General features: G+C 47.8%; 1 protein-coding gene and 1 long non-coding RNA gene across 2 annotated transcripts; one reads left to right on the forward strand and one right to left on the reverse strand.

Moving 5' to 3' along the window:
- The first annotated feature begins 10,766 nt into the window (after positions 1-10,766).
- IGSF11 (immunoglobulin superfamily member 11) lies at positions 10,767-112,463 on the forward strand. Its single transcript, XM_088527277.1, has 7 exons — positions 10,767-10,816; positions 107,058-107,221; positions 108,146-108,353; positions 109,132-109,287; positions 110,293-110,415; positions 110,648-110,798; positions 111,420-112,463. The coding sequence occupies exons 2-7, from the start codon at positions 107,183-107,185 to the stop codon at positions 111,868-111,870; spliced, it is 1,128 nt and encodes a 375-aa protein (XP_088383403.1). The 5' UTR covers positions 10,767-10,816; positions 107,058-107,182; the 3' UTR covers positions 111,871-112,463.
- On the reverse strand, positions 51,241-96,386 carry LOC148594253 (uncharacterized). The gene is made up of 2 exons (XR_015913529.1): positions 96,289-96,386; positions 51,241-51,383 (listed from the first exon to the last, which is right to left on the reverse strand). It is a non-coding gene; the product is annotated as an uncharacterized LOC148594253 (long non-coding RNA).
- Positions 112,464-142,287: the final 29,824 nt, after the last annotated feature.

A 142,287-nucleotide genomic window follows, 5' to 3' on the forward strand; every position in this document is an offset into this window, starting at 1 on the left:
ACATTAAGATCAAGCACTCTTGGTCAATGACCTCGAGGCTTTGGTTCACTACCACATGTATAAATGTGGAGCAGCTGAGGAATCTGGATTTCTTGAGCCAGGAGAAGAGCAGGCTTCCGGGGGAAGCAGCCCCTCGAAACCTTGTCATACATATGCAGAATTCATTAAAAAGATGGAGGCAGGCTCTTAATTTGGGTGCATGGTGGAAGATTGAAAGATGATAGTCGTAACTTGAAATAGGGGTTCTGTCTGATTATAAGGTAATCATTTCTTACCCTGAGGATACTTCATCTCTAGAACTGGTTGCCCAAAGAGGTTGTGGAGTCTGTGACCTTGGAGGTTTTTGAGGGCTGATTGGACAAAGCTTGGAGCAACCTGCTCCGAACTGAACACTGACCCTGCTGAAATAGTTATTCTCCTGGTTATGTTTTTGAACTAAGATTTTTTTTTAATTACTATTTTGGGTCAGTTTAGTTACCTCATAGACTACATTTTTTTAATTCAAAGCTTTAAGGAAAAAAAAAAAAACTTCCAAAATCCTTCTTTGGGAGGAAATAGGACTGGCATCTCTCCACAAAAAGATTAAATGTCGAGAAAAACACTGTAGCTAAAAATCATTTGCAAATCCTGGACCTGATCTGTGTAAAAGCTCCTCTTTTAGAGGTATCTGGGTACAATTATACTGGGAATGGTAACTAGGATTTCTCAGATTTATTTCAAATTCGTGTTACACTTTTACCCTAAGGACCCACAAGTAATGAGCACCTCATCCCCCTCTCCACTCCCCAATAGCTTGGTCTGGTGCATGCCTTTGAAGAACATACAGACTAATTTAAAAGTGAATTTATTATTAAGGGTTTTAGCTAAACTGAATTGAATCTATGCAATGGATCTGATATTCCAATTGGTTTCCAAAAAACCTAACCCTCCATAATTCTGCAGCTGGGTATGAAGGGCTGCATTCTCCCCCAGGGGCACATGCTCCTTCTGGCTGCCCATCACCGGGCTGCAGGTTGCTGCTGCCTCATGTCTTTTGGGACTCCCAGTTTTTTTTAAAGTGCAGCCTTGAAGGAAGTCACGCAGCCCATCTTCCTGCACAGGGTGGCCTAGTGGCCTGCTAAATGCATTACAACGTTGCTGGTGACAGGTCACAGGCTTCATACTGCCTTTGCGAGGGCTGAGGAACTTGCCAGGCTTTGTCTTGAAGTGCCTCGGTGTGCTTGGAGCTTATTTAGCTGCAAAGGCTTCCCCTCCCCCTGCCCCGAGGATCAGGTGGCTACTGCCTAATTTGTTTTACTTTTGCTTATCGTCGTACAGTCATGTGATATGGCCAGAATTTTTATATAGATAGTGCTAACACATCATTCTTCTGTGTTGAATGGAGTGGTTATGACCCCAGCATACTGATAGAGCGTCGAGAAATAGAAGTGTGGCGTGATAAGAGCAGCCTTGAAAGACGGGATGCAGCACACAGCGTAGAGCAGAACAGGCATGGGATGATAAGAACGGGAGGGCAGTCTAATGCCAGAGACTTCAGGTCTATAAACAACTCACTGGTGATCAGATGAAGAAATGCAGGCCTGAGAATGGGGGAAAGTCAGTTTTAAGAGGAGGAGAGAGGGGGAAAAAAAATCGAACATGGGTAAAACACTCCACCATATAGTATAGTTTTTGGATGTAACGTAGAATTGAAGACTGAATATGGAAGAACAAGGCATAAAACCTTTCTAGCAAATGTATAAGAATAGCTCTAAGTGGTCATAGAGGGAGGAGAAAGAACCTGTAAGCAGGATGCTGCTCCCAGCAAAGTAGGGAAAAAAGGGAAGTATGCCACAAAATATGTAAAAACAATTTTAACTCTATTGTCACTGAGACTTTTTCTATTTAATAATATCTTTTAAAACATCTTTTCTGTAATAGTTAGATCTGAACTAATAATATTTCTTTCATTAGACTGCTAAGATTTCAATTACACTGACAATAAATTCTTGGCTTTGCATGTAAGGTCCGCTTCTTTTTTGCCTGTAACAAGAATCTGAGCTCAATGGGAGCATTCTCCTGGTGAGTGTTAGCTATGTAAAAAATTAAAAAATAATGACTGAAATAAGTAATAAATCATTGACCTCTTTCTTGTGCTGTCTCTCAATGAAACACATTTTCCTCTCTCCCTCCCCGCAAACTTGCAATATTGCAGTACACTAAGCTTCTCGTGTGCTGTTTTCTGGGGCAACAAGTGAGAGACAAGAGTGCAAGTCATAAGGCCTTTGGGACAAATGTGAGATGCTGTTATCCTTGAAGGGTGGGAAACAGAGGGATATTAGAAATAACCAACACTGTTGGTTGAGTGTGGGATGGAATCTTGCATCTATTCAGCTGCCTCTGTCCTTTTCCATCTTTATTTCCCTTTCCTTAATGTGAAAAAGCCCCAGTTGAGATTCTTGGGGACTTGACTTCCATGTTTAATGGCTATCTGTACAGTCTCTGCTGTGCTGCAGCCCGGCTCCAAAGCACAAAACAGTGTGACCCATTGTGCCTCAGACCTATTGCTAACATAAACAAAAAGGCAATTGGCATAGTTGTAGTACTTTTATTAACTTACTTATTTTTATTACTGCTAAGCAATTCATGCTAGGTACTTGCTGAGACCGCTGTTCTCATTTCTCATACTGTAACTGTAGTGCTGTTGAAGACATTCATTTCCATTCACCTTTAGGAGTTTAATTTGCATAATCATTTTTTTCTCACAAGGCTTCAGAATGGGCTGATCTGGACTCTCGACTTCAAAATATCTTAACTGTGCTTTTCAATATGCGCACAATGCTGTTAGATAGAACAAAACGTTCTTGTTGTGTTACCATAGAGACATTCAGGGTCTAAGAATGGTTCTTGCTCCAAATCTGGCTGTTAAAGGGACAAGGGTCTGTTAAAATGTGATGGAGGGTCTAGTCCTTAACCAGGCGTTGGTATAAATCAGCACTGTCAGGGTGAACTGAACTGGCAGTCCCAGTGTAGTTCTTTGTAGGCCGCACTCCCCAGTCCAGCTGGCCCAAAGGGGCTGTTGTCTTGGTATTTTCATCAAGGGAAAAAAAAAAATAAAAGGGGACCAGGGAGAAGGGAGAAAAGGTCCATAAATAAGTCCCAGGAAATTCACTTAAAAACATTAAATCGCCTTACGCTTTTCCCTCATTCCCCCACCCTTTTAATTTGAGGGCTAATTAAGAAAAGATTTTTCTTTTGCATTTAGATGACTGAACTTTGCTTTTAAGTATACATTTTTTAAGCTGCACTAAATGAAAGCAGCAGCAGGGGTAGGTGCCAGGCTGACAACTTTGCTCTGGAGACCGAAGTCTTACGTTCTTATTTGGAAGGCTAACAGTGGGACTGTAGCTGCCTCCTTGTATTGACCTGGAGAAAACCTGCTTAGAGGCCTGCGAGAACGGAACGCGATCTGAGCCCACTGAGGGTTTTAGTCATGGCACTGTAATTGCGAGTGGTAATGATGGTTTTGTGCAGTGGAGGGAAAAGAAAATGTCTCACTGTGTACATAAAGGGAAGCAAAATAGCCCTGGTTGAGAGTAGATTCAGCAACAAAACCTTCTGGCGGTTAGCGCTGTCTTTGTTTTGGACTACAGTGTCTGGGCTAGGCACGTAAGCATGCAAGTCCTACTTGCTCACTCATTTAAAAGCCCTACTGCAAAAAAGAGGGGCAGTACTTGGATAGTTAACTGGGGTGGGCCTTGGGATTATAACCCCTAAACTGGTATTTAATTGGTGCTGGTGAACACGTTCTGGAAAGCCAGCTTTTATTGTTGCGTGGCTTTGTGGCAGGCACAACCACGTCTGCTGTTAGAGGTGGAGCTGCCTGTCTCCCTGCTGGGGCCGCGCCCGCCTGCGTCCAGGCTCTTGGGGCCTCCTTGCTCCGGAGTCTGGTGAGGGCAAGAGCCAAAGGCTTCCGGCTTCCTCTTCTGCCTTAAGTTCTCATCTCAAGGGGCCAACCTGGCAAATGTTGGCACTGCAAGCTCTCTACAAAAGGATACGCCTACCATTTCTGCCCTTCAAGTGAAATAAACCCTCCTGGTCTAGCCTAAGGTGAGCTACGCATAGCTGCTTTTCATAGGAAGCCATGGCATATTGTGCCAAAGAGTAAGTTAAGGAGAGATCAATTCTTGTACATCCAAAATACCGTTAACTCCACAGACTCCCTGAGCTCTGACAAATACCATGTGGCCCATGGCTAGCACTAGGCCACAGCAGGCTATGTTGTCAGTAATAGCTTGGAAATTTGCATTCCTGTTAGCAGAGACTTACAGAGTGTTTTAGACTCCTTCTGTAATAGGTAAAATGAAGATCAGCTGGCAATTTCTCAGCACTACAACAAATCTTTTTAAGAGCGAAATTTTGGTGAGTCTCAAATGGAACAGGGGCATCTAGTAAATCAAACCAAGCATGTAGAAGTACAAGCTTTTGTATTTTCTTTTTTTCTTATGTTGCTTTTTGCTTATGTTGTTTCATCCTTATGTTTTGCAAAGATAAGATCTCATGTGGTTCCTTGGTTTCGCAGGAATTATCCTTGGGATGTGATTGGCTTCCTGTGTTGGAAGAGTGAGGCAGGCCCTGAAGGCACTTGTGGGGTGCGGTGCATGCTCCCAGAAACATTAACAGTCACTTCAGTAAGATGCTAATAAGTAGCATCATACCTTGTATGTGTAAAAAGTGCCTTCCACCAGAGGAGCCCTGCTCAAATTAGCCTTTAGGTCAGTAAAACATGACCACCCTAAACATCGGAGCTATCTCCTGCCTTGTTCCAACAGGGATACTTTGCTCATTTGCAGAGTATTATTATATTGTATTCCTCCAGCCAAGAAACCCTGCTGCATGGGGAGCAGAGATGAGTGTGGTACTGTGGACTTGGAAAAGTTGGTGTTAAGATGATAAACCTTGCTGGACATCCCTGCCTTGTACTCTCCAGACTACCCAGTATCTCCCCGGGGTTTTCCTCATTGCTTGGGAAATCTCCAGAGATTCTAGAAAACTTGTAGAAGTAGCACAGTAATTTAATCCAGTAATTTATCAATAAAGTCGTCATTAGCCACACCAATATTAAGCAAAGTGGCCGTATGTCCATTGGCACAGTTACTTTAGCATCCTGTCTCATCAGCCTCTTCATTCATTTTTAGTTTCGGTACAGGAAAAGGCTGAAAACTAGGTGACTGAGAGAATGTTATGTGTGGTTACTATTTACCAATGAACTTCAAACAGTGAAGATCTGTAGGAAGATGCAATACCTTTCCTTCGACCGGAGGATATAATAAACCAGATGAATTTTCAGGTAAAGAAAGAAGTCCCTCTTCAGGTCAACGTGCCCCAAAGCGTGTTGGTGTTTTCCGGTATATTGGCTGGTCTAGTAGAAGTTATTGCTTCTCTGTAGAAATTGCACCTCACTTATGTCTTTAGATTATCACATATAGAGCAATGCTACTACTGAACGAGATTGTCTTTTTAAGGCCCGTTTTGTATCACAACTGTAGGAATGTGTCCACATGAGTGCTAACTTTAATGTATTTCTTCCCAACTTTGCCATCTATTTATTTTCTGTCACAGCTGTGTGTAATAAATTCCTTTAGCTGTTCTGCGAGGGAAAAATGGAAGAGTGATTGACTTTCATTTTCTGAGCTTTATGGGGTGTACTACTTAGAAGACTTGTCATTACCTTCATTTGCCGGTGTTTAGTTGAAGATTTAATTCACCTACTGTAATGATTTGGAGGAATCTGTCAATGTACGATTTAGAAACTTATTATGTAAATGGCAGTATTATGAAATGTTTTTAGGTGGATGCAGAATCTCCTGTTTGCTAACAGAGGTTGTAGCATGTATTTGACAAAGTATAATGGGCAGTTGCTAACCACATCAAGAACACTGTGTCCAAAACAAACCAGAAAGAAAAAAAAAATGTAGTTGAAGCTCTTGGGAACAAATGTATTCCAAGCATATCTGTGTGGATTGGGATTGGGGGAGAAAGGTGAGAAAGAAGACAGAGATTTTAAAGTGCTGAATCAAAAGCTTTAGTGTTGTACACTAAACTGAAATGCAGGGGGTCTCTGGGCAGGGTGCAGAGAGAGAGGAGAAGTTTTACAGCTGAGAAGGTCTGCTTTTACTGTGGGAGCTGCCAGGGTAAACTTGGAAGATGTAGAAAAGACACTGGGATGCTCCAAGTGGTCAGAAAACAGAGATGGGAAGTAAATGCATTTATCTCCCATGCTACAGAAGAAAAGAGTAATTTGTAAGCAAAGTCAGGGTTTCCAAAGTGCCTGTGATTAGGAAATTGGGAAAACCAGCCTGCCTAAAAAGGTGGAAAGGTTTGGGGGGCTCAGCCTGGGTACTTTGCAAAGATGGGCTGAGTGTCTTACCCCCTGAGAAAGGGGATGAGGAGGGAGAGTGTGCTCAAAGGGCAGGTCAAAGTGGCATTGGAAAGAACTGGCGCAGTGGCCTACTTTAGCTGAGAAGTTTGAAAGTAGGCCTAATCCATCTGGGTTTCCATGGACACATCCTCTTTTACCATCTGGCATTTAAGGAGCACAGAAATACATCTGTTTTTTGAGGTTTGTTTTCCTTAGGTATTCACAAGGTCTTCATGTGTGGCTGACGAGGGCAGCTCATGTACATGAGGGCTGAGGTTACCCCACGCATGGTGAACACTTGCCTGAAACCCTGTTTTGGCAATTTGTTGAACTCACGGAGCCTCTGTTGCACTGCACCTAATTCTGCATGACAAAACCCCAGGCACAGCTGTGATAGCTCATAGGGAGACCGAGTGGACATAGAGGACCAACTCAGGCAACCTAGCACATACCTACCTCTCTGGGTTGGGCCTCCTGCTAATTGCAGTAGGAAGCTTTCAGAAGCACAAGATCTTTGGTACTCAAGTCACTATTCCTATATAGCTGTCACTGTGGCCAGAAGAAAAAATATCCAAGGATGGATGAATTAACAGATTTTTTTTCCTGGCTAGTGACATCTGTATTATGTAGATGCAGGTGTTCAGCAAAATAAATATAAGTTTTTGTTTCCCTTGTTTTGCCGAAGAGGGATAGAGGTAGTTAATTGGGTGTATCTCTGAAGATCTGTCATATTTCTTCTCAAGTAGAATTAAAACTGTTCAATCTGCAAACTCTATTTCCTCTGTCAAAAGGAGATAATTAATTCCACAAGCTCTGAAGTTATTAATGATCCAGTGAGCAAATTTTATCCATCTCTTTATATCTTGGAAGGACAGATCACTGAGGTTGATTTTGATCAATTTGTAAGCAATGTCACCTTCAATAAATTCCTGTCTGACAACAGATAACCCAATAACAAGCTGGAAGACAGCAAAGGTGAGGTAAGATTTGGCATCTAACAGAGCTCTTGAACCCAACTGCAACCCATTTTTTTTAAGAGCTATGTTTGGGAGTGGGGACAGTGGGAGGAAAAAAACAAAACACAGCCTTCTCTTCAAATTCATTTCAGAAAGATATATTTCCCCAAGACATGAGAATTGCATTACTTATCATAATTCTTTCAAAGGAAAAGGCAGGCAAGAGTGGTTTAGTTTTTCTCTGGCTCTCTTTGCCCAGCTTAGCATGCAAAGTCCTGGCAAATATCTTGGCCATTCACTTTAAGGATCTCATATCTGTTCTTGTGTGCAATGTAAGAGGGAGAATTGCAGTGGTCAGCTGCCAGCATCTGATGCCAGGGATATTGCAAATGTACCTCCTCTATCTACAATGTGTTATTCCATCAGTGCCAAGGGAGGAGGTATCAATGTTCACTGATGGGCAAATAGACTGCTAGAGCAGCAAATATATGCCTGCTCTCAGCTTTAGGATCCAACCAGCTGGAGTATGTTGCACTCACTAAATGAATGGTTGGCATAAGCCTCATATTTTGAGGGAGGCTCAAGGACAAGTCAAGCAGAAATTCAGTGTTTCAGGAACAGTATCTCACCTTCCGTGTTCTGTTTGTGCAATGTGAGCTATTTTTGGAAGTGGTGTTGAGGTGGAGAGGGGACTAGGGTAGGAGGACTGCTTGGAGCACCTGAGGACTATTATCCCCTGTGGCTGCTCCATCCTTCTGCAGCATGGCCACAGATTATTCCTTCAGCTGCTGCAAGAAGCAGTTAAAATCACTTGCTGTGTCACTGTGTTAGGCAGGTATGACATAGTATCTGTTGTGGTAGCCAGACACTAAAGATGATTAAAATACTCACTGCTTCTACCAACTTGAGTCAGAAGGGAGTCATTTGGGCTCATTCTGGGTAGAAATGCTTTCTCTGACCACCAGGCTCCTGATTCACATTATGCTCACTCTGCTCTTTAGGAAGCACATGAATTCAGCTGCTGTACAAGCGAAAGGGATTTTTGCTGTTTACCTGCCAGTTGATACACAGCAGGATACAAGGGACAGTGCAAGGCGAGCCAGGATGGCATTTGCCAAATGCAGTGTGCCCTTATACTCAGAATTATACTTATTTCCATTAGGTCAAGAGAGCTTCCAAGTCCTGGCAGATGAGATCAGTGCAGCAGCTCTGGGGAGAATAGGTGTTTCTTCTTCTCCTTGCTTGCTTTGCTTTTGCCTCTCTAGAGGTGTCATCCCTAGAAATTATCTGAAGGAGTAAGGAGAGCAGCAGGCCACTGTGCCAAATGTACTGTGTGCTCTCTTCTTTTGACTTTGACGAAGATTATTCATCAAGAATTCTTGGGCTCTCACTGTGGTTTGGAGCATGGACGTACCCATTGCATTGCTCCAGGCAGTTGCTCTACCTACCCACGAGTATGGGGACCTTCTGGAACCACTGTTGATCATGAAGAACATCATGTTCCCCTACCCCCTTCATCCATCAGGTCAACTGAAGGAAATGGAAATGGTCTGACCGAGTCTGAGGAAACTTCAGCCCTTGCATTGGCAGAGAATGAGGGCAGCAGCTGGGCTATGATGATCCCCTTGGTGCTCTTTTGAAGAATTATGTCTTAGCTGCTTGAGTAGGTGCCAAGAGCTGACTCTACAGTAGCACCTTAGAGCAAAACTTTCTCTCAACCCTCCTGCCCACGTCAGGCACGAGCAGAGGGTGTTTCACAAGAGTGCTAGACCTATGAGAGCATCCACACTGTCAGGTTTAATGCCTGAGGACATATAGCAGGCACCTGACAGACTAGCTGCATCTCCTAAATCGCTGTGCCGTGCCTTCTCGCTTTGTTGTACAATCCCTCGTTCAATAAAATCTCAGCCCATATGGAAGTCATCAGGAATTGTGCTGTCTGATGGGACAGAAGTTCAACCATGGCTCCTCATGAAGTGTCTTTTTTTTTTAATGAAGAAAATTAGTAAATGTGGACTGCCTGAGTGGCATTTTCACTTAGTGCTTTTGTGCCAAAGCTGCCCCCTGATGCTGGGCTTAAACTAGGTCACTAGCTGTTCTCCTCCTGCTGAAAGTCATTCCTGCTCTGCTACCCCAGGTGCTTTGTCTTGTCTTCTTCACTCTAGGGGGTGCCGTTTCTCCTTTATTTTAATGAGCTCACAGACACCTAATGGATCCATGCAGTATTTGGGGCAGCTGATGAGTCAGAAACCCCACAGAGCTGTAGTGTAGGCAGGACCTGGGGATGCTCCCAGGGTCTCTGACAGGGAGGGGTAGGGAGAAGCTTCCCAGGGTGTATCGGCTGTCCACAGAGGCTACACAGTTATGCTTTGGTGGGGAGAAAGCCTGAGGTGGGGAAGAGAACAAAACTGTCATGCCCTTTGCTGCACTGTTTGAAGATACTCCTAAGCAAACTGCTTATTTTCACAGTGCTGAACTAGCATTCTTGTCATGAAGTGTGTTCAGACCTGGACAGGTTGCTGGGCACGCGCATGGATTTGATGCACACGGAGTGTTTTATAGACACGTATTCCTCAGCATGGGAGCTCCTGGCTTTGATCTTTTCCCCATCTGACCGCCATGAACTTATAAAGGGCCCCCCTTGCCTTCTTCCCCACCCTCTCCATGCACTTTGGATATCTAGTTTGCTGGATTTTGACTGATTGCCTTTCCGTGTAGCCTCAAGAATTGCCATTTCTGGAGCTCATGACCCTAAATGGCATATGGCTTCTTGGTGATCCCCGTGTTTCACCGCAGTGCTAACCCCGGCCTACAAGAACCGCCTCGTTCTCCTCAAAAACCCCTCAGCGCAGTCCGTGGTGGTCCCAGCTCAATCCGCAGCGGTCCCTGACAGGTGTCTATCCCGCGTGCATGACATGTCACTGGCGACAAGGGACCCCCCAGCGCGCGCGCAGGGAGCGCCCCGTGCCTGCAGCGCACCCCGAGCCGCTCGCCGCGCACAGCGGCCCCCTCCGTCCCCTCAGAGACCTGGGCAGGGGGGTCCCCTCGTGCTGCCAAGGCCCGTGGGGATGCGGGGCCGCCGCCGGGGCCTGAGGCGGCAGGCGCCGAGCGGGGGCCGCCCGGGCGGCAGCGAGCGCGGCCCCGGCGGGCGCGGTGCGGGAGCGGGCGGGGGCCGCCAGGCTGCGCTCTCGGGCCGGCCGCGGCGCCTGGCGCCGTCCGCGGCTGCCGGCAGCGGGGCACGGCGGAGCCTCGCCGCGAGCGGGCGGTCCCGGGACGGCGGCGGCGCTGGCGGGCGGCACCTGCGGCTGCGGGGGAAGGCAGCGCTCGGCGGCCGCCGTGCCCGGAGGCGGCAGCCCGGAGCCCGCTGCGCCCCTCGCCCGGCCCGGCATGACGCGGCGGCGGCCCGGCGGCGGCGGGCGCTGGGTGCCGGCCGCCCTGGCCGCGCTCCTGGCGCTGCGAGGTGAGTGCTGCGCCGGGCCCAAGCGGCGCGGCTCGGCTCGGCTCGGTTCCGCTCGGCTCGGGCCGCGGCGGAGCGGGGCGCTCGCCGCAACTTTCGGGGCGCCGCGGGGCCGGGCCAGGATGCGGTGCCCGCGGTGGGGAAGGAGGATGAGGAGGATGAGGAAGTTTTGGTGCCGGTCCCGCCGGGGATGCTCAGAAATGCCGTAGCGGTTGCTCTGCAGGCAGGCGTGCGGACAGAGCGCTGCTCCCTCGGGCTGCTCCTGCTGCCTCCCCTCCACGTCCCAGTCGTCGCGGCGTTTCTAACGGTGCGGTGCAACTTGCTGCAAAGTGCGTCCTGGCTTCGCCTCACGCCCCCGAGCCCGGGCCTGGCGTCCATGGGCAGCTCACCTGGGTGGGAAAACTCTGGCACGCGCTCGAGGCCCCGAGGCGGCTGGGAAGTTTGTGCGGTGCCATGACGGGCTCAACTGACTCAACTGACGCGCGTGTGGCAAACTGCTGTGGCCATGGCCTGCCCTGGGGACGTGGGGAGACAGAGCGCCTTCTCAAAGACGGTGTACGTGTAGCCGGTTGTGTGTGTGGAGAGGTGAGGGCTCGCGTGCGGCGGGTGTTGCTGCCATCGCGGAGCGCTCTGCTGGGGAGCCCCCCGGCACGCGGCCATGAGGGCAACGGAGGCACCTCCGGAGCGCCAGGCGTCCCGGCTCATCTGCTGATGAGATGGCGGTGTCTGATGGCCGGTAACCTCCCAACGCAACCGCTCCGCCACTCCGCGGCGGCAGCGTTCAGAGCAGGCCAGCCCTGTTGTGTTTTGGGGAGATCCACCACGTAACGTTGTGAGGGCTGCTGGGTTGTGCGCGGGTCCAGCACCATGCAGGTTCATTGAGTTTTGTCCGCCCGGCAGCATGGGAGGATCCCTCACAACCTGGGAGCCGGGCAGTGTCCCCCTGGCAGAACAGGAGGGCAGCGAAACGTAACGGGATCTGCCACAAGAAAGCCATGAACGTCACGTGTGCAGATCTCAGCAGGGTCTGGACCAGACTTCCTTGCAGTGTGGAGTGGGATGGATCCGGCTGGTTTGGTGGCTGTGCCTGGTTTTGACTCCACTGCGAGGTGCAGCAAGCTCTTCCTCTCTGCACGGGACCAATGTGCGTAGTGGATACAGTGAACTTCTCAGGAACGCCTCACATGCAAAGACACCCCAAGTCCTATTTTCAGAAAGTGTTTAGGAATGCGAGTTGCTGGGAATTTCACCTGCTGGCTTCAAAGAGAGAAACTGCGGGAAATAAAAAGTTGATTAGCATTTAACTGGAACGGATAATCTAAGCTGTTTCACACTTCATGCTATTTGTTTACTTTTTGCACCTCTCAGAGTTTGCAAAGTGTGTTCAGTGAAGTTCACTTTTGGGTTCCCAGTGCCCCAGCTTTTCGGTTGCAGACATTGCAAAGATACAGAAAAATACCATGCCTACTGCAGTTACAAACGCTTAAGTGGTGGAGTGTTTCTGTTAGTATGATAACTGTGCTAAAACATATAACAGTGACCAAATGAAAGGGTAAAATTAAAGAGGCTTTTTATTGTCTCTTTAGAAGAAAAGATTGACTCTGGGTTGAGGATATACTGGGACAATGATAATGGAGAGTACCAGCCACGTAAACACACCATTGCATAACATATTTGTATGCAGGAACATAATGTTTTTTCTTGCACTTTCTTTAAGGTTTAAGGATACCTGAAAGTACCATCTGTCTCTCTAGACTTTTTTTTTTTTTAATCTTAAGAAGAGTCCTTAGGAGCTAGTAGTAGATGGAAATAACTATGGTACATGGTCACTTCTGTGTTACCTGTCAGTATACCCATAAGTTTTTCGGTTGTTCTTGAAACTGGAAAGAAACCCCTCATGAAGCATAAGGAACAGACCTGCACTCATGCAAGCTGCCATAAAAATGGGAGAGTTTGTTCTAAATAACTTTTGCAGGGAAACAGTAAGTGTATTTCTATTCTGAATTGCAAAGTTGGATTTGGAAGAATGATTTTTTTCCTTCTGATACTTTCAGTTGGTTTAGGGGAGGAAAAAAAAAGATGGAAAGGTAACTGGTGGTAGAATGGAGCTAAATGTAGGCTGAAAAGTTCAGAAGTTAAAGGATCAGAAAGAGTAAAAGTGTATAATTGGCGGAAATGTTTAATGCCAAACGAATGAAAAATGTGCAGGCAAGAAAAGTCCCTGGAGGTCATTTTGTCATTTGTACACTTTATGTCTGTGGTGAAGTACAGTCAGAGTTTGTAGTGAAATGTCATTCAACTATTACAGACTCACTTTCTTGTGTTTTGTAATTTGTCAAATAACAACTTTTCACAAATGCTGATTCTTTTCTAACAAGAGCTAGATGGCTGCTTTCACAGGGTTTATGATACCCATATTGAATACTCTTGGGGCAGAGGCAGTCTTGGTTTTCCCTCTAAAGCATCATGAGTGTAATATCTTTTGTGGAAATAATATTTTTCAGAGTCTCTAAAGAACTATCTAGAAGGATGGGAGGGAATTCTGCTGAAGAGTTTTGAATCCAAACCCGTGATGGCGAATCAATCCTGCCGCATAGCCTGAAATAGCATACTGTAAATTTTAAAATGCGTTAGAAATCACATCGGATACAGCTCAACCAGAGAACTATTTTAATTACTCTTTTTTTTTTTTTTAACTGAATGGTGTTTGACTCCTGTGATGTAGTATGGCAACAGGTGAGATGTCACTATCTTGTGCTGTGGGTAGCTGGATCTCAGCAAACTGGGGGTCTGGCAGGACTGCATCAGTGCAGCACCTGGTCTGCGGATTTTCGTACGGGTTGGTCTTGCAGCACCCTTTTGCTCATTCGCATTTTCTTCCCAGCTCTGCTCCAGGTCCTCAGCCCGAGCAGGAGAGGACTGTAGCAGTCCCTTGCGCTTCCTCCGTGCTTAGGCATTTTTGGAGCGGAGTGCCATTTGTGCCAAGCTGTGTGGTTTTGTGACATGGAGATAAATCACTTTGCTTGCAACCTGACCTTGGTCCCCAGGGGTAAGCACAGCTGTGTTAATTACCTTTTGCATTTGTAAAGTGGGAAACTCATTCGTTACCTTTTTTTCCTTCAGTTTGACTAAAATGTGTTTTTTTTGCCTTTGTAAAATTGCACTCTCCAAGGGATCTCAAAGTGTCTCAAGAAGAGCTATATTTAGCTCTTCAGTAGCAGTGTGGCTGCACCAAGTATGGCATAAACAACTTGTTGAGAAACTTAGAAATCTTTTTTTTTTTTTTAATGCTTCCATTGGGAAGATGAGTTTGTGTAATTATAATCAGCAGTATAGATGGAGAAAGGGAAGTTCAGAGAGGCTTCATGACCCACTGAAGGTCAGTGTATGCGGATAGTCCTGAGAGGCTTGGTCCAAGCTGTAACCACAGGAGAATATTTGAATTTATGCAGCAGGTTAAGCAATACTGTAATGGTGCTCTTTAGGGTTGTTCACTACTAAATTGTGGTGAGTCATCTATATTTAGCAGGATGCTACTATCATTGTGCTTTTTAAGCAAAGTGCTTTTAACACAGTTTATTTCAAGGAGAAGTGCATGCACTGAGAATCTGTTCTTTGTAGTTTTTCTCCTTGTGGAGCATTAATGCTGCCTTCCCTTTTGTAAATGCTCAGAGAGAAATTTAGCTCCTGGTTGTTTAACAAGCAGTAGGGTAACAAAGACGGTTCCCTTGTTAATACTACCTTATGTTTGGACAGTCATTTACAAACATTAGCTAACTGAGAGTCTCTAAAATCACTTTATTAAGGAAGTCACTTTGATTTATGGCTTGGAAAAGTGAAGTGTATGGAGATCAAGTCAGTTAGTTGCTGTCATACACAGCATCTGCTGTGTCAAAGTTGCAGGGCTCCCAGTCTTGCACCACTCTGCTTTTCTCTTACAAATGTTTTGTGTCTTATGCACCAGAAAAGCAGAACACTATTCATAATTATGCACCGTGAACTGCTTTTACTTTTTTCCCCTTACATGTTGTCATCTCTTCAGTTTTGGAGGTCGCCTGTGACCATTCTTGCTTCTTTTCATTTTTTTTTTTCATTGCTTGAGCTGTATGAAGAACCAACCTTCTGTTGCATCAGAATTGAGGAATTTAGTGCTGAATGGAAATAGAAATTACATTCTTTGACATTTTTGAAAGGAAATTTCTCAGAGGAATTTCATTTCAGGTCAATCAATGTTGTGTTTGTGTGTGTGAATTCTTATTTTAATTCAAAAAAAAAATCTTATGCAAGAAGGAACTTGGTTGTGAGAACTCCAAAACAAAAAAATGCTTGAATGGGATATTTGATATTTCTGTATTCTCCGCCATTTTCCCCCTGTTTTTCTGTTGAAATACAATTCTGATTTTACACAACATCCCAAGTGTGGTAAGGATTAGATTAGTGGAAGTAGCTCTAAAAGCTGAAGTTGTTCCTTTTCTTTTTCTTTTTCCTAAGGGGTCTTTAAATGCAGTAGTCCTAAAATCCAGCTGGCAGCAATTGGTGATACTTGCCCATGGTTGCTGCGCATTATGTTTGCAGTGTTGACACGTGTATGCCAGCACCATGTGCACCTACATGGTGCTGCCCCTGTCCTTTCCCTATTCACCACATTGTGGAACAAGGTTTGCACCTAAAGAAACAGAACGTGGGGTACAAAATAAGACAGTTTTGTATGAAAGAAATATAGCCCCTTTGTTAATCTTTGTTTCCTTTTCTGGAGCGCTCGCTGGAAAAGAGTCAACACAGGATTAATAGTTGAGCAGAGCCATTTGTTAGGTGTGCGTGCGTGGAGCCCCAGCTCACCTCTTGGCAGTGCAGCAGTGCTGGGGCGTTTGCGTATCTGCACGAAGCCGCGTGCGGGTGGATTTCTACATTAGAGGGGTCAGATCGTCTACAGATAAAAGCTTCTGCATTTCTTTTTTGTCTTCGCATCCTCAAGAGCTGACATTGCTACGAGAGTGTGAGTGGGTTCTGTTTCACAAGCATCAGCAGGAAAAAGGCAGTGTCTGAGCTGCCCTCGGATACCGCTGCGCTTTGGGCTTCTGCTCCACATTTTGAGAAAAAGCCAGTTCAGGTGCCCCTCTCCACGCAGAAAACAAGAGGCGCTGGAGTTTCTCCGTGTCAGCAACCAGGCCGAGCTGGGGCAGCTGAGCCCTGTCTTGCAGCCCGTGGAATTGACCTGTCGGAGGGTTTGAAATCCTGCCGGATGGCGAGACCTTGCACCCCTGGTTTGCGCAGGCTGCAGGTGAGGTGTCTGTATTACTGCCTTGTGCAGTAACAGCAACTCCCTCTTTGCTGATGACGTGCTAATCTTTCCTGGTGGTGAATTACGGGTCGCGCTCAAAACCAGCAGGAAGAAGACAGACAGAGAGGGAAAGGAAAAGTAGAGTTGTTCCTTTATGTCTTCTGGCCATGTTTCCTGTTCTCTGGCTGTATTGAACAGCCTTTTGTCTCTCAGATGAAATAAAAAAAAGGAGGGGGGGAATTAATAGAAGCACTCAATTCACTTCTTGATACCCACTTGGTAATTTCTCTCTATCTAACTCCTCTCTAGGTCATGTAGACCAAATTTTAAGTGTGCTTGGAAGTTTCTTTTGACCTTACTAAAGAATAATGAAACTTTTCCATCCCTCCTATACATTCACATGAGATAACTACACACAATAATTGCCGCTGAGGTTGTGCTATCAGTGTTCACTGTGGCATTTTAATACTTCCAGCATCCTATTCTGCTTCAGTCTTCAGATGCCCTAACAGCAATTTCTTTTTGTCTGTTTGTTGCCCACTGCTGTTGCTGAACAGATGTTTTCACTGAGCTGTTCACAGTGATACCGAGATATTTTCCTCAAGTGATTACAGTTAAATTAGAGCCCCATCGTATGTGAGTCGCTCAGATTATTCTCTCAAGTTTGTATTACCGCCTGCCTGATAACTTTGCATTTCATCTCGCCTCACGCTGCCCGCTTGCCTCGCCGGGTTAGATCCCTTGGAAGTCTCTTGCAATCTTCTTTTGTCTCAGCCAGCCCAAATCATCTTGCCAACTCGCTGTCCCTTTTTTCCAGATATTAAGGAAAAGATTAAACCACCCCAGGGCTGGTATGAGACCTGAGCGTAATCCCTAGTAATTGGGGGCAGTGCAAGGGCAGGGGGAGAAGGGCTGCTACCCCTCGGAGCCTGGGTGCCAACTGGGTCTCTGGGCTCGGGGACACCCCGGACCTGGGTGTCCTGGCAGCCCCCCGGGATCGCGGAGGCCACGGCCCAGGCAGCGTGGGAAGGCGGCACGACGGGGGTGGCACCGGGCTGGCCGCCTGCCCGGAATGGTTTACTAGCCGTACTTTGAAGTGAGGGAAAATTAATCACTTAGTCCTGACCTTTTCTTCCCCAAATTTGAGTGGATTGAAGAGGCACATGTTCCTTTGAAGAGAGATCAAGCTGTTTTGTCTCCTGTTTAGGGGTTAAGGGAATTTGACCAGTTTAGTGACCCTGCTGCCTCATCCAGGGTAGCCTGAACCTCCTCTGAAGGAAAGGGGCTCTGATTTTCAGGAATGCCTGGCTTAGCAAAAACTTCAATATCTTTGCTAGCAGCACAGCCGCTTTGGACATTTTATTCCCCTGATGTTCAGCAGTTCTAAGTTTGTCCTTTGAATATGCTTAAATGATTATTTGTTTTTCGACTCGTGCGGTTTGGCCTTCAATTCCCTCTCAGCTGTCCTAGCTGCCACCTTAGGAAGTGCCTGCTCAAACTGAATGACTTCTTGTGCCTTCGGTTTGACCATCAAATGCATTTCCTTGCTTCTCAGCAGCTTTTTGTTCAGAGGTACCAAATACCTTCCCAGTGCCTCTGCTGATGCAAGTAAGCGCCATACTGAGTGTAACAACTTTACATTTCCAGCTTTTGGAGTTAGGGTTCCTGGGTTAGCTGGTCAAGTTCTGGCCAGCTTGCTTGCTGTCATCTTCTGTAATACTCGGGGACTGGGCTGCTGACTTGTGAGATCCTTTCTCTATCAGGGATGTTAAATTTGATTGTGCAGCGGTCGCGGCTGCTTTGTGACTCAGGTTACTCTTTACATCGTGGTTTTTTTCACCATGTGGTCTCTGGTGCCCTAGGACTGTCTGTCCCAGGTTGCGCCACTCTCGAAGACGCTGCAGGACGGCACCGCGTGCCCTGCTGTGACTCTTTGCTGAGTCCTCCACATGTTGCTGAGCTCAGCTTTTATTGCTGCTTTCTTTGACTTTCTCTGCTTCCCCTCCACACTGTGCCACAAATAGCCTCTCCCTGAGCGGGAGGCGAATCCAGCAAGATTGGGTTGATCTTTAGCTAACTTTTCTCCCCGTTCAGGCTGGCCCAGACAGGCGAGGGCTGTGTCCTACTCATCTCGCGCTCCAGTGTCTCTGTCCTTGCGCGCGTGCCGGCTCTCCGGGCAGTGCATCACGCGCTGATGAATGTTGCAGCTGTGCAGCCCCGCGCTAGGAGACATGCTGGGCATTTTAACCGTCTGCCAGCATAGCTCTCGTCCCTCTCCCGCACTATGCAGAGCTGCTGCCGCGCTGCCTTGCAGCATGCGGCTCCCTAGGGCTGCTTGGTCCAAGTTCTGCCCGGTCTGCGCCGATCCGTGTTCCTGTGCGGTCTGTACCCTGTGGGATCCATGGGGAAGTGGAGAGGGGGCTTCCCAGTGGGCAAGCTTGTTCTTTTGCAGAAGGCCAAGGAAAAAAGTATAATGTGAAAAAATGTATAGCTGAAAAGTATAATGTCTGAGCGTCTTCCTTGGGTATGGAGCTGCTAGGCTGGATGCCAGCTTGGCTTTCTGGCTGCGTCTCGGGAGCGCTCGAGAGGACCTTGGCTCCTTGGCAGAGGGACAGAATAGCCTCCGTGTGTCTGCAGAATCGTGATGTCCTTCGCTCATCAAGGGCAGCCCTTCCCCTTGCCCAGGAACAGCTGGTGTGCCCTGGGCGCTGTGGTGGGACTCGGCCGCAGCCCGCGCGTCCTTCCCGCGCTGCCGATGCCTGCGACACCAAGCGCGGGGCTGCGCTTCTCGGCTGCATGCAGCTGCGGCAACGCTGAGTTTTGCCTGTTCTTCGGGGACTGCTGTGCATTAGTTTCTTAAGGATGTTTTCTTTTTTTAAAAAAAACTCCTGTTTTCAATCGTCTCATCTATTCTTGCTGATCTTGTCCCTATTTCTACAGTCTCTTCAGCCCCCCGCCCCCCACTCTAAGACGGCAGTTTTGCGTCCCGGATTGACAGTGAACGCCTGCTTATCCACAGAACGGCCCTGCTCGCCCCATCCGCCTCCCCTGGCCCTCCTCCGCATCCCCCCGCCGGGCTCCCTCCGCGGGGCAGCGGCGCCGGCGGAGGGCGGCAGCGGAGGCCCCCGTCGCACGGAGCCCTTCGGGAGCGCGCGTCGCGGGCGCCCTTGGCAGGAGGTGCCGGCGAGGTGCTGAGTCAGAGCGAGGGGCGCCTGCCAAGGCACTGCAGCAGAAGGAGCTGCACGGCACGGCACAGCCAAGGCACGGTGGGTTTCCTGGCTGCCTCCTGGGCCTTTTTTTTCTCTCTCTCTCTCTCTTTTTTTTTTTTTTTCCCTTTTTCTGAGGCTGCAATTCAGCAGCGAGGATGCAGTTGTAAGGGAAGAAAGAAAGCTTGCTGGGGAAAGGCTATTTTTTTTTTCTTCCTCTTTTTTTTTGAGGGGCGTTTAAGCACTGGGGCATGTGGGCTCCATTCCCAGCCACCGCCAGTGGGTCTTTGTGCTGCCATTTCCCTGCATTTCCTGGCAATGTTTTGCAGCAGCAGAAAGAGTGGGATGTATGTGCGAGGCTTCGGAGGCAAACAAGTGCTTCAGGCAACAGAGGGGTGTCCAGCAGATGAAGATGAGGTGCCTGCAGCATCTTAGTGGAGGAAGAGGGCATAGTGTGGCAGGCCAAAACAACAGTGAAATAAAGTGATTGAAAAGGGGTTTTGTCTTGTCCTGACAGCTGCTTTTGCAGCAGTGTCCTATACTTGTTTGGGGCTTAAAATGCCGTGTTTGGCATGCAGAAAGATGGGTCCTGTGGATATCTAGTGCCCGGTGAAGCTCTACTTCAAGTCCATGAGAGCTTTGCCACTGACTCTTGACCTCCTTGAGTATGGCCAGTGCTAGAACTTGTTTCGTAGCTGAATTTGCCCTGGAAATCTGGCTCCTTGCCTCTTTCTTGCCACAGGTGGACTCTGACCTTCCTTGTGTGTTCCCCTCTCCCTAACACTGGCTACCGTTTTCCTGTCGCCGACAGAAGTTGGTAGTTGTTTGCACAGGGATACAAATATACGGGGCACAGTCTTCATACACTGGCGTGTGCGTCTGATAAAAACTGCCCTTGTAGGAAGGGATCTTTTTTAGATTTGTTTGCTTGAATACCCACTTTGTAGAAGGAGATGCAAAGCAAGGAAACGAAGACCCACAGGTTTTTTGAAGCCTTTCATGGGTACGCTGCATGCCGCCCTGCCACATTTTTAATGCTAACCTCTGCATATTGTTCCTCCCTAGGGGTTTAGATAGCAGCTACGTTATCTAGATCACTCTCTGTGTTGGCCTGATGGGGAAATGGAAGCTCAGAGATAGGTGGTGCCTTGCCTTGCCCAAGGTCGTGCTCTGCGGCCTGCGTCTCCTGACTGCCCATCCTGCGCTTTCCTCGCGGGCCTGCTGGTTTGGTCAGTGCTGCGCTCACTCCTGTGCCTCCTGGGTTAATGGCAGAGGTTCTTGCATGGCTATTGATTTTGGAGTCTCTAAAGAAAACCTGCAATGCCTGAATCGCGTGCAGTTGTTCTCCCTTCATGACGCCCACCGTGAAAGGCTGCGGAGGGGCTTGCAGGGACAGCCAGAGAGGAGGCCCAGGGGTGCCAGGAAGGGGGGTGCATTTGCAGGCACCTGCTCGCTGCCCCTGCCCCGCGTCCCGCAGGGGTGATCGGACAGTCCCGCAGCCGTCTGCAGCTGGAGGACACAGTTATTCTGGGGGAAGTCTGGCTCCCTGCAAGAGCGGGAGGCTCTGCGGCATAACAGGCCATTTAGGTGTGAATTCTGTGGTGCTTGGTGGAGATGTGTTAGCCAGGACAGTGCCACAGAGGAAAGTGGATCCGCTTCTCCTGCATTTTAAAGGATTATCCTCATTGCTCCAGGGAACCTTCTTTTTTTTTCTTTCCATCTGGCCATATCCAGTTCCTCCTTGTTAGCCACCCTCCATTTATACTATGACTTTGCTCTGGAAGAAGAATGTATAGAATAAAAAGTCTGTTAAATCTGGACTTTTCCAAGGTACCTGTGGGAATTAGGCACTCAGTTCCCTCGGTTCCCTTTTAAAAAGCCCATCTGATATGATCTTATGTTGAAGATGAACAAGGAGAGGAAGCTGCTCCATGGTTCCTCACGTCAGCGATGCCATAGCTGTTCTCTCTGGCTTTGATGTAGCAAGTGCCTTGCTAGAGCTCATTGAGCTCTCGAGGCCTTTGGGTTGGGAGCCTGCAGGGGGGTCCTCGAGTGGTCTCCAGTGTCACTGGAGCCTTTACCTCCTCTCCCCCTGCACAGAAGCTCTCGTAAAGCACTGCAGAAATATCCACTGGGTACTAATATGTGAAATAAGATAGTATACAGCTACCTTGTGCTGTGCCAGGACTTGATAAATATACCTGGCATTCCCTGGGCCATAGGTTAAGCCTATTGCTACTTGGCTGAGAGTGACGGCGTGGGGCAAACCCAGCTCTGCTCTCGTTTTGAAGCGCGGGTGGATGATGGGGGGGCTGCGTTTAATTGCAACACGCTGGCAACAGCAGTGGCGACCTTCACCTTGGAGGCAACTAGATTATTTTGGCAGCTCCAAGAAGCAGTCATTTTTCACTCTCTTCCTCCATAACCAAGTAACTGCAGCTTGCATTGGTTTCCCACAAACATAGAAATCCAGTGACAATCACCAGCATTTTAATTAAAAGTAAACAAATATGGTACGAAAAAATAAAACAGCTGCTGAGAGACCAAACAAGTAGCATAATGTGACTGGCAGTTTGAATATGTCATAACACAAAGCAAGATGAAGAAGCTGTCTTCATCTTTGGGTGTATGCGAGAGCCCCTTCTGGGATTTTTTGTGGGTTTTTTTTGTGGCTAAAGATAATAATAGATTGTGTTTTATGTTTCTTTCTGGAATTCTTCCCTTTGGCTGTCAACAGCTATTATGAAGCTTCATGGTCTGTGGCTCATTTGTCTGCTCTCTGTGAATTAAAAGCCATCTTTTCTCTCCTTTGACAGATAGGGAAGGTGAGGCATGGAGAGGGGAAACCGCCTGGGAAGCCAGCAACAGGTTGGGGTTAGGGAAGGTGGATAACTCCAGGTGTTCCCAGTGGCGATCCTGGTACTGAGAGCACGTTTGGCACCCCACCTGGCAGGTGCCCCAAGGCACTGGCCTTGCCAGGGTCCCAAACCAAGGGGAAAAAAGTAGGTCAGATGGGAACATCGATGGGGAAACGACCACTTCCTGCCTGTCATCCCTTCTTCGGATGAAAAAAAAGTATCTGTCTCCCCCCACGTTGAAATTATGTGAAATAGGCCTAAATTGTGGAGATCTCTTGGAATTATGCAGCCAAATGCATTAAGACTTCCATTGATTTTGGTCTAACTTATTAAGAGGATGTTTTGGGTTTTGAGGTGCAGTTTGTTCTTGGAGCTGAAAATCAAACTGCAGTCTAAAATCAGCACAAGTCTCCTTAGCCAGGCTTTTAAAACAGAAATGTGTAGCGGTCAGAGTAGATTAAGGACAAAGGGCTATCTTAATGCAGTAATACAGCTGGACAGTCAAAATGTGGCAGTGCTGGAAAATGCATAAGTTAACGATACCCTGTTATGTATCCTGTATCTTTTATGGCATGAATTTTATAGTCTTAAGTGGTAGTAAGATTAGAGGCAGGTGAATAATTTATAGCAAATTATTTATTTAATGAATTCCTCTTCCATTTCTTTGAATCCTTCCATTGTTTGTGGACAACTTGTGGTTTCTTTGCTTTCTACTTACTTGAAATTACTGAGTAGCTTCTGCAAATACTAATTGACATACAGCATGCTTATAACCATTTTTTTTTGGTGGTGGTGGTGGTTTTTTTATGTGCGTGTTCAGTCAGAGATTGAAAGAGGTAAAATGTTGTTTCTAGAGCCACAGTGGGCTTAATCAGGAACCCATCCAAGTCGTTCTCTATACTGAAAACCAGACCAGATATACCATAAGGATAAGCCTGCAAAATGTGGTCATCTGTCTCCATCAACTCCTTGTAAGCAAGAGTCTTTCAGGACATAAACCAGAGCAGGGTTTTATCCAAGGGAAAGCTTTTGGAGCTGTGAACACATTCACTGTCCCTCAGGTGCTGAGGTCCCAGTCTTGCACACGTGGAAATCAATAGGATGTTTCAGCTCTGTGTGGTTGGGAAGACAAGGGAACGTTTGCAAAGGAGTCTTTGAGGCAATTGCTTCCTTCTCCTTTGGAGACCAGAGCCCGGTCAGCTCAGGGAGTTGGATGATCAGAGGCCACTTCTGAATTTAGATGTGGCTCACTTTGCCAGAGCCTGGAGGCGCAAAGGGCGGAATGGGTTAGTTTGGAAAGCAGCATGGCTCTGGCTCCATGCAGTGGCTGATGCCACGGTTGGCAAGCTGGCGTTGCACGGAGATTGAGCTGGTGCATGAAGGGCTCTGCAGCAGTACGTGGGGAAGAGACACTGCAAAAGGAGAATGTGGTAGAGGGGAGGCTGCCTTTCCAAAACTGACCTTTACTGAAGCCTGAGATGCATCTTGGCTTGTTTTCTGCTTTCTGTGTAGCTCTCTCCTCTTTCTATATCATAAACGTGGATTTGTTAATGATAATTTTGCCGCATTAATAAATTTATTCTTATTATTAAGGATTGTTTTGCAGTGGCTCAGGAGAAATGCCAGGTGTGACACAGACCACCTGGCTCTGCAGTGCCTCCTACGGGGTAATGCGGCATTTCCGAGCGGGATGGCCGTGACCACACGTAGTGGGCTGTGCGTGTCTGTCACAGGCAAACAGGACAAGTCAAAATGGGCAAAGGGAAAGAAAACACATAAATTTCCGCATCCACAGCAGCTGGAGTGAACGTCAAACAGATGGGCTCTTCCACCCCGATTATCCTAACCGCCTAAATATAGAAATACGGTCGGTCTTTTTTTTTTTTCCCTCTCTCTTTTTTTGATAAATTTAAATTACCCGAGGGGGTGGTGTTAGCACGCGCTAGGGCAGTGCTAACGAGTGCAAATAAAAGTCATCTGCTGACAGTCAGATCATGGCTTCTGCTCATGACTCTCCCTCATCCTGCATGTGCACGCACACACGCGCGCATATACGTGTATTTTCCATTAAAAGTGTATAGACTGACAGCCACTGAAGCTGTCTTCATTGCTGGGCAAGGAGGTATGTATGTGTGAGCACGTTTTCACTTCGGGTCTCATCTGTGGCTCCGCAGATTCAGAGAGTAAATAAGCACCAAAGGGAAAATAAGCAAAAACTTCATGTTCTTGCCCCCTCTCCCTGCAGGGGGTTTGCTAAGTAGACAGAGCAGTTGTGCCTTACGCCACTGGAGGAGTTGGCAGCTATTTTGGTCGTCACTGCACAAATGTGCTGATAGCGTGTGCTGGGGGGCAGGAAGGTGTGCGGGGGACAGGAAGGTGTGCGGGGGGCAGGAAGGGAGGCGCGCGGCGTGCCTTTGGCCTGCCCCTGCGCTGCGTTTCTGTGCAGCTCGCGCAGTGCCGGGGCGGGCGATGGCGCAAGCAGCCGGCTGGCGAGGCCGGGCCCACGCGCTGCCGTCCTTGCTGTCCTGCAGTGGTCGGCATCAGGAGAGCAGGAGCAATGCGGCGGTGTGTGATATTTTTGGACTGCATTTGCTGTCCTGAGGACTCGGCTAGGGACACTGCTGGGAAAGAGGGACTTTGGGTTTTTTTTAAGTGAGGGAGCACAGCACCTTGTCAGCGATGTGTTTTTTTCCATTAATTCCCCCTGGTTGCTTTTGCTTGTCCTGAGCCCGCATTTCACGATTATCTTTTTGTTGTATTCCCTGGGCGGCCACGGACGCAGGAGGCAGGGAGAGGCAGGAGGAGGTGCTGCCTGGCGAACGTAATGCAGAAGAGCAGAGCGAGCGTGAGGCCGCGTTTCCCATCCCTGCCCCGGCGGGCACACAGCCTGGGCCTTGCGCTCTCCATCCCCAGTCAGCGAATGGCGTCTTCCTGGAGCATGCTGGCTGGGAAAATCATGATGCCAGTGCTATATTATTCTTACCACTGTAACCACAGACTATGTACAATAAGGTTAAAGGTTTGCAGCAAGACTGCCCAGGCGCGAGGCCCGGCCAAGCAGGACCGCAATGTTTTTTTTTTTCCCTTGTCCTTATGTACAAGGCTGTGTTGTGCTCTGTGGATGTATCTCAGCTTGTATCAGTGCAGATACACAAACAGACTGGGAATAAGACTTCAGAAACTCCGTGAAGAGATTCTTTATCTTATGGGCTGCACTCCATGTAAGGCTAGTGCGTGGTTTATTAAAACTCTGGGGGCTCATGTGGCTTGTGTGCTCATGCCCTCCTGCAGAAGCCCAAACCTTTGTGGCCTTAATCCCAGGTACCAGAGCACCTGTTGTACCATTAGCTTCTGTAGCATCTGCGTCTTCCTTGGAGGTCTTCCCTATGCAGGAACGATAGACAAATGTAGGAGTCGGATGGGCAAGGAAGGTGCAGGGTTTCCACTGTAGCGGCAAACCTTTAGAAGGAGGTTCAGCTGGCATCCGAGCCATGTTTGCCGTGTTTCCCTGCATTGTGTTGCTCAGAGTTTGAGTGGGGAGAGGGATAGAAGACATTAATACAGCAGTCAAAAAACCTCAGATGTTCTGCTGGTGTTTGTTTAAGGATGCCAGATATTTGCAGCTATGTGCTTGCCTCTGTTTCAGTAAATGGGGTTAACAGTTTCCCAATGGCTCTGAGGAATTGTGGTGGTCAGTGTTGTTATTCTGCCCGTGCTTTGAGTCTCTTAACTGTTCTGCCAAATTTTAAAAAAGAGGGCCTGAACCTTTCCTATGCTTGGATTCAGACTCAGTTTGTATGGAAAATTTCAGCTGTCTTTGCCTTGTTCCTGAGAATAGAATTAGGGCAAAAAAATAGTTCTTCTGTGTTTGAAAAGGAATTTTTTTGGATGCTGCTTTTCCTCCACGTTTTGTAGCCATACCTTGAAACACAGCAGGACACAGGTGTGCTTTCTGCCACTTTTGAGCAAACCTGCCCCAATTTGGCCAAGTCAGAAGCTTTTCAAGAATCAAAACTGCTTTTCCATGTGCTCAGCGGAGACAATGTAAAATTTAGCAAGGGAAAAACACTTGTTTTTGTTTTTTTTTTCTTTTCCCTGTGCAGCTACCACGGGTGGCAGGGCTGTTATACCCCCTCAGCCCACAGAATGATCATGTTCAGTGTGGGGCAGGAGCTGGACAGGAAGGTCACTGAGAAAGGGGGTGCTTGCAGGATCACGGCACGTGTGGAACTGTGCTGGGCTTGGGGAGGAGAACGGAGGAGGCCAAGTGGAGCTGGATGGAGGCTGGCGCCCGTGGCGGGGAGCTCCGTGGGGTGAGGGAAGGGCTGGCAGGGGCTGCCGCAGAAGCAGAGGAGAATCGCTGAGGTTGGAAGGTGCCTCTGGAGATGGCCCAGCCCAACCTCCTGCTCCAGCAGCGTCATCAGGTTGTTCAGGGCTGCGCCTGTGCTGGGTTTGAGTATCTCCCAGGATGGAGACTCCAGCAACCTCTCCGGGCTCTGTTCCAGTGCTCGTTCACCCTCACTGTAAAAATGCTTTATTTTCCCTTGTGTTTAAATGGCATTTCTGCTTTATTTTCCCTTGTGTTTAAATGGCATTTCCTGTGTTGAGGTTTGTGCCCACTGCCTCTTGTCCTGTCACAAACACAAAAGTCAACCTCCACCTTGTTTACCCGTTCTCATCAGGCATTTATATACACTGATAAGACGCCCGGAATCCTCTTTTCCAGAAGCAATCCCGGCTTTCTCAGCTTCTCTGCTTGTGACAAGTGACACTGTCACAAAGGGATTGTGACTGGGAGCAGCGATGAGCTTTGTGAGGGTCCCTGTGATCTGATAAGGCTGAGAGGAGAGCAGGAGGGTGAATCTGGGACAGGCTGGACAAGCAGAGTAGTTTCCTATCGTGGAGGAACTGGAAAAGTAGCTGAATTTGGTTGTGAAGCACGTGGGATACTACAGCATTGAACATCCTAGAAACCCCAGGGAACAGAGTGTTTCTTTCTTCTGCCTGGAGCTTGAAGTTATGCCACAAAGATGACCTGCAATCGCGCATTTATTATGGGGCAAAAGAGAAAACTAAATATGTGCTCAGTTTTTCTTTGTCCCAGAGGTTAAAAGAAGGAGAAACATAGTGGCATTTTTTTTTTTAAAAAAAAGCGTTATTCTCCCCCTTCTTCCTTCCCAGTGTGTGACAGTTATATATTAGCAGTGTCTGGTGCTCTTCCTTTTCTGGCCTCATCTGTGCTGAATAGTTGAGTTTTGGCACCTGAGGGTTTGAACAGTTTGCTTACAACCCACCCTGTTGAAGGCTTAAACTTGCACAGCAGGAGTTAAAAAGGAGATGAATACTAACATGATAATAATGTAAAAGCTATTAATGATTGTTATATTAATAGTAATAAACAGCCATGAAACTAAAAAAAAAAAAAAGAGGTTTAAATTTCAGCAGAAAGGATTGCACATTTTATCTTTTCACTGCAGTTGATACGTTATGTTCCAGAAACTTTTCCCATCACTTTTTCACTAAGAACTCACTTGTCTGATGGTCGCTCACTGCCTCTTTGTGGCTTGCTGGTCCCCTGTTTAATGGCAGGAGAGTTTTGATGGAGGGACCATCCAGTAAAGGCTGTCAGGGTACGTCTTGAGACTTCTGTGGTACCTTATCATTGCTTCTGGCTGTACACGGAGAATCCGTTCCCTCCTTCAGGAAGAAAAATGAAATGGGGAAGGAGAGAAGACTCCAGTGTAAGGGAAATGTTTTCAAGCAGTTTTTGAAAATGTGGGTAAATGGGCAAATGCAAAAGGATTAGAGAGTGAGCAGGAGCAGCACGTGGTTTAAACAGCATATACTGATGACTCAAGTGGAGGGATCTCTGGAGCACTTGGGCAGCAAGGCCTGCTAAAAGCAGCGGACGAGCTCATGTGTGTTGCATTACCTGTGCTTCCAGTATCTTTTCACAGCTTAGCAGCCACTGGGGAAGAGGGTCGCTGAGTGAAGTGGGGAAGTTGCTTGCTTTGACCGTTACCAAAACATGCTCCTTGGGCATAAGTGCTGTGCTCTGCTTTTGTTTTCATTCAGAAGAGCAAAAGTTAAGGAGAAAATGATCTCTTGGTTTGGTGTGATAGGTCTTTTGGTGGGAGCTCTCCAACCCAGAGGTTTGCAAAGCCAGACAGTAGGATTCCTGCCAGTACGTTCACTTGAGAGCCTAATGTTGGACACCCACACTGCTGTTGAAGGCATATCAGTAACAGCCACCTCATCTTTGAAGTGATGAGCTGCCTCTCTGTGGGTCAGAGTGGAGTTGCTCAGTCCCAAAGCAGGTGCTGTAGATGTTTGGTCTTTCTGAAAACTGGCCCTGCAGCCCCAGGGAGGAGGGAGATCCCTTTCCTTATGCCTTCAAAACATGACAAGGTGGGTCTGGTGAACATGAAAACCACCTATCCTCCCTGAACTTAGGTCCCCAGCCAATGCTCTTTAGCTGGCATTTGCACAGGAGCCTGCTAGAGGGTGTTATTTTTCAGGGCTGGGGCAAACAGCAGTTGGTACAGAGTGAGGAAGCCAACAGGCATGAGAGGAAAGACCGAGTCTGGAGAATAGAAAACTGAGAGGAGATTTGATCAACGTTTTCCAGTACTTGAGGGGGGATTGTAGGGAGCTTGGGGGGCGCCTCTCCAGGTTAACTCTCCAGGTTCCACCTCCATATGAGGAAGAACTTCTTTGCTGTGAGGGCCACAGAGCACTGGAACAGGCTGCCCAGAGAGGTTGTGGAGTCTCCTTCTCTGGAGATCTTCAAAACCCGCCTGGATGCCACCCTGTGCCATGTGCTCTGGGTGTCCTTGCTGGAGCAGGGGGGTTGGACTAGGTGATCTCTAGAGGTCCCTTCCAACCTCAACCATTCTGTGATTCTGTGAAAGTTGTTGGAGCACCTTCCTCTTGCTCCCTTTGGTGTCTGGGGCTGCAGCAGGTAGATTTGAAGTGGGAAGCTGATCAGACACAGTGCTGATAACTGCCCTTGGCAAGTTCTCTCTCCTGCTTCCACTTCCTGATTGTGGAGATAAGATGCTGAGGTGAAACATTGGCTGAGATCACGGTACCTCATCAGTTCATTTGTTGCCAATGAGCTGGCCTGGTGCTATACAGGAGTGTTTGCAAATATTCCTTATTACGTGGAGAAGTAGTTGGATTTTGCTGTGCCGTGTTGCTCATAATTCTTCATATAGACAAGCTCAGGTACATGAGCATTTGAGGGGTGGCTGTTCACTGCATGAGCATTCCTGTCTGCAAGCAAGATAATTTTCTCTTTGAGCTTTCCTGTCACTTATTCTCTGATTGTATCAAGATGCAGCACCCCAAGACACAGCCAAGAGCTGCTGCAAGTGGCCCTTCTTGCAGCTAAAGTTGGTTTTTGTCTTTTCTTTTTTTCTTTTTTCTTTTTTTTTCCTTTATATTGCTTGCTGTATGCAAAGGAATCACAAGTGGTAAAAAGGCTAAAATGGGCACCAGGTGTTACTTGGCGGGTAACCGAACCACTTTTTCCTACAAAAATTAATGGCAATCGGAGAGCATCCTCCCCTTGCCTGCCCTCCCGTCTCCAGGCTTTCCAGCTGTGCCTGAGCCCCTACGGAAGCTGAGAAGGGGACTGGTGGGGTGAGAGGCCCACAGACAGCGAGCGGCTCTTAATTCCTGCAGATGAGACACATCTAAGGAGAGGTTTCCTTGCTCCGTGGAACACATTAATCTTTCCCAATGTGGAAGCACAGCTTTTAATCAAAGCAATCTCCTTTGCACGTCGATGAGCCTTGAAAAGACGTATTTGTGTTGTGCCTGTTTGTGGCAGTCTGTGCTCTATCTTAATAGTTTGGAGGAAGGTTTTCATACCTACTGGGAGAGTTTGGAGACTGCCAAGTCCTGTATTTCTCCATAGTTTTATTCCCATGTGTATTTGCCGTTGCCTATTAGACGGTTAGGAAAGAGAGCCAATGGGAAATGCTGGGAGCAATTACTTTCTGAAGCGAAGGGTGAAGATGGGCAGGGGACCATTACAGGGGGGTCATTTTTTCACCTTTGATTCTTTCTTTCTGCCTTCCCCTTTCTAATACCTTTTCTGTGGATGTCACTGGGGATTCCTGGCAAGACCAATTAAAGAGCAGAGCGAGGTATATTGTGCCTATTTTCTTGTGGCCGATGATCCTGTCCTGTAATAAATGAACTTCAGAGTAAGTCCTGGTGAATTACTCTGAAACTGCCTCTCTCTTATTCCATGACCAGTGCCAACGAAGAGATTTTTCCCCCCCACCCCCATGCTGGAAAGGAATGTGCAAACTAAAGGTCCCTTTCAGGTTTTGTCTTTTTGTCTTTTCCCAGTTTCTTTCCCAGTGTTCTGCACAGAAAGATAATGTGTAGGAAAGCGATATCTGGTAGAGGCTGTTGCTAGTGGAACTTGGGTCTGTTGCCTGAATCCGTGGAAATAGAGAGCTGTGTTTTTCCTCTGTCCTCTGTTCCTTGTTCTGCGTGTGCTCTGGCATCGCCTCCGGACACTGAGACTGGGGAGAGATGCTGCCCCATCCGGTAAGGAACGATCAAGGATGAAGACAAGGCTGGAAAAGAGACCCGGGCCTCTAACGTTGAGCTCTGCAGGGCAGCCGCTCTCTCCTGGGCTGTTGGGTGAGTACCTAGAATTAATTTAGACTGATAGCGCCACAGGGTAGCACAAGCACAGCTGTGAAATTAAAGCCACAGGTCGGCGTGTAGCATTTCCCATGATTGGAGTCATAATGTCTCCTCTTAATTAATCCAATTCAGATTTAATTTATCGGGGGTTTGCCGTGATTTATTCCGTTGCTGTGTTGCTCAGTCAGACGGCCTGCGTGAAGAGCCTCTGCGTTTGCGCGGTGTGGAGGGACTCGGTGTCAGGAACGTGCGCTACATCGTTGCGTGTTACTGCCCTCCGGCTTCGCACCTTGTTCCACCTCTACCTGCCACAAGAGAAGATGACAGGCGGGGAAAAAGGAAAAGGGAGCTGATACACGGGCTTTGTGGTTTGAAAGAAGGAATTTATGGAGACTTGGTTGCACTCAGCATTGCATGGGTTTATCAGACTGCAGGAGGCCTGCTGGAGGACCATGGGCAGGCTACCCTGCTCTTTGCGTTATTAAATCTGTGTGTCACACGGGCTCTGCGTGGCCTCCTTTGCGTTTGACATGTGCTTGGAGGATCTGTGGGCGAGAGAGCGTCACGTCCAATGAACACTGCTACTTAACTGGCTCCCTACAGGGCAGGGCAGCCAAGTGGCCATTCCCAGTGCTCCATCCTTGCTAACAAGACTGTCCTCCCTTTATTTCCCCGGGTGATTTGGCTTCTCCTGCCTCCCCACCTGTGGGAGCGTTGTCTCCATGTCCGCTGTGTGTGTGTGTGTGCTGGGACAGCCCCTGCCTCCCGCTGTCCTGCTCCTTCCCTCCTTCCTTTCCCCCTGTATCCCAGCTATCCCAGCACGCCTGCGAGCAGCCGGCGCCCCGTCCTCTCTCCACGCAAGGCCCCATTTCCATTTCAATGTGGGGCTGGCTGTGAGTGCTCCCGCTGTGGCGAACAAGGAGCGCAGTGTTGGCGGCGGGACGCTCCGCCAGCCCTGGCGTCCCCGCCGGCACCAAGGGCGCTCCTCAGCGTGAGGGCCGGGCTCGCCGGGGCCCTGCTGCTGGCAGCCGGCCCCCTCGCGCCTCGCTCGTCTCAACAGCTCCAGCCGGTGCCCACTTAGGCCTTTGTGTGCTGGCAGGGGGTGCTTCGGAGGGCGGCTCGGCTCGCAGCTGGTTCTGCGCGGCGCGCTGCTGCCTTTCAGCAGGAGCCCCTGCGTTCGGTGCTCTGTGGTTTCCGAGCTGTGAAGTGTGCCCGGGAGCTGCCATCAATCCGAGAGAGAATTTGCTCCTATTTCCTGTCCCCTTTGTTTTCGTTATTCCCCATGTTTTCTCTCCCTCTTGCTCCTCGTCAATTTCTTCCCTCGCCATGTTGCCATATTTTCTGCATCTCTCTCCTCTTTCGTGACTTTTCTGCACTTTTGCCCCCTGTGCCTCTCGGTGCACCTCAGAGCACCCTCGCTGTGATGTGCCAGTCCCGGGGGATAAAACAGAAGGGATACGTGCAATTGGAATGACCCCTGGAGGGGAGAAGATAGGATCCTTTGCCAAAAGCCTGAAAGATGTGGGCTTGGGCAGGGGAACTTGGCTGCTTCTTCAGCGGCGTTTAGCTCCCAGGAGCTTTTAATTGCATGAGGAGTCCTGAGTGCAAAGTTGTGAAGAAGCCCCCGGCGCTGTGACGTGCCAGGCTGAGTGTAGGTGCCGCTTTGCTGAACCGTTTTCCTCTTCTTTCTTTGTGGGTAGAGGTAAGAGACTCCAGGTCTGTTTGTGTTTCTCCCCAAATAGTGTCACATTGATGACATTTAAATTCTGCAGAGCCGGCACAGAAGGGGCAGCAGCAGAACAGGCTTCCCTCTCTGCGGCTCGTAGCAAGAGCCAGCTGGAGCGTGGGGATGGTGGTGAGTCCAGGCGGAGCTCTGCCAAGGCTGGCAGCAGAGAGAGCTCACGGAAACGGGTTGCAGTGTGTTAAACCTCTGCTTCACAGAGGACTGGAAACCTGCCCCTTCTGTCAGCACAACTAAATTGCTGGTAAGGAACAGCAGTGCTTGCTGCCGGTCACTTCTGAAAGTTTTAATTTAAGCCTGCCCCTCTTCTTCCCTTCCTTGCTTCTTCCTCTCCGTCCTTTCTGTTTGTCTCCTGCTCACTCCGTGTCACGCACTGAGCTCCCGCAGTGCCGTTTTCCCATGGTAGCTAATGGAGACTTTTAGCGCGAGTACAGATATGCCTCTTGGGAACAAAACAAGCCCCCCAAAAATGGCAGATGATGCCAGATGGTAAATGGTAGATGAACAGCTTGCCTTGGCCCCCTTCACTTCTACCCCAGCGCTGGTGACGGAGGACAACTCGTGGCGTGAGGGCAGTGGCGAAGCCTGCAAACAGCATAGGGTTTGTCCACATGGACATAGGGTTTGTCCGGGAGGAGTCCTAGAACAGATTAGCCGCTGCATCCCTGCTGCCTGCTGAAGAGCGCAGCGGAGCGCCGGCACACGGCCCGAGCTGCTGGGCGCCACGGCACGAAGAACAGCAGGTTCTGCTTTCTTCCTCTTTCTGGGAGCTCTCCCTGGATTGTTTTTTTTTTATTTTTTACTTTTCGTCTATTTGTAATAGGAAAGGGTAGTTGTAGTCACTCTTCCCTCATAAGAAAAATCCTTCTCGCTGTCTGCCATGAGGAAGAAAAGAGTGGTAGACTGCAAGCTGAACGAAACGTTTATACCCCAGTCACACACAGTGGTAGCAGCCCGTCCTCAGGGAGCTCCGCGCTCGGTGCTGGCAGGAGCTATAAGGACTGGTGCTGTCCACGCTCAGCGCTTCACTGGGGCTGAGATAAGGGTGTGCAGGTGCTCACAGCCCTGCAGGATTAGTCCCTATATTAATATCTTGCTACCCATTATATTACTATTACTGACTGATGAAGCGCAGGGGGCCCAGAGGGCATTAAGTTACTAAAACCCAGTGGAATTCTTAGGTTTCTATGAAAAAAAACCCATGTACTTGGTTTTAAATCTTCAGAAGAAAAAAATCAATATGAAAACTTTAGGCAAATTTTGGCACAACCAACAGACTTTCTGCTGAGACCTTTCTACATCTATGGAGTGAATAACTCTGCAGGAGGGAACGGTTTCTCGAGGCCATTTTATTAACTCTTGTACATCTTGTGCTGCTGAAGCTGGTGGAACTTGCTCAAGCAGAATGGCTCTAGTTGTGCACAGGTGATATGTAACAGAGCTGATGATACTTTATTTTTTGATAGCAGAGTTGTGGTGAATTCAGCAAAATTAAAATACAGATACTTGCATTACCTCTAACGTGAATGCCTCAGATGAATAGGTTTCTAAATTGTGACATTTGGGAAATATTAGCTTGTCTTCATTGCACTTCGAGAAGATTGTATTTTCAGTATGAATATTTCTCTGTGTGTTTCTTTTTTTTCTGTTTTCAAACACCATCTTGCGGCATATTGGATATGTAAAATGCTGAGCTAAAACTACTATGAGAACCTTTGGCATTTCATTTCCAGATTAGGAGTGTTTAGCTGTAAGACCATGATGATAGTTCAGCTTATTGCATTTCAGTTTTATTAACCAATCTGCATACAGTTATAACTAGGATGACTCACAATTAAGTAAAAGGAAAGGCAAAAGTTGTGCCCCAGAAGCCAACAGTAGCTCTAATTATGGTATGAAACCATCTAAATCCAGACATAAGCATGGTCACGGGAACAGTTCGGTGTTTTCTCTGACAGCTGCATTTTGCCTTAAGTCCTTGAGTTTCTGCTCTCTCTGCCAGGAAGGGGGTAGCCCTAAAACAGCACCTCTTCCTAATTCAGCAGCGCAAGGAGTTCTAGGAGGAGCTTTTTCCGCGAAGAGCGAACTCTTCAACTGGGCAGAGATACTTTGGCTCTTGGGCTTGGGTTTTTGCTTTCCTCTTTTTTCAGAGGGGGGAAGAAGGAAGAGCAGGACACTCGTTTGTGGTTAGTTCTGTTCCTCAGTCATTTCCCCCAGTTTGGACAGCACCCATAAAGCAGGGAGTCCTGGGCCTGCTTGTTTCTTTTGCCTTTTCAGTGTTGCTGAACCTGCAAGGGCTGCCAGTGTGAGCAGATAGCAAAGGGAAGGAGCAAGCTCCGTAAGTCTGCTAGGATGTTGTGTTTTGGCAGCAGCAGCCACCTTATTTCGGATTGAGAGAGGTTTGTCTGCACAGAGGTGTCTTCATCCTGCAAAGCCTGGAGTCTGGGCTGGTTCCTGCCCCTGCTGCCTGCCCTGCTGAGATGGGGATGGCAGCTCTGGTGGACCGGCACTTCCAAGGATTAGTCAGAGGAGGGAATTATCCTGGTAGGAGCCATTTCGTTGCCTGCAGCTCTTTTCCTGCCTCTTTTGCAGAGATGCTGCTGCATCTCGGCAAGTCAGGGCTGCGCAGACAGTTTGCAGCAAGTCTCAGGGAAAACGTCGCCTGTCCGCGAGGGCCTGGCCGGGCAGCGCAGCCCGTCGGCGCGGGGCACGTGCTGCGCTCTGCGGTGGGCATCGCTCGGGCTCGGGGCCACGGGGCAGACACTGCAGGGCTCTCAGCGGAGCATGAGCCGTCCCCATGGCTCCCCGAGACTCGCAAGGTCCCAGCAAAGCACCGAGCTCGGAGCCGCGCGCCTTGTCCTCGCCTGGTTATGGAGGTGCTGCCAAACCGGCCAGGACCTAGCGAGATTGCAGCCCTCTGGCAGAGGTAGGAAGCAGATCTCGGTACAAAGCATCACTCTCAAAAATACTGGTGATTAGAAGGAAGAGAGTGTGCATAAAGTTGCAGGGTGCAGGAAAAGGGCTGGGTTGGCTTGTTTAATGCTGTGAGCTTGAGCAAGTGAGCAGCTGATGAGTGAAACCACACACGCACATACACGTGTATTCAGACACACTGCGTTTCTCAGTAACAGTATGGTAGCATAGTTCCTATATTTGAAGGATCCTGTATGTGCTCAAGGGGCATTATCCAGAGGGAATCAGGCTTTCAGGGACTGCAGAAGCAAAAACCATTGGCATATGTTGCCGAAAGAGCAAAAAGACTGCAGAAGCTGAACTTGACTATGCTGTTTAGGCTTCTTTTTTACATTTTTATTTATTAAAAGGCTGTAGATGCAGAGGAACTCTGCCCATTATTTATAAGCGTTGCTGCTGCCTTGAAATGGAATCTGCTGGCACTTTGATAAATGTGGTGAAAGCTTGTCTGGTGTCACTGCCACTTCTCTAAAGTGCCTCCTGCCTCCTCTGCTGAATTGCTGTTTCATCAGTTTGGACAGCACCGTTCCTCGGTGGATTGCAGCAAAAGTCTCGTTGCATCATCCCGTGCTAATGGAAAGGGAGCAGTAGGGGGTGAGCACCGCGTGTGCCCTGTAACACTGGGCAGAGCAGGGCGAGGGGAAAGGAGGGAGCCCCACAGCCTGCCCTGTCCTGGTGAGTTGCCATAAAGCCTCTTGTTGAGGGTGGCAGTGTCTGCGCTTTGCTTACTCCCTGCGCTGACAGGTAGCACTGGCATTCCTGCTTGGATCTGCCATGCTGGAGAGCAGAAATGAAGTTGTTCCAACCTCGTCCTGCTCTTGCTAGCCACCCCATGCCCGTGGTCGGGACAGGCAGAGGAGAGTGGAGAGCTGGATGCAGAGGTTGCAGCTCCCCAGGGATCAGAGAAGACCGATGGGTCCACAGGGAAAAATCTAACGGCCTGAACACAGAGGGAGAAGATTTCATTTGTTTATCTACTGATTTATTTACTTACTTCAATCCAAATTTGTCTCCTCCTTTGGTTGCAGAAGACCGGTCCCAGTTCTCTTGCTAAGAGCAAGCTGAAGGTGCCGAGGGGCCTGTCGGATGATCGGGGCATGGGGATCTTGTCCTGCTGGAGGAGATTAGAGGAGCTCGGATCATTTAGCCCTTGTAAAACGGTGCAGGGACGGGGGGGAGGTATGTGAGTGCTCTGCAAATACGTTAGTAGGTAAACAACACCGGGGGGAAGGGCTTGCTAAGGAAAGGCGCTGGCCAAAGCACAGGCTTCTGTAAATCACTTGTGAATAAACTCGTGTGGGGATTAGAGCAAAATTTCGAGCTGTTGGATTCCGAGCAGAACTGTGGCAGCAGAGCACCCTCGCCGGCTTTAAGACGAATCTCGATCTGTCTGCGAAAGGGATTACGTGACGGAAGCCAGACCCCATCTCCTAATAGGTCCTGTCCGATGCTGCTCCCTGCATTCCTAATCCCACTGTAACCGTGCAGGTTTTATGTAGGAGTTGTGTCTACATGAAGATCATAGATGAACCCTAGGTGTTTTGCAACTTCGAGACCATTTCTTCTTGTTATTTATTTGATCTATTTCATTGACTTTTTCAGGGCGTCCCTTTGGCCTGAACATGCTGCAGCAGCGTTTCCCCGGAGCTGCGGTTTTCTTAGCAGCAATCTCACTTTCCTGTAAGCAGTTTCCGCCAATGAATAGCAGCATCTCAGCAGTTTGGGGGGCTGAAAGCTGTTTACTGGCTAAGATGGCAAGAAGATGAAACTATTTTCAGCAACACTACCCATCTCAGCCGATTGGATTGTGTTTGGGAATCCAATTTGGTGGAGACCGGGTCATGTAACCTGAAATAGTTTCTGCTCTTTCCCTTCACCTCCAGATCTTATGCCTATGCAACCAAGGGACTACGGAGCCAATTGGAGGGGAAGAGGGTGGCGTGGAGTTTCTGGTGTAGTTTTCTGCGCCCCGATAGCTTGTTCAGGAGGCTCCCTGTGTCTCCTGCGCTTTGGCCCACGGAGCGGTGTGGTTGTGCCATGGCTGGCGTTGCCTCCTGCCCTCGCGGACTCGGTCGCAGGTACGTTTCTCTCTGAGCTTCACTCCACCAAGCCTCTGTCCGTCAGATCTTTGCCTTGCTGGACGTGCCAGTGGAGCCTGTGCAGTAGGTGGCTGGTGCGGGCTGCCTGCAGAGCGGCATTGCCCAAACACCTCGCGCCCCTGCAGCGTGCCCGGCTACGCACCAAGGGATTCCTTCTTCCACCCCAAATCCCAGCTCATCCCACGTAGACCCCGATACTGCAGTGCAGAAGGCTGGGGTGGCTTTGTGTAGCTGCTGCGGGGAGCTGCACGGGCGCTTGGCGGGCAGGCACGACCCTGTGTGAGCGAGGGGTGCGGAGCTGGTCCGAGGGGCCCAGCTCTCCGCCGCCCTCCTGGCATCGTGGGCTCGCCTGCTGCAGCTGCTGGTCTTGCAGCGTGGCCATCAGGCTCGCAGAGTCTGGGGCTTGCCTGGCAGCGATGCCTTGTGTTGCAGCAGCGTTTCTGTTCTCCGTTGTGTTCCCACAACCTGACAGTTGTATATTCGGGAAGGAACAAGAAGAGCTCAAATGGGAAGTTGAGTAAGGAAAGGGCCATCAGCCTAATCTCTTTTCTATGTTATTTCAAATGTTTGAAGTATTTTTTAATGTCAGTTTTAGGCTTGTTTCTTTTTTTTTTCCTCCTTTCTTTCTTCAGAATATTTTAAAGCTTCACTCTTGCTCTGCTGCTCTGTGTGTGTGTGTGAAAAGCCACTGCTAGACATAAAGTTGATTACAGTGGTTTCTTGTTGCTATTGGGCCTTAAAGTTTTCTCCCCAGATCTCTTCCGTCCCTTAAGCCCTTGTCCCACCCAAGTAAGCTCTTCTGTAGATCTCTCTGCCTAGGGCCCTTGTGGATCTGCCTTGTCCTGTACCTGTGGGTCCTGAGCAAGCTTGCATGAAAGTCTGGCTATAGTTTTGTGGAATGCGTTTTTCCTGCACTGTCCTTAAAATTCTTTCTCTAAGTGAAGCCAACGGCTGCATCACTGTTCAGCCCAAGCCATGAATTTCTTAGAGGATTTGAGGCTCTAGGTTCTTCTCAGTGCAGTAAGTTAAACGATGTGCGCTTTCAGGGTGTTGGTTTTGCCCAGTCCTTTGGAAGGGAACTGTGGTGGAGCGGCACTATCTGCTGCAGCTTTGTAACCTAATTTGTTGGCTGACTTCAGTCCTGCTGGGCAGAAGTCTCCTGAATATTGTGTTCTACAGATTGCATCAAAATACGTAACTGGTTAAAAAAGGAAACCAAATTAGTATCCCCGCTGAGGGCAAGGAATGTGGGAGGGTTGCCCTGGATGCCGGGCCTAGATGTGCCCGAGTCTCGATGCCGTGTGTAGCGAGTCTCTGCCTGCTTTGCAACGCGGTGAAGCAGTCGGCTAGTGCTGTTGGTAACCAGCGTGCGTGGCACTGTGCAGAGCCTTAGACAGAGCTTCTGGTCACGGGACATTGCTGTGTTGAGTCTGGCAACAAACCTGGGACCGAGGTCAAGTGTCTTACAAGGTGCACAGTGACATTAACCAGTCGCCCCGTGGTTAGCACAAGGAGAGTCTATAGGACTGTTCAGACCTTTGGCTTTTGCTCACTGCTCGCTTGGCCACTCTGTAGTTTTCTTCTTGCCCCCGTCTCTGCCGCTACTGCGTGGGAAAGAGGTGTCTTTTCTGCAGCACTAATACTGAGCTCTGCAGGACCGGGCTGAGTTTCTGTCTTGCTGACCCTCACGCCAGTCTCCTGGTCCCTGCCTCTCCCTGTGGGGGTGGTAGTGCTCTCAGAGGTGTTCAGGAGCTGCATGTGATTTATAGTGCCTTCTTTTTTTCCTGTCTTCCCACTAAGTTTCCCACCATTTTCTAGTTTTAGTGTTGGCAACATTAGGGGCATTTGACTTGGATCCAACATGAAGATGAGCAGCCTGTGTAAATCCTAGACAAGTTTTTTGGAATAAATAATATACCCATTCGTCTCAGTCATTTGCACTAGGTATCTTGGAAACCAGAGCCTCCGCTAAAAGCAAGGAAGTCTGTTCCAGCTGGAGATAAAGGTATCTTTCTAGTTCGGATACCAGGATCCCTGGAGGGATTTCCTTTTAGGCTTTTTTAGTTTGCCTGGACAATATGCATAACCTTATCCTGTGTTGCCCATGGTTTAGGTGTGCGTTTCAAGAACATCTGTTCATCATCCGTAGAGTCAGATGGCGGTTACCACCCAACCAAAACAGCGGAAAGTGCTGGGAGAACTGCTTGTGTGTCCCACTTGTGTTTCTACTTTCTCAAGTTTCCTCCCGATGGCAAAGACCCACAGCAGTGCCTTGCAGGGCGTTAATGGCACATTTGGCTTGCCCTCCTCTGGCCCTGGACGCTCTGTGGTGGCAGCTCTTTCCTAATCTGTCGCAATTGCTCTGCGGGCTGGTTGGGTTGGCTGCACTCACGCCGTGTGCGGTGAGGGCCAGAGCTCGCAGGAGGTTGCCGTGATGCTCTTCTGCAGTCTGCTCCAAGAGCCTGCACCTCTTGTACGTGAGCACTGCCGCGCTTCTCCCTCCCTCTCTCCCATTTGAATCTTTTTGTTCACCTCATTTAGTTATTTAGTTCTGAAGTGGAGCAGTCGGGGCCTAAAAAAAAAAAAAGCAGTCTATCAATAATCTCGGTTTAGAAACAAGCCTCTGGGGTGTTTAATTAAGCCCGAATGTGATGGAGGCAGCCAAAGGGCATGCATCATGCGCACATGTGCATGCAGCGAGCTGCCCGCAGTGCAACAGAGGGGGGCACGTGCTACACATATACGTGTGTGTGTCAGAGAGAGACTAAAAGATCTGGTTAAATAGATCCTTTCTATCTGTGCTGCAAATATAATGATCTTAAATGTGCAACCCACAAGACAACAACAATCCCCTTATGAAATATCCAGCAAGGCTGGTGGCTGGGGAAGGTCGGCAGCTGCATAGGGAGCATGGCTGCCAAGCGGGAGGCAGAGCCTCTCCACAGGGAAGAGGTGCATCCCTCCGCTGGCACAGCGGTGGGTTTTCCTGCTGGGATCCAGCGTGGAGGCTGATGGAGCTCACCGAGAGCTCGGTTTCGTCTGCTCGCATGCACGCGCGAGGAGCAGAGCTGTTGCTTTGCCCAGGCGTCTAATGCTGACGCAGAGGAGGTGAAATGCGGAGTGGGAAACGAGCCCTGAGTTTCAACTCTGCACCTGACATCCATAGGAAACTCTGTCCCTCTTTCCTTCACAAACTAATTAGCGCTTGGAGTTTGCAGGAAGCGCTTTTAGCTCATTCCAGAATTATTTTGGTGAAGGGGAGCAGAGGGAGATGGATGTGCAGGGGTGAATAATTCAGCGCTAGTCGATGTGCCTTTTCCTTTTTAATTCATTCGGCTTTCATCAGCTTCACACCTTGTCCGGCGTCTCTGCTTGTGTTTTCTCTTTGCTAAAATTAGTTTGGTCCTGCTGTCCCTTTGCCGCAGGGAGCAGTCCCCGCTCACCTCCCTTCCCGCGCCTCTGGACACGGGAGCGCAGCGCCTGGCAGCTCCCCCCAGCGAGGACGTGGGAGCCCTCCAGGGCATGTGCCCTTCTGGGCGGCCGAGAAGAGGAACGGGGCAAGTCCCGTCCTGGTGGGGACGACAGCTGCTGTCCCGTGCGCAGCGCGGCGATTGCGACTGCTTGCGGCGCCCGTGTCACGCTCACGTGCCTGCCGCCTGTTTGGAAACAAGGCAGAGAAGAAATGGCTTTTGTCTTCTGGCTGCAGTAGCTTCGAGGCGTCTCAGGCACCGTCCGTGTAAATGCAGCCGTTGTGTGGGGCTCGAGGACAAGCGGCGCGGTTGTGCCCGTGCCCACGTTACTGCCAGGCCCACAGAGGCTGCTCTGAGCAGAGTCTTGTTGAAAGCCGGAAGATGCGGTGGTGGAAAACAGGCAAATAATGACAGCTCTTTGCAAATGACACAGCTGCAAGGAATGTCGAGTATGAGGTGTAACTGCTGGTAAGGACCAAATCACTCCTTGAGGCACTTGACAACGTAAGTAGAAGGAATACTGGGGAAAGGCGCTACCTAAGGATGGTAACCGTGCAGCCTGGGAAGCTTACAATCCCGTTTCTTCCCTGGAATGTAGAACCCTGAAAAGAACTGGGTTGGAACTGGTCTAGTCCAGCTACAGGTGAAGGCAGCAGCACACAAAGCTTTTCATCAAGGGCTCTCGGCCGCAGTCGTGCTGTCAGACCCGGCAGCCGCGCTGCCTTGCTCTCGCTTTGCAGAAGGCTCTGCCAGCCGTAGCGCCCGCGGGCTCCCCGCAGGTGCTGGGTCACCGTGTGAGGAGCGCTGCTCTGCCGGGCTCCTGCCCTGCTCGTGCGGGAGCCGCTGCTCCGTGCGGCTCTGCGGCAGAGCGGGCTCCGCGCCGGCACACGGATGCGCTGCTGCCGTTTGCGCACAGCATCTCCGCGGCTCTCATGGTCGCTCCTGTGAGTGGTGACACGTGGCTTAGAGAAGAGCCAGCCGAGTTTGAAGAAACTGAAAAGCCACCCCTCTCCCCCACCGCCCAAGCCTTCTGATCTGATCATTGCACGCAGGGCCAAGGGATCAAAAAAAAGATCAAGCAAGGAAGAGAAACAACTTCTGGCTACTAGATTTTGCATCCTTATCTATCTGGGCCAAGTGGTAACTATTAATGATCATGCTGCACTGAAAATCAGTCTTGTAACAAGCTTGGATAATACTCTCTGGTGAATTAACAAGGAGGGCTGATGTGTAAGTGCTTTTCAGCTCCTTGTTGCCAGGAATAAGTCTCAATTCTGGGGAGGCAGAGCCTCTCCTCAATCTCAGTTTAATTCCCTCCCATCTGCTGTCTGCGCTTCCTGCCCATCCTCGCCCAAGTAGGGCAGCGGGATCAGACCTGGCGTGTGGGGGTGCCGCAGAGAGGCCCTCAGCAGGCTGCGACGTCCCTGCCGCAGCCCAAACCTGGGCCCTGCTGGGCTCCCGTGGCTGCAGGAGGGAGGCCAGGGGTTGCATGCACTGCGCTGTGGCCTGGGGATCTCCTCCTGGAAGGAGGAGACGGCATCGGAAACGGGATTCCCTCATGGCCACCCAAGAAAAGTGGCCCGGCGAAAGCATCCTGGGAGCCTCCGCAAGGTGTTTTCCTGCTGCTGGAATAGCTCCGCCTGGGCTGGAGCAGCCTGGAGCCCAGGAAAAAAGCAGTCTCGTTCCCACCATTGCGGGACATAATGGGAATAATTATCTCAGTCTTCCCGCAGCCCCCACAGCCCCCGAGGAAGGAGTAGCTGGTGTGTAACAATGTGCCTGTTGTTAGTGATGCCCTCAGCACATTCCGGTGGAGCAGAAGGCGGCGATGGAAAGCGCTGTCTGCCCTCGGATTACGCTCAGCTTCACTCCTGCAGTTGTGGTCCACTGAACTGAACGGAGTTTTTTTTGAGTGGAGCTTTTCCTTTTTTTTTTTGTTAATTTTAATCACAGTCATGGCCACGCACTCCATGTGCAAGCGCTTAAATGCTTGGGGCTGTGCGTGGGGCCGCTGCCATCCCCCTCCTGGGCATGGCTCCTGCATGGAGTTGGCAGGAAGGGAAGTAGGTGCCTGAGCCCAATCTCTGCCAGCTCAAAACGAGGCTGTGTCAGTAGTTTCCTCCCCAGCCTGTCAAGTCTCTTTTTCACCTGTAGGTCTCAAAAACGTAGCCAAGAGAGGAGTATTCCTGTTTAGCAGCAGGCAAAAGGGTTTGCCAAGGTCTGTGCAGCCTGGAGAGGTAAGGGCAGAGCCTCGTGCCTAGACTTGGGTTTCTCCACGTTTCCTTGATTTAAAGGTGTCCCACAAAGTGAACACTATATTGCCATTAGAAACAGAGATATTCCTTTTCTTTTTTCCCTTTTTTCCCACAAACTCCTGTATTTATCAGTGAAACATTGCTTGTTTGTGGGGGTTACTGTAGTGTCGATGATGATTGTGCCATTACCCAGCAGTGTCTAAAATGCCCCTGGAGTGTGTTTTGGCTGTGGGTCTTTTCCCTGCTTGTTATTGACATGGGAAATAACCAGCAAGGTGCCTCCCAGGCTTTGCTGAAGGGCTGCTAGGGAGGCTGCGCTGGTGGAGCATGAAGTTCCCCCATCCTCATTGGAAAGCTGCATCGTCTTTCAGAGAAAAAAGAGGATTTCTCAAAAGCATCAGTCAGGCAACTGGTTTGAGTAAGCGTTCACGTGAGTCAGGGAGGGAGGTTTAAATGGTTCTCCCAGTTTGCTGGTTCAGACTTCAGTTTTGTTCCTTGTGATGCTACTGTTTTATTGCTTAACTGGAGAAGTCTATTTGGCCAAAATTAGAAAGTCGAGCCCTAATAGTTTTAGTGTGTTTTAAATAAAGGGTGCAGAGGAGGGGCCAAACCAGCACACGCGGTGTTTGTCGGGACGCGCTGACCTCCTTTCTTCAGGTGCCTTTTGGCTTTTCCCATGTCTGCACTGGGCCAAGGGCCCGCGTGGGGAGCGAGGCCGGCGCGGGGCTCCTGCAGGGAGGCAGGGGCGGCTGCTGCGCGTTGGGGAGCCCCCGCACTGTGTCCTGGCCGCCCTCCGGGCCCCTCTGCATTGAGCTGGCCGGAGGCCGGGGCTGGCTGCCCCCGGCACGCGGAGCTTCGGCAGGGGGGGAGCCGCCTGAAATCCCAGGCGGAACCTTGGGAAGTGCCGGCTGCAGCCAAGCAATGAGACTTCTCCGTCTTTGCAGCACCATCTGTCTCCTGTAACTTTCCGTAATCCTTCGGATGCTGGATTAGAAATTATCACTGGGCAGGGCTGGATTGGATCCAAAGCTGGCTTCTTCCTGTCCCTGGCTCGGGAGAGGAAAGTCTTGCTGAAGCGTGCTTTCGTCACACCCGTCCTCCAGGCCGCAAAGCCTTGCTGCCTTCCCAGCATGGAGCATCCTGGAGCCTGCTTCTCCTTGTGGGATCTTCTTTCCATGCTGGGTTGAGGTGTAGAGAGGAGGACACTTGGGCTGGCTGGCTCCAGCAGGTACAGGGCAGCACAACCACTTGTTTACCCTCTGGCCTGGGCTTGCTGAGCAAAACAGGATGCCTGGTGCTCTCGTGCATGTGGGTGACACTGAGGGTCTCGCCCTCACTTGTTATCAGTTTGACTCCTTGGAAGTGAAGCAGAGTTTGATCTTTCCTGTGCCTTTTTTTTTTTCCAAACCCGAATATTTTGAGGAAGGAGACAAATTGCTTCCTTCCCACGCATCATCTGTTTCCAGGATCCACATTATCACTCTGACGTGCCTAACACTGGTGGATGTTTCCTTGTCATTGAAAACATCTCCCCTCTGTTTCCAGCCTGGATGGCAGTCTCTCCAAAGCAGAGGTAAAACTGGGCCACGAGGCTCTGCAAGGAGCCACGGCAGAGCCCCTTGCTGCAGGCTCCATTGCAGAGTCGCGCGGCTTCCAGAGCAACCCGCCTGGTTTGTGCACACTCTCATCGGGGGGGTCCGAGCCTCAAGAAGGCTTCTTTCCCGTTCCCACCTCACCACTAGCAACGCCACTTTCAGCAGGCTGAATTCTGCTAGTTTTTTCCTCAGTTTACATCTGGAAGTGGATTTAGAGATGAGTATTGTAAGGGTCTGTCAAGGAAGCTGAGGCTGTGATGCCTACCTACCTCACATGGCATACAGGTGGTCTCCTGCCAGGGCCTCTCTGCCAAGCCAAGGGGTGCTGCATCTGTTGAGGATTTCCGAGCCTGCATCCTGGTTGTGACAGCAGCAGAAGTGGATGAGCCGTCTTGGATGGCAGAGGGAGAAGCTTGAGCCCCTGTCCAGGGCTTGAGCTACCTGTAGTGTGTAAGTGGGTAGTACTGCTGGTTATACATATTATTGTACGATGCGGTTTGCTGATATTGAAGTTTGAAGCAGAAGAGGAGGGCCTTTGCCAGTTGCGTACCACTAGCAGGAATAAGGAGCCGTTACAAGATCCGTGGGTGAGCAGAGCCGACTGCGCAGGTGCTCAAGGAGGGAGCAGGTCTCCTCAGTGAGGAAAGGTCCGTGGGTTGTGGTCATTTTTCTGGCAGAAGCGGCGCTTCAGCTGCTGGGTGCAGCATGAAAGGGATGAGCGCCTAGGGGCTGTCTGTGGGCCACGGAGCAGTGTGTAGCTCCCCTTGGGAGCAGCGGTGTCTTTGGGAACCCTCCTGGTGTGCGTGTGCGCGCAGGCAGCAGGGGCAGATGGGTGAAATTCAGTCCCACCCAGCTCCGCTTTCCCAGAGAGCCCACCAGCAGGGAGGGAACGGAGAGCAGGGAAGGGAAGATGAGGAGAAGGGTGTTTATAAGCTCACAGGTGGGTGACGTGGGCTGCGTGTGCATAATATACTGTAGGCACCAGTGAGCTCCCTTGACCTGCCCTCTGAGCCGGCGGGTGCAAGTGAGCCCTGGTCTGAGAGCAACGTGACTGCTCGGGCGCAGTGCAGAGTGAGGTGACATCTCAGCACCGACCGCAGCAAAGCCGCACGAGGGCTCAGAGCGTGGTCAGAGCTCGCGTGGACCCACGGTGCGCCAAGCGGACACGCTCAGGGCTTCACCGATCTCATCAGCTTTTTCTGAACCCTGTTTTTCCCAATGCACAGCTCACCTGCATGCTGTGTGTAAGGGAAGGCTGCTGAGCCTACACCCTACATAAGTACTTTGGCTGTAATGTGTACCAGCTGGACTCATCTCCTCTGGATATTGTTGTTTAATACCCAGCTACACACTGGTTTTAGCGTGGCAGCTCAACGCAGTTGCACTGTGGTTTGATCCTGCCATGTGTTGATGCAGGGATCTCCATGTCACGGTGCAACGCTACGGCACCACCAGGCCTCTTGGAATGTGCCTTTAAACAAAATGAAGTCTGAAGCTCCCCCATCCAGCTTGTCTGCATGGGTAGATACTCGTGTGCTGGAACCTTTGGTGTCCTGGTAGGGGGCCTGCAGCTTCTGTGTGTGGGAAGTCATTTGTTAGCATGGTTGGAGGAGTAAGTTGGTGGTTTTGCCCTAAGAAACGATCCTTAGAATGGGTCGTTTGGAGAGTCTCTTGTGTACACCACAGATGTTCATGCACAAACCCAGACTCATCCTGTTCTCTCCGGTTTTGCCGTTGCTGTGAAGGAGAACAGGTGAAGACTCTTCTGCAATTTCAGTGGAAGCCAAGGAGCTCTTAGGCAGGCCACGCGGTCCCCAGCATCCTGGTCTCTGCGGAAGAACGGCTGTTACGGGAGACGCGAGGTGTCATTCTCCGCTTTCACCTGAGGGCTGCATAGCGAAGCACTCTGTAGACATTTACGCCTTAATACCCCAGCTGGAAGGCAGAGGAGGAATTCCCTGCAGACGGAGCAATGGAGACAAGAGTGCCCTGCTCGATCCGGTCATCACTGACACAAATGGGGATGGATGCCAAGAACCTGCCTCCCAGCCCCCTGCTCTGACCCCAGGGCCTGTCCTCCCTCCTCCCTGTCACCTTGGGAGGGAGACAGCCCCGGCCGCAGCACTCCTGGGAGGCCGGGAGGGCTTTCAGCATCTGCTTCGGTCAGTAGGCTGCCTTGCAAGTGCTCTTTTTCTCCTTTTGCACAGTGACACTTTGTCTGACCTTTATTTCTTACGGATATAAGGTTCCCTATTTATTGCTTAACCTCCTCATTTCAGGTAGGCTGGCCTGCATTCGTAAGTGCCTCTGTAAGGGCCTCTGATTCCCTGTATCTTTCTATATTTAGTCTTTGCCAAGGCACTGATGCCTTGAATCAAGGAAAGCAAAACAAAACCAAACCACCTTGCGTGGCCTTTTGTTTATCTCCTGATGGCTCTGTGCTTTCTTCTCCAGACTGCTTTGCTAGTAGTGGGTGCAGAGGAAAGCCCTGGGGAGGAAGGGAGCAGACTGAGGATGTCCAACCACCTCCGGGACGCGTCTCGTCCTGCGCCTTGTGAATGGGAGCCGCTGCTCCATCCTCTCCCCTGCAGCGCACTGACCATCTGCTTACCTTAATGGGCTAGAGATTAGCCCAGAGGTTAAGTTATCAACATAATTAACCTAGATTCCTCCTCCATGGCTGAGGCGTTTTTTACTTTACTGCTCAGGTGACGTGAAATTTGCTCAGCTCTCTAGGAACAAGGGGAAGTGAAGCAATCAGAAGGGAAGACTTAAAATTTTAAATTACCTTTAACCCCTCCAAGGCATAGAGGAGGTAGATGCACCAGGTCACATACATTCTATGAGAAAGATATTGCAGAGAAGCCTGATATAATATTAATACTGCCTGTTGCTTACATGGGGGCTTTTTCAGCCTCTGTGTCTTAAAGCAGGCAAATACCATTAGCTGCACTTTATATATAGACATTTGTTCCTGGATCATATGCAGAAATCTAGCAAATGGAAAATGTATGCCGTCCCTTCATTTGTGCCTGGTGGCACAATGTTTAGGTGAGTGATGGATAACGTCATAGATTAGATGAATAACATCATAGGTGTTACTCACCTGCGGGACACGCTCCTGCCAGCCACCCAGGAACAGGCTATCATTTGGCACTGTGGTCACCTATTCCAGATACCCTTCTTGCTCTGGCTTGTTGTGCCAGAGCTGACATGTCTTTAAAGCTATATGCAGGTGGGTTTTATGCTGCCTTTTCCTTGCCAGGGAAAGATTATCGTTTCAGAGCATCCCTAGCTGGCTTACTTGCCCTGGATGCAGTCGGGCCTTGCGGAGAGTGCCCTGCGATGCGCTCACAGGCCTGCGTGGTTGGCAGGACGGAAAACACAGTTTTCCCAAGTCTCAGAGAGCCCCAGGTCCCTGCATGAGGCCTTGAGGCATTCCAGTGCTACATGTTTGTTTTGGGCTTCGGCTTGCCGCAGGGGCGCGTTTCCCGAGGCCGAAGCCTGGCAGAACCAGCGCTGCGTGCGTTTCCACGTTTCCCCTGCCACAGGACACGGCGCGCAGGCCCGGGGGACCCGTCCAGGGGTGCCGGCCCTCCAACAGCCAGCGCGGTTACCCCTGAGGAAGCTTTCAATGCTCGGGTGACGTGCAGCGAGCAAGCGGGGCGGGAGGAGGAACCGAGGCCGGCAGCCCCGCGGGCGGCAGCCCCACGGGCGGGCGCGACGCGCTCCCTGCCAGAGGCGCCGGTGGTGCTAATGGTGAAATCAGCATGCGGCTCCGGTCGGATCCCACCCGGGCCTCTGTGCTCCGCGTCGCTGAGACAGGGAAGTTAGTTCAAAGAATAAAAACCGTGATTAGGGTGCTGGAGGAGAGCCGAGGCACCAGGAGAGGTTAAAGCAACTAAGTGTGTTCATCATGAGTGGCGATTAAAAGGGCAAACCCAACTGTTTCCATGTAATTTGAGCTTCTGGTGAGCTTCAGAGAGGGGAGCTGCTTAGGAGGTTATTGGGAAGTATGTACACAGGGATGATGCAACACAGCTCAGGGAAATAAATCTAGGTGGAATATCAGGAAAAAGCTTCTAAAGGACACATGTTTTGGTCTGGTTTCTGAGTGACAATAGCAAGAACCTTACTGCTTGGGATATATTTATACAGACAGGAAAATGTTGGAGGGGAGACACCAGAGTGGTAAATAATTTTGCACAGGTGGGGATGGGCTGTCTGAGCCCACACACATCTTTTGTCCTCTTTCTTTTCCGTATCTTCTGTTTTTATATGAAGAAACAAATGAAGCTGACGCTGCTCACGTTTGTCTGCTGAAGATGCATTGGAAATACTATATTTTCTAGCAATGTTTTACCTATCACTGTTCAATCTGTCTCTTCTTGAGACATTGTCTCTTCTGGAGCATCAGTCTGATGTCCCTTTTGTAAGGTGCGTGGAGGGTATGATGGACGTTGGCTGCACAGTACCGTGCTGGACCCTGCTGAGAGCAGCCGTCCTTGGTGAGATGGCATGGTTGGAGGCACGTGATGCTTGTTTTGGATGTGCCGTCTGGTTTGTATTACCAAATTCTGTGACAATCAGGCTGTGGGGCTGCTGGACTTGCATCCTCCCTTGCAATAAGGGTTTGTTACTGAGGACTTCAGAGCTCCACTTGCAGTGCAGTAACATCCTCCTTTAGGACGAAGGGCGGGAAAGGGCTGTGCTTTTCACCAGAGGGTTGCATACCCAGCCCGCGCCCTCTGAGAAGCTTGGGAGGCCAATAGCTGTTGCACAGAGACTGAAAAACACCTACCATGTTACATTCACTTGCTTGTCCATCCTCATCTTGGTGCAGAAGAGGAGACATCTCACTCCTGATAGTTAGATGAAAGGTCTACCCGAGTGCTTTGGGTAATAGCTGCACTGCAGCCTTCTCATGTGTCTTACTGGTTAAAATTATAATTCTCTCTTTCATTGGGCTGCCTGTACTTTGCTGGGAGTTGTTCCCTGCGTGTAGACGAACCCCGTCATACACTTGTAGCCCCTCCACACTTGCGTATTTGCCAGAGCAAATGGCTTGCAGAACTTTTCCTGGGAAAAAAAAAAAAAAGGCATTGTCTAGAGGGGGTTCCCAGTGTAAGAATCTCACCTCATCAATCTCCAAAACATGATGCATTTACCAAGACTAACGTTGCCCATGGGAATCTATCCGCAGTGTACACTCATTCCTCATGCTGTACCTCGTTCCTCCTCCTGCTGCTTCCCGTCTCTCTGCCCGAACCTGGGTGCCGCCCCAGGAGGGCTTCCCGTCAGGCGCACGGGGGCCGTGACGCGGGTGACACGGAGGCCGTGGAGCTGGTGCCGGTACCCGCAAGCGCCGTGACGCAGTGCCTGTGCTCTGCCACTGACTGCTCTTACCTGGGGCAGCTGCTCCCCAGGTCCATCACCCTAACGCAGAGTGACTCTGCTCAAATGGCCCTGCAGGAGCCTGCCGTACTATAAATTGGAGACCTTTACAGCAGAATATTTGCCTCTAACTTTTCGTCTTCTTGCCCAGTAATCCTGTGCTTGGTGAGTGCTTGTGGACACTGCTGTAGGGTTTATTTCTGAAGCGGACTGCATCGTAATTAAGAGGTCCCTGAATAAATTCAGCCCAGCAATAGCAGAATGTAAACTAAACTGAGCTCCTAACGAGCCTGTTAGGGGAGCAGTCAAACTGCCTTGGCCTGGGATGTTTCAGCATCCACACAGACATCTTGCTTGACAGAATAATAGCGAGCTTCTTTGAAGGCTTATGTTCACTTGCTCTCTTAGGGCCTGACAGCTGCTGTCACCTCAGAAATTAACAGCCACGACGGGCATTCTTGTCTTTCCAGGGAGGTAACAGCAGCGGCTAAGTGATAGAAGCTTTCGTCCTGGAAATTTTCCAGGCATGTCCAGGGAGGAAAATCATGCGTCTGAGAGGTAGTAACTCTAGAATGGCGTAATGCGCCCAATTGGAACTGCAGTCTGGAGTCTTCCCAAAGGCAGGTAACTTTGGCCTACTGTGGCCTGTGAGAAAATGAAGAGAGTCAGGGTCTGTGGCATGACATTGATTTTTCTCTTTTTCCTTTCCTTTCCTTTCCTTTCCTTTCCTTTCCTTTCCTTTCCTTTCCTTTCCTTTCCTTTCCTTTCCTTTCCTTTCCTTTCCTTTCCTTTCCTTTCCTTTCCTTTCCTTTCCTTTCCTTTCCTTTCCTTTCCTTTCCGTTTTCCTTTCCTTTTTCCTTTCCGTTTTCCTTTCCGTTTTCCTTTCCGTTTTCCTTTCCTTTTTCCTTTCCTTTTTCCTTTCCTTTTTCCTTTCCTTTTTCCTTTCCTTTTTCCTTTCCTTTTTCCTTTCCTTTCTTTTCCTTTCCTTTTTCCTTTCCTTTCCTTTCCTTTTTCCTTTCCTTTCCTTTTTCCTCTCCTCTCCTCTCCTCTTTGTGATATGGCTACTTGAGGAAGTTCAGGGACATTCCTCCCAAGTAGAGTTATATCAAATAATTCAGCCTGAAATGAGCAGGTCTTGCTCATCAGCCAGGATCATCAGTAGCTCTGTGAGACAAGGCAGATTGTTGCCTAAACAGCAACTGATATTAGCACAAAACTCTGTACATATTCAATTCCAGCCACTTCATCCATTACTTCCTTGTTTCCCATATGCCCTTTTTTGAAGGGCTTGCTAACATCGTAACACCAGGAAAGCCAGCTGGCTGCCAGCTTTTTGGATTCATCACGTGTAGACCAGGACACTGAAGGACACTTTGTTCTTCTCTTCATCTCCGTGTGAAGTGCAAGGACCCTCCTGAAGGCATCACAACCCCATGGCATCTTGCAGGACAATGTGGAGCAGCAACTTCTTGACTGACTGGCAGTGCAAAATAATAGCAGATCTGTGCCCGCTGCGTCCAAGATCCTAAAACTCAGGGAGTCCTCGTGTGCCTCCTTTGGTGAGGCCAGCGTTGAGGAGATGTACTAGCAGGGAGCAACGGTGGTCCTGTTTCGCCATTGCCTCTTTCTCCTTGGGAACAAATGTGCACATGGATGAGGGCTTTACTCTTCTTTTCGTGTGCTCCCTTCCAAGCTATGAGGCAGGGTGCTTCTTGCAGGCCATTTCACAAGCAGGGTGCAGCTGGCAGGTGCTGTGTGGGCAGCTGGTGGGGTCCTGGCTGGAGATGACAGCGCTGGAGCGGGTGGAGTGGCAGACAGGAGGGTGGCTTTGCAAGATGGTGCTGTCGGGCAAGTGGCTGTCAGTCTCCTGGCATCTCTGATTGACTTGACAGCTGTGCAAACAGCGCAGGATAACGTATCGGAGAGGAAGCGACTGTGAGGAAATGGAAACGGCTGGAAGCATACCAGGGAGTCAAACCTCATCATAATATCCCCTCAAGGCCAAATCGGAATGACTTTAGTGCGGTGATACAGTTTTTTTTCCTGCCTTCCTCTTGGGGAAGGAACGCTGCAGATCTTGATTGGTATTGTTAGATATGTAAAATATCACATTGCACAGTTGAAAGACGTACTAGCCTAGGGAAGCACTAGCCCCACGTGGAAGAGTTAGCTTGAACGTGCACTTCCAGAAAGGCTTCGTGGAGTTGGCAAATTTTAGAGTTTTTTAATTGTGTAAAAGGAGCCTGAGTCCTGCCCACTGGAGCTTCTGATGGCCACCATGGAGACCAGGAGAAAATTCTCCCTACCTGCTTCTCCCGTGTAATATTTACTTTCAGTACTTTTTTTTTTTTTTTTTTGTGTGTGTGTGTGTGTGTGTGTGTGTGTGTGTTTTCATCAGGATCAGATTTACGTTGGGATAATAGGAATGGAGGTGATCATCTCGTACTACAGCTTGGAAACTGCGGAGACACGGTAGACCGCATAGTGATTGTCCCTCTCTTTACCTTTTACTATTCTGCCAAAAAAACAACGTCTGCTCTTGATTCTCACCTCTCTCTGAAAGAGAAGAGATGGAGAAGACAGCGCATTTGATATTTGTGCTGGAGCCCAAATAATTGTTAGAAAATCTGTAGATAGCTTGCTGGATGCTTTGCTGCCTCCACACTCAGAATTACAATGACCACCCGATTTGAAAGCAGGAGAGCATTTTTCTGTAGATCAGATGAGATGTTTAGGGGGATGCTCTTCTCCTTTCATAGCCCGGCATGTATTTTGTTTCCCATGCTGACCATGATCTTTCACCTCAAAACAACTTTGCTGTTGAAAGGGTTGGTAAATCTATAAAATCTGTCTTGCTTTCTCCCTGTAGCACAATCTTCAGGTTATCTATACTAGTTCCCATGTGGTTTTCGTGTCATGGTAAACAGAACTGGGGACTAGCCTGCATGTTTCATGGGTTTGTCACCTGAAAGCCCGTGGAGTCTGAGTGCAGCTGGGCTCACTCGGTCCAGCCTCATGCCCTTGAGAGGGCAGTTCTCCTCCCTACCCTGTCCTGGCTGTGCATGTGTGGGGCTGCCCCCAGCACCTAGGTCTTTGCCAGCAGCCCACCCTCCCTGGTACCATCGTGGCATGGTTGAGCAATGGCATTTGTACGTGGTGAGGGAGGTTTTTTTCTCTTTACTGGACCCTAAATGAATCTCAGAAAGCCAAACACAGTTATGGTCGTTTATCATTTGATGAGCTTGAGCTTTCTCGTTGGCATGTACTAAATGAGAAAAAGCCGTGATCAAAACGCAAGCAGCCTTCAGCTTGAGTTAAATTATGGCACTGCTGCAGAGTGACAGATTTGAGAGGCAAAATAATAACAGGTGAGCAGATTAATACAATACAATACAGACAGTACCTGGAGGGTAACTGTAATCAGCTTTGAGATAGCAGTGAAATCTGAGGAGCATTTTGAAAGTGGAGAAGGCTGCTATACACATGCCTTCACAGTGAGGACCCCTGGTTATGCAGCTGGAGAGCTGATATCTTTATTTTAGCTACTTGTTTTTCCGTCGCAGAGGCACGCTCCTTGTTCCTGATACCTTGCAGGCAGCCTGAATGCATCTTATTTCACTGTGTTTCACAGTGGGCTTCTTGTGTCATCCCAGAAGCTAGAAATGTCTCGCTGCAAAAGCAACTGCTTTGAGAGACATTGCAGAGAAGGGTTGAAAGCCGGTCCTGGTTTGGGTGGCTTTGCACCGTGTGAGCTACCCCGTGGCTGCGGTGCCAGCGTTGCCCAGCCGTGATCCTGGTGACAGAGCTGGTGCACTCTTGTGCAGGACTTGTGTGCAGAGCCACAGTCCTTCATCGGGTAGGGGGAATGTAGGCACGGGCCCTCTCTCCTCTGCATGGACTCAGCTTCTCGTGTGATACGGAGGCTTTTTGCTCTGCCCGGTGTTTTTCCAATGGTTTGTTTCACCATTTACTTCAGAAGGCAATCTGGGAAAGACATATCTACGCCAATAAAATTGATAAACTGCCAGAGAGAGCAAAATACAGTTTTAGTAACTGGCATAAATGTGAATTTGCTGACCTGGCACCAGGAGAGAAAAGGGAAAGGTTGGTGAATTAATTATGGCACTGAAGCAGCGTTGAAGAGAACCTGGCTTATCTTGGAATTGGTTCAGTTACTTGGCTTGAGATAGGTGTCCAACTGTTTTGCATCTGAGGAGGTAATAAATGTAGTAGGTTGAGAGTCAGAGCAGCTCAAGGCATTTTCTGTTTTGTTTAAGCTGATTGCAGACCATGCTGCAACCCGCTGCGTGCCCATCCATGACTTCCCACCTTCTCCCCCATGTTGGTATTTACAGTTGCACCTATGGACTGAATCCTCATAAAGCTGCACAGCCACTAAGGCTGTCGTTCGAGGCAATGGTGGGGGCCAAGCGAGATTGTCAGTAAAGTCTGATTTCTTTTTAATTCCTGCTCCCAGTTTGGATCCTGCTTCTAGCTCTGCCACTGATCTAAGTGACGATGTGATCTCCCTGTGCCTTAGCATGACTCTTTAGTTGGCGAGTGCTGCCTTCCTCGTGCAGTTCGGCAGAGGCACCTGAAGTTGCTCGTGAAGCTCCTGGGTGGAGTAAAATGGAGCAAGTTGCTGTTGTTGGTGTTCCCATGTGTTTTCCAATTGACTGCATAGATTCAGCACTAGCCTTCTGTGGCAGTGCTGAACTGGAGGTGGTGCTGGAGTGCCCCATCGCCCTTCAGGACAGAAAGGGCAGAGCTTGCTAGCACCTGGTAGCAGATGCTTTCACAGAAACACAAAATGCTTGAGGCTGGAAGGGACCTCTAGAGATCATCTAGTCCAACCCCCCTGCTCCAGCAGGGACACCTAGAGCATGTGGCACAGGGTGGCATCCAGGCAGGTTTGGAAGATCTCCAGGGAAGGAGACTGCACAACCTCTCTGGGCAGCCTGTTCCAGGGCTCTGTCACCCTCACAGTAAAGAAGTTCTTCCTCACATGGAGATAGAACTTCCTGTGTTTCAATTTGTATCCATTACCCCCATTGTCCTGTCGGTGGTCACCACTGAGAAGTTTTGCCCTGTCCTCTTTACATTCTCCCTTCAGGTATTTGTACATGTTGATCAGATCTCCTCTCAGTCTTCCCTTCTCCAAGGTAAACAGGTCCAGCTTGCTTAGTCTTTCCTCACACGATAGATGCTCCAGTGCCTTAATCATCTTTGTCACTCTATGCTGGATCCTCTCTAGAAGCTGCATGTACCTCTAGTACTGGGGAGCCCAGAACTGCACCCAGTACTCCAGGTGCGGCTGCACCAGAGCTGAGGAGAGGGGGAGGATCCCCTCACTCGACCCGCTGGCAACGGTCCCCCTGAGGCAGGCCAGGCTCCAGATACAGTTCTGCCACGACCCATCGCCTTGTGTGCGGCTGGAAGAGCAGCCCTCGTCTTTGAGCACTGTCTCTTTCTCTCTCGTCCCTCTCGCTGGGCATCTTGCTACGTATAAACATGAGATTAACATCTCTTGTAGAGCACTGCAGGAGGTAGCTCCGGTGCTTCCAGAGTTTCTGAGGAGTGCAGAGAGAAAGTGTGAGCCTCAAACCTGCAACCCGGAACAGACTTGGTGGCTTGGGAGCGTAGAGAACTGCAATGTGTTGATCAAAATCTCTGGCGATTTCAAACATGCCATAAGACTAGAAGGAATAGTGTTCCTTTTGAAAAACACGTTCTCTCTAAAAGTAGAAAATAATAATTATTTTATTGGTATGATCCTCTTCTGCTGTATGCTTACAAACCCTTTTCTCCTCTCCCCCAAAAGATTTAAATGCAATTTTAATACAAATGAGCTCCTTAAGGATCATATTATCTGTGAGGGATGACTGATAACCTGGCCAGGCTAAGGTTATTGCAAGAAATAGGCTTGACCTTTTAAGCATCCAACACAGATGCTTCAAAGCACAGCACACTGTGCTTTCTAAATAAACGTATTAGCTGGAAATGAAGGTAGAGGAGTGTGTCTAATTAAAAATATATGTCAAAGAAAATAGATGGAATAAAAAGGGTAAACAAATATTAAGGAAGATAAATGGGTTGTCACAACAGAAGTTAGAGTTGGCCAGTGCAGGGAGGGAAGTGCCCTATATGGAACAAAAGCAGCCATTTTGAGGACTGTGCTTAGCACAAAATAGCAAAGAAATACAAAAATAAAATCAAATTATGACTCTACAGCTGGAGGACAAACTATTATGACAATGCCGCAGAGCCATCAGTAACTATATGATGAGAAAATGTAAAAAATCTTTCTGCCATCTGGTCAAGTCTGGTACTTACGTAGTTCTCATTGTTAATGGGCCCTTGCATGGAGTATGTAATGTAAAGCTGCATCCTTAGCAGTATTTTAATGCTGGATCTATAGTAATAGGACGTTGGATCGCACATGTAATCAAATGCACACAAATCTCTAAATTCCTCATTAGCTTCTTTAGGAAAAATATTCTGTCTCGTAGACAGTTTAAACATTTTTTTGCTTATCTGTGCTTGTCAGATTCTTTTTGGTTTCAAATGCCTCTGAATAGTCTTCTCTGAGCCTGACTTGTTGGTTTTCCTGTGCTGCCTCTGGAAAATGGATGTAGGTTACTGAGTGAATATTGGCTTGATATTACTCGGTCCAGGCAGACCTGTAGAGCAGGTGGGAGGATTAAGATAGGGAACATGTAATCACCTGAACTGGAATTTAGCCGTAAGACTAGGCTTATCACTCTTAATCTCGTGGAAAAAAAAAAAAAGGGATTTTTAATGACTACAAGGGGTCTGGTCCTCAGCTACCTCTGGCCTGAAAGCCCAGCTCTTTGACAGCACAGGTCTCCTGCAGATGAGTTTGCTGTGCCAGCTCTGGGTTAGAAGAGGAGGCATCTTGCTGCAAACTCACCATTTAATTTTCTCCATGAAGGTCTCCTTGCTTTATTTTAGGCTTTTGCTTGCCCTAGTTCAGTGAGCATGGAAGGCAACTCAGTGGGAGGCCCAGCTCTATGAGGACTGTAAAGAAAAGGTGGCTGCACCCTTGAGCAATTTACCTTTGACATCTCTTTGGGTGTCTCTCTCTTTGGGGAGGGCTGAAAGGAAATGCAGTGTGAGAGAAGAAAAGACTGAGTGTGGGCTGGAGTGAGGAAGCCCTGCAAACTCGAAGGCGGGATCCTCTCTGTGTCTGTCTTTGAGGGCTTTGGGGCAGAACATGCAAGGATCTGTGCAGCAGCACCTCAGTAGCTCGCAGTGAGATGCCTGTTCAAGGAGACGATGTTCTCCAGTGTGGAGTGACCTCTGTGGACTCTGCTGAAAAGGGCTCAGGATGCTCTAGGCTGTGCAAGCAGGTTTGATTCAAGCTGATGGTGTCCCAGTGGTAACCAGCACAAAGAATGGCCTTGGAAAATGCTCTCTGGCTGGGCTGCTCCTGGAAGAGCTGTGCAAGGAGGGTCACTCAGGTTGTGTGTCCAGTCGCCAGGACCTGACCTTGTCCCCGCGGAGGCAGCGGGTGCTCCATGATGTGCCAGTACGACAGGAGCACGGCCGCTTCAGCAAGGGTCACTTCCTTCTGCAGTGCCTCACTGTCTGCTCTGCTGCTTCTGGAAGTGGAGCTAATGCTTTTAGTTGACAGAGCTGTCTTAATACCTGTGTAGATCTATAGGCAGAGTAGCCGGAGGAAAGATGAAAATTTAATGGGGACATTTTCACCCTGGCTTGCTCACATGCCATTTTAATCCTGCTGCCAACATGATGGGCATTTCTGCCTGAGAAGTGCTTGAGTGAAATCCAAATTGTTTAACAAGTAGTGAAAACAGCTACTGATGGGGCCTGAAGCAATAAATCAGTTTGTAAACACTCCTGGAATTCGAGACCTGTCTATACACAGATTTTATTTCTGTGGTGGCTTTAGCAGAAGACCCCCTGGGATGCCGATGGAGAATGGGATGGTGGTAGGGAACAGCTATAACGTTGTGGGGAAGCCTGGTCTGCTCTGGATGACCCACACTTGGCCTGTGCATGGGCTTGAAACAGCATAGTGGATCAGATATGGTTTGGATAAAGTGTGCAATATTTTTTATCGGTACAGTTGATTGAAACTTGGCAACTCAGTGTTGTACCTAGGATGCATGCACAGTAGTAACATGCACAGTGACAGTTAATGTCAAAAGACATATCTGTAAAGCCAGGGCTGCTGGATTTTAAAGACAGAAGTCCAGAAACGCCTAATGGTGAGATGCAGTGCTCATGATCTCTGGGGAGTAGGAAGTGGGATATGCAGGTGCAAGAAAGTCAAAAGAATAACTGAAGGAACGTTCAGGCCGTAGAGTTCAGGCTGCAATACCAGTTCCCAGGACTGTCTGTCTGGGAGCTGTGGGGCAAACGAACGGTGAGTGCATCACAGGGCTGAGAATGAGAAGGGACCTGCTGCACTGTGTATAGCCTTTTAGTCCTTTGGCATTTCATTTTTTGTCACAACTATGGTTTTTTTTTTGTTTGTTTGTTTGTTTTTTAAGCCAGGCAAAAGGATTCATCATCTCTCCAGAGAGATGAGACCTGAAATGTAAAAATAGTCCAGTTTGAATTGGAGCTTAAACCTAAAGTGATTACATGACTTCTATTAAAGCAAAACAAACAAACAAAACCAAAACCTATTTTCTTCTCGTGATTACATAACTTGCAAATCAGATGAATGGGCAATCTTCATCCACCGATTGCCAGAGGAAAGCACCTGTGCAAATCGAACCGAGCAGCCGTGTGCTTCGGAGTTTGGAGCTCCAGTAAAGCCTGCAGCTTGCAATAGTTTTTCGCAGCCTGTGACGTGAATCCTGCTTGCTTTGGAAGGGGTTGGGTGCCTTTTCCCAGCTATATTAGGTGGTCTAATAACCCCTCCCTCCCTGGCATTTATTCTGGCATTGCTGCCTGTGGAGTGTGTTTGAATGAATCTGCTCTGTTGGCACTTGGGTTTTACAGCCCTGCTGGCCCGCGGCTGCCCCCAGCTCTGCGCGGCAGCAGCAGCAGCAGCGACGTGGGCAGCAGGAAGCTGGTGTTTCCCGGCAGAGGTAGGATCGGCAGAAGAAGTTACATTCCCAGTTCCTGTCTGCACACTCTGTGCGGTGTAAATAGCTCTGAGGATTTGCATGGACAGTTGCTCTGAATTGCAGAGCAGCACTGCACTGCAAAAAGCTTGAGTGAAAACTGGTGTAATTCTGTACCTGCTGAGCTCCTGCAATGTAGACTTCGCATAGCAGAGTGAAACCATCACACCAAATGATGGTTTTCCTAAAGCAACATCAGTTATGCTGAAAGGGCTTCGCACTGTGGCTGGTGCCCTGGGTGACTTCTCAGTGGGGACGAAGTCCTCACTATAGATCATCAGCCAGATTCTCCGTGGGAATTGCTCCTGAGTCGGTGCTACACCTTTTTGTTTAAATACTAAGGATGAAGGAGGTGGTCTGTCATCTTTTTATTACATAGTCTTGAGGTCTTTGAGTATTTCCTGGCCTGAAATCCCACCAGAATCCTGTCTGGCACAAGGTTATACAGTGGCAGATTTGTGTGTATTTCCAATTTAAATTTTTCCTGGCCATGTGCTAGGAGTTCAGGAGGCCCCAGACCTTAACCCGTGGGAAAGCAATGGCTCTCTTTCTTGCTTTACAGCCTCTTGCACTTGTATCCCTAGGTCTTATGCTTATGCTTAGCACAAAGTTTATCTATCTATCTGTCTGTCTGTCTGTCTGTCTATCTATCTATCACTCTTGAGAGGAAGCTACCAAGAGAGGGGTGCAGCTGTCTCCTGTCTGCACAACTCATAGGCAGAACTGGGGTAGACATGGGGACTTTTGTATGAGCCCATGGGGCATCTTGCTTCCAGCAAAATGGCCACAGCCTGTTTTGTAGGAAGCCTCCCCCTCACCAGTCCCACATCCCAACCTGTCACACACTATGCATAGGAGGGCGAAGTGTTTTCCATCTGCCTTGGGGAAGGTTTCGGAACAGCCTAAGATGTGCAGCAACAAAGTACTAAGGAATATCCTTCACAGGCATATGTGAGTGTGTGTTTGTATATATTGATTTGTGTGTGTAATATCTTTTTCATCATCAGACCTTCTGGTGGGGTAGCAGTATCTGTCTGCTGCCACAGTTTCTCACTGAAGCTGATGGATTGATCTGTGGTCAGAAATTATTTTGAGAAACTCATTTTCCCAAATCAGCATTTTTATCCATCTTTTACAGGACATTTTTTTGTTTCTTTTTCTGTGGGAGTTTACCATCCCCTGGTAGATGATATTCCTAGACAAGATTTGTTGTCATATTCTGTTTTTTCCTTGTTTTGTCCTCCCTATCTCCTCTCGCATTAGGTATCTTCTTCCCACTTCCCCTCCCATTAGGCCATTACCTGTTCCAGATCTTGTCTCTTGTAATGATTTTTGGCTGCTGACATCCTCATGACCTTAATCGCTGTCAGATTCAAAAAAAAAAATCCGTGGTACTACCAAGTCTCAGCTATTTATTTATTTATTTATTTATGTATTTACCTCGAAGACACAAGATACTCAAGAGGGGATCCTGAATTTGAGGGGTGAAGTGTTGGGGCCTTAGTAAGAATATATAGGAAAGTGGAGTTTGTGGGGAACTGGACCGACGCCTAGCAACCGAACACCTGGAGGAGAACCAATCAGCTGGGAGCCTGTAGCCAATGAGTGCTGCTCCTCAGCGCATGCCCACCTGCACCGGTATAAAGCCCTGCTACAGACAACAGCAGAGGGAGTTGACCTCACTTTGTGTGGAGGTGTTGTTTGCTCTGGCTTGTGGAGAGGGCCCTGGCACTTGGCGCAAGAGTGACCCTCGACATCTGGTGACCCCGACGTGATCGTGCGAGAACGCGAGGGATCTTACTGGAGAAAAGCAGATTGTGACCACGACCTGGTGAGTCAGAATGGGAATTGGTGCATCTAGAGTGGAAGTTGCTGCAACAGCAATGGAAGATGATACTGTTGAACGCTTCGTAAGGCTTGCTCAAAAAACTAAGATTGAGGTCTCGAAAACCGAGCTAACTGATTTATTACTATTTTGTAAGAAGAGAAAAATCATAGAAGAAGCTTCCCAAGCATATAAATTTGAATCATGGGAGCGAGTAGGAAAAGAACTATGGGACGGTGTACAATTAGGCTCAGAGGAAGCGTGGCGCCTCACCAAGACATTTCGTCTCATATGGCCTATGTTTGAGCGGTTAGTCGCTATCGCCTTTTGGGAAGCGCTCCATGGAGAAGAAGAGGAAAATGGGTCTGAAAGTTCTGAATGTACTAACAATACTGAGCCAATTCAGTGTAAGAAAATAGATAATAAGAAAAAGGTAACCTCACCTAAACAGGCATGTCCGGTAACTTTGGCCGAACAAGAAGTATGGGGGGGAGTGGATGAGTATCTCCCCCCATGGGAGGGGGAGGAGCGACCACCCCCCACAGCACCCGAATGGGAGAAGCGACCAACCCCCACAGCGCCCGAATGGGAGGGGGAGAAGCGACCAACCCCCACAGCGCCCGAAATGGAAGTGGACCCAATTAAAGTACCGATCCCAGATGGATCGGACGATGATAATGCCGTGGTTCAAAAAATGCGACAAGAACTTCGGGGACAGGCAGAGAGAATGACAGAATTATTAGAACAAATGCGGCGACTAGACGGTGGGTCCAAGGCCAGAGATGTGAAGGCAGCCTATAAGGCTGCCCATAGGGCTATAGTCGAAGGGTTGGAAAATGTAGACAAACAATTAGAGCAGTGGGAGGCACGAAAAGATGCTCCTAAGATTCAAAAGAAAGCAGCTGGAGGAAGTGACCCAGCTGAAGAAGGATTGTTGCCGGAGCTCCCAGCCACTTCCACTGCAGGTGGAAGTAATGATGAGGAAATGCCACCTGTTAATCCAACATTTAATGCGGGAGCACGGCATAAAGGGCTCATAGAGAATGCTCAGTTACAAGGAGAATTTGTATTAACACCACTAGCAGCTCCTGTAGTAACGGGAGCCCAGGGCCCCAGGTGGGAACCTCTCGATTGGAAATTTGTTCAAGGCATACAAAAAACAGTAATGCAGTATGGGCACGACAATAAGTTGGTGAGAAATCAGGTCTCCGCTCTGTTTAAATATTCCCATATGGTGCCTGCGGATAGCAGAGCGATAATGGAGCTCCTGCTTTCCTCTACCGCTTACATGCTTTGGTTAGCAAAATGGCAGGAAAGATTAGAGGAAAAACAGTTGGAGAATCTAAATCGCAGTATGGATGATCCATTAAGGGTTGCCACCCTTGATCAACTGATGGGCAATGGGCGTTACCGGGCAACCGAGGCCCAGGCAGCGCTCCACCCCAGGATACTACAGCAATCAAAAAATGCAGCGCTAGCCACTTTCCTTGCACTACCACAAATAGGAACGCCACAGTTGCCATACACAAAAATAACACAAAAGCCGAATGAGTCTTTTTTCAACTTTGTTGATCGACTGAAGGAAGCCTTGGATATGGCACCTAATGTGCCTGCGGAAATGAAAGCAATATTGGCAAAGGATCTTGCAGTTCAAAACGCAAACCAAACTTGCAAGCAACTGTTAGCTACTTTGCCACCAGGAGCTTCAATTGTCCAAATGATAGAGACCTGTGCCCGAGCGCCATTGATGGAGGAAGAACAAAAAGCAAAAATACATGGTGCGGCTTTGGCCGCAGCAATTAAAGGAGAAAGAATGTCTAGAAAGGAAGACAAGAGATTTCATGGGACATGTTTCCTATGTGGTCGATTAGGACACATGAGGAGGAACTGTCCTAATAGATTCAGGATGGAAGGTATGGCCCCGAGAGGATTTAATGGGACCTGTACGAGATGTCAAAGGTTCGGGCATAAGGCAGCGGAGTGCCGATCACGGTTCCGCAAAAACGGCACGCCAATACAGGGAAACGGGAGCCGCCGCGTTGTGAGGGACGCGGCGAACAAGTATCCCCAGACAATGGCTGCCTCCACGAACTTTCCGCCGCAACCCGCAGAAGTGCAGGAGTCGACCTCTCTGTGGCAAAATCCACAGTGATCAGAGACTGACGTGCACATATTAGAATTGATGTGCACTGGTCCCCTGGGGAGGAGCTGAGAGGCAGCGACCTGCCCCCCCCCCCCCCCCCCCCAACCGCCACCCTCTTCTCCTTCTCCCGCCCCCCAAGCTGCAGTGTCGCTGGGAGCAGGCCGGGGCGGGCGGACGAACCGGACAGAGTAATGAGCAGCGGACAGAAGGGCAGATTTGTGGTCCTCTCAGAGGTGGCAGTGAAGTGCAACTTTAGCATGGGAAAATGAGTGAGCTTGACCAGTTATGCCAGGAGGCCGAGCAACTGAAAAAATGAAATCAGGGATGCTAGGAAAGCATGTGCTAACGCCACCTTGGCTCAGATCACAGCCAACATTGACCCCGTGGGGAGAATTCAAATGCGTACTAGAAGAACACTCTGGGGACACTTGGCAAAAATTTAAGCAATGCACTGGGGGACTGATTCCAGGCTTCTAGTCAGTGCCTCCCAGGATGGCAAGCTTATAATCTGGGACAGCTATGTCTCCTCCTGGCTGGTTATGATGACTTCAACTGCGATGTCTGGGATCATGATAACCGTGTCAGTTGCTTAGGTGTGACTGATGATGGAACGGCAGTGGCAACAGGATCGTGGGACAGCTTCCTCAAGATCTGGAACTGAAAAGAGCGGCAGACTCCGTGACTGGAAGAACTTTCCAGCGGTTGAAAACTAAAAATGATAGCATATCCAGTCTGCCCATACTAACTTGGACCCCCATCCTCCCCAGCTCCAAAGGGCAAGATTTTTTCCTTCTCCTGTTGCTGAAATGAAGAGCACAATTACCTTTCCAAGAAGAATTTCTGTGGTTGTAAGCAAAATGAAATTGTGTATTCCTTTGGGACCATTTTTCTTTGTCTTGGGAATTTAAAAATGAAACACTATCATAAGCGTGACCAGAATGATTATATTTGTGTTTGCAACTATGTTTTTATTTGTAATATTTGATGTGTGATATTGCCAATTTTTGTTTTTTTGTAAAAAGAGGGGAAAATGCTGAGGTTTACAGCTATGTTAATTTGTTTTTTGTAAATGTTGCAATGTTTATTGCTAATTTTTGTTTTTTGGAAAAAAGAGGGGGAGATGTTGGGGCCTTAGTAAGAATATATAGGAAAGTGGAGTTTGTGGGGAACTGGACCGACGCCTAGCAACCGAACACCTGGAGGAGAACCAATCAGCTGGGAGCCTGTAGCCAATGAGTGCTGCTCCTCAGCACATGCCCACCTGCACCGGTATAAAGCTCTGCTACAGACAACAGCAGAGGGAGTTGACCTCACTTTGTGTGGAGGTGTTGTTTGCTCTGGCTTGTGGGGAGGGCCTTGGCACTTGGTGCGAGAGTGACCCTCGACAGTGAAGCATTTCTGAATTTGCAGCAGGCTAGAACAGTTGCTCTCAGAGAGGCAAACAAGACATGATAGTCAGGAGAGGTGTGATTTAAAGCCCAAAATGTAAGTATTAGAGAGGTTAACTCCTTAATCACTGAGCAATGCTATCCAGAATATGAGCTGTTTCTTCAGCTCTAAACTGCCTCCCACAAGCTGCTGGAGTGTGAAGGGACCTGTTGTCTCATGCTCAACTGCTACAGCCAGCCTGACAGCTCCTCTGTTTAAGAGACATCTTGCAAAATTTAAAGGCATTGATATTTATGGTTGGAGGGAAATATTGAAGAGAGAACTGAATTAAATTGGCTTTAGTGTCAGAGGAGCTGACATGGGTGCCACTGTCCTGAGTGCATGTTTCACGTTGCATTTAATTTGTTCCGTGTTACTGGAATGGCTGATAGCCCCATCACCATATCAGTGCCTAGGCGCCTTGCCACAGGTTTTAGATCAGGGTGCTGCAGAACAGACTAGGTCCTGTCCAATCCACTGTATTACCTCTAAACCATAGGATTCGTAGCGGCATGTGTGGTACATATGTTAAAATATGGGCATAATCCTACTTCCAGTAGGGCTATCCATGGAAAAGAGTGCTTATCTCCAAATTAAAACAGTCCTAGCAAAACAAGGGGGTCAATCTAGGTATTAACATTTCTTCTTCTTGAGGCACATAAAGAATCGTGCTTTATTGATCGTGATATCTGCAGGTATTGGTTTCTCTAGATAACTTGATTTGTCTGGCAATCTGTATTGATGGCATTCATTGCCACATTAGCAAAGGTTTTTCTTCCCTAAATAGGCCTACCTAAAGGTGTACCATCTTCTACTAAATTGTGCATGTATATTTGTGGCACATCCATAAATCCATGGGTTCTGATGATATGCACACACGAGTGCTGAGGGAGCTGTTGGATGTTATTGCTAGATGACTCTTTACTATCTTTGCAAGGTTGTGGAGAACAGGAGAGGTGCCTGAAGACTGGAAGAAAGCCAGTGCCATGCCAATGCTATGCCAGTCTTCAAAAAGGGCAAGAAAGAGGACCCAGGAAACTACAGGCCGGTCAGCCTCACCTCTGTCCCTGGAAAGGTGATGGAGCAGCTCATCATGACATGCTGGATGTCATCTCTAAGCCGTTTAGGCAGAGTGTTGCCAGCAGGTCGAGGGAGGGGATCCCCCCCTCTACTCAGCTCTATTGAGGCCGCGCTGGGAGTATTGTGTGCGGTCCTGGGCTCCCCAGTGCCACAGGGACATGGAGCTACAGGAAGGAGTCCAGCGTAGAGCGACAAAGATGATACTGGAGCTTTTCCCCTGTGAGGAGAGGCTGAGAAAGCTGGAACTGTTCAGCCTGAAGAAGAGAAGCCTGAGAAAGGAACTTATCAATGTGTATAATTACCTTAAGGGAGGATGTTGAGAGGATGCGACCAGACTCTCTTCAGTGGTGGCCAGTGAGAAGACAAGAGGCAACAGCCACAAATTGAAACACAGGAAGTTCCATCTGAACATGAGGAGAAACTTCTTTACTGTAAGGGTGACAGAGCTCTGGAAGAGGTTGCCTGGAGAGATACTCAGAACCCGCCTGGACGCAACCCTGTTCCACCTGCTCTAGGTGACCCTGCTTGAGCAGGGGGATTGGACTAGATGATCTCTAGAGATCTGTTCCAGCCTCAACATTTTGTGGTTCTGTGAAATGACATCATGATTGCAATGTTCCAGGTTATCTGCAGGCTCTGTTGCTCTGCAGTTTTGTACTTTCACCTTCTCATATTACCCTGTATGTCTTGATTGCTGTAGGACACATATGAAAGTGCCTACCATTATATTAGACCTACACTGATCCCTGGGGTTGGAGTACATAGATTGCTCTGCTCAGATACGTCACACATATATTGAATCTAAAGTTACCTTCTTTATAGTTGTATAGCTTTTTCTTTTGGCTATTATTCATGGTCTCATTACCACCCCAGTGTATTAATATTGAGTCTGATCTTTGTCATCATCTCCATAGTCTGTCTGCCTTGCAGCCATCCTAGCGTTGCTTTGTGCCTTGCTGTTCATGGTGCAGCAGAGTGTTGTGAGTGATGTATGTACATAGTTCCCTTGATTTGTTCTCATGTGGTCTGTAATAGAAATGCCTCTTTTTTTGTTTTGTTTTCATAGAAGACTAAGTGGCCCAGTTCAGCAGTGCATAAAAATGGAGCCTCTTTCCTCTCTGCTGGCTGTTGCTTCTTATTTCCTTCTGTGACCCCATCCATCCCCTATTACCCCCCAACTCAAAGCCGTTCGGATCAAGGAGTCATTGCTCCAACTCAGGAATTTCTCCCACAGTTTCTGTCCCTGCTTGTGCCCTGGGTCGCACACAGACCCACCGACTGCTTGGTCATGGGACTTTGCCCAGCGCCCAGTGCGGGATGCCCTAGGACAGTAGCTCCTTTCTCAGCTGTGCGTCTCTGGAGAAGCCTGGCCGCCCCCCAGATTTCATTGAGTTTGTTCTCTGCTCCCGGACTGCCCTCATCTCCTCACCAATTGCTCTTCGCTCTTGGCAGTAGCTCCCAGGGAGCTGTGAAGACACCCAGCCTCAGAGACTGCACGGATCTGGCACAGCCTGTTCACCAGTTCCACTTTACATGCCATGTCCTGAGGCCTTGGATGTGGTGCTGGTCTTCTCTTCCCATCTGGGAGCCTTGAGCTAATACTGCTGGCTGTGCCTTCCTGTGGCCGGGGAGGTGACAAGCGCCCCCGCGCCACATTCAGGCCATCAGCATCCGAAGTGCAGAGCAAGCAAAGCCTGTGTTAGTCAAGGGACACGTGTGAGCCCTCATCACTGCTGGTGCTTTGGGAGAACTCCTGGCAGCTCTTAGCCTGACTGATGCATAACAACTCTGTTGGTCTTTGCCATATCTTTTAAAACTCCTTTGGAAGTGCAGAATGAAGCTGGTGAGCTTGGAGATCAAGCTCTCAGCCCTTCCTTTGGCTTAAGGCAGGGGCAAAGGCAGTGTATTTTTATCTCCACTGGGGCACCAAATTCCTTGTCTTTATTTGGCTCACAGTCTTCACCCTTCTGCGAGGGTCTCGCCCAGTGGCTTCCCCATGCTGTACCTGCTTATGTCCAGCCCTTGGGCATGTGTTTGGAGATTCCTCCGGGGGCTGCGGCTACCCCCGCTTTTTCCACCTGTTTTGGAGGTTTGGGGATGGGCTGGCTGGCTCTCCTGGGTGGGGATGGGAGCAGGGCTCGAGCAGCAGTTGCTCTTCTTGGGTAGAGTTAATCCTCAGAGTCTTGAGCGTCTCCAGTTTTACAGATCTGCCCCGTTTCCTGCCTCCAGCCACTGCCCTGCTGGGGTAGGATTACCGGAGACGGGGGATGGAAAGCAGCAGAGGGAACATGTCTATTCTGAGGAGTCGGGTTTGGTTACCATCTCCTGCCTGCCCTGAGCCCTCAGCATGCCAGAGATGCTCCAGCAGTGCTGCGGGGGGGATCACGTGGTGCCACGGAGGGGACAGGAGCTGCAAGATGGGAGACAGCAAGTAGAGAAAGGAGTTAGGACATTCCTAAGAGACAAGAGACAGGACATGTGAGCAGGGAGGTGAAGAGCCAAAGTACGGAAAGTATCCATTTAGGGCCTTGTTGGGCTCTTGTTTCTCCATGCTCAATGGTAACACCCAGAGGAAAGAAGGCGCTGCTCCCCTTTGATGTGTAGCTAACTTCACTGCACAGTCAGTGAACATGCCTGGGGTGAAGAGGGTGGCTTGCTTCTGCTCACTTGCATCCATACTCAGCTGGTGGCATCCCCCTACTTCATAGACTTTCAAAGAAAATGTTACTCTTACCTGCTGATACAGAAAGAAAAGCTCATTTGGGACCTTGCAGAGCTACCTACAGGTTCCTGTCCTATATCCCCAGTGCTCCTGCAGTGGCACTGGCCACCAGGATCAAGCACCACAGCGCTAGCAGAACCCCCACATCTTCAGGCGCTGTCACAGCTTGCTGTGCCCTGCTGTGACCTCCTAGCACCACTCTGCCCCTTCCCACGTCTCCTGTGACCTTTGAAAACGCCTCTACCTTCTCTGGCTCTTGCTGTTTGTTTGACCAGGTGAGAAGGTGCATGTGGAGCTCCCCACTCTGGGACCCTCCTGTGGTGATGGACTGACTGGTGTGACAAACCAGTTGTCTGTTGAGATTGCAAGGCAATTTTCATTTGCCAAAACATGAACTTGCTCTGAATGCCCTGAATGTCACGCCCTTGCAGGAGCCGAAGCCTTTGTGCTGTCTACCTTTCTGTTGAATTTTCTGACCAGCAGACTCAAAAACGGTGTGGGTGACAAACTACTGATGTACACCCACACAAACTCACAGTGCGATCACATTAAATGATCTAAGTGTTATATATGTAGACAGAAATCATATCTTTTTCCTTAGAAGTGAAACCGCCTCCCTAATTTCATTGTCAATCATGTTTGATCATTTTTCCTCCTGAGTTATCTGTGCAAACTCTGTTGCCCTCTCTGTGGTGGCTGTTTGGTGCACCGCTGTGCTTGGACCCTGGCTCTAGGTCCAAGTGCTTGCCGTAGACTCATCCGTGTTGGAGAGGCCCCTAGGCCCATGTCTCCCTGTGCCGCGGAGCCTCGTGGCTCAGCCCTGGACCCATTCCCCAGACGTGTGCTGTGTCTGTACGCGCTGGAGCCCGTGCTGGGGTGGCCGTGCTTGCGTGGCCTTGTTCTCCGCTTGGCGCTGGATGGGGCATTCCAGTCTGAGAGGGGCATAGGGGAGCCATGCGTCAACGTGTAGCGCTGGTTGGTGAATAAAGAGGGTATTTACAAAACAACGGGGCTTGTTACAGCTTCGTGCAGACCTTACACCAGACAGCGATGCCCGCATGCCTAAGAATCAGCAAGCCGAAAGACTTCATCCACAGACACAGACAGCTGACGGATTTATTCGCTGGTGGTGATAGGTCTTATGCACAAGCATTCTGGTAAGGTGCTATTTAGAAAATAAAATCAATGGTGCCTTTTAAGGAAGGGAAGTAAAATCTTTTCGTATTTTCCAGTATGCTACGCTTGATGAAGCACAGGGGAATCACTCTCTTTCATTTTGAACATTTTTACATACATTGCTACAGAAACCAGAACTACAGTGTCTGCTGTCTTGCAGCTATTACTGTCTGTGCTGTTTCAGCTGCTCAATTTACTTTCTTAGAGTATCTTTCCCTTCAATATATCAGAGATTCATGTTTTTTCTTGCCCTCCAAAAATTTGCCTCTGTGACTCTTGGCCTACATCCTCACCGTGTGTGTCCTTTTCCTGCAGGATGCTCCTCTGGTGTCCTTCAGTTCTCTCAAACTTTTGCCCTTGGTTTTACAACTTTACCACTTCAGCCCTTTGTTCGTTTCATTCATGCTTTTCCTTTTTTTTTTTTTTTTTCCCTGCCCAGCTCTCCAAACACAATTTTTATGGCCTTATTCACCTGCTCTGCCCATAGACACCTGCCTTTAGTTTCTTCTGGTCCTGGTGTGTCCTCTCTTCACTGCTGCTAGGACTGTTTCCTTGCCTTCCTTTTCTAGCTCTCTGCTGCAGTTTCTTACGCCGACTTGTTGTGCCCCATTTCAGATTGTTTGTGGCCTCCCTGGGCAGGAGTGTTACACTTAACATCACTGAAGACAATGGCTCCGTGGGGTCTCGGAGCGGGACTGCGGAGCAAATACATGTGTGGGGTTCATTATCTCGCTCGGGTACATTCCTGATGTCCTAACGTAGCAATTTCCTCTTAGTGCGTGGGTTTTTTAAATGATGTGATAGAGAAGTATATTGTAGTCACTTAGCAACCAGAACTAGCTTTTCAAAGCGAAAAATCTCGGGTTTGTTTTGTACAGAATCTTAAATTTAACTTTTGCATGCGCATGAAATCAATGAGGGGCTTGCAGGGGTGCAGGATGAAGATATAAACCTCCTGGTTTATGTGCTCGCTCGCATGCACGTGCCCGCGCGTGGCTGCTCGACGGCTCTGCTTAGTTAGAAACAGGACTGCGGGTTTGCTCGTTCTCTTCTTTCTGCACCTGGTTGGCAGGCGTGTTGTCTAACTGTGATTAAGGTCAGTGGTAACTTTGGCGCTCAAAATCTCTGAAAAAAAGGTTCTTCTGCTGGAGACACAGGCTGCCTCCAATGCATCCCCAGCTGTGCAAAGTTCCAGCTGCCCTTTTTTCAGCAGCCAGCGCTTCCCGCTTTGTCCCTGGCAAACTCTGCAATGCAGCTCTGAGCGATCAATGCGAAAGACTTGGGTATACAAAAAAACAAAAGTGTGGGGACAGCATAAAATAAATGGAATTACAAAGCAAAAGAGTACAGGGCAATCCTCCTGATGGCACTATTCAGCTTTGCATTTATTTAATTAAAACCCGACGCCTTTCCTAGTTCAAACGCGGCTCCTGCAGCATTTGCAGGCTGCCACCCGTGAGCGGGAGGCTGCAGGGTGCTGCACGGCGCCTTGCAGCGCTGCAGGAGGCCCCGCTGCGCGGAGGGGACCGTCCCTGCGGCAGGGCTGGTGCCCCGGCCCTCGCGGCTCTGCTGCAGGACGCGGAGGCCAAGGGGCCGTGCTCGGGGCTCATTGCCCGGGGGGGACCCGCGGCAGGTTTCGAGGCAGCGCAGTGCCCTCTAATGCTACTCCCTGGTAATGGAAAACCATGGAAATCTGGAAAACCATCCAGAGCATGCTGGAGGAAGCCCTGTGAGCCACTGCGTTGAGGCTCCGGGAGGAAAAGGGCCTTTTTTGTCCCGTCGGTTGCTGAGGCTGGAGGGGAGCAGGACAGTCCTGCCGTGAGCCCGGGTGCTGCCAGCTCGGCGGGTGCAGGAGCGGCCAAGAGCAGGCTCTGCACCACGGTGGGGCTGCCACGCGCTTCCTCGCAAAGGTGGTGTCGGGGCCACGGTTTGGCCTCTCGGTCCCGCTGGCAGCGCTTTGCGCTGCAGCTGCAGCCAGGCCGCTCCACGGCTTGTGGAGAATAAGGGTGCGTGGTGTGTGCTGCAGAGCTTCGCGTGCGCCGGGGACGGGTGCTTTTCCTTGTGGAAGCCAGCCTCGCCGGAGATTTGCTGTGGGGCCACACGTGTTGATCGAAGCCCTTCCTTTTAGCTGTGATCAATCTTAGATGAGGCCGTACCTTGAGCTGCTACAGAGACAATGTTCCCCTTTGTCAGCATGGCTCTTCTTCCTCTCCCTGCACTTTGGAGCAGTATACCCAAGCTGGGTTTTGCACTTATTTCAGAGACGTTCAAAAGTGACCATACCTTGTACACCCGGGCTGTTGGAGAGGGCTTCCACCACTTGAGCGTGTGTCTGAACAGTAGAACAAGATGTGCTCTTGCTGTTTCTAAAAATGGATGCCTGCAGTTTGATCAGCCTTTGCTTTCTTTGCCACGGTTGCGAGGGAAGGGGCTTTGGGAGATGCATGAAGGCTCAGGTGGCCCTGACTCAGGTGGCGATCACCTTTCTGCCCTATTCTTCGCCAGTGAAATAAGTGCTCAGGAAAGTCCTGTTCTTCCAAAGGTTGGGGCTGCAGCTCAGCTGGGCGCACCAAACCGACCTGCAGCATAGCCGTGCTGCCGGCGGGAAGCGCTGGAGGGAGGGAGCGGAGGTGGGTGCGTGGCTGTGACTCTTGCGTAAGGTGACCTCTGGGAGGTCCGGGAAGGAGATTGGTTTCGGGGCAGGAAGCTAGTGCCCGATAATGGAGTTCACTGTTTTCCTGACCCGAGGGCAATTGAGTAGGAAGCTTGGCTGGGAATGGCTCATCATAAGACTGTCATCAGTCTGTTTAAGTCAATACCAATTACAGGCTTATTAATTAAAAAAAAAGTGTGACTGCTGTGAATAATGAATGTAACCCTTTATTTTCCAGGGAGTCAAACCTTATACTTATAGTTTGACATGCTTTTTAAGTGTCATGATATCCTCTTTTTAGGTGCTAGGACTGTTTTTTCTTCAGAATTGGGTTTCTCCTGCCTTCAGAAATATTCTGACTTGAGACTCCCTATTCATTCATCTCTGCTGCCTGAGAAACATTAAAAGACTCTTAAGCTCAGCCCATCGTGAAAGGGCGAGTGTTCAATCAGGCACAGAAACCCATCTGATGTCATCTCTCGTTTCAAGAAAGTTTTCTGGCACTCTGCTAAACATTCCCATGCTTGAATCGGTGGGAAAGAGATACCAGAGCAGCCCCCATTCTTTGCTGGCATGGGAGATAAGCGCTTGGCGTTAATGTTATCATCACGTGTGAGCTGTCTCTTGGGGTCAGCTTCCAGACTGTTTGGTAGCCACGTCCTGGGGGAGGGAATGTGGGGATGGTTGTGCCAGAGACATGTGGGACACAGCTCCAATGTGAGTGTATCCCGGCCTCCAAAACACCCCCAAACACGCACATCTTCCTGTACCTCTAACCCAACCTGGGTAACCTCAGGGTGCAAGACAGCTGTGAGCAAAAAAAAAAACAAAAAAAGTGTGATCCCTGCCTTGCTAGCACACAACTTGATGGATTTAGGGGCATGAATCCTCCTCAGAAGCGCACGTAGCCCCACTCCGTCACCGCTGGCCAGGACAGATGCGCTTCCACGTGTGCCGGTGACGCAGGCAAACAGGATTTGGCCAGCTGCCGGGGCTTTGGATGTGCATTTTGGGGGAGGGCGGGCACGGCAAAAATGGGAAAACCTGCCTTCTCCCTGCTCCTGGGGCTTAAGATGGATGGAGGGGAGCGCAGGGAGGGAGGGGGGCTGTGAGGAGAGGAGGAGCCGGGTCTGGGCCGCTTCTTCACCGGGAGGTCCTTTTCCTGCTCCATGGCAGAGACATAATAACCCAGGGCCGATGCGTGGGGGCCCGGCTGGAGCTGTTTGTCCTTTCGCTGCATCCGCTGGATTTGTGTGCACTCTGTGTGCGGGGGGTGTGCACTTTGCTTTGGTTTTCCATCCTGTGTTTTGTGGTAATAATCCCCTCCAAGGTTACAGAGATATCATTTGTCAGGCAAGCCGACAGAGCTCTTTCTTACTATGGGATTACATAAGAGAACACAGGCTTTATTGCCATTTCAGGACGTATTAGCACTGTGGATTATTTCCACAGAGACTGAGCGCAGTGGCAGCCTTCACTCTGGGCTCCCTCGGCCTTCTTCCCCCACCCCTTCCTATTCAAAAATAATATTAATTAGCCAACACACAGATGAGAGGTGCCCTGTGAAGCCTGGTCCGTGACGAATGGTGTACACAGCGGGCTGATGTGAGTGCCAAGAGCACATCCCGAGCCTATAGACTGAAGGAGGCATTTGGAAGGGATGGTGCAGAGCTGCAAGAAAGTGCATCTCTACTTGTGCTTGTTGAGAGGTTAGGGAGAGCTGCTGCTCCTGTCTTGGTCCTTCACTGCCTGTGGAATCACACACAGGTCAGGTCAGTGCTTTGTGTCTCAATTTAGCAATCTTTAAATTGGGGGGTTAATTATATGTCGATGTATCTTTGGACAGAATCATCTGTGAGTGTGTGGTTTATACACACATCATCTCTTCTGTGACAAAGGCTGATCCTGCAGCATCTTTCCTGGCTTGTGTCTTCTGAGCACCGACAGAGTTGGAAATATGCTTAGGTGAGAGTGGAGTCTATACATGGCTGCCAAGGTAAATCGCGGCTTCGCTGGTCGATGAGTAGCCTCAACGCCTACACAGCAATTGGGAGGGGATGTGCTGGGTCCCTGGGAAGGGATCTTTTCAGGGCTCATAAGTCATCTAATTAGTGTTTCTTCTCCTGGTGCTGCTCATGTGTTACCTATAACATCAAAGTTGTATTAGGTCTGGAGCAACTCTCAGCTTAGAGAACACCTGTAATGTTTGCGCAGAAGTCATATGTCTCAACTATCCCTGAGGGCCAGTCTTACAAGCGAACAATCAGGCAGCAAATTGTATCCGAGAAGGAGCCTGCTGCTCCATTTCCCAAACACTTTGGTGAAGGCCTGTGCCCAGCTGGGAGCTACGTATGCATGACCATCCACTACCAGGGAAGCCCCCAGGGGCTGCTGATTCAGGATCCAGGGAGCAAATTTACTCCAGTGGCAAAAAAAAAAAAAGGCCTCTGCAAAAGAGATGCTTTCTACAGAAAGAACCAGTGGTGATCAAAAAGTCGCTGAAAATCAGCCATTCATGAGAAACTTAAGGACAGAGATGGAGCTTGTGGTACTTGGAGACAGGAACTGGCGCTATTGGACCCCAGAGGCACCACACAGCTGACAGTCATAGGAAACCCAGCTTCAGATACTCTGCTGGCCAAGAGGCTTTTTATTCCTCCTTGAGTAAAAGTTTAGCCAGAGCACCAGGAAGTAACTGTCCTTCTGCTGTGACCCTAGCAATTGCGACATTTCTGCAATTTATGGGCAGAGTCCATGATTGCTCATAGCGTCCTGACCTGAGAGGCAACAGTGAAAATCCTGAGCTTTACCTTTAGACTGACCTGCATCACACCTCAGGTTTCTTTGCTACTATTAAAAAAAAAATCAATTATTTCCTATGCCTGAAGAAAATGTCCTTTCTGCTGCTCTAGATATGTGGGTCCAAGAAAGAGAAATACCCTGAAGCTGTCATGTTTGCAACTTGTCTGGACTTAGCTTGTGTTCTCTCCCATGCTGTTCTTGTGTTTTCATCTCACTAAAAGGCCGGCAGTTCTTTAAAGCCCACGACAAACACAAGTGTCTGGGTGAAGTGTTGTGCCTGTGTAGGTAGTGCCTACATTCTGCTCATACAATGTTTAAGATTTGGGTTCATTTAAGGCTATTAGCTGGATTCCTCATCTAGTCCTAGGGCACTGATTAGCAAGCAGAAAGTGCTGTGAAGGCCCATCCCAGCGCCATGTTCAGGCATCCTCATCCATCAGAGATATCTTATCTTAGCTGAAGTGGTCTATTCCAACAGACCCCAGTGCCATGGACCTGTCTGTGGGAAGCGGCCCAGTGACAGGCTGTTTAGAACGGAATGGAAATCCATATGTAATTAAACTGCTGAGGCCTGTCTAAAATGTCAGCAATGTATTTCCTTCCATCACTCCTTGTGGTTGAAAACCTTTTGCAGAGACCTGACTTCCTCTCAGCTAAAAAACAAACAGTGAAAAAGAGAGTTGCTTAGGTTAAATGTGCTATGCGTCAAAAAGACTTTTTTTTTCTGGCATGTTTGTTCTCAGCTTGCTAAAGTCACAAAGGAATCCCTCAAACATCAGCTCCAAGCCACACTGCTCCCGAGGGTTTAGGGCACACACTTTCCTTCCTGGTAGCTAAAGGAATCTCTGCTACAACATCTTGGTTTGTTTCTTGGCGGTTCTGGGTAATTCTGGGTGGACTGCAAAGTGTTAGTGTCATGGACTGGTGGCTCAAAGAGAAAATCTGCAGGCCTGTGAAAGGAGAAGAGCTGGCTGTATTTCTCATGCATGCATACGTGTATGCGTTCATCCAGGGGCCTGGAAGGGCCTGCATCAGAATGCTGGATCATCTGTGGCACTGATTAGTGTCTGCTCATCACAGCTACTTCCAAAGGATGGTAGCAAATAAATGAAACGGAGAAGAAGGACCTTGTTCTCCAGCACAGCAGCTGCAGGAGTGGCTCATGTGGCACAAGTACATTTTCTTCAATGCTTAGCTGGATTGCACCTGCAGGGTTGCAGGGAGATGAGCAGGCACCACTTCTGTCTCTTGCAGCCCTAGAAACCCCCTTGAGCATGGGTTTGGCTGCAGGCTTCTCAGCATCTGTAATGGGTGAAGATGCAGGGGGGTGTCCTGCGTGAACCTGACTACCTTGTGTCTTGCCCAACGCCTCTGTGAAGGTGCTGGAGCCCTGAAAAAAAAAAATTGAAGGTCAGTAACACAGGGTGACCACTTGAGAGGGCTCCGTTAAACTCTGTTGGAGCAGACCCAGTTCAACAGCCCTCTGCACACATGATACTGCCTTTAGGTCTAAAGGTTTGTGACTTAATGCTTGCTCCTCTGTTTTTCTGTTTGAGAGATGCCTGACCAAAGGAAGTGGGCCTGCATCACACTGTATGTGTTGAGGGGTTGGGATGCATCAGGACGGCGACACAGGTGGCTGCTTCCCCTGTGAGGATGGCACAGCAAGGCTGATGTGTGCACACTGCAAACTGCTTTGCACGGCATGGGAACAAGAGAGTTCCTTTTCATGTGCTCTCAAGCTGCTTGGGCCCATCTCTGGGTTGACATCTTCTGCACTGTGCCTGGAGGAGGCTGTGCGACTGCTCTTCTGAGTTTCTTCCTGGGTCTCGTGTATTGCTTGTAGCATAGAAAGGAGGATCCAGAAACCGAGTCTTGAGTCTCAGAAGAATACCCTCACTGTGGCGCTGCCCTCCCTTGCCTGGTATATTGACACCAACATTTCCATTTGTGGAACCCAGTTTATCTGGAGGCTGGGAGAAGAATACCCTTTGACTTATAAATTGAGTGCATTGAATGGGGAGCAGTACAGAAGGAGTCGTTATTAGTAATTATTTGCATAACAATAGCCTTTCTACCACAGATCTTGAAAAGCTGGGCAAACATGAATTAATTCAACCTTAAACTACCCACATGGGAGGATGTAAATTATCATTATCCACATGAGCAGTTTCTCTGTGTGATTTTGCTAATTATAGTATAGCACTTAGGTGTTGTTATATGTGCTATATAAGATGGTAAATAACACTTTACGGAGAAGAACAAAGACTTTTCTTACCCAACTGGATTATTTTTCTAGCATGCACACTAAACTGTCTCCAGCATTGGAGGGAATTATTGAAGCAGGAAATGTAGGAAATGGACTGTCAATAGGCAATATGGCCCATGCTGTAGATAGATAGGTAAAATGCCTTTTCCAAAGCCCAAGGAAGTCGCCCTGTTGCAGAGATGAATCTAGGCAGTAATTCAAGTTGTGCAGGTGCCAGAACCACTTTTGCCTTTCTCCGTTGCATGAAAGACCCCCCCTTCCTGACTCTAGTGTGCAGCCCGAAAGGTGCTGTGTAGATCCTTGTGGAAAAGTCTCCTAGGGTGACGAGCAATCTCTCCATCATCTCTAGCTGGAGGATGCCGCCTCAGGTCACTTCCAAGGAGGATGCTGCCTCTGGATGCCATGGCTTGGTGCTCTGGTGTAGAGCTTCCCAGCTGTGCTCCTCCTACCTGAACCAAGCCCCACAGAATCTCACTGACCCCCAGACCCTCACCATCATAGCTTAGGCTTGTAAGAAACCCCAGGGAGGCGTCCTTGGGACAGGCATCCCCTTGGCCTCGAGAGCTGGAGGGCCACTCTCTACCAGGGAGGTGGCACACCTGGCCTTCCATCTGAGGCGCCTGGCAGGGGATCCCTCTTCCGCTCTTTCTGTCTTCCAAGGAGGCCCAGGGCAAAGCTGAGCTCTTTTATTAGCCCTGGCTTAGGATGTTGACAGACTGGTCCTGTAAGATCTTGCAGCATATTCTCCTTCTTGAGAATTAGGGGCACTGAACATTAGGGGAAACAGCCTGAAAGCCTTGGGGAAGGGGCACTGAAGACTGTCAACTGCCTGGGAGGCCCTCCTTCCTCCTGGCACGTCAGACTTCCAGCAAGGCCTTTGCTATCCTTTTTTTTTCTCCTGTTAAACTCATGGAAAAGAGCTGGCTCCAGGTTTTCCTGAGGACAGCCCAGCAACTGGGCATGGCAGCGCCTGAAATAAATATAGTTTTGGAGGAGAGTTCATTTCCCCTGAATTAATGCAGCCTGACACAGAGCGCGGGAACATGTGCCATCTGGTCAGATCTGCCTTGATTTTGTGAACAAGGGGGAGGGTAACCGATACGTTTATGAACTGCAGTTGCTGCACAGGCGAAAACAGTAATCCCCTAGGTACGGAAAATGCGAGATGCTAATCTGAAATTAAAATGGGTAAACGCTCACAGTCCCGGTAAGGTCGAGCAGGTCAAAACCTTGCTCTCTAAGGAAATGAGCCTTTTTATCTTGAGAAGCCCTGGGCACAGCGATGTCGTCCATCAATTTAATAGGAGGCGGTGGGGTAGCGTGCTGCTCTTTTATTCCAGAGCCAGGTTTGTTCATAGGGTGTAATGTAATTTCCTTCCTTCACCCACAGCTTGTGTGTGTTTTCTACAGAGAATTCACTCCTATATTACAAGTCTGTGCCCCTTGCCCCACCTCGGGCCCTGTTTTGCCGTTGCCTTGTGATGTGTCTGTATAGATTGGGCCGGAGGGCGTCCTTCTCATTCCTCAGCTAGAAGGCAAGGCTCTAATTCCATTTTCTTGTGTAGTCCTGCAGAGCATGTAATGAAATGGCCAAATTCTGCCAGTTCTCCCCAGGAGGGAGTCAGAACCGCTCAGTGGTGTGTCCTAATACGAGCTGCAGCAGTGGGGAACCTGGAGGAGATGCTCCTCTCTCCTGTCCTGCTGCCCATGAGAGCAGGACCCGCGTCATTGCGAGCAGCACATTAGGATGCTGCACAAGCGCTGGGGAGTTCGAGGCGGCCCGCGCGCGCCCCGTGGCGATGGCTGGGAAGTCACGGCTGGCCGCGACTTTGGTACAAGGCAGGCTCTTAAGAGCAGCCGAGCTATTGAAACTTGACAAATGGCTGAGGGACCCAGAGGCATGTGTAAGGCAGGAGCAGAAAGAGTTTGTCTTGTTTTTTTTTAATAAGTGACTCTCTGGCCCAGTAACTTTGTTTTTTCGATGTTTTCCTGCAGTACAAAACAGCCGCTAGAGCTCTGAAGTGCTGCTGCAGAGGGTGCAAGGTAGCCCTGCAGTGCCACAAATAGCAAAGGGGTAAAGGGATGGTCAAGAGCCACTTTCACATGCAACAGAGTCAGGAGGGGTATGTGATGGTGTTGGAGGAGATGCATCCTTCCTGGGGCTTATAGTGCCAGCGCTGGTCCTCAGCGATCCCTTCACCTAAGCATGGAGTGAGAGGGAGGCCTCGTGCCAATAGAGGGTAATAAAATCAGATTGTGTGGGCGGCAAGCTTGGTCCCTGTATTTCTCCTGGGGGCGTTTGCACATATGCGCACGTAAAGCCCTCCTCACCTGGGAGCACCTTTCTCTAACACACCGCCGTGTACCCCCGACCTCCGCGGGCAGAGGGGACGCCTCCAATCAGAGAGATCCAGTTAGATCTTCCCATGCCATCGCGGTGGCATCAGCCCCCTTGTTGGATAGGGGTCACACGCACAAAGCCAGGGCGCAGCGGTGGGTGTAGAGGTGACCGGGGGCTGGCGGTGAGGGGAGGGTTGCAGAAAGGGTGACCCTCAGGCAGAGCTTTTCTGTGGGGTTATTTCAGCTCTGGCCCGGCAAGCTGCACGGGGAGAGGATGTTTCCCCATATGGGGGTGGGTTCCCTTTTGGCCTGACAAGAAGCAGGGGCAGCGCCTTGGTGCCTTCCGTGATGCATTCTGGCGTGCGGTAAAATTGGCCTCACTTCCTAGGGGGACACACTGGTAAAACGTGCTGTAAGAAAAGGGCCAAGATTTAGGTGCTGTAAGAAAAGGATGAGGATTTATCTGGGCTGTAAAGCCCAGTAAAGGGTCAAGGTTTGGGTTTAATACATGGCGAGGAGATTCTGCCTCAGAAATTCCCATTGTTTTTATGGCTGCTGAGTTCTGATTATCTGTGCCCCTTGTATTTCTGTAAAAACACGATGTTTGCTCCTCTCCCTTTCCTCTTTCTTCCCACCCTTTTCTCTCAGAAAGGAAATAACCCCCAAACAGGGGAACTTGAAATGCTTCTCTCTATTTTATTTTATTTATTTTTTAACTACCAGCGTCGTTTTTGTCTCTGGACCAGAATGCCCAACAAAATCGTGCAAAGGTCTTTTATTTATTTTTGGCTAGGAGCTGACCAGATGCCCCAGCCTGTGCAATAATCACCATCTGTTGATTGTAATTGCAAGGCAAAAGCCAAAAGCCTGGAAGGTTTTTTTTTTTTTTTTCAGTGATGTACTCAAAGAACTGCAGTTGACTTTTCTGAATAAAAACAAAAGCTTCTGCTTTGGGTCAGAGTTTTTTTTTCCCCTTTAATACCTTCCCGCATGCTGAATGCCTATGAATAGCTCTGCTGCTCATTCCTTATACTTCTTTCTTTCTTTTTTTTTTTCCCCTTATTCATTGCCATCTGAAAAGGTGGCATCGTTTGTGCGCCCTGGTACATTGTGTCCTTCCACTTCGTTGGAAGCACATCCAGCAGGACACGCTCTTGCCTGAGGTCCCACATGGAGGAAGGGACCTGTCTCCCTCCTCCTTGTCTCTCTGACGTCTTGCAATTTTCACATCAGTGCCCGTGGGGGAGAAGGACAATGGCAAATACTGCAGGTGCAGCGAGAATCAATAATTCATTTAATCATAAATTAATAAATGATGCTGCTGCTTGGGGAGAAAGGGAGGAAAAGGAAGAGCATTAACAAAGTGGTTTCCAGATCAATTTCATAACTGAGAGAATGAAGAAGAAGGCTCCAGAGGGCCTGGACGTGGTAATTGTCAGAGTCTGTAGGGTTCTCTCTGCTGTCTTTGCTCTTCTTGGGCTAAATGCATTAAAATGGCCATTCCCTGCCTTTGACTCCTGTGCAGTTGGGAGGCAGCAGAACTTCAGTATTTGCAGGACAGAGAAGAAAATGCCTCTGGGTGGGGTGAGCGAGCTGTACCGAAGGTTTTATGCTGGCTGCATAAAAGACTTGCAGTTCCTGGAGTGCTTCTGCCAGACATGAACAGCAAAGCAGGTCTCCTGTCCTAGCCCCTGAGCAGCTGGGCTTGCTTTGGTGGCACCATGGCATGCACTTGAGTAGTGTAGCCACTGGGCAAACACTTAAGGTTGCTTCTGCCCGAAACACATGGGGAGAGTACATATGCGTCACATCTGCTCGAGCTTACAAGGACTCAAGGCAGGGCAAGCCAGGATTTAGTTATCAGAAAATGCAACATAAATGTAATAAGGATATTCAGTGAATTGACCTGCAGAAGACATTTCTCAGGCAGCCTGTGCCCATTTATTGCAGTAAGTGGGCAAAGACTTAGAAGGCCTGTATCAAAGCAGTCCTTCATCCTGCAGGGAAAAAAAGATGGGTCGCAAAATATGCCAAATTAATTCCCCAAAAGTCGTGGAGCTTTCCAGGATCCTTCTCTCCAGGGTAATATGTTCTTCTCCATATCTACAGCAACACAGACTTTTGCAGCAACTTAGATGAAGGTGCTCAGGGTAGCAAAATAGTGTTACTGTTGTTTTCTCCATTGTTAGCTCTTACATAATAAACATGGAAGTCTCCACAGTTGTGGGCTGGATTTGTGTCTTTGAAAATATATAGGACATGGACATTGTTCTCCATGGACTTAATGGTCCATGGGCCCACCCGAAGTTTGGGCTTACTTAAATTTTGCTGAGAGTGAAAAGTGTTCATTTTCCTTCTTGTTCAGAAGTGATCTGATTTGGGTTTTTTTTCTGATATGATAGTGCTGAGAAGAATTTGGAAATTGTCCCCTTTTCCCAGTGCTTCATACAGAGAACAACCATCTGGAAACATGACCTCCCTGGGGATGAGAGATCTTCATTACATTTTTGTATGTCACCATGTTGGCCCTGTGCGCTAATGCGATACACATTTAATATTGGTAATGAATAATGGTGTTTGAGCCTTAATATCTTCTCTTATGTAACCACATGTATTGCTAATGGACACAAGATTAGCAAGTCTGCTAAAATGCCTGGCAATGCTGTTTATCTCTGTGGTGGTTTAAATTTTACACAGTGCTGATATACTGGGTGAATTATCTGCTTTTAGAATAGAAACATAGAATCATTATGGTTGGAAAAGGCCTTCAAGATCATCGAGTCCAACCATAAACCCATCACCACCGTGCCTGCTAAACCGTGTCCCTAAGTCCCTTGTGTACACGTTTCTTCACCATTGCCTGGGCAGCCTGTTCCAAGGCTTCACCAACCTTTCTGTGTAGGATTTTTTCCTAATATCTAACCTGAACGTCCTCTGGTGCAGCTTGAGGCCATTTCCTCTTGTCCTATCGGTAGTTATTCTGGAGAAGAGATCGACCCCAGCTTCGTTACAACCTTTTCTCAGGCAGTTGTAGAGAGTCACAAGGTCTCCCCTGAGCCTTTCCTTAAGAGGAAGGGCCAAATCAGTACAAAGGAGAATACCACTGAAACTTGGGAGCTGAAGTCTCAGACAGTGCAATGACCAGGAGGGAGGGAATGGATCTCCAAAAGTTTCTCTCCAGCCGCACTCCTGGTGCCTCTACTCTCAGGTCATTCTTTCAGTTCTGCAGAGTTACTTCTAATTTACACTGATGTAAAGGCAGAACTAGGCCAACTTATTTCCTGATATGAAGTCTATGCTTTTTTTTTTCTTTCTAGTTTAATCTCATAACTCCTAGTTATTACCTCCTCCCACTCTGCAGTATTCACATGCATCAAGTATATTTTACAGTTTACTTCCTTAGAGTTGTGCCTTAGTAAGCTGTGCACATTTAACCCTTCTCGGCCTTCCTCATAAATCCTTGCAGGCCTGTTTATCAATCGTCTTTGATTTTTTTTTTCTGGTTTGCTGCTCATTTATTTCTGATGGGAAAAAAACTGATGGGATGGACAAAATTGAATCCTTGGGCTGGTTGCACTGAAATGGTGCTGAAAGTCTTTCCTCCCTCCTCTCGCTATGATAGGATGGCTCTCTGCTCACCACCAAAAATTGCAAGAGCCTGTTTTGCTAATACAGTGCATCATGATTTTTTATTTGCTGTTTTCTGTGACCTCAAGTCTCAGAGAACAGAACAGCTTCCATGCCTCCCTCTTGAGTATCCATCTTTTGGATTATTACCCTCCAGGGACATTACCTGCATTTTTCTATTTTGTTGGGTGCAGGCAGTGGTTTTGATGATATAGATTCAATCATCCTCTGGCCTGTTCATGCTACTGTCTACTTCAACTTCTGGACCATTGCCCACTTATGTTTAATTTTAAGGAGTTGGTTGTTGGTTCATGGCCTGCTTCTTTGTTTTTTCTTACATTTGCAATGTCTTTGTAGGGTGTTAGCCATAAATTTCAGAAACATTTGCCATTGGCTTTCACTGACACTTGTTAATAAGAGCAGCAGAGACACCAAACCATTAGCACATCATTTGTCGCATCCCAGTCCACCAAGGAATGTTTTTTTTCTGATACCTCTGACCTTTAGTTTGGTCACTGGACTGCTGCTTCTGGTCAAGCGGATACAGTGAGGCCCTGTCAAATCCTAAATTCCTGACAGGGCTCCCTTTCCCTCTTTTCTTCTGGGCACTAGTTGTGTATGTGTATTAAAAAGCAAAAGACTTCTTTTGTTGTGTATTATTACATGTGGTTTTGTTCCTTAGCTACTTAATGACTCTTTATATTAGTTTCATTATTTTGCTAAGGATAGATATTGACTTGGAATCAAACATTGCCAGCGCTATTAGTTATTGAAAATCTTTATTATGTTTGCTTTCTGGCTGTTTTTGTGGAACCTCCCTAGCCCACTGTGACGTGTCAGGGTATTTGTCACTGGGATAATGTGTTTGTCAATGCCTTGCCATAAAAAATGAGGCTCCTGATCTTGCATACACTTGTGTATGTGCTTATATGTATAGATCGCTTAACCTTCAACCTGTAATAATGCTGTTGAATTGAAAAAGACTTTTCAAAAATGCTTCTGTCTTTTCTGGATTAAGTTCTAGGATGCTGTTTGTTTTGTTTGGTTTGTGGACATACAATTCTTCAAGTTTTTATTTCTGTGCTTTTTTTAAAAAAAAACTACTTCCTATTTTTCCTTCCTTTTCTAGTCTAAACTTCCTTTCTTTATTCTTCTGGCTAAGGACAGATTAAAATAATAATAATAATAAAAATAAAAATAAAGCTGCCCAGCCGTTTCTGACCCATCATCTTCTTTCTGGTGGTGCTTTTCCTCCTGATGAATTTGTAAATCCCTTCTTATTTCCTCCTATTTCCCCCAGTGCCTTGGGCAACCTAATTTCATTTGGTCCTTTCCCTTTGCCTGTATCTGTTCCCTACAGCTTAAACTGACTCTGTATATTCTTTAGTTCACAATCTCCTCTTCCATTTTCAGCACAGAGCCTTTTTTTTTTTTAATAATTTTCATAATGAAAAGGCGTCAGTTGGAAAACACCGTGCTGTACAGCACAATAAAATCTGAAGTGTTTCTGTTTAAAGTCGCATGTGGTGGAGCCTTTTCAGGAAACATTTATATTAGGAACGATCACTGTGTGGCAAAGCCAGTGCTTTGAGTTTTAGCATGTCTTTGACTTAATTTTTAAAGGTCTTACCATGACTTGAGCAGGAGATGGGAGGCAGCTGAGCAAATGGGAGTTCCTGTTCTCTCTGAGCTCTTCCATCCATGGTGGCACATTGTGGTACCTGCTTGTTACGAGAGCTCTTCCTGCCCTAGTTGGATGCAAAGAATCACTCCTGTTTTTTAAAGGAAGCTCTTCACCCGAAGAGGATGGGTTTGGGTCGTGAGTATTGCAGCCATTTATCACTCAGGCAAAGATGGAAAGCCAGGAGGAAACTAGGAGTCACAAAATGAGTGTCTGTAATGTAGCAGAGGATATAGAGGTCTTTCTGTCCTTCCAGGCTCCCCCCAGAGATGGGTTGATAACACTGCTTTGAGCTCCAGCAGTGCCTTGGGCTGGCGGCCATGTCCCATGACCAACGCGGTTGTTGCCCGCAGAGATGACAAACCTTCTCTTGGGAAGCAAGGCTGGAGGAGTTGCTTCCCAAGAGCTCTTCAGGGGAGGCAGATCTTGTGACCTGAAAAGATGCTTGTAACTCAACTCATGTGAATGAGGCTCTGCCACTGAGCTGCTCTGCAGCCTTGAATTCGTCTCTTCTGCTTTTAATTTCCTCATCCTTAACACGGGGATAATGATCCAGGACTGTGTCTTTTTGGCCAACTAGAGACTATGGAATGCTCTAAGAATGGTGCAGTGGTAATTTTTCCTCTCATTTTGGGCGTTGGTGTGGTGAAGTAGGAGTAAGCAGGTAGTATTCAGAGACTCTGTACAGAGCCTGTGGTTCCCACCACCTCTTTGGGAGTGCTTTAAGCCACCGTTCTCCCCTCTTCATTTTTGTGCTGGTGCTGGGGAAAGCAGCTATGGGTAAGCAACGTGTAACGAGCTCGCAAGTTCTCACATGCATCTGGGACTACCAGCCGTTACCCCTTCACCTCGTCCCATCGCCGGGCGTCCCTCCACGCCTCTGTAGACGGATGCGCTAGGACAGAGTTGGCGACGTGCCCCTCTCTCCTGTGCCCCACAGCGTCGTGCTGCAGCGGGGCAGGAAGCCTGCTGGAGCTCGAGCCAATGCTGTGCCTGTTTGCTCAGAGGAAATGTCTTTTTGTTTACACGGGGGAGGGAGAAGCTTAGAGAAGAAACCTGGCACAGAGCAGTTGGGATTCAGTTAATCTGCTTAGAAATACATTAATCGGAGGATCAGATGCTGTCAACAATACTCTTTCCCCCTCACTCTCTTCCCTCTTTCAGTACCTTCCTCATCACTGCTCCCACTGGGTCCTATTCTTCACCCTGCTCCATGTGTCCCTCCTCTCCCCTCCTGTGAAAGTCAGTGAGTAATGAAGTGCAAGGAGATTAAAGTGAAATTAACGAATAAAATATAAATCCTAGATCTAAATGAAAATTAAAAATGAATATTTGGCTGTTTATTTACATTCCTAAAAATAGCCCCATGCCTCAGCCAAGCTGAACATAGCCAGGATGTCCCTGGAAAGCCCTGGTAGAAACAGGCAGTGCCCAGCAGATGAGCGAGTAGCAGAGATCACGGCCGCCTGCTTCCTCGCCAGCCCTCCGCGGGAGCCTGCGGGACAGACTGCGGCACCGTGCTGGGGCCTGGCAAAAGGCTGGGAGATGCTCTCGGGTGCTTCAGTTTCTCCTTGTCTGTGGTCGGGATAATAATACACACAAGGACTCAGCCTGTAGGGGGAGAGAGCTTAAAGTCAGTGTTGATCTTTGTGGCACATTCCTCAGCATCTGCCCGCCTTGTGGAAGGAGACTCCCATGGCAACATGGGACTGAGAACGAGGGAGAGTTTGTTACTCTGTGAGCTCCATTGCTCTGGAATGACTGTTATCCCGGTAGTATTTGCTCTACACGCGTTGTCTTCTTTAAACATTTTCCGTCTATTAATTTTTCAAGGGAAGCACAAGAGCAAAAAAACATTGTGGTGACCAAGTTATCGCTACCAGTTTGGGCATAAAGAGAGAGGTGGCTGGCTGATGTTTATGCTCTTTGTTTGCTTTGAACATGGGGTCTTTTATATTCCTGGGTTTTGTTCTCAGATAAACAGCATTCTCCTTTGTCTTCTGGTATGAAGATATAATTGTGGGCAGTGCAGGATGTGCTGTGTGACTTAATTTCAAGGGAAACCTTTAACTTCAGAAATTGCCTGACCTTTGAGCCATTGTTTTAACAGCATTAAAGTTGCATTCGTTTTGGAGATTTTGCAAACACATGTTAATCCAAATTCCATTGAAGTCAATAGACAGACACCCATTGTGTGCAGCTGAGGCTGGCGTAGGTCGTTGCGCTTCATATTGTGCTGAGCATTCATATTGGGATGAAGAGGAGGGTGAAGCAGCGTATCAGAGCTCAGCTCCTTCCTGTGCTTTCAGGGGTGAAGAAAAGGCTTGTTAGGAAAGAAACTGAAGTGGGTAAAAGTTTTTATGGTAGAGTTTTCTCAAGGGAGTGGGAGGCATGAGGGGAATGCGAAGTGTCCTGCCAAGGGGTGCAGCAGTACTTGCCTCGGGTGGTAGCAAAGGAGGAGTCAGCTGAAGAGCCCTCTGTGCATCTTCTCTTCCACCAGAAGATGTGTCCCTGTGCCAGTTCCCTTTCTCTGCGCCCTCCTGTTGGCTCCGCAGAAGGGAAAGGGAGATCCCTTGGATCTCCTTCAGCGGAAGATCCAGAAGAAACAGTGCAGGCCCCCTGCTCATGCATGCACATGAGCACAAGCACGCAGCTGCCTGCGGACGTGCAGACTCCCCTCATGCAGGTGCACTTTCCTCCTTGCTTGGGTGCCTGACCCCTGACGTCTGCCTGGCCCCCACGTGTGGCTGCCGGGGTGGGCAGCGGAGCCTGCTGCCCAGGGGCTGCCAGGGCTGCCTCGGGCCCTCGTTTCCTCATTCTGTGACCTGTACTGTAAGAAAAGCCTCGGCACGTTAGAGCGATAGCTTCGCAGAGACCCGTGCTTGGACACAGGCCCCGCAATGTACAAGCGGGCGCGAGGCTCCCCAGAAGGGCATGTCTAGACATCGCACCAGCGGGGCAGAGATGCTGCGTTAGCAAGTTTGCAGAGTCCTGCATCTTGGCCTCCTCCCAGCAAGCGAGGGGGAGCGAGCCAGCAAACCCCGCAGAAACACGTGCCTTCGATAGACCCCAGCATGCACAGACTGCTCCTGTGCTCCCTCCTGGGATCTGGAGCTCTCATGCCTGCTGGAAAAGGGTATCGCCCTGGGTCAGTGTGTTTGGGGCTGTTGCCTGCAGGGGCAAAAGAGGGTGTGATGACGTTGTCACTCTCATTTTGTTCTATGTAAGATTCAGAGTGGAAGCGGCAGCACACGGGGAGCCAGCTCAGGAAAACAGGCAATGTCCTCCCCAGTGTGGCATTCTTACTGATTTAGCCATGCCAGCTGGGTTAAACCTAGTGTAACTACATGTATTCGTGCCATGTCTGACTCTTCCTTTTGCTGAGGACAAATACTGGTGGGCTTGGGCATAGTCTGGATTTCCTATTTTTTATGTAGCACTGATCCGTTTTTTTTCTCCTTCAAGTACATGAGTTGGCAAAAAATGGACTTTTAATTATATTCCTTTCATTATATTCCTTTTTTCTTTCTCTTTTTCCTGTGGATAATGGCCAGGTCTAGGAGAGTGGAATGGGTGCCTTTTAAGGTTTTCTGATACTGATTTCCTTTTCACTGTGAAAAAAATTGGAGAGAAAAGAGAATTGGAAAGAAGAGGAGAGAAAAACCTTTCCTCTGTTTTATTTTTAGCGAAGCTCAATGCTGGAAAACTCCTGCTGGACAGGGAGACACTTGTTTTCTTCTTCCTCCCTGTATTTCTTGTGTTCCTTTCTCTTCGCTTCCATCCCCTTGGGCAGTCACTTCCCCAAGAACATAAAACGGCTGCAAGCCCAGGTATTTGCCTGGGGGTTAGGATAGGAAACCTGCAGCGAGACGCGGTGCCTGGGGTAAACATGTGCCTCGATCCCGGCCCTGCAAGCTTCAGCTGCTGAGCTGGTGATCTCATCTTGAGACCTGGTCCTGGTCACCGGTCCTGCACGTGGGGGAAGGTTGTCTTCTCCTGCCACGTTTGCTGGCTACAGAAATGGAGAGGAGATAAAATGAGAGAAGTTGGTGCCAGGCTGGGATATCTGAGGCCTCTGGTTGCTCCGTTGCTCCCAAGAGGAGCTTCCTTATCTGTGCTCATCTGCTCTGCTGGAGACGCTTCCGAGCTTTTCCACTCTCTTCATAGCAGCAGCTTTGCTGGGTCATGCTTCAGTACTGGGGCTACTGGTTGGAGTTTGGGTGGCAGCAGTTCAAGGAAAGAGTGCAAGAAGCAGAGCGATTTAGGAGGGATTTTTCCCTACGTAGCCCCTCCCTAGACCGTGTTCAGTGGTAGAGGGTAGAGTCACTAGCTGCCGACCTGTTCCCTTGCCTAGGATGTTGTCATTGACTTCCTTGCTCCTGGCCCTGGTCTAAAACGATGCTGTTCAGCCTGGAGCGCTGCAGTTCCCGGGCTCAGCACCGGTATGGTGCTGTGCACAGTGGGATGCTGGATTGAAAAAGGAAGCTGGAGGCCCTGGGGAGGTTCTCCCTCCCAGTGTGGGCACACATGTGCCCTACTGCAGAGTGAGCTACAAGGCCGATGGGCGAAATGGGCTTCCTCTGCATCCTTTTTATATTTTTTTTCCCTTCCCTATGGCCTCCTTCATTTCTCCTGGAGCCTCTCCCTACAGTTTTAAACCTGTGGATATAGAGAGCCACAAAAGGTTGAGGTGACCTCAGGGCATCTTTTTAGGTCAGCGGTACACAGACTGTGGTATCAGAGACTGTGGGGAACAGTCTGGAGGTAAACTGTGTTAAACGGTAGGTGTTACAACATCAGTGGCTCCCTATAGCCACACTCCAAAAACCAGTCAGCTGGTAGGAGGCCAAAACCTCATCGACCACTGACCTGGTCTGTGTGCTGCCCAGAGGAGGCCTGAGTGCACCTGGGACATCTGTACTGTATTTTCTTCCTCTTTTATAATTTTGCTGTCTTTTCTTCTTTCCTAGATTTTCCAGCTCTTTGATGCATCTCCCTACCTCTGTCTCGTTCCCTACCTTCTATGCTCCAGGGTGATCATGGTCTGCTTTGACAGGGGACAGAAAAAACCCCTGCTTGCTGTGTTTTTTGGGATCCCATTTCATCCTGGCTCATGCCCTGTCTTGAAGGTCTCCTTCGCCTGTGGTACCTCTGTGTCTGGAGTGGATGAGCTTGGTCGGTCCCTGTGAAGGGAGCTGCTGTTCTGGGACACTTTCCAGCCATCCAGGCAGAGCCTCTGGCCCAGTCTCTTTTGTCTCTCAACCCAGGCAGCTCCACGCTCAGATGCTGACTTTATCGCTCTTCCCTCCAGCGTGATGATGCCTGGGGCTTTCAAATATGTTCATTAATTACCGCTCCGAGGACGTATTCCCTGCTGGGCGCTCTGTGTGCGTATGGGAACGCCGGCCGAGGGCAGGGAGGGAGGAGGAAGGGGCACGCCGGCGATGGAGCATACGCTGAGCATCCTGCCGCTTCGCAGGCTTGCTTTAACAGTTGGTCATTCCTTAAAGCCTCAGTCCCCCGCAGAAGTCGAGAGGGCCTGGGATGCCTCGCAGGGGTGAAGAGATGCAATCAGGCTTGACAGCTTTTGCACCACAAATTAAGTGCCGAGCGCTAACATTTGACACTGCAGCTCCACGGAGCTTTCGGGTAGCCCCTCGCAGAGAAATCTGTCACAACCCAAGCGTCCAGAAAGCGAGGGGAAAACCACCCTGCCACCTCCTGTTTGCCGCGTCTCGGAGGATGCGGAGCAGGGACTCGGTGCCGCGCGGCGCCGTCAGCCCCAGCGAGCGCCCCGGCTCCGCCGCCGTGGGGAGGACGGTGCTGCCGTGGGGCGGCGGGACGTGCGACTCCCCGAGCCCTGTGCGCGCGGGGCCCTGGGCACGGGCAGCGCCGGCGCTGCGGGCGCTGTGAGGGGCGGCGGGGGAGAAACCAGCCCAGCAGGTGCCCAGGGCTCTTGTCTCTCTGCCAGGGGGGTGCGGAGCTGCCGGGCGTCACTTCAGGTGTAACGGGAGGGAAAAAACACTCAATCCCCTGGACCAATTAAAAGAAAATAATGTTATACTCATCCCATTCAATTATTTTGAGCTAGGGTTTATGCCAAAAGCCTAACTGAAGCTTATTTTAATTGTTAGAGTCCCGCTATCTGGAAATGGCTGTTTTCTTCATCTTTCCCATGCAGTTATGTATTATTGCTGCGTGTGCTGCCTGAGCCTATGCTGTGCTCCAGTTTTTCTCCAATGCTATATCTTTCTGCTTTTTAGAGTTTGGAAAAGACTTCAGCATACTGTGGCACACGAGAGATCTATATGAGTGTAGAAATAAATACACACCAGTAGGTCCTGCAGTAATTAAAGCTAGGCAAATAGTTGCAGAAAGCAGTTTGTGTGGTCAGTGCGACCTCCGGGTGGGCAGCAGCCTCATGCCATCACACAGTGTCATAAAGCTTAGCATTGAAGCCACATTCCTTCCCTATGGCCTGTGTTTACTGTGAATATAAATAGCATCTCTACGGAGGCCTCAATATATACCTTTCCTTCCGAGCTTCTGTTGTTTTAGGATTTGCCCTTTGTAGGGAATGTCTTTCTCACACCCTTGGCTCCTCCTGCCTGCATATGGCTCCTGCCATTCCATGTTTTTGCACTAGCCGTTCCAGATCCTGCACAGAAATAGCCAAAATATCTGTAGCAATACTGGGCTCTTGCAGCAGTGCTGCAGAGGCCTTCGGTGGACAACCTTTCCGCCTCTCTCAAGTTGGAGACCATGCAGTTATAACTCCATGGTCTCCATCTGGCTCCTGGTCATCAAGTGTGTAGAGTTCAATTTGTTAATCTCTGTGTTTCAACAAATGTTTTTCCCAGGCTCGTATTGCAGCTTGTAAACAATTGGTTTACAATCCACAACGGTGTGGATACGTTTCCGTTAACCCTGTTCTGCCACCACAACCTACGTTAGGAATAATCTTGCTGTTACCCACTGAATAGGATCCCTCTGAGGAGCTGTGTTAGGGAGCTATTGCACCCGCAGCCACCTGAGTGACTGCACCCGCAGTCGCGCTGCTGGGTCCGAGGGGGAGCAGGAGTGGGAGGAAGGCCTCGCCGCATCCCTGGAGGCATGGGCGGCTTCCCGCTGGTAGAGCAGGCCTCGGTGTCGTGAATTTGAGCCTTCCAGCATGCGACTTGCTCATCTCATTTGCTTTTTATGCAGTCCGAGTGGTGTGCAACCCCTGCAGGGTCTGCGTAGCTGTGGCTGGAAGCCCGGCCGCCGGGCAGAATGAATCTTCCAGTTCACACCAGAGTGTGCGACAGCCTCTGCCTCGCACAGTCAGTCTTGGAAGAGAGGGGAGCTGGCGTGAACATTCATGGAAGGCAAGGAAAACAGGTCAGGTGAACGCTGTCAAAGCATATTTAAGTTTACTATTCAAACAGATGTTCATGAATATTTTTTGCCATATTTGCCAAGTTTTAATTGTAATCTGACTTGATAGGCACGTGAGTTTAGAAGGAAATGACTGAGTTTATGGAGGGGGAGCTGGTCTGGGAGAAGAACCACCAAAATGGGCGCAAGAGGGTCAGGGTCCGGGTTCACTTCTAGCAGTGCACAAGCATGGGCAGCTCACACGGGCTTCCTTCCCCTTGCCTTTTTCTTGGCTACCAGGGATGCTCGGATCCTGCTGGGGGAAACTTACCCATATCTTGAGTGGGAGCAGACCATTTGTGTTGAAGATAAGTTTGTGTGTGGATTGCATATTTATTTGCATTTGTGGCTTTTTTGCTTTCTTCTCTTGGCGAATATATTACCACCTTTTTCACCCCCTCCTGCCATCCCCTGAGATCGGGGCACTCATCCATCCCTCTTGCATTTCTCCCCATCACCTTCCACAAAGAAGCTGTCCAAGCTTCCTCTGGCAGGGCCCTGCTGCCAAGCCAGGGCTCACTGAAGTGCTGGTGTCACCGGCTGAGCGCAGTGACTTCACTGCTGGATGAATAAGAAGAAAATCTGGGAGAGAATCCAATGCTTGATTTTACCTCGAAGATTATTATTATTGCCATTAGCAAATATGGCTGGAAGAGTTATGATAAACAAGGGCCTATCATTCAACTCGTACGTGCTTAATTCCTTTCATGTATTTTCTGTTTGTTTCCACCTTTCCTCCTTGCTGACAGGTACCTCTATAAGCTTGGGATGGATTGGGTTGTTTTGGGGGGATCTTGGTCCTCCCGGGGCTGTTCCTTGGACAAGGGAGCTGGAGAGGCATCAGCACATCCCCGAGGGGGACACCCCAGCTGAGAGCCCCCTCGGGATGGCTCCATGGGCTCAGTGCTCCAGCTGGCCGCAGGTTGGGGCAGCCCCTGGGGACAGGCTCAGGTGAAGGAGCTCGACTGCAATGAGCCTGTGAGTGCGGCTCCATGGAAAATGCCGAAGGGATGCGTGAAAAGAAACGTTACCCCTTTGCCTCATCAGTAAATGACGTGGTGCCGCTGGCTCCAATGTTGGAAACCTCCTGCTCAGCCCTTGCAGCTTGTTCCTGCTGTAAGATGCCAGCAGGTAGTGCGCAAACGGCTGCAAAGAAAATGGGTGGAAAAGCCCAACACCTGCAGATGTCTGCAGGCGCTAGCTGCCTTTTCTGTGTCCCCTTTCCAGGAAGAGAATGGGCAAAAAAGTGGCATTTAAAGCACAAAGTGAACCTTGAGGACCCAGCCTCAGCGCTCTGTGTTTCTGTGTGACAACCTTTGTAGCAAGAGTGCACATGAAGGTTTGAGAACAGTTATTTCTTCCCTGATGCAACATAGATTGGCAGGTGCTCTGATAAAGATGGAGAAGCAACGATCAGTTGTGAGACAGCTCACATTGCATCTTGCATGGATGCTCCTCTCCTCGACATGCGACAGATCAGTTTGTAATCTGAGGTGTTTGCAGGCTGCGGCAACCCCGGGGTTGGGACAGGCCTTCCCAGGCATCACCAGGCATTTATATCAGTGCTGGGGCTTGTGGCTTTGTTTTGGTGCCTGTGGGCAGCATCTGGTTCCAAAAAGGCACAGCTGGGCAGGTTGAGTCAAGCAGCGACCTGGCAGCACTCCTACTATGCAGGGAAATGTTGTTTCCAAGCATCCCACTCATTGCAACCAGGGCAGGATTGGGTCCCAGCCTAGGATTTCCCCCCCAGGACCACAGAGTGAAATGGGACCCTGCAGCCCCCTCCACCCAAGCCAGCCTTTCCCAGCTCTGCGGAACCACAACAAGGCTTGTCTGAGCTAAAAGGATAAATGAGAAAGGCAGCCAGCACCTGCTTTTGGCTTCAGGAGGACAGAAAGAGAGCAGAGAGACTTCCTTATACAAAGCACCATGGGTCTCAGCTTTTAATAATGCAATGGACTTGTAAATGTTCCAAACGATGAGATTTTTTGAATGAATTTTTAATCCAGGGTTTAACATTAAAGATTAACGTATGCATTTTGAATTCCAAAAGGGGAGTTTACCCCAAAAGGCTCAGAATTGATTGAGTGGGCGTCTTATGATTTTGTTTTATTTTACTTCTTTTTTTTTTCTTTTTTATTCTGACTGCAATAAAAAAAAAAGGAAAAACCCAGCAGAGAGACTCTACTTGGGGAATTTTCAGATCACTCTTAAAGCAACTGTCTGATCTGATTCTTTCATATTAATGTTGGTTTATGTGCTCTTAGACTTGACAGGAGTGGCAACATCTGTGTGAAAAACTAAGCCAGCTGTGCAGGAAAAAACATCTTCCTTAGTGGTGCAGAGGAGTTGGGTGGCTGGGTGCAAGGGCACAGGCAGCATTATTGCATGTGTTATGAAGGGAAAATTTACTGTTGTCCTGAGACTCTACCTGCAAAAGACAACAGGCCCGTAGCAGCTTTATGCTTGTTAAATTTAGCAGATCGTGTAAAAGGGAATTCAGAGCACTGGGGACCGGGAGGAGGAGAGGGCAAGGATTAAATGAGACAGCGCTGCGAGGGCTGGTCACCCTGGGTTAACTCGCAGGGCCTGACGTCAGGACAGCAGGTCGTGAGGAGGGAGGTGCGACAGCAGCAGCGGCTGCGCTCCCGGGGAGGCTCCTGGTTGCGTTTCTCCCACGTTAGGATGAGCTCCGTGGTTTCTGAGAACCCCTTGGAAGTTTTGAAGCATCCTGTGAGTGTCTGGTGCTTCCTCACACGCTTCCCTGGCCCCAAGGAGCCAGCCCTGCTGGGCCTCTTGCCACAGGTTTTTGCTCTGGGCAGGGTTATTGCCATCAGCCTGCAGCAGAGCTGAACGTAGTGAACTTGGCGGTTTTTTCTTACCTCAATAGGAAATGTGTGAGTTAATTTGAAATCAATACTAATACTTGGCGCAGGGGTGGGGAGCGTGATTAATAGGCAGAGCGAGGACCATGAATCAGGTGAGAAAGTCCTGGTCTTGTCTCGCCGTTGACCTGCTCTGTGGTGTTCAGGTGAGTTACAATCAAAAACCAAGGAAAATTTCTATCCTCAAGAGATTTTGTTCACTTGCTGCTGAAAGGTCATAGTGTATTAAGCGTGCGTGTGTCTGCATAGCACAGTACCATTACTGAATAAAAATATATGAAGTCAGAATTTATGCAGTGTCTAAACAAATGGCAGAAGTTTAAATGGATTGAAATAAAGTGTTTTTACCTTCTTGAACTGAAGTGTGCCAATATTACCATAATTAAACAGGAAAGTCAAAGCAACTCATTTAGCCTTCACTCACTGAAAATGTCATCAAGGTTGATATTCTTAAAACCTATTTTGATTTTAATGAAAACTCTTTTTTTTTTTTTTCCCCCAGTGGAAATTTGTCTTTTTAAAACCTCTTTCACACACCTCAACTCATAATCTGAAATATTCAATTACTGGCCTGACATTTGCCAGATCAGAAGACAAATTTGGGTTGTCCTTTCTTTGCAATTTAAATAAAAAAGGCTTTTTTGTTTGCTTGGGTTTTTTGTTTCTTAACTGTTTATTTTTAATAATTTTGCATCTAAAGTAGTTGAGGATGAACAATGTTTCAGATGTGGAACCTGATGGCTTTAGGAGACTGAGAATTGTAGCTGCACAATCCTTTTTCCCTTTCCTTTTCCTTTCCCTTTCCCTTTCCCTTTCCCTTTCCCTTTCTCTTTCCCTTTTCCTTTCCCTTTTTCTTTTCCTTTTCCTTCACTATTTGTCAGGCTTAGTTCTAGCATCCTTTATAAGCAGGGGAAGCTGCAGCATGAATGTGTGTTCTCGTGTAAAGTGTCTCTCTCTTGTACCAGTGGGCCACGGGGTTTTGTTATCAAAATGGATGCAAATGTGATTAGACCCTTAAGCCCTCTTTAGCAAGATACTTAAGCATGTGCTTAATTTTTAAACATGAAGTCTTTTAATTCCAGTGTCTTAATTGCCTTCAGTAGAATTGCTATAGTGCTTCGCATTAGCCAGGGGCATCAGTGTCTGGCCAAGCGGCCCCGGCTCCATGTGGGACACTCTGTTGCCTATGGAAGAGGCAGAATAAGTGAAGCCACCGAGCAGTGAAATGCTTAAGGGAAGTAAGAGGCACATGGAAAAACACCCGCCAAATACCTTCTTGCTTGCAAAGCTTGTGTGCTCCATGGGATCGAGACAGTTTGTCTAAGAAACACAAAAGTGGGATGGAAAGTGGATATCCAACTTGTTGGCATTGCCTTAGCTGAAGGCTGTGGGTCGCTGGACAAGGTCCTGTAGGGCCCTTGGCGGCTGCTCTGGGTGATCCTGGAGGAAGTTATTTTGGAGAATTTGCACTCATCACATCCCTGGTTCTGGAGGTTTGAGAGGTAGGTGAGTACATCTTAGAGGCATTAAATATTAGGTACGAGTCTGCAGTCTCTTCTTCAGCAGCATTTTTCCTGTGATGGGGACAGGAGGTGGAGGGTTGGAGGTATTAAAACTCCTGATGCCTTCTGGGAGGTGTTTAGTGTTAGGAGTCCCTGAGGAACCTGTTCTGCCTCCCCCTTCCCTGCCTCCTTTCCTATTTGGCTGCAGCACTTATGCTCCTGCCTTTCCCCACCATATATCCCAGCCCGTCCCTCTATTCATCTTGCCTTCCTGGTGCCAGCTCCCTTTATCAGGCCTTAATTTTTTTTCTTTATAGGTTCAATCCTTCCTACCCAATATACCACTGACCACATTTAAGCCTCATGTTGTTTTCCCTTATTAAGTAGTTTATCACTATATTGCTTTTCTTTCCTTTTTTTCCCTTTTTAAACTAGGAGAGGAGAGAGAAATTTATTCTTTTGACCATAAATCATTTACAAAGCTGCTGGGCCGTTAATGTATTTTTTATGGCTCGGCAAACAGAAAATAGGAGTATCTTAGCAGAGCTTTGCAGACTTGTTTTAATTTCCTCTTCCCTACTCTGACTCTCTGCTTCCCAGTCCTGGGCGCAGATACACGTCTCTTGCAGAGGCACCAGTGGATGCCTTGTCCCGAAGGAGGTCACTTTGCTGTGTCAGCAGCGTCGTGCGCTGCTCCCAGCGCTTGGCACCGATCTGCAGCGCGACATGGCTTTGCTGATTGGGCTGTGCTGGGAGAAAATCAGCAGGGAAGCGGCACGGGAAAAGGGGGGGACTCGAGGCTGTTTTTGCTTTTAGATCTTGGGAAGAGCTCTAATTAGGCTCCTGCTCTGGGGTAAGCAAATCTCATACAGCTCTCATCTCATCCCAGGCAGTCGCACCCTGTATGCAGCATCCTGTAGGCAAGACTGGCCTCAGGGGTGACTAGATACTGATGAGGAGGCCTGGGGAGGCTCTCAAGGCTGGCCATGCTAGAGGGTGGCTCCTGAGAGATTTTGTAACCTGCTTCAGGGAAAATAAGTCCAGCTTGTGCCTTAGCTGGTCTCAGTCACCTCTATGCCTTTTCCCCACTTTAGGAAATACAGATAAAAATCTTGGTTGTAAATGATACCTGCTCCTTTTTGATGTTCTGTGATAAGTAGAGAGAAGATTAAGAGGAGGGATGTGGAAAGTTCTTGTTGGCCCGTCTAAGCTGCATGAATGAGAAAGTCTGAAGCTCAGACCTGTTGTCGCAGGCTCTTTGCAAACTCAAGCAGAGGTTCCCACTTGACATAAGTTTTTATGGACTGCTGTCATGTTTTCATTCCCCAGTCACATCAGCTAAAGACTGTAGGGTTGCAGTTCACTGAGTAGTTACTCAGTTGGGTATAGTGATTTAAGATATTCCCATCCCCAGATGTTCATTAGAGTTGGATGACACCTCCCTTGTGTCACCCAACAAAACAGGATGGTGTGTCAGCCACCTGAATTTTCCCATTCACATCACAGCAGCTTTGCGTGTCTTCACACCTACCTCTCCAGGGATGCTAGGCTGTGAGATTGAGGCACATCTTCCTTTCTGCTTTCTCTGCTTTAGGGGCAACAGCCTTGTGCTGAGAGTTAGAGCAAATGGCAGATAAGCAGATAACATGTCAAGTTACTGCAGCAGAATTCCCTAGAGCTCATCTATCACAGTGCTGGGGGAGAAGAGGCTGTGTCTGACCATCTCTGCTGAGTAGAAGACAAGCACTAGCGAGACATCTTTTTGTGCTCAGCTACGCTTTGACTCTCCTCTTTGCCTCCAGTTTGGAAAACAGTGATCTGTGCATCTTTAGAGGACCTTAGGAGGGGAAAAAAATGAGTAGTGTCCTGTCACAAGGACTCGGTATTCCAGATATGCTGTCTGTGTGTGTCATTCAGCCATCTCATGTAGGCAAATAGGCTGCCCGTGCCTTGCCCACCAGAGTCCTGGGGCATGGACTGTCGGTGTCACCTGTGCTAGACACAGCCAGGAAAGGGCAGTTGGCCCCAGGTGTTCCCACAGATGAGGCTGAATTAGGCACTCACTCCTCGTGTTTCTGAAGTGGGGGGAGAAATGGGTGAGCACTTGAGTGAGTTCTTGCTCTGTTCTGGGTCCCCTCTGGTCCTGCTCATCTGCTAAAGCGAAACATCCCCCAGCCTCCGTAGTGCAGCTGCTCCTCGAGGCCTCTGCAAATGCCGTGAATTCAAAGACTGCCAGCTCAGATTGCAGCAATCCCTGTTTCCAGCCAATGCCGCATGCATCAGAAGGAAGTGTTAAGCCTTCCATAATGGACCTAATTGCGCAACACGATACCACAGAGAGGGGATTAACGTATGCCCCAGAGCATGACGATCGATTAGTTTTTTTCATGGCAAATGTCACTGTAGATGCTATTTTTTGCTGCTATCTTCGTTGCTTCATACCTTTCAAGCTTCGCGTGCCCAGAGGTCTTACCCGTGAGCTGTGGTTGCTCAGGGAGCTGTTTGAGAAGGATGACACTCCTTGTAGCAAGGCGGGAGTAGGCCTGGGGTAAGTGACAGGAGGGGAGGACGGTGAGCGGGGCACGTGTTGTGCAGTCGCCCTAAGCATGGTGAGGTAAGGTGGTCACCCAGACATCTTGCCTCCGCTGACAAGGACCTGGGAGGGAACAGACAGCCTTCTTGAAGCAAGTGCAGGTAACAATTTTTATTTTTATTTTGCCTTTTTTTTTTTTTGGTCTTAAAGTTCAGTTTCCATCACCCCTACAGCTGCAGCTTGGGGAGGTCAGGGGCAGGGAGATGTGCTCCATGCTCCATGTTATCTCAGTCAAACAGCTGTTTGAAATCCTTGTCCCAGCTGGCCTGCAGAGAAAGGCCTATCTGTAAAGGGGAAGATGGCAGGAGTGGTGGGATGGCCATTCACAAGGCCAGCAGATGAGTCCGGAGCAGAAAGGGTCAGCCACAAGTTTTTATGTTACCTTTCTGTCTTATAAATGACAAAGGAGGAGGCTCATCTTAGGTTTGCAGGTAGCCAAGGTCTCTGATCAGCCGGTGGAGTGCTCAGGAAGAAATGCTGGAGTTCCGCATGGAGTTCAAACCCCTGGCACTGTAATTCCTACCTGGATTAGTGTCTGTTAACCCATATATCTCTTGTGGGGCGCAGCACTCCCTAGATTGCTCTTACTAGAGGGCAGATAGATCTGCTTATTTGGGAATCTCAGTATTGGAGAAATGCTTACATGCTACCACTTCTTCCTGATGACTTCTTTAGGGGTAAAGATGCTTAGAAGTTAAGCTGGCTTAACACTTGTGTTACAGAGTTCTTGCTCTTGAATTACACCAGATGTGAAGGTTTTCCTGCCCTCTCCTCTAGTTTGTCTTGCAAAGCTAGCATAAAAAAAAAAAGAGAGATTTGGAGATTATTTTCCCCATTCAGTACCAGGTTACTATTGCATTTGATCTGTAAACCAGAAGGAACAAACATGGGTCTTTTGGGGGCAGTGTTGTCCTTGGCCAATAAGAGGGTGGGCTTAGTCCCATTAAATTATTCTGAAGCCTGAGTCTTATGCTGCCGCTTCAGGGAGGTACGTCCAAACTGTGACTGATTGCAGTCCCTGTTTGCATCTCTGAGCTGTATATTGGCTGTATATTGGGTATCCTGATGAGGATACCGAAGCATGTAGGGACGTGCAGGACTGGGAGAGGGGAACGGACCATGTCAGCAGTCCCAGGTTTGCATGGATGAGTTGCAGAGAGGGAAGGACAGGGACCCAGAGGCACTGGAAGGCACAAGAAAGCAGGAACCACTGACCGAGTACTGGAACAGACTGCTAAGCCATGCTGTGCAATACAAGCGTTGTCTAGAGTTTCAAAGGATAAATTAGACAAATTTCTGTTGGGGGTGGCTTAGGAAGAGCTGGTTGTGATATGAGGCACACTAGAGAATTTCTGTCTATATTGATGGAAACTGGCCTCCTGAGAAGGCTCCTCACTCTGTATAAAGTGTTCACAGATATGGATGTGGGGGCAATCCCTGTGGATGCCACTGGATTAAAGTTTGCCTGGTCCTTGCTGTGAGCTTGCAGAGGTGCTATAGTGCACTGAGGGGTTCCTTGCACTAAGCCAGCCACAGGCTTCTCCAGACCACCTGGCCAAGATTGCTTCCAGGCAACATATGATTAAGGGACTGGAGGAAAGACTAAGCGAGCTCGGCCTGTTTAGCTTGGAGAAGAGAAGATTGAGAGGGGATCTGATCAACATGTTCACGTACCTTAGGGGTGGATGTAGGGAGGATGGGGCCAAACTTTTCTCTGTGGTGGCCAGTGACAGGACGAGGGGTAATGGGTGTAAGTTGAAACACAGGAAGTTCGATCTCCATGTGAGGAAGAACTTCTTTACTGTGAGGGTGACAGAGCCCTGGAACAGACTGTCCAGAGAGGTTGTGGAGTCTCTTTTTCTAGAGATCTTCCAAACCTGCCTGAATGCCACCCTGTGCCACGTGCTCTAGGTGTCCCTGCTCGGGGGGGAGTCCCTGATCTCTAGAGGTCCCTTCCAACCTCAACCATTCTGAGATTCTGTAATTCGTAGGGCAGCTATAGCAGGGACCGCCTCCCTCTTGTGTCTTCTCTGTCCTTCAGTGTTACCAGTTCTTGCAACTGCAGTTCTTGCAACTGCAAATGAGGCTCCTTCAGGGGTTCTGAAAGGCTGCTACGCCAGCAGGTCCTGCAACTGATGTACTCCCTGCATCTGTTACTGTCTCCTCCAGCTGTGAGTCATTCTTCCCTGGGCAGGAGTTGCTGATGCTCAGTGTGTTGAGTCTGCAATGTACCTCAGCTCATCTGGTGCAGGAGACCAGCTCTTTCTCTTCTTCAACACAGGAGGCAGATTCGGACCCAAACATGTGGCAAGCCAAAGGCACGGCTACTTGAGATTTCCTTGCAGAGAAAAGACTGCTCTGCAGCTTCTCCCTCAGCTTGCCTGGGCTCAAGCTTTTTGTTTCTACCCTGTTGTTGGAGTTTTTGAGTGACCTCATCGTTGTTTCTCCAAAGAGGGACCCAAAATGTTATACTGCCAAAGGCATCTTCCCCAGCACATGGCAGCAGGATTGCTAATTGCATTGAGGCAGGGAGAGGCGCTGCCTGGGCTTTGGATGTTTGGATGCACAATAAAACAGATTGAAGCCTTATTCCTTCCCTGCCCTCAGCTGCACACATTTCTGCACATTTTCCCTGGAGGTCTGGAGATGCTGAATTGATGCAACTGAGGGATTTTTTTTTTGGTTTGTTTGTTTGTTTTCTTTAATTCTTTTTCATTCCTTCCACACCTGCCAATCTCCGATCTGCCCTGCTCATATTTTTTTCCCCTGGCTTGCCTGCGCTGCAGAGCGTACCTCTACCCTTGTCTCAGTTTAAGCAACCTCGTGCAACCCAGCCTCCTCATGCCATGAGTGTCAGGAGATCACCACTAGCAGGTGCTGAAGACTGCAGACTTGTCAGTGGTTGTAGGAAGGCTTTTAAAGTAGAGAGAGACTTCCAGAAGGTGAGTCGATGGAGGAGCTTGGTGGTATGAACGGCTCTGCAAAGAGTGTTTTTGTGGTCAGCACCACTAAGCTAAACGCAGCCTTGCGAAGAGCCTCTCTCTGCTCCATATCCCAGCCAATGGTTCACATGGATGCCTCTGACAACCATGTGCAGCATCTGCATAGGCTCCTCCGTGGATGCAGGAGGCAGCTGAGCATGCTACTTGGAAAGCCAGGAGCATCCCATTAGAAATTAAATCAGTGATGTGTTGCTAGAGTGCTTACTTGGTCCTGGGAATATAAAGAATCTTTAGAAGAGCCTCTGTAGCCAAAGCATCGTTCTGCTGGCTGGTTCCCTGAGAGAGCGACACAGAAATGGAGCATCTGTTCCATTATTGATGGGAGCGCGCTGCATCAGGATCAAAGCAGAGAGCCACTTGCAGAATCAAACTCAGATCAAAGAATCCAGTGTACAGGGAGGGCGCCTTCCTCCTCCTGCTGACAGTGGTGTTACCCTGCTCCAGCTCCAGGCATGCTGCTTACAGCAGTGCCTAATTAGGCAGCTCAGTGACGGGGAGGCTGTACGGACTGGAGAGGGTGTAGGGGCCCCTGTAATGTAAAGCTAGGAGGAGATTTCACCATGATTTGTTCTTGTTGCCTCTCACAAGTCATTAGATCTGGACTGTGTACTTCTGCAGGAGGAGGGCCTTTACTACATCCATTGCTTGATTTCCTGACCTCTTATGTGCAATTTGACTTACTAGGCTGGGATGTATGTATGCGTCTATCTATATTTGCCTTTGTGTGTACCCAAGGTGATTCGAGCCCTTGTTCCCAAGGCTGCTCTGAAAGATCCTTGTCCCAGTAGTTATGCTAAATTTGAATTTTCCTCCTCCTTCTCTCCCTCATTTCTAATTAATGCAAAGCCACATTCTTGCAACTCTTAATTTTGAACTGTTTAAACATGTAACATTTAATTGAATTTTCCTACCCTGTATTTTCCTGGGCATACAGGCTTATGTCTTTATATGCACCCAACTGTGTTTTAGGACATGAGTATTGGTGTGTAAGGATGCAGTCATGTAGGTCCTTGCGTTGGTGCATTGTAACCACACTACATTTCCTAGTAGTCCAAGATGTAAAGAAGAGGGGTGTAGCCTGTAAAGCAAATTTGATCTTTGCTCTTTCAGCCATCTCCCTGGGAATGGAAATTGTGCTGCAGAAATGCCCTCCCGCCCCAGTGCTGTATTAACACACCAGCCTGTTCACGGTGGTGGAGGAAGCCTGTGTCTGTATTTGGTCTCCCAGCTCCCCTGTCATCCTGGCTAAGCTTATGTGTCAGAAATGGCAGTTCGTGTTCTTCCCAGCTGTAGCCCTGCAGGTGCCACTTAGCTTAGCAAAACGAGTCCTTGTCTTTAAGTGCAGCCTGCCTCATGGGCACCGCAGGCCAAAGAGCAGCTGGGGGGCACTGGGATGCATGTGGCAAAGGCAAGACTTAAGGAGCTGGTTTGCGCCGTGGTTTAGCAATAGAGAAAGAGAAGAGCACGGGGTGAGGGGAGCTTCTCCTGCAGGCCTAGACTCAGTGCTGCTCCCTCAGCAAGAGAAGTGGCTGGGGACCTCAGCTCTCGGTATCACCTCACAGAAACTCCTCCATGACATTCAGATTAAAAAGGATGCTGTGGTGCTTTGAAAGGGGGAGGACATAACGGGACCAGGGGATAGGGGGCTGCAGGGCAAGAGCGGAGGCACTGGCTGGGCTAGGTGGCATCATAAGGAGAGTAACAGAACAAGAGCCCTGTTCCTCCACTTGCTTTCAGGGCAAATGACTCTTTCATGATTATTTTAGTTAATAACAGTGCTGTGATCAGTTTTTCTCCCTTGAATGTTTGTTTTTCCAAGTTAGGCTCACTTCCAGAGTGAGGAAATTATTGCATGTTCTCTTTGATTTTTTAGAGCTGCTTATAAGCATATTGGAAAATTCTCAACTGTATTGAAAATCATTATCACAGTGAAGTAATTATGCATGTTCTATTTTAGCATTTTTATTATTCTGCAGGATGTTTACAGTCAACTAATAGCAAATATTAAGACTAATGACAGGGTAGTTAGGTATGAAAATCACATCATCTTGATGCCTGAGTGACTGACATAACTAACCCTGCAGTGCAAAATGCAAACACCACATTTCCAGTAAAGTTCCTATTAGTGAATACTTGCATTTAATTATCACTTTTCTTGAACGGCAGGAGTTTAGTGAGTGGGTGTTTCTTGGAGGGGAACGTGGAGGTTTGAAGGGACGGAGCTGAAGAATGATTGCTGCTCTTCCAAACTGATGAATATTTGAGGGACTGGTTCTCATCTCGTGGGATGCATCTCATTAAACCAACACTGAACATCTCAGAAGAACTGTTTCCTGCATATTAAAGGGAGGACTTAGTCCAAGAAAGGTCCAAATTATTGTGGCTCTCTGCACACAGTTTAGCACAGGGATAGTGGTAGACAGGCTGAAGAGCCTTCAGAGTGATGCCAGCAGAACAGAGAGCCCCTCATCAGGGTCATATTGAGTAAGAACCATCTCTGAAGCTGACATGGGTCACTTCTGTTTTTCAGCTACTGACACTGCTTGACCAGCCATAAGCAAATTAGGAGTCCAAAACCACTCCCAATCTGCCAACCACAGTAGCAAGTGAAAGGCAGATGCCTTGTAATAAAGGTCATACTTATTACTGGCCCTTCAAATTATTTCCTTCCGCTTGATGCTGACAGCTCCTCATAGGAGATTGATGGATTAAGCTTTCACCAGCTGTTCCTTCTCCAGGCACCTAATTCTCTTAGATATTAGGATGAAAGCTGAACTGTTTCCCCAGAAAGTCCCAAAATGTGTATTTTCAGATAAGTCCCAGAACTCAGATTACGGTGTGATCTGGGTTTTTCTGCAAACTAGGAAGCTCACGTCTTTCACTTGGAGAGATGAAAAATGACATTTTGTTTGTCTCTGTTTTGAAACATTTCTGAGCCTTCATGAATTATATGGAGCTTTGAAGCCTGCAAGGCAGGTAGGGGATAGGGAGGAGAGGAGAATGCTGGCAGGATCACAGAACCACACAGAATCACAGAACGGTTGAGATTGAAAGGGATCTCTAGAGATCATCTAGTCCAACCCCCCTGCTCCAGCAGGGACATCCAGAGCACATGGCACATGGTGGCATCCAAGTGGGTTTTGAAGTTCAGAGCAAGTTGCTGAGGATCTGCACAGTCTTTGGATATTCCAGCTCCCAAGCAGCCTGTGCAAACACAGGTCCACACAACACACAGGTACACACGCACACAACATAGGTACCACTAGGCAGGCTGGGAAGCATCCCAGCAGACAAGCATGAAGACCACTCAGCTTTTTTTCTGAGAGACAAGCCTGTGACTTCTTCATAGTTGAGCTGGAAACCTGTTCTTGTGAAGTGCTCCACCTTCAACAAGCAAGTGCCTCCCAGCAGAAAACAGAAGCTTTGCCGACAGCCCTTCGTAGGGTCAGCAAGAGAATAGAGCAGTCCACAGATTTCACTCAGGCTCCATCAATATTCTCATATTGCCTCAGAGCTTGAACATCTCCTCTAGCAGCCTCCCACATGCATTGAACAAGAAGGCAGCGAACTGGGAAGTAGGAGTGTGTCTGGAGTCAGCGTTTTGTTGTGGGGAAAAGTGGCTTAGCAAACTTTGGTGCTACTCAAAATGGTGGTCATGGTTCCTTGGTTGGTGTCATTTGATGAGGTTTTGGCTGTAAGTACAGAGATTTTTCCTTGTGTGACTTGCAGTCTAAACACTGCAGCTTCGAGTTGCTGTGCTGCGAAGCTGGGACTTACCAGGCTTTGTATCCTGTTTAGCCTATATGTAATGAAAATAAGCAAGTGGCAGAAATACTGGAAAATAAGTTAGATCTGATCAGATCTTTTAATATCATCAGCCATTTCTTTTTTTTTACCAGCTATAAAGAAATAGCTGGTCTGGAAAAGATTTAGATTTTTAACCCTTTAAATTCAAAACAGGATGAAAGTGTCCATGTTTGCACTAGACTTTGTGAGGAGCAAAAGTCAAGGGGGAACTGTGTGCCTTCTTTGAAGTTATGCATTTTCTCATCCTGTCCTGTGGCAAAGACTTTCAGAATACGGCTTCCTTTTCTGTTCCAGTGATGCTGGGTATCATTAAGATTAATGGGTTCAAAAATATATTTCATTATCTCTTAGACACAGCTTGACTGCTCTTATAGCTGCTTTCCTGTCTCCAGAACAAAATCTGTTCTTTTCAGAGGGTTTGAAATTAAAGTGATCTCACCTAAAAGGGCAACCTGTGCACATTTGGAAAGGGTCTGCCCAAAAGCAGCCTCATCTTTCTGAGGGAGCAGTGTATTTCTTTTTAGCCTGAAGTCATTGATAAGGGGCAGTGTCATAGCAACAGGATACTGCTGTCATGAATTGCGCATGCATGGGGCCACCTGATATGTTTGAGCATTATATCCTTCTGTTTCCAGGTCTCGTGTGTCCTCTAGAAGTGTCAGTCAGTTCAGGGAGTGTCCAGGTTGCCCGGGGCCAGACAGCGGTATTGCCCTGCACCTTCACTACAAATGCTGCTCTCACTAACCTTAATGTCATCTGGATGGTCATTCCTCTCTCTAACGCCAACCAGCCTGAACAGGTAGGTCCTTTCTCACTTGTGCATGGAGTTTTGGGGAGCTTTTCTTTTCCTCACTCTTTTGTCACTGATCCAATGGAGTCCTTGTACAAAGCTAAGCCTGTGGCTCTCAGAATATTCCTTCTATTGTTGAAAGGACATGAGTCTGATGCACCTTGCACAAGTCTGATTTCCCAGTGCTTTGTGCATATTGTGTCCTCAGCTTCCTTGGTTGGATGTGCAGTTGGGCAAGTGTATGGGATACAGTATGGCTGCTCTGGATCTCTGGTGGGTTTTGTATTCAAAGGAGCACCAGAGGTGTAATCCGGCTCTTGGTGCACTGGAAATGAGAGCACCATGGTATTCTGTTGTGAGATCCAGTATCCCTCACTGAAAGGTTCTTGCCCTTCAGGGATTTGGTCTGAGTACCTCCATGTAAGCTGGCTGGTTGGTAGAGGTCACACAGTTCGGAGGTTGCATTATTTGTCCTTCAGTTCATCCCAGCGATCTTCAACAGTGTCAAATCATGGCAAGGTGTTACTGGCTGTGAGCCAAGATGATAACTCTCCACTGGTTGAATGCTTTCAGCAAAGTACTCACAGACCTGAGGAGCATCTTTGCCAGTCTACAATCCTGCCGGGTGAATAATCAATATTACATGAAACAAACCAGTATTGCCAAAACAGTGATGCCAGAAGATTTGGGTATCTACCTGGTGTGTTGCTGTGATCATATTTAGTAATATAAAACAGGCTACTGGACTTTTTTTTAAAGAAAATACATCTCCTAGGAAGTGACTGCCTGGGGCTACAGTTTTATGTAAATATGGTTATTCAGACATTCTCAGGAACTGGTCCTTTTAGTTTTGGAAGCCCATGTTTTGCTTGCTGTTTTCCCTCTTTGCTCAGCCCTTGTAGAGTGTTGTTTGAACCTTTCTTTCTTTTCCAGGTTATTCTCTACCAAGGGGGTCAGATCTTTGGTGGTGCACCCCAGTTCTATGGGAGAGTGGGGTTTGCTGTGACAATGCCAACCACCAGTGCCTCCATCTTCATCAACAACACTCAGCTGTCAGATACTGGTACATACCAGTGTTTGGTCAACAATCTTCCCGACCGAGGTGGCAGGAATATTGGAGTCATTGGACTCACTGTCTTGGGTGAGTGTCCTGGAGTTTTGAGGGACAGGGGAGGAACAAGGTAAAAGGGATCTGCTGTGCATGATGGTGCTTAGTGGATGGGTATGGTGGTGTGTGTACTGGAGCACATGGATATGCAGCAGGGAGGAATGGGTTACCTTGTTGGTATTGTGGGAGTTCATAGGGCATTTATCCTCATATGCAAATGGCATATCATAGAGCTGTAAAATACAGTGGAGGGAAAGCTTTTGAGGCAAAATTGTGATGTGGAATTGCAAGAAGCAACTTGGAGTGCTAAGGGGAACATAAGTTTTGTGCATAGCAATGGGAGAAGAGAATGGACTTTATGTCTTTGCTTCCATTTCCTGTCAACAGTTAATATTGGATGCTCTCAAGGATGCTAGATGCTCCACAGTGTGTGCCATTATGGAGCTATGAAAGCAAAACCCAACCACAGCAAATTCTGCTTGCAGATTGGTTTGGTCTTGCCACACAGAAAGGCTCACCTTCTTTTTCTTTAGGGAGGAATCTGAGAGGTGGGTCTGAACAAGTCAGCAATAGTCTTCAACCTTGATTGATTGACTGGCTAGTCAGGAATCTTTGTGTATTGCCACCACCCAAACCTTAGAGGGTGCTTGTCTGCTGTCTCCCTTTTAGGCTTTATCTCCCTCTTATCCCCCTTCAACTCATGCCGATGTCCTTGCTTTCCCTGGCAGTATGCATTCAGAAAAGACCTTCACCCTGCTTTTTGGTTGTATCTCCTGATCTGTTGTCATTTTTCCCTCTTCTCTCATTATAGTTCCTCCTTCTGCCCCACTCTGCAGAATCCAGGGGTCCCTGGATGTGGGCAGCGATATCACACTGACCTGCAGCTCAGAAGAAGGCATCCCCCGGCCAACATACCTCTGGGAGAAACTGGACAATGTTCCCAAGTTGCCCCCAACTGCCACACAAGGTGCTCGTTTTGTTGGTTTTCCTCTTACTTCCCAGGTGGTTTCCTGGGCTTTCCTTTGTCCAAGCTGCCAGAAGTGACACAGCTCATTGAGTGTCTTACATCATTTGCATGGTTACTTGTTTGGAACAAAGATTCCTGTAGCACTGGAGCCTGTGGTGGACTATATACTCTCCACTGGCCATTTAAACTTCATTATTTTGGAGGTAGATAAACGTGTTTCCCGTTGAGGAGAAGAGACCAGTCAAATGGGAGAGAAAACATGGTGGCTAGATGTTCACACGCAGATGGAGATATCAGCTGCTGGCTCACCTGCATTTCAAACTAAAAAAGAGACTCATAGATTGGAAAATGGGCGAAAGGAGGCAAAATCAATCCCCCAGAATCCTGCCAGGTTTTCACACTGAGGTCACTGTTCCCGTATGTTACTGATGGAGCTGCCTTTCAGATGTGTGTAAAAGCAAAGCTGTGATCAGACTGCGCAGGGTATGAGCCAGCACCAAGTCACAATCATCAGATTTATTACCTAGGTGACCTGACCAAATAGTAATAGCTGTACTCCTTCCCTTTAACTTGCCCTATTTTAAGAATCTGTAAGAATGTTAGTCTTAGATAATTCAAGACTGAGGAAAATCGGCAGAGCAGGCAATGCAAAGCGCAGGGATGGGAGGGAAGAGCAGGAGTGCTGCAGGGTAAGACTAAATTTGCCAAGCAGACATGGGGATAGGGCACTGCATATCTCATTTTTTCCCCTTCTTTCACACAATGATACGAGTCCCAAGCTTTAATTTGCAGGAACTCGTCTATAAGAAGAAAAAGAAACATCTAGTGTAAGCTCCTTAAAACCTAATCTGTGTGTATGCACAATGCTTCCATCTCAAAGTTATTTCCTAATTTATTTATCTCTTAAGAGTCTCACACCACAATTCTCTATTTGCTGGATTTGCCTTTTCATGGCTTTTATGAAGGCGGGGGAGGGATTTAAATCCTTCTTTTCTCTCTGACTAGACCAAGTCCAGGGCACTGTCACTCTCCGAAATATCAGCACTGTGTCCTCAGGTCTTTACCAATGTGTGGCTTCAAATGCCATTGGAACGAGCACTTGCCTTCTGGACCTGCAAGTTATTGCACGTAAGTATGTTGCCAAGGGAGGTTTTGCCACCTGGTTCTGTCTTGTGACAGTAACGTGTGTAACCATGTTTGCTGTGAGCCACCATGTGCCTCTCTATCAGAAGATCATTGTACCCTGGAATAGGGATGTTGCCTTTGCCCCTCTACCAAGCCTTGGTGGCTTCAAATACTCACGGACAGCCACAGCCCAGTCCTGATGTCTTCTCCATTCTCTGTTCAATCCTCCTCACAGCCCATCCCCGGAGCATCGGCCTGATTGCTGGAGCGGTGGCCACAGGTGCTGTCGTGCTAGTTGTCTGCATTGTCTTGGTGGCTGTGGCCCTGTTTTACTGGAAGAATAAACACAAAGAGGAAGAAGAAGAGGAGATTCCCAATGAGATAAGGTAGGAAGAGGATTAAGGAATGCTGGTGTTAGGAAAACTTTTCTCTCTCAGCAAGGCAATAGCTGGCAAAAAGGTACACGGCAGTCCCCGCTTGCTAATCCTGAGTGTGTTCTGTGCACCAGGGGAAGGTGTCTGTATCTGTCCAGATAAAGGCAGGAACAAATGGAGAATGGCAACAACTGATTTTTTTTTTCACTATTGCTGTTGTAAAGGACTTTGGCCTGAAGCTGCTAGCTTCATAGGAGAACATATAGGACACACATAGCAGGAATCCTGACCCCCAGTACTGGATAGTGATGAAGAGATTTTGGGGAGACAGGTGTGATCTTCTTCAGTGTTACAGCCAGTGTGTCCCTCTGGTGGCTTCTCACAGCTTCCCTGAGCACTAGCTTCATTGGTTGCTACAGGTACAGTTGTACTGACCATGTAGTATTGTGGTTGTGACCACTATTGCTTTGCCCCGTAAATATGAGAGATGGGTCCTGCAAAGACGAGTGAGTAAGGAGGCCAAGAAGCAATGCTTGTGCTTCATCTGATTTGATAGCATTGCTCCTGGTGAGGAGGGACATGGGGAAATGGAGCAGCACCTTGACTGTCCCTTCACACTCTCTCCTTACCTAGGGAGGATGACTTGCCACCCAAGTGCTCCTCCACCACGAAAACATTCCATGCCGACGCATCCTCTTCCGAAAACGACACCCTCACCTCCTCCAACACCTACAACAGCCGTTACTGGAATGACCCCAAAGCCAACCATGCCACAGACTCCTTCACCCGCTTCAGCAACAACAACGACGTGCGTCAGCCCCCCTTCTCCCGCTCGGGTAGCACGAGCACCCGCCCCATCTACGCCAACGGAGGCCACCCGTCCCCGGCTCCCCCTAAGACGCTGGTGGTAACAGCCAACACGGCCCCGTCCCCTCAGGAGGTGGTGAGGAGCAATGGTTCAGTCAGCAGGAAGCAGAGGCCGCAGCACACACGCTCCTATGCAGTGAGTCAGGCAACGCTGGAGCGGATCGGCGCTGTTCCCGTCATGGTGCCTGCCCAGAGCCGGGCTGGTTCGCTCGTGTAGGGTGCATGGGCAGGCAAAAGCAAAGCAAGAAGCTTCTTGTACCAGGTGGGGTGAAGACATGGCCAAGAGACCCTCCTACTCCTTGAAAAATGTGGTGAGATGGGGGGAGATGCGCCTCTCCCTGCTGCCCTTCCCCCTCCCAAGACTGTTGCTGGCTGGTGGGACAGCCCCGGCCTTGCCACTTTGCCCCCCAGGTTTTGGGGGCTTTTCCACACTGGTGGATCTCACAGATGTGCCAAGGCCACAGGAGAAGGGTCCTAGGGGCGTTGCTGTGCTCGCCCTGACTGCTGGGCCCCAGCAGGGATGCACGCTCGGCCCTAATCTCTGGGGAATTTGTTTTCTTTTTTCAGTTCTTTTTTTTTTTTTTTTTTTTGTTGTTGGGGGTTGTTTCTGTTCATTTGGGTCTTTCAGGGAGGTTTGGGAATATATATATATTTTTCTGTTGTTGTTGCTGTTTTATTTTCAAGAGGACAACAGACTATGTTGGAGTGGGAGGGACAAGCATGTCTGGGAGAGGCAGAGAAAGCACTGAGTGGGGATGGGGCACTCAGAAGAAGTCTGCATCAGCCTTGGTGACCATAGTCCCCTCCCCACAGCCCTGTCCCTGCTGGTGGATGAGGGAGGACGGTGGGATGGGGACAGTCATGAGGAGATGAGGGCTCAGGGAGGCCCAGGCCTGAGGAGTGGGTCAGAACCACCAGCCAGGCCAAAGGAGGAAGGTTGGGCAAGGCTATGGGCTGGACAGTGGTTTTCTTTATTTATTTTTTTCAATTCTTACCCTCCGTCCTCTGACACACACACAGACATGCACACACGCATGTCCTTAATACACTGGATTTTTTCCTGCACTAGTTCTGGGTGCCCCTAGGCATCCTTCCCTGTGAAGTTCTGTGCGGTAAGAGGGTGCATTGCTCCTGCTGCTGCTGTAGGACGCAGCATTTTTTATTGCCTGGGTTTTTCAGAGGCAGAGAGGAGCACAGTGGGGTGGGAAAGCAGCAGACAGGTCCTAAAGGGCTGGCCAAAGGCATCTGCTGCTTGTGAACTTCTCTGATTCTGGGCAAGTGGCTTGAAACCTCAAAGCTTTGGTGACTGCATGGCAGGTTTTCCTCAACAGGCTATCTAGGGCTGACCTGCATGGCAGGGCATGTTTTATGCTTGGGGCCCTCACACTGAGGACCACAGATTTTGTTTCCTCTCTCCCACACACACACACACTTCTTAGATGCCAGGGTTGAAAGGACTTACCTCCAAATCCCTTTGCTTAGAAGCAGTAAAAACAGGGGCTTACCGGAGGGGATAACCCTGGGCAAGCCCACACACTCTCTCTCTCTCTCTGCCTCCACTGCTCCCCATAGGTCCCAGGGCATCCCGTGGCACCTGCTGGTGGCTATGCCATCACCTCACAGTCAGGGTGGTGGGTGTTGCTGGCATCTATTCTTTTACTTTTTCTATTGCAACTAAATAGCCTTAATCAAAGCCAAGAGTTGAAACTGCTCAAGGGGTCTGGTGCCACTGGAGGGCTGGACTGAGGGGCTGGCACTTACCCTCCTAGGAGAGCCCTGGGTCCAAGCAAGCACGCTTGGATCGATATCCCTGCCCTCCTGCACAACACTAGCTCTTACACATGTTAAAGCACTGGTCACCTCCAAGAGCACTGAAGCACTCCCATGTGTTCTTGGAAAAGCAGTGTCAGGGATCACAGGCTGCTTTCTGTAGCTCTCACCTTAGTAAAGACTCTTCCTTTTTCCCCATTTTCTTATCCCGGCACGCTTTACTTTCTCTACTAGTGCACAAGCTTTGGGCAGGGCCTTCTGCCCGAGCTGCACCCTTCAAGCGCAAGCACAGACTGACCAAGAGAAGGAGATGAGGGCTGGCTTCCCCTGGGGGCACACAGGCTTCTAGGGGGCTTGGGGGCTCCTGGGCTGCGCAAGGTTTGATGCTTGGCTGAGATTTTGTGCCTTCTTTGCTTAAAATAATAAAAATATCCAACCTCCCTTCCTCCGCCCTCCCGCACATCTCTGTCCAGAATGGGTGCAAGCACCCTCAGCAGTGTGGACAGGCGGTTGCTCTGAGCTTGTGCACACATTTCACCAGAGCAGTTGTCTTTCTTCTCCATCTGCTCTCTGTGCTGCTACTGGTAGGACTGATGGTGTTGGGGGTATAAGATTGGCTTTTGAAACCATAGTGTGTGGAGGAAAACACCAATCAAAGCAAAGCCCGGACATGATGTTCTCTCTGCTTTTGTAGCCACCTCTATGTGACATTTCCAGGAACTCTGCCCTCAGTAGGCCCACTCCTCTCTACTGGGAAAAGCTCTTCTGGTTCTTACCCTCCATGAGACTGTTCGCTCCTCTTTCTTTGTTCTTTCTAATTGTCTAAAATTCAATAAAACTTTATTCATATAAAAAGGTCTTTTTACTACCTGCTGCTACTTTTTTTTCCCATCTAACGCTGTAGTCACAATGATTTTGGCTCGTGGTGCTCATCCTTGATATGAGTGGCAGTAAGCAGTGCCCATGCAATGTTATTACACCAACCAGTTTGGTGCTGCACTATAGCTTTGTTTTGCTCATTCTTAACAGTCTGACACATTGCCCTTAAATATACAGTTTCCAAGTTTGCAAAGCCTCTGTCTGCTTCTCTACAAAAAGGTGAGTTTTATTTTCTTGTCATTTTGGAGGAAATCCTTTGTGCTGTGTTGAGTGATGGGGGAGAATGCTTTTCAAAATTGCCTGCCTTTTCTCATGTCTTAAGTTTCTGATCTGAAACATGGCATATTTTTAGCCATCCTGAGGAGTGGTTCACTGGCTAAGACTGGTCAAAATCTAACACAGTCACCAAGAAGTCCTCTTCCCTTTCTTGGGTTTTTGCATATGTAGTAGATATGATGGGAGAAACTATAAGAAAGTTAATATAAACCAGAACATCATAAATATTGAGTGGAAAATGTAAGTGCTCAAGCATTCACACTTTCAGGGAAACTAGGGAACACACACACCTCACTCCATGACAAAGGTTGGCAGCAGAAGGTTATTATTGGTTAAATCAGTCTGATGTTTTGCCAAAGACTTTGCATTTTTATCTCAGTGTTTTCATTTTCATTTTTTTTCTCTAAAATAACCCATGTACGCTAAGAATGATTATTAAAAACAGAAACCTAGAGATTCAGCAGCTGCTCTAATTCAGCAGTACTGCACATACTTTGCGTTCCCATTCCCTGGTATTTGTTTTCAACACTTATCTTAAAATGATCTTGTGAATGTGCTTTTAGCTGTGGGTCTTAAAGCATATAAGATGGCTGCACTTCCTTTTTGGAAAGGTTGCTGTAAGAATACTAATATTTGCATTTTTCATCTTTTGATTGTACATTCATGTACCCTGCTATACATCCGTTCCTTGTCACTGGCTTGCCCTTAGGTTATTCTCCTGCATGCCTCCGTCCATTGATCTTGAGCAGCATTTCCCAAGATACATAGTTGACATAGTTGATAAATAGTTGACTATTTTTTGTGTAGCGCCTAGTGTGGTGCTGTTTTAGTCTGTAAAGCATACCTAGTGAGACACTGCTATAATATCTGGCAGTATCTAGCAGTGCGGTACCAGTTAGATGTCTTGGTAGAGTTTCAGGTATTTGCTTTCATAAAAAAAAAATCAAATTATTAGAGTTTTAAGTGGAAATCACTATTGAAATTCCTGAGTTTGCTGAGAGCCTTCAACCACAAGTGTGCAGTAGGGATTGCCCACCACATTAGGTGCCAGAGATGTAATTTGTTTCAGTGGGTGTCAGGAATGTTATTTTAAATGCCAGTCCTGCCAGTTGTATCACCTGCCACCAGAGAGTATCAAAAGAACATGGATCATAGCATGTTCCAACACAAGATATACTTGAGCATCTGGATGCTGAGACAGAAAAAATGACCGACGGGATTCCTTAGACTTTAGCAGTGCACAGATCTCTCAGGAACTTTTTCAAGGTTGGTCAAGAGGAGAGCCTGATTTCAAATGTTTGCCAAAACTGGTCTGGAGGCCAACAGAAGCTTGTAAACTTAGATAGGTTTTGGACTGTGTGTTGCTGAGCCATATGAATTAAAGATAAGGAAGTTACCCAGTAAAACCCACTTCAACAAACTCTTGCCAGAACACATGCAAGTTTCCGGTGGAACCCAGTCTACCAGACTGTGTCCTGACTGGATTCCCTGTGAGGATCTGGGGTGCTCAGGAGATCAGGCCTCTTTATGTCATACTTTAGCTCTCTTCAAGGGCCTCAGATGACACCGCAGGCCAGGTTGCTATGTTCCCTATTTGCTACGGGAGAGAAAAAATTAAACTGCAATGTTCTGCCCACGCTGCCCGCCTTCCCCCCGCCCCCCCAAAAAAAAAAGAAAAAAAGTGGAACTTTCATCACTGATTTCTGTTTTTCATGTAACACAAAGGTGGGGTTTGTTTGTTTGTTTGTTTGTTTTTTTGAGAAAACCGTTTTTCTCTTGGAGGCAACATTTTGCATCACAACATGGTCTAGATTGGGTATGCAAGTGCATACATCAGCCATCTAGCTGGGGTCTTCATAGCCATCGCGAAAGTCTGTGCACCCTTGTAACTTGATTCTGTTGAAGGCTCTTCCTCCACATGTGCCTCCGCATGTCGCAAGTGCAGGGAGGACAATACACAGAATAGCAGCTCTGTGGTGTTTCCAGAGAGGGGAGCACATGCGAGATGTTAATCTTGAGCCTGGACTAGCCCAGAGCTCCTGTTGGAGCTGACCGGCAGCGCAGGGAAGGGTTTAGTTTGGTCACCTGCATGGCCATGCAGCGGGCTGGATGGAAGGTGCTATGTACTGAGGGCTTTGGGCATGGAGTATGGCGCAAAAACTTGGGATTTTCTGACTCTGGGGATCCAACGTATTTTAGTTGATGAGTTCCTGCAGACATGACTGCTAATGAAAGCAGGCTCCTTTACTTTAGGGAACAGTGCTTCCATGCTGGAATGGGACTGAGTGCATGGATGAGATGAGCTTCTTACAAAGCCTTCTAATACCATTTTCTGCTAGAGGGTTGGTTGTCTCTGATTTCATCCTTCCCCCACTTCCCCAGTAACTTGGCTGATTGAGAAAGTGGGTTGGCAGGAAATTTAATCTATGCCCACAGCCCCACCCTTGAAAGAAATGGTAGCAAAGGAGAGAAGAGATTAAGACATAGCTTGCATGGATGGCAGCAAGTGATTCATTCGCCCTTGGCATGGTCTAGGTCAACTCCTGGATTTGGACTTATTAAATCAGACTTGGGAAGGGATGAAGACTTCGTTCCAGATGATACTCTTTAATGGAAAAGCTAGTATGCTGCGTGAAGGGAAACATTAGCTGAAGAGCCCGTCAGTTACAGTAAAGCTCAGAGGCTCTGCTTAGCTAGCCTGTATTTAAACCCAACATATTTGATAGAGGGGCTGAGCTACCCAGCCTGGTGTCCAGCTTACTGGATACTAACAGTAACGGCAGAATTCCTCGTAGGGAGTTATTTTTCTCGTAGGATCTCAAAGCACTTTGACAAGCTATGTATTGCAATCATCAGGTCATGAACACATTTGAGATGGGGAATGGGTATGTGATTTGGGTTGCAGCAGCAGCATTTTAACACGTAGCAGTTTCTAACGCTGTGCAGGAGCCTAGGGAACCTCTCCTACTGCTCTGCACCAATGGTACAGCATTTCCATGCCCTGTCTTATGTTGATGTTTGCAAGGGAACGTGCACATGACTCTGAGTCTCATGCAGCAGCGAGGAGTAGAGAGTAGAATTACGTTAGTGGAGAAGCCAGTGCAGCAATAGACTCTCATAGTTACAATGCATCATTAGAGACAGCAAATATTGCAGCAGTGTGCTGTGAGCGTCATCAGTACTTCTTCCTTTTGGATATGATTCACTGCTGAGGACAAATGTGCAAAATCAAGCTTTTTTTTTTTTTTTTTTTTGGACAAACAACAGAAATGCATTTAAAAATGTATTAAAAAAAAAGGTAGACCCACACCAGAGCCATGCTTTCCTTTGCTGGTCCTCCCTGCGCAGGAACACGCACTCCACAACCTCTGTATGCCCAGGAATGCCAAGAGGATGTTGAAAGCAGGCCCATCTGTAGGTGCTTTTGCTCAGTCTGGTGTTCCAGAGCACGTCCCCGTTGCTTTGCAGGCCAACCTGTTGCACATCTCTCAGATCATCATGTGTGCTGCCCTCCACTGCCCCTCCTCCCCCAATCCCTTACCAGAAGGTGCACTCTGACCTGGGGAAAACCGATTTTCCCCAAAATAGGCAGGTTTGGGGGTACTGCCCGAACAGCCTGCTTACTTTAGTCATTAATTCCCGCTCTCTCCGGATTTGGGTCACGAAGCTGGCCGTCTTTGGTGGCTCTACGGTGACATCCTCCGGAGGGATGGAGAACTACATCAGATCCTGTTGCCCACTCGTTCAGCTCGTCTGCACCATGCTTCACCTCCTGATTAACTGGTAGGTCTTTTCCTTCTCCTACCTTTTCCTTCTGGTCCTGCAAAGACAAGTGAGGATGGACAGCTCCTGCCTTTTCCTTCTCCCAGGATTGCTATTTAGCATCTGTCCTAGGCACTGTGGTGCCCGGGATGCTCTGGAGGGGAGGCTTGAGTGCTCTGCATTCCAGAAGCAAATGGATCTTGCCATGGCCTGCTCCGATGGTCTGCGATTGAAAGGCGCAGGGAAGTGGTGGCATGTGTGTATACCTGAGGAACAGAACTCAAACAATTTGTGTAAAGAACTGCTACCTCCGCTCTATCAGTGCAACTGATTTCCTTGTGTGGGCTCACCTCTATCTTAAATTTGTCCTTCTGCCCTGCATTAAGATAGTTGTCTGGATGACTTTTCTTGCTCCTTCACTCTTCAGCAGTGCTTCAGAGCAGTCTTTCTTAGGAGAACACCCAGAAAAAGAGCCACTGCAAACTGAGTTCTGCTTGCCTGCTAGCAAGCTCCAGGAATCAGAGACTTCAGTCGTTTTGGGAGGCTGGCCACCATTTCCATGTTCAGTACTGGACCAAGGTTAGCTGAACTTCAAAGAGAACTAAAGTTGGAGTTTGAATAGAACAGCAAAGTGCTTGCTCATGCAAGTTTGTTGAGGCTTTAAAACAAACGTGCAGATCTCCCAGCTTTGATTTTCATTTCAGCTACACATGGATGGGTAAAAGACAAAAAGACCCTTATAGATTTCGGATGTGATGAGGCACCAAAGCTTTTTACTTTACACAAAGCCATCCCCAGCCTCAGGCTGAGAGGTATCTTTGCTAGAGAGTGAAATCAGAAACCAGAGTTTGGTTCCAAATCTGTTCTTACTAAAAGCTGATCTATGAAATGCGCCAAACCACAGGTCTAATCCAGCTAGTCAAAAATGTTATTTTGTCTTTGAAATTCATTTTATAATCAGGATTTCTGTGTATGTCACCCTCACTTCTGCTTATGGTAGTCAATCCAAGAGCGTACAGCCCATGGGACTGCTCTGGCAGGATAGCATTTCAGCTGGGCTTTACTGCACGCATAGTGCCCTGTCTCTCCCCAGCACACACCAGGTACACTCTGTAGGTCTAACCTTTCTTTCGACCAACATAAAGCTACTTGTTCACTGGCTGGGAGGGAGATGGTGTGTCTATCAGCTGTGTCATATTCCTAAGAATGAAGTTCAAGGTTTGCGACGAAAAATTGATCAAATCTTTTGCTGATAGTTTTAAACGATTCTTGTTGGTCACAAATGATTCTGAGTCAGGCTGCAAGGTTTGGTTTATTTTTTTTACATATGTTTCAGTGTTCTTTGTCATAAGCTTAAGGCTCAGAATTAGATTTGTGTTATTCCGAGCTGCTGCAACTCTGTTGCTAGTTGGAGTGGAGCACGCAAGAGACCAGCCTTTACAGGCATACAAGCATCACACAGGAAACAGTAGTGGGAGAAAACAGATGTAAGGTGGTGACCGCTTAGGAAATGCTCACCCTGATTCTTTCCAGCAGATTATTCTTTCTTGGTACCTTTCTGTTGCACATTTAAAGCTCCTGGTAGTGCTTCTGTTCCTAAGCTGTAACTGATGAATCAGAAGTGCTTCTCTGTACCAACAGATAAGCTGCAACACTTGTCTAAGGCTACTGGAGTCAATGAAATATCTCCCCTCCTGCATTTCCCCCTGTCCTTAGCAGAAATAGGATGAGGAAAAAAATTTAGTTGTCATGCAGCTTAGAAAAGTAAAGGGAAACCTCAGTTACCCTGTCTCCATCTGAGAGTGTCATGCAGTGAAATGGAGTTGTTAAGCTGACTGAGTTAACGTGGGGCAAAACCTGGTGCATGTGAGCATACATTTGGTGACGAGAGAGGTATAGCTTGATTTAGATAAGATGAACACAGGCAACATTAAGTTAACCTATACTAATAGTGTTCACTCACAGAAAGAGTGTTCACCCTCAGGAATACTCCAGTGTACCTAACACTAGTTTGCAGGCTTGCAGGTATTAAAACCAATAAAACATCTTCTAGAGTAGAGTCTTCAGCCAAATCATATTCACTAGTCAGACACACCTCAGCCACTGGGGATATTAACCAAGTTCCTCTTTGAGCTTAAATATAAGTGTTCTTTCTTTAAATAATTTCTTACTTTGCAGATACATGATTTATATCTTTTAAGGGGAGAAAATTAGTCAAGAGGATAGAAAAAAAAAGGACATTAAATGAATAGAAATACACTGAGCACTTGTGATCCTGCAGACGTGCTTGGGTACTAGCATGGGTTTCACTCTTGGCTTGCTGCTTGCCCTGAAATATAGTGGGGATGCAGACACCCACTTTGAGGGACTGTAGCTGGATACTTGGAGTGCATTTCAAAGATAGGTATATTAGTTAATCTGAACACAGGGGTTTGAGAATGAAAATACTGGCTTCAGTTTCTCTGAGACCTCTGTTTCCCATCTGGGAAATGGATATAATCGTAGAGAATAGGCCCCAAATGGACTTCAAAACACCATCTAATCTCCCCAGTCTAAACACATACACTGAACCTAAGAGGATCAACTATATTTAATCCCTTCCTGAAAGATGGTTAACACACTCCTAAAGATCTCTGCTCTGAGAGTCCACAATCTTCCTAGTCACAGGAATAAAAAGGAATACTTCCCATATAGATTCTGACTGAATATTTTTCCTTGCAAAGTTTTTGTTTTTGAATGCTGGCCTGTATAGTTCTCCACGTGCATATTGCCCGCCCCGAGTGTTAATCTTTCTAGGTGATACAAGGAGTGTATTCTAAGAATATACAGTATTCTAAGAATATACAGTATTCCGTCATTTTCTTTCATTTATGTGTAGTTATTTCTTAGGGCTGTCCTGGCTTATAAAGACTGCCTACCTCCTTCACCCTTGTGGTTGCTGCTCTCTGAAGGGGGTGACCAATCACACCCAGACTAGCTCTTAAGAAAGACAGGAAAGATTTAATTCAGTTCCAAGTACCTGTGGCAAAACTGATGGATTCTTCCAGTGGACAGGAAAGCCATCAGGGGCTGGCTCTATCCAGCATGAAGCAGAGCTGTGGTTCACGTACACATGTGCAGGAGTTTTATCACTTCCAGTTATGGCTCAAAGCTGCAGAACTCTCCATAGACCTGGACAGCAAGACAAACATCTTGCTAATAGGCCAGAAAGAGGAACCTATGTGCTTCAACATTTAGGGTGGCACATGGCCTCTCATGCCAAAGCCCAGTCACCTGGGCTGAAGCAGACCTGCCAGACTTTCTCTTGCCAGCCTGTGGGGCAGCTGTGGGGCTTAGCTTTATAGCTGGGTACAGAGTGGTTAGCTGCATACCTCTACTGCTCTTCAGCTTTTGAGCCTCGCACAGCTAGGCCTGTGGGTCTGAGAGTCTCAGAGCAGGCTTTCCCCATTCCTATCGTCTGGAGAGGGGCAGATATCACGTAAGAGCCATTGAGTTGCATGCTATCCATCAACGATAGTAAAGAAAGAAGTAATGAAAATAGCCAGCCACTCTTGCTGGCCTCTCCTGCCCGCGGGCTTAGCAAGGGTGTTGGGCAGGATATGGAGCCTGGTTGCCCTCGTGGTTTTAGCAGAGGGTTGCTGCTAGACCAAGTGTGTGAGACAAGCTGGCAGGAGTCAGTATTTGAGAGAAGCTAAATGTGAATTGCTGACCCTGTGGGAAGAGGTCTTTGGTCTCTGGGACTGCCAAGGCAGCAGGTTTGACCGTCAACACATACACTTATTACAAGGTAGGAAAACCACAGCTTGATGTTCAGTTGCCAGATGGAAGATACAGAGCAATGATCTGGCTGGTAAAAGAGGAGGCAACAAAGATACTTCTTTGGACAGAAAATAAATCCTGCTGACAAGGACTAAATAGAGCCATCATTTTAATAATCCTTTGAAAAAGACCATTTTTTCAGGGTCACCTTTGCACGCCTCTCTCTGCCAGTGCCCTAGCCCAGCTGCTCTGAGGCTCACCCAGCACTGCGAGGGCTGATGTCCTTCTGCAGCCCAGCAGCAGCAGCAGCCTGCAGCAAACAATTCCCAGCCTACTCTTAGTCACTGGTGGCCTCTGTGCAAGCAGGCAGGTTGCTAGCAGGGACCGTCGGGGGGCAGCAGCATCAAGCAGTTGGAAAGCTGGGCTCCAAGAAGCCTTCGAGCATCCTTCTGACTGACAGTGCTTTGCACCTCATCTTCAGGACCCGGCTTCGTTCCAAATCCCAGTCACATTGGGCTGCACGGCAGTGACACTGTAACATGTAGCATATGCATCTCATTTCCCTATTCACTGGGCTATTTGTAAACCTAATTTAAGCAAAATCTCTTCATACTCTTATCGTTTCAAATAGCTCTGAAGGAAAGGGTGGGAAGGAAAAAAGTAAAATCAAATGAGAGAATTGCTAACAGTGCATCTTCCCCCATCTTCCCCCTCCCCCTGCCTTTAGTACACTAGGTTGGTAATCATTCCTTAGCTGTTTAGGAAGGACTGCAATCTTCATTCATACAACCTTGGGTGCAACCTTCATGTCTTCTAAGGCCAATAACAGAGTGGAAAAATCCGCTGAGTTTCCTAGGAAGGGCTGAAGGAGATGGAGGGGGAGATGCAGTCCTAGCCGGGATCCATCACTCTCCCATATTTGTGGCAAGGACGGCCTGGCTGCCTGAGGAGCAGTGCTAAGACGCTACAAGGCTGGGCTGGCAGCAGGCAGTACACTGCAAGAAGCACTGTAGTTTTGAATGAAAGCACAATTTCTTCCAAGTTATCCAAAGCCAACAAGAGTTTTGCTTCTGTGTGATTTTTAATTTTCTACAAGAATTACAGCTGTGCCCTTGCCTTTCTCCCCTCCAATGTTTCAGTAAGTAAAAACACGCTGATATTTGATTAAATTCTACAGTTAGAAAGGTAAGTTTTTTCTTTTACCTCCATTAATTCCTAACCAAGCCATTTTAACTAGCTTCAAGACATTCCCTCTCATTCTTCCCTGCTGTGATGCAGCTTTGCTTTTTGCTATTTAACAGCTGCTACTGCAAACCAAAAGGGGGTTTCATCTCCTTCCTAGATGAAGTGGTGCTTAGTTGTTTTTTTGGTGGCTTTTGATTGCTTGTTGGGTTGCTTGTTTGTTTTTGTGTTTCTTTGGGGGGGTTGTTTTGTTTTGTTTTGCCATGATTAAAGTGGTAAGAGTTTTTGAAGACAGAAGTATGTCATGGTGGTTGCTCCAAGGTGCTTATGGTCTGCAGTCCTGATGGATGCAGGAAGGCTGACAATAAGATAAATGAGTGGGCACATTTCATGTGGGTCTTTGTAGTTTCCTACTGAGTAATGTGTGTATGTTTGGAGGAGAAGCAGAATGCTGGATTTGCTTGCAAGCATCTGAGAGATGGCTTTGGAAGGCCAAATCTCGTGGAGGGACAGATTTGAAGAATGGCTTCAAAAGGCTTCACAGAAGGAGTCAGGGTTTCAGCTTTGGGCACAAAAGCCTTTCAAAAGAAGAAGAATTAGTCAGGAGGCTTCAGCAAAGGTGCTACAAGAAAGCTGAGTGAAGAAACATGGGCAGAGAAGTGGGTGAAAGATGAGTTGTCAAGGCTGCAGAAAAAAAAAAAAAGAGGAAGAAAGGGATAGAGAACTAGTAAAAAAAGGGCTAGGAAGTGTCTTAGCAGAGGTGTAGAAGAGAGAAATGGCAAGCAGTGTCCTGAAGAGACTGAGGCTCAACAGGTTCATGTACAAAGGCTCACAGTGCTATGGGACTGGAGGACAGTCATGTGTGTATTCTGGAGGCACCGTAAAGGGGACTCTCTTGGACAAGGGCTACAAATCTTTTCAAATGGCTGTTTGGAGACATGCATGACTATTATTCAGCCTGAACTAAAGCTCTTTCAGAACTGTCTGTCAAAAAAAGAAAAATGACAAAACGTTCAGGTGAAATTCCCATGAAATACTTCCACAGGAAATGTCTCCTTTTCTTAGGAAGGAATGAGAATATTTTTTATCATAAAATGAAAAGCTTTCAGGTTTGTCAGTTGTTTACTGGATTTGGGGTTTTTATTTATTTATTTATTTTTATTCTTCCCCCTCTTCCCTTCATTGCTTGGCTTCCTGTTGTTTTTGGTTTGCCAACATAAAGTCAACATTTTTTCCAGCTAGGGGACTTTTTTACTATTCTTTCCCAGCCGCCCATAAGCTGATAAGAAGTCTCAACTGGAAAGATCCTTGGATTTGCTTCTCCATCATGAAATAGCAAGAGGGAGCAAACAAAACCTCAGAAACAAGAAAAGAAGCTCTTAGAAGCAGTGATGTTGCATTGGCCTCTGTGATCTCTTCCTGTGGGCCATCCAGCGGTGCTGAAAGCCACATGTAGCCCCTCTTGCTTCCTGTGTGAGCCTGTCAGGGTGTCGCTGCCCTGGCAGGCTGCTGACCGAGAAGCTGGAAGGGGCAGTGAGCAGCAGGTGCAGCTCGGCTGCTGTTTAGAGCCACCCTGAGAGTAGCAGCTGTATTTGGCAGTATGGACAGCAGCAGGGACTGCAGTGCAGTCGTCTGATATGAAGACCATCTGCTGGAGACAGATAACAGGACAAGAGAAGCCTGCAGGCTTGTTCAACAGTAACTCCAACTTCAAGCTGGTGTTTACAGTGCATGATGTTCTACTTCATCTACTTTCCTCTCTAGAGAGAGGGGAAGGATGCTTACAAACTCCCTTCCATTTCCCTGGAAACATGGTGGATGCATGAACCCTCTGGAAAGCGGGTTGGCAAGAGGCTCTTACTCTGGCTGTGATTCAGAACTCACCCGTGTTACTCACCATGAGAATACTGAGGAAAGAGAAGGTAATCATCTTTCTTGTACAATGGTAGAGCAGATATCCTTGTTCTACACAAGGAGACACTGTACCGTAGAGGATATATCAATCTTCTTACTTACATCTGTTTGTCATCCTTCAGAGAAGAGCAAGGACATCTACTTTGACATTTTGCACTCACTTGGGAGAATATTCCCATCCTGCCTTTATCCAGAACAATTTCAACTGGATATGGCTTTTTTGTCTTTCCAGCCCATTGTGCAGATGTGGGCAGCTTAACACACCCAGATGGATTGACCAGGCTGATTCCTACCAGGGCTGAGTGAAAGGCAGGAGAGAAATTCACTGTGAATATTAGTTCATATTTGAAAGTGAATTTTCATTCAGAACAGAGGCACATCCACATCACTGCTGCAGCTAAACCAGTCAAGCATTGAATTGAGGCTATCCATAACAAACTGCCCATGGATGGCCTGCAGGGCAAAAAAAATATCTGCAGAAGAAACTCATCGGCAATTTTGACTAATGAATGAATTTTGGAATTTGGCTTTCAGTTTGCAGGCAGTTCACAAATGGAAAAAAAAAAAGTGAAAAAAAAACCCAAAACAAAAACAAGAAACATACTGAACAAATGATTTATAGTGAAATATTTGTTCAGCTCTAATCTCTGTAATATGCATAGTTTATGATATTAGAAAGCATTTTAGGATTAGCAGTGGGAGCTATATGTCAACGAATAGCCTGTGGAATAACACTCCTTTCTGGACAGCTCTGTGGCGAAGTGTTAGCATTGTCAGTCCGCAGAGAGAGCATGGCAAAGGGTTTGTGCTTGAGACAGGAGCAGCGGATTTCAGCTGTGCTCCTGAGCCTTTTCAAGTCAGAAGCTGAGGACTGAAATGTTCACTGGTTGTTCCCACATTCCTGAATGCAGGAAATGATGGCAAGAAGGGTGAACGCTAGGGCTTATGTATATGGCAGCAGATTGAGAGTCATTTCACTTCTGCAATGATATTCACTGGGAAACGGAGCTGCAATTGATTTCCACCAAGGCTGTAAAAAGCGTAACTCAAACCTCGTTATACAGCAAGGGTATTTATATATTTGAAGCTCTAAATGTTCATTTGCCTTGAAGTGCCTTGCAGGTATGCACAGCATGCCTTTATGAGGAACTCCATAGCACTTTACACCATCCCAACACTAACAAGTCCTTCTGCGAAAGCACTCAGGCCACCCTGAGTGGATAGGCCTGAGGGTTCATGTGAGCATGTTCCTAACTGTCCCATGTCTGGTGCTCACTGGGCTGCTGTTCCACACGATAGTGTCCAGAACCGGTTTCTTCCTTCCACGTGTGCTCTCTCCTACTGAAGGTTCCCTTTGCCTAGTGCTTACACTTCTATCCAAATGCAGATGAGCAGTGTTGAGTGACTGTAGTAGTACTGAGAATTGAGTGTCTGTAGTAGAATTGAGTGGGCCCAGCTAAAGGCTTCTACCTGACACAAGAAATGACTACCACTCTGTACTATTCCTTTGGAGTAGCAGGAAATGGCAGAGCTAGAAGTGGAGCTGAGGCTGTCTTCTTGTCCTTTTTGTACTCTTTTTTTTTTTTTTCCCTCAATCTACTTTTTGTGTTGCCTATACAAAGTCATGGCTGGTCTTGTTAATGACAGTGCATGGTTCCTCAGTGACACTTCGAGCAGGCCCAGACTTGTCCCATCTGAAGAACAGTCTCTGAATCAAGGACAGCATGGACACCATCCAAGCAGATGAAAAAGAAGGATGGCTTCTGAAGCTGGTCCAGCACTGAATCAAAGAAAAGGAGTTTTGCTGACTCAAAAAAAAAAAAAAAAAAAAAAAGATGCCCTCAATGAAACTGAAAGTGCTCCTGCTCTGCACCAAAAACACTGGACAGTGCTTTTGCAAGCAGTGCTATCCTCAGTCAGTGTGACAGAGAGTTTGCAAAATCCATCCTGTCTTTGCTCTCCATGTCCTTCCTCCTCCCCAAATCCACTAAAAGCTTCTAAGCTGAGTCCAGCTGGGAAATGTGTGCTGTGCAGAGCTATTTTGAAGCTGTATGAAGGAAAAATATAGAAGCAGCTTGCCTGAAAATGCAGCAGCGTGGGGATTAGCAACGTATACGACATGTGGCATTTCATTACAAATGTCTACTGGGAGTAAACTGTATTTTCTGGATACTGGTTTATACCGTTCCTTTCCTCCCCACCATTTACTCAGAATTCTTCATAGATAAGAGATCTCAATCTTCTTTCCCTTACGATCCTTAGCCAGAGTTGTCTCCAGGTCCTGTATCTGCTTCCTGCTCACTCTTCCACCCCTTCATCCATCCAACCACTGTGCCTCACTTGCCATGTCTCCCTGCTGGCATGCTCCCATGGTGGCCCCAAGGTAGGTTGACTGATCCAGTGCTTTTCATGGGAGGCATCACAGAGTCACAGAATCACAGAAGATCATTTACTCCAACCCCTCCCGCAACTTGCTTACAGCAGTCGCAGAAACAGACACAGCAAGAACAAAGTTATGTTGGCTCATACTCTTGTTCATCTTTGCTTTTATTAAAGCCGATATTTCATGAAGTAAATGGCCCAAATCAGACTACAAAGACATTTCCAAATGCATAAAGATTTTAAAGCATTACAAGGCATTTGACTTTAGAACAATTACTGTTGAATTCTATTAATTTTGCAGCATGCTTTTGGTACCATAAAAGAGAACATACAGCAATGATGGTACTCTGTTTTGGTACAAACAATGCATAGCAAAGCAACTTTCCTGGAACTGCCCATCTTGAAACCATTTTGCTTCCACTTCTGAGTCATCTGGAGGATAGGGACTGGAGAAAATCACCCTGAAGCTACTATGGAGAAATTTTATGTTAAATATGATCTTAATAACATTGTTTTATCTTTTTATGACTCAGTTTCATTATTGCAAATCTACATTTTTTTAAATGAACATATTCTTTTATCCTTAAATCTTTCCTGGTGATAAAACAAATTTCTGTATAATAGGACACACATTTAGACACTGCAATCTTTTTAGGGCTCTTGTATCATTACTTAACTTCAGGCTGGCAAGCTCTTGTTTCATCCCTTGCCTAGTGTGTAGTGCTGGAAAGTCGTGAGGAAATCATCTTTGTGTTACAAGAACCTGAGCCTAGACAAGCTGTACAGGCTGTTGGGTTATGGAGAGGCAAGAGTAAACCTGAACATGCTTAGGAAGCAGCAAGATAGTCATAGAAGAAAATCCCAAATGTTTCAATGAAAACATAGTGCAGGGTAAGACCAGTAGAAAAACAGTGAACCCAAACACCCCCTTGCAGAAGTGCATGGACCTGCTATATAAATATAGCATGTATATATATATTATATATATATATATATATTTTTACAGCATCACAGTTAAAGAGACCAGAAATCTGATCAGAGAGAGTCCAGAGGATAGTAATGAGAGTAATCAGTTCTCTGGCAAATATGACCTATGAAAAACGTTTAAATGAAGTGGGGTTAATTAGCCAACAGAAAAGGAGGCTGATGGGGGGAAGGTAGTAACAGTCTTTCAGTATATAAAAGGCTGCTTCAAGGAAAGAGGTAATTAACTGTTCTTTGTGTCTATGGTGGATAGGACAAGAGATAATGGGCTTAAATTGCTACAAGGAAGACTCAGATTAGAAATAAAATGGTCATGGTAGTGAAGCACCAGAATGTATTGCCTCAGGAGAGTGTGGAGACTCCATCATTGGAAGGCTTCTTAAGAACAGATCAGGCAGGTATTTGTCAGGAATGGTTCAGGTCTAGTTTGCCTTGCCTCATGGCAAGAGATAAGCTAGATGGTTTCCTGAGGTTCGTCTTGGCTTGTTTCTTTTTGATTCCAGATGTGCCTGGGATGCAATGAACCTGATACATGGTTTGGAGCACTGGAGTCTTAGGCAAGAAGGATGGTCTAATCACAGAGGGTATGATGAGAACATGGAGTCATTGCTCCCTAGGGCTGTACTTAGTAATGCTCGCAAATGTGTGTGGGAAATAAGCTCAAATGGGATCTCTCCTGCTTCTCATGGCAGCTGTGTGTTTGTGGGAGGACAGGGAAATAAGGAGGACTGAAACACTTATCACAAACTGGGCTGCTGTTTTGCTTTCTGGGATGATGTAAGGTTAAGCAGTGCCTAACCAGGAATATAATGTAGATAGTTTGGTCAAACAAAGGTGTGAAAATTGTACTCAGGTTTCAAACTGGTTATTCACATGCCCTGACCCTTGCTATGGTTACAGTAATTCCTGGAAGTCCTCATCCCCAGGCTGTTTCTACTGTCTCCACTCCATCTCCTTTTAACTCCAGAGAAATGAACCGCCCTGCTCATCTGGATGCCACATAATTCCTCCTCACCCCCTTTTTCTGTCCTTCCAGCCTGCACAGATGGCCTTACTCTTAAACTGTCAATTCATGATAAAAACAAACAGAAAGAACGCTATTTAGTTGCTGTGCCCCAGCAGTTGCCTTTCCTCCAAAAAGAGGAAGATAGGGCACCCCTGTTTCTTGGACCATATGGTGACACCATCTCTGTCTTTGTCATTTCATAACATTCAGAAATGTTCACTCTCTGCTCCCTCCCAACCCCAAGGTCTCTTCTGTGCTATCCCAGATGTTATGCAAAACACAGTAGGTATTTATCACACCAGGCGTATTTACATGATTTATAAGGCAGTACCACCTGCCCTTCAGTCTTCCAGAGACACGCGCCACTGACATTCGACAAGGCAACGCTTGTTCCTCTAGTCTAAGGGCTCAGTGGCAGGCTTTGCAAACAAGCTAGGCTGGCTTTCCTATGCTGACAGGAAGAACTGGAAAGAAGGGAAGGCAGAAAGCAAGTGGTTCCCTTGCTTGTTGCCGCAGACCAACCCATACTCCTAATGCTCCTAATAAATCATGGACCATGCCAGTCCTTGCCACCAACGCACACCCTTTCCTGGCTGCTGCTGTACTAGAGGAAAGGCTTCCTGACACTGCCTGAGGTGGAGTTTCTTTCAGACTTGCCCTCTGACAATTGTCAGCACTCGTCAACTTGTTTCTATTATCTTTAGATGTGTCCTTAGTGTAGATACCGTCTGACTATGAGAACCAGCCCAAAAAGAAAGGGAAGTAACTGTGTAAAAGGAGTAACTCTGTCCCAAAACCATTGTGTTACTTCATCCTGATGTCAAGTAGAGGAGCTTGAGTGTGAGAAACAGATAGAAAAATAACCTTCCCAGGTCAGAGACAAGATCATTTTAGAAAATCCACCAGGTTATAGTGACAGCCCTTGCCTTTGCATGCAGAAGGGATTCTGGCTTTGGAGATGAGGGCGAAGATGGAAATATAGACACTGTCCTATCTGTGTGAGGCTCATGATGTTTTGAGGGTCTCAGCAATGCACTTGATCTCTATTTTCTACTTCTTCCCTGTTGGCATTTAATTTCATAGTTTAGACAAATAGCTTTTGTCCAGCTAGTCTGGATACTCACAGAATAAATTGGTGAATGTTCAATGAATGTTCTGTCTGAGGCAGCAGAGCACAGTGCACTTAGTTCCCTTAGGTGAAGAGCCCAGACCATTTGGTTTCACTGTGCGCAGCAGTGGATGGCAGTTTGCAAAGAACAAGAGTGGGCAAAACCTGTGCTCTACTTAGTGAAGCCTTGTGTATACACTGCAGTGCCCTCTTTTCACAACCGCTGTATTTTCTCATACTGTCAGCAGCATCACTCGGAGATCAGTGGTCAGTACAGCCTACAGCCGACAGACATCTGCAATATTTCCCCAATGATAAGAAATGCTGTATTTCAGTCCCTCAGCTTTCTGACAAGAGCATCAATGCCCCCTCTCTACAGCAAAGGGCTGGAGTCATGCTATATTATTACTGTGGTTTTGTGCTTCTAGAGGCAGATGTTTGTGTAGACTCTCTCCAGTTATACATATTTACTGGGTCTCCCTTACCTGTCATCAGAATTTATAAAACAAAACCCGTCTGACCCCTAGTGACAAAATACTGAGATGGGAAATCTCTGTTAGTCCACAGAAACCAAGTGCTAAAAACCCCTCCAGAGTCTACTGCCTTATCGGAGAATGATCATCTCCCAGACAGCTCCAAATGACTGAAGTAACTGGCTTTCCTCTGGGAGACAGTGCAGCACTTCCGTTACCATGTGTGGCCATCAGGGGAAAGATCCCTACCATTTTAATTTCACCCTATTCTTCATACCTGTAACACCTTTATTCCTCCCAAGATAATTATTCTTCCATCAAATGCTTGTAGCAGGTTAAGGATGCTCCTTTGGGCATATCCAGGCAGCTATACATATTTAGCTCTCTTTCCCACCCCGGGAATCAATTTCCCAAGCCCTTTAATCATGTTTACTGCTCTTCTCTGAATCTCTTTAGTTGCCAGTGTTTTGCATTGGGTCCCATTCATCTCTGGGCTTTCAAAGGAGTTATGAAACCTCATCTTTGCCTTTTTTTTTTTTAATCCAAAGAGAGGCAGTTTGGCTAAACAGGCAGTATTCTGGGTTAGTGACATCTCCCGACCATGACCCTCCACCTCTCAAAGCTGCTGAGTGATTTTTGAGGACAGTTGGCTGCAGTCTTTCTCACACTGCAGTCTGAGACAAATCTGATCCTGTGAAGTGCATGGAGATCTGTGTCTGCAAAGCATGATGGAAACCCCAAATGATGCTGCTCTTATTGCTGCTTAGAGGAGTGAATGGTGTGCAAAAAAGAAGCTAGATTCTCTGGCAGAGGCCTGCCCAATCTCTCCACACACTCTCTCACACCAGTATGTTCACTATGTTCAATATATTCACTATATGTTCATACCAATATGTTCACAATTATGTTCACTGAAGGTGCTCTCTGATTTCCAGTTCACATCTCTGAGTTGTGAAAGTCTCAAAGGAAAGAGGAAAGCTGAGGCTGAGCCGAAGGCAATTATGCTACTGAACAATTTCACCTCCCCCTGATTCCTCCTTGTCAGTGAGGGACAAGGACATTAACTCTTAATAAGTTAAGTAATTATGTTGGATTTTAGTCTCTCTGGAATCTTTCTCTGTTGACTTTTCTAGCAGAGTAAAGACTGGCAGCTTCTTCTGTCTTCCCTTGGTATTTGTTCAGTAAAGGAGCAGTTTGGTTTCTCCCAGATGCTGGGAAAGAGCCCTGGTCACTTCTCCTCCTGCCACCTACCATCTGAGTATTTCTTAGCCGCAGAACAGCAGATCAGGTTTCCACTTGATCAAGATGCAAAGCATTAAGGTAAGAGAGTTGGTCTGAGGGCACTTGGGCTTGGACCACAGTGGGATGCTGCAGCAGACACAAGAGAGCTGATTCCTGCCAACTATCCTCTGAGTGCCAGCGTGGAGAGGATAGCTACTTCACAGACATGACTGGAAGAAAAAGGAGAAGCAGCTGGGAGTTGTGCAGCTCTGCTTTGGAGGTATGCTCGGCGAACGCTGCTGACTGTGCAGTGTTAGGGAAGTGACTCCAAGCCTACTTACCCCAGGCATCCTATTGAGGCTGATATGTCTCTGCCCGGATAGCAAGGCAGCACCAACCAGTGGCAGAGACAGGCCCAATGTGTGCCAAGGAAAGTAAAGGTGAAAAGAAAGACTGGAACCTGTGTCAGGCTGAATCCTGCAATCATCCTTCCATGTCAGGGAAGGCACATCGCAGGGTAAGGAGTCTGGCTTCTTTTCGAGTGAGGAAGGGAGAGAGGTTTCTCCAGAAGGACATGTTATAGTCCTTGTTTGCTGGCACCTGGAATGGAGCCAAGGTGGAGTTCTGTCCATGCAGTCGTGGCTACTATTGAGCCCTCTCACCCATTACAAGCTGTGAGTAACTCCACTCTTCCTTACCCTGAAGCTTCCCAGATGCCTACATGCATCCTAAGCTGTGTCTCGGCTACAGTATTTTTTCTACAACTCACAAGAACCACATTTTCATTGGTTGACACAAGATCTAGCAATAAGGCTCCCATTTCTAGCCCCTGCTATGGAAGACAGCTGCCTCCTGCTGGTGTGACATGTAGGAGATCCCTGGTGGCCTTCGGAACATGGTTTAGGTGGCTTTAAGATGTCACTGAGTACCTGTGACATCTGGGTATACCTCCTGATTTTCTGGTGAAGGAGTACAGCATAGGCGTGTGCTGGGCAGTTGCTCTTCCCCAGACTTCCCTACTGCTCTCCCTCTGTACGGGCTCATCCTGCTCTCTGCATCTCCTCATGGCTCGCCAGCTAGGCAGACACATGGTGTTTATCCTGAAACAGGTGGACAAGGGAGGCATTGCTGGAGGGAAAGATGTGGCATTGCAGTGATCAAATCCTTGACTGGGCCTAGTGGCATGTAACGGAGTAGGCAATAAAAGCACAGCCAGGTGTCTCTGGCAGACTTAGATGGAGCAGAGCAAGATGCTACCACTCCATCAGATCCTCAGGTGTGCTTAGATGAATATTTGCGTATCTCAGCTGTAAGGGCAGTCATCTCCATATGAAGGGCTGTAACAATCAGCAGGAACTGCTATCTTTTTAAACTGCTTTGGCTCAGTCAATGAAAAAAACTGCTAGGGTAGCAGTAGAAGAGGAACAGAAGTACCATAAATCTGAAATGGTGATCACTTGGCGCTTGTGTTACAGTGATGTTCAGGTCAGGTGTCCTGAGCATGGGCACCCTATGGAAGAATAGGCTGTCCATGCAGGCAGTGAAGAGCTTATCAAGAGGCCTGTGGGAACAGAGAATCTGAAGAAACCCATCACTCTCTAGTGCTTTGTACCATCCGACCATGGACAGATAGAGTGTGTTGGACCAGGGGAGATGTTCCCTCAGAGATACTGGCCTATTGGGTAGTTGAGGAACATTATTCTTCCAAATTACTCGCATGAGTCAGTGGAACACAGCTGGCAAAGGTACTGAATTTATTGGTTATTTACTGTAACCTTTTATGAAGGGAGATGTATTTTCCCTCAACATCTCTGACATGAAATTTATCAGAAATTCCTGAATTGAAAAATGAGACCATAATATAATAATAGGTGGGGTCTAGTCACAAGAGAGAGAGAGGGCGCACAGCCTGCTAGTATGGATTACAGTCCAAAAAATACCAGAAACACAATCTATCTAATCTCATCTGAGAGGATGGAGAACAAATGCCCTACAGGTTTTGTCTGAAGTGGTGAGGTGATGGTTATAGATGAATGCTTTTAGAAAAGGAAACTCCAAATCTGTTCTTCCATTTAGCACAGGCCATGTCCCTTTGCCTTTGAGTGCGGAAGCTGCTTAGCTGGAGAAATGAGCAACTCAGGGAAAAACCCATCACTTGTTTTCCTATTTAAGCAAAAATGCTTTCTCGGAATGATAACCAAGGCAGGAGGCAGCATCTCTTGGCAAACAAAGTGCCATTAAAAGCATTTGCTGGAAATGCTTTCTACTTTGTTCCTGAAAAATGTTTGGAGCATATTGATAGAGTAGCAGAGGACTCAGTTTTGCAGCAGGGGGGGCAGCTACCGTAATTTGAAGTTTGGGTAAGGAAGGAGCAGAGAGATGGTGAAGGCCCTGTAGTGGGAGTTAGGAGGTTTCTCCTTTGGGAAGTTTCTTATATTAAACTCACTAATCACTTAACACCATCTGGCACAATCCAAAGGCAGAAAATGTGCTTTTCCAGAGCATGTTTAGAAACTACTAGAATATGTCATCTCTGGCAGGAGGATGGTAAACCAGAATTTTGGAAGAAAACCACCACGGAAATCATCCCTATCACACCAATAAATTTGGAAATAGAGCCCACCAGTGTTTCTTTGAACACATTGTACCTATGGGATATAGGCACCAGAATCTGACACTCATAGGCCATGCCTATTCTGCAGGGAAAAAGAGCTCTGCAAAGAAACACAAATGCATTGCACTTTGCCTGGCTTTGGGCTGCATGGCTCCTTCATAGTCAACCCATGGGACTACTTCAGAGTCTGTGCCTGGCAGCAAGGTATCGTATCAGGCATGTGTGGTCTCATGAGGTCCCACACCTAGCGAGAAGCATGCTTCACTGTCCTCAAGGCTAAGCTCACAGTTAGCAATGTGGAAGTGAGGCAAGGCTATTTGCAAGCCACCCATTGCTGAGAGGGCAGACATAGGCAGGAGGCATATTGCTAGGCATGATTCTTGCTCTTAGAGTACACAGGAGTGTGTCCTTTGACACCAAAGCCTAAATTTCTGTCTGCAGGTAGCAGATGCTTTAAAGGAGCTGGTCTGAGATGAACTGAGCTCCTACAGGACTTGTCTGCCATGCAACTGACCTCTCCTCAAAGTGCAAGTGTTCCTTGTCATGAATTCTTACTATCCAACAGTTGCCCCAACTTCCTTGCACCCACAAAATCTTCTATAAATTTATAATAATGCCTTAATAACTTGATTGGCCTTCTGGTGATTTGTAGAACCTCCATGTAACAGTGAAAAGGTTTGTCTTCTGCTACTGATGCTACATAAAGATGAGACTTGCTGCTAATCAAAGCTCTGAGAGCACCAATAGGCCTTCACTGCCCAGATGAGACTCACTTGGTCCCTCCACCTGCACACTGCCTGCCATTCGTCCTGGAGCTGCCTTTAGGCTCAGAGCCTGGCTTCCACTCTTGCCTTGATAACTGGACTTGCTGGAGCTTCTGGAGCTGGGTCATTTCAAGATTACTGGTTATCAGACTGCCAACAAAGCCTCTTTTTAACCACCATTCTGGCCCTATTTGAATACTGGGGGACTACATACTGGTCGGTGAGGACACTGTGTGTGCTGAGGTCACCCTTAGCTTGTCTTATATTTCTTATGGAGTAGTCCAATGCTTGCTCCCTGATGTTGGGTGTGTAGAGGGAAAAGGATGAGAAATAGCAGAATATTCTGTGGGCTCCCTCAGCGGCTGCTGGCTAAGAAACTCCTTCTGTGCTATTGCTTCAGTTAGAGAAATCAAGGGGCCCAGAGTAATGCTCACTAACAGAAAATAACAGACTATTCCCAGTTCTTCACATGTGGAAAAGAAATGCCAGGCTCCTCTCTTTAATCATTTGTTTCTACTACTCAGACACCAGTAGTTTAAACAAGTATCTCCTACAAATCATCAGTTAGCACTGAGATTTTGAAGAAAGAAGTTGAAATGAAATCCACATGAGTGTTAAATTGCGTGAAATCTGCATTATGGAAGGAAAACGGTGAAGCTGGAAGATAATTTTACAGTTTCTAAGAAAAAAAAAGTGCATTTTACACAGTATCATTAAGCCATCGAACTCACTGCAACACGATAACTTGGAGCTCAAAAGCTCAGCTTTTCCTCTAAAGATGAAGAGGTGTTTACACAGCAAGCAAAAGTATCCACAATTAAATTAGACAAGCTAAAAAGGAATAAGACCTTTAAGCCTAAGGGTACCAGCCAATTAATAACTGAAGGATTTAGGAGGAAATTTCCCCTATTGGCATGCAGTTAATTGCATAATTGCACACTTTCCTTTGAAGCTTCTGAAGGTGATTGCAACTGGAGTCAGGATACTGCATTCTGCAATCTGTAGACATGATCCAATCTGGCAATTGTTGTGCTTATCTCCTCATTTTGTTAGGCAGGCAGAAATAATGTGAGGGATGCCTTAGTGTGGATAGTAAGAAAGGTAGCTGCAGTTTGCTAGCAGATGAAATTATTTGTCCACTGATATCTTGACAAAATGTGAGAGTCTCTTACAAACACAATATATAAAGCTCTCCAGTGAAGAAATTGGTGAACACTCCTAAACAGGACCTCACTTTTTGCAGAGTTCTCACTCCTGCTGCTTATTTCCCACCTCCAGCCTTAACAGTAAAAGGTGACAATCCGTGATTTTTTTTTTTAAGTTACTATCCCGATTCAGTGTCAGAGGAGGTTTCGATATGATCCCAAGAGCGAGATTAAGACACAAATGAGGCCAAATGCTGTACAACCTTGTAAGCTTTATTCTCATAAGTGCACTAGGACAGAGAGAAGAAGAAGGAAAAAAAAAAAAAGGAAAGAAAAATAAGCAAGCAAGCGGGAGAGAGAGATGCAGCAGGATTATAGTTACCACCACCACCAGTCCAGTGAAGTGTCGTTGGCTCTGCTTTGGTGCAGGTGCAGGTGATGTTCCACACACCCAGGAAAGAAGCCGTGCACCCCAGAAGAAACCGCACACACCTGGGAAGAAGCCGCTGCGTGTCCCCGGTGGGGGGAATACGCAGTCCTTTTATGTCCCTGTTCTTGCAGAGCCCGTCCTCCCCTTCTCTGCATGCTCTGGTGCTCCTCTTCCCTCAACTTGAGTGCCAGCGCTGCTCCGTAGACACTGCTGGACATTGTTTGGGCCTCGCGTCCCAGATCTCACAGTCCTCCCAGAGGTGGGGTGCCAAGATCAAGAAATAGATACAACGTCAAACTATATACATATTCGAGGTTAGTAAAACAAGTGTAACAAAGTTATCTTCTAACTCACTAAACAATTGATATATCTGCCGGCTTTGAGTGGCGAACAGTGCAAATCTGTTTCATACCATCAGGTGAGACAGTAGATATGAATTGCATATTAGATATAACATGTTGGATTAATTGAATAAAACAAGGGATGATACATTGCAAAAATATTAAGGCAGCAAATGTGCATAACAAATAAAATAAAAGCTGCTTTTTCCCGTCTTCTACCTTTTCCCACTACCGTCCACTTCCTGAAGCATTTACTCCAATTCCTTAAATCTGATATCCTTCCAATTCATTAAATTTGATACAGGCATTCCCTCTGCTCCCACTGCCTATCACAGTGTTCTGCTGTGCTTGGGTCCTGCCTGCAAACGCTATCCTTCACTCCTTTATCAGCAATCCCCGCCTTTGCCTGCAACTGGATTCCATCCCTTATTTCCTTTACCATCAATCCCCACCTTTCCTGAGAGACTATAAATTGCACATGCTCAGACCATCATTTGCACATTCTCAGACCATCAAGCACACATCTTCAGATCATCATGCACTTATGAAGTCTTTCAAATATTTTTCTCAGTACTGCAAGCCAAACAAAACTGAGACACCTTCTTTTTGTTCTCCATCATTGTTAACACATTCAAATCAGCTTCAAATCAGATATTGCTTATCCTCTTCTATTTCATTCCACTTATCCACTTAGCCTGCCTCCTACAAAACAGCATATTGTAAAGTCGTGTTACATCTTAAATTTCCATTCTTTGACCTCTTCTCTTGATCTTTCAGAGTGTATAGCGGCCACCAATGATTACAATACTGCACAAGTTACTTAGGCTAAGTGTCATTCATGTCAACAGCAGACCGCTTGGCCTACACTTACCTCCTAGATGGCCCTCAGAGAGAGAGATGACCATCACTTACATCAAGGTCTGGCATGGCATATATCCCTACCACTCAACGCCTAATGGGTTGCAGCCAACAGTGGAGCTCAAGTTTCTTCTTCGTGGCAAACACAGAGGCCAACCCAGTCTTGCCCTTGACTATGGTTCACAAGGACTCCAAGTAGCAGGCCCATAATGCTCCATCATTCTTTCAGGAGGCTACTCATTCTTCCCCCACTTTTGTTTTCCACCTGTATTAACCTCAACAGATCGCTTGTCGCAGGCAACCTCTCTGTCCCCCAAATTATCATACTCAGATTAAAAGTTTGGCTTACAGCTCTTGCTAACGAAACTAATTCATTATCCTTAAATGGATCATATAGACTGGTGGAATTTGGGGGAGTTGGCTTCTCCTTACTCTTATAGATAACCCCCCAGAACAATATAATTAAAAAATGACATAAGCATTTTAACCAAATTATATTACAATCAGCATCTGGTTCACATCTTCCGTGGGCACATCTGGGTCACTTGCTTCTTCCTGAAATGACACAAAAGACAAACTCGCTTCTCAGGTTAGAAAGAGGGAACAATCCATTTACTGCGAATCTTATGAATTTTTCCATGGGCATTTTTTGCCTTCCAAGTGTATTTGTTTATCGAGGTATCTGACATCATGGTCTTCCCAGACCCAAGGCCAAGGAGTTATGGCAACAATGTCGAGACAAAAGACAATTCAAAACAGTATCTTACAGTTACCAACCTGCTCCTCCATAGCCTGTTCAAGCTTTGTTTAGGAGCAGGGTGGTGCTCTAGAAGATGGAATATGGTCTTCTGTCCAGAGCTGTGAAATCACACAGTGCTCCAGGATATGTGAAGAAGGAATCTTGCTGTACAAGATTGAAGATAATAAATGTAAGTGAGAAATCAAGGAATGAGTTAGTGTGAAAGCCAGGAGAATAATAAGAGTGCTTTGTTCCCTAGCCCTTGCCCCAGCCATTTGCTACCGGATATCTATACGACCTTTATATTAAAAATATAGGAGTATTAATGAAAATAACAGGAGGGTTACCTCTATGGAGACAAAGCAACAAGTTTCCCCACATCTTTTTTCGTAGTTTAAACAAAAGACGATAGAGAAAATGTGGTTAGGATCTTTCTAGAATTTTCCATGAGACGGTAGCAAGTCCTAGAAGGGATATTGCTGTAAATTTTATGTCCACATCTTCTGGCATTGCTGTCTGAGTAACGCCCCATCTTGTCTGTATTTGTATTGTCCTCACATTTCACAGCTATGTCTCAAATGGGATATGAAGAAGGAAAGTAGAACTTGCCCTGAAAGTGTCACCCCTAATTAATATCCTCCAAGGCAGTTCCCTAATTAGTATGCAGATCTGGTTTCAGTGCAGCTCGTTAATGGGCTTACTCCTCTGAGAATGGTAATTAGGTATGACACTGATGTACTGTGCTGTTATGGGAACCTGCCACCAGTGGACAGGTAAGTGGCAGAAGTGGAAGCAACCACATCAAGAGAACAGGCCATGCTTGGACAAATCCATTTCAAGGGAGAAGAAACAGGAATGAGGAGGCACAACATGAACCTGACATGATAGAAGACCATGTGTGATTGGAGATCTGATTAGGAAACAGGGTGAGGAAAAAAACTTAATTCATGTCCTAGATTCTCTAAACCTAGATCTTCCTAAGACCCTCACTCCTGCCTTCAACATGTTCTCCTAACCAAAATATTATGATGTTGCTCTGCCCAATGCTGAAAAAACATACCAGTTCTGACTGTCAGTACTGTGGTAGAGAGGGTCATATTTCTGCTCTTTTTACGCTTACATAGCTTTGTGACATTGCAGATAAACAGGGTAGAGATCAGTGGAGTAAGAGACAGAATCATTTTGCAGAAACAAAATCTGATCTACATGGAAATGTTCCTCACAAAACCACTAATGTCTTTCACTGATCTTTTCTCTTGGACATCATCTGAAATGGAGTTAGGAGTCTTAGGAAACATCCAGCCAAAAATCCTCCAGGGCCTCCCACAGCACTAGATTCACAGAGCAAGAAGAGACTGATTGAATATGGCTCTTACCAGAGGAATAGGAAGGAAGGAGACCAGTTTTCAGAGTGAAGACAGAGACTTCCACTCGGTAAAAACAGATTTTTTTTGCACCATTTTTGAGTCATGAATTCAACGCATCTTTCTTCCCTCCCCTTAGTCAAACCTTGCTAAAAAACAAATGAAATAGAGGAGCCTCTGGAAGCTGAAAGTTACACTCACAGAATCACAGAATGGTTGAGATTGGAAGGGACCTCTGGAGATCATCTAGTCCAATCCCCTGCTCATGCAGGGACACCCAGAGCATGTGGTACAGGGTGGCATCCAGGCGGGTTTTGAAGATCTCCAGAGAAGGAGACTCCACAACCTCTCTGGGCAGCCTGTGAGGCTCTGACACCCTCACAGTAAAGAGGTTCTTCCTCACATGGAGATCAAACTTCCTGTGTTTCAACTTACACCCATTACCCCTCATCCTGTCCCTGGTCACCACCAAGAAGAGTTTGACCTCATCCTCTTTACATTCTCCCCTCAGGTATTTGTACATATTGGTAAGATCCCCTCCCAGTCATCTCTTCTCCAGGCCAATCCTTTGCTAGAAACTTAAAGCTAGGAATTTAACAGATTTTTATGAAGTAGTCAATGAAAGGTCTGAGCCTACGGAAAGTGAGGAATTGAAAATAAGCAGCTTTAAGGAATGTGCATTTCCTTTAAGGATAAAATAAGCCAAACGCTATAGATCCCAAGGAGGTGAATCTTCTGTAGCCCTAAGAATTCAGAATTTGTTAGCAATAAGAATCACTTCTTTATTAAGGAAGCCTGCAAACTACTTTTGGCTGATTGTAGATGAATTTCCCTTTCCCTATTGAATGATTCACAGTGCTTGGTCTCATGCTTGTGAGTGCTTGCACAACTCTCATTTTTTTTCAATAAGGAATGGATAGTTACCACTGCTGTCCTTATCCAGGGTTCTTAACAACCAAGGGGGGTTTCGATCTCACTTAGTCTGGATTGGACAGAAGCAGACATCCGGGTGTCTCATATCCCCTCATATCCCCTGAATGTCCTTGAACCATGACAACCCTGAAGCCTTTTCCCAGGTCTCTCGTACAGATCATTAAGGAGTTTGAAACGCTAACCTGACCTTTTGTCCCCTTAACACATTGTCCCAAGACAATTTTGTAGAAGAGGCATTTCAGTTGCCCTTGGATATTTCATAACTTTAAATATTTTATAAAAAATTAAATGTTAATTGTATGCTGTCCAGGGGAGAAAATCATTGTAGTGTTCAATTAACATTTAATATATTAGCCATCAAATATTTAAATAGCTCCTATCCAGTGGATGTATTTCCTCTGCATTAGCTGTGTGGATCCCTGGCTTGGCTCTCCACAGAACTTTTCACCAAGATGCCACAGCAGAATAAAATGAGGGGAAAAAATCACATTTTTGCCCATGCGTCCTTGCTTTTGAAGTTTTCCAGCGCAATATAAAAGCTCTGGATACTAGCATGGGAAAACAGGAACAAGCTAATGGTCCCTGCAGTATTGCATTGTTGTTCTGCTATCTCACCCTGACTACAAGCTATGACATCTGAGAAGGTGCCTAGAGATGTCTTCATTATACAGATGTCTCCTTAAGTCAGTTTGGTGCCTCTTCATTGTGCTAAGCATCAAAATCAGGCTGT

Source organism: Tinamus guttatus, unplaced genomic scaffold (genome assembly GCF_059628265.1).
Source record: "Tinamus guttatus ecotype Peru unplaced genomic scaffold, ASM5962826v1 Tinamus_guttatus_pri_ptg000272l, whole genome shotgun sequence".
NCBI lineage: Eukaryota > Metazoa > Chordata > Aves > Tinamiformes > Tinamidae > Tinamus > Tinamus guttatus.

Excerpts from the sequence above, each read along its gene's own strand:
- IGSF11 (XM_088527277.1), top strand. The coding sequence starts at position 107,183 with ATGGTCATTCCTCTCTCTAACGCCAACCAGCCTGAACAG. Across the intron at positions 107,222-108,145 it reads ACGCCAACCAGCCTGAACAG|GTTATTCTCTACCAAGGGGG; the intron begins GTAGGTCCTTTC and ends TTTCTTTTCCAG. Across the intron at positions 110,799-111,419 it reads GAGATTCCCAATGAGATAAG|GGAGGATGACTTGCCACCCA; the intron begins GTAGGAAGAGGA and ends CTCCTTACCTAG.